Here is a 144,179-nt window from a genome sequence, read left to right on the forward strand (position 1 = left end):
TAAAGTGGGACAATGGGATGTGAGGTAACTGCGCTGGCGTTGTACACCGTCGCGGTAGGCGGTCGAAGACCGCTGCACAGTTCTGCATTGGTCAACATGGGACCATATGGGTCAGAGGAGCCAATGACGATGTACGCCGGCGGTGACGGTACGCACTGTCGCAGAAGTGACCGCCATTTTCTATCTGTTCAATCATTCGATACCTGATCTTCGACAGGAGAGGACCTACACTGCAAGTGCTGCGGTGACCTCAGTCTGGAAGAGACAATGGCTTGTGCGTCTGGGGAAAGGGCCCCTGCCTTCACATCGGAGGAGTTGGAGAAACTCGTGGTTGGGGTCCTCCTCCAGTACATGCTACTCTACGTTCCTCCAGACAAACAGTAAATTACACTGGGAGCTATGCCTGTGTGGGGTGGATAAAAGATGGGGGGGTTAGATTGAGGCGTGCATGAAACGACAGTGAGTGCATGTGCCACATGGCAAGGGTAGGGATGGGGGCCAATGACTGTGACGGTGTAGTTGGTAATAATTTTACTTTTTCCCCTGTACAATTCATGTAGGTCAGCGCCCACCAGAAGAAGGACATCTGGCGTGCCATAGCCAAGGACGTCCATACCCTGAGGGTCTATCGCAGACGAAGCACCCACTGGCGTAAGAGATGGGAGGACATTCGCCGCTGGAGCAAGAAGACGGCGGAGGCCTAGCTGGGGATGGCCTCCCAACGAGGGAGGGGTGCCCATCGCACCATGACCCCCCTGATGTTCAGGATCCTCGCGGTGGCGTACCCGGAGTTGGATGGGCACTTGAGGGCATCACAGCAGCCACAAGGGGGTGAGTACACTCTCATTCAGCTGATTTTGCGCGCAGGGGAGGTGTCTGGGTGGGGGAGGTGGGCTGTGGGTTCCCCTAGGCCAGGGCGAGTGTGCTAGTTAGGTCCCCTTGTTCTGGCAGACCCTGTGGCACCCCACCTGTGTACAGTGCCAAGTACACCTAGTCAGGCTCCTGTGACATCCATGTGTGCAGATGTCGGCCATAGCCTTGTAGGCCATGTCCCAGGGATTGAACAGTGGACCCAAGTGCGCAGCGTAGTGCAGTCGTGTCCGCCAACGGTAGCGGTAGTGCATGCACTCAACATGTCTTTCTTCTGTCGTTCCCCCCCTTTTTGTGGCCTCCATGTTCTTGTGTGCATTAGCATCATCAGGCGGAGGAGCAGTGGCACCGAAGCAGGAGGGAGCTGCATCCCACATGGCCCTGGAGGGTGAGACTACGGACTTGGAATTCACCGGTGGGACAGAGGGTGAGGGGAGCTCCACGGTGGGGACAGGAGCTGAGACCAGTGATACGGACTCGTCCTCTGATGGGAGCTCCCTTGTGGTGGCGGCCACATCTGTGCCCCCGCATCTACAGGTACAGCCGCCACCCCCCTACCAGCACTGTCCTCCCAGCAGCCCCTCAGCCTTTGCCCCGTGCCCGCTCACCCAGGAGGGCCCTCAGTGAGGAGGCCATTGACCTCCTCAGGTCCCTCACTGTTGGGCAGTCTACCATTTTGAATGCCATCCAGGGTGTAGAAAGGCAGTTGCAACAAACAAATGCATTCCTGGAGGGCATTCATTCTTGTCAGGCGGCCCTTCAGCGAGCCTTTCAGACTCTGGCCTCAGCACTGATGGCAGCTATTGTCCCTGTCTCTAGCCTCCCCCCTCCAACTTCCTCCACCCAGACCCCATACCCTGTACGTCAGCCTATCCCAAGCACACCATCAGACCAGCATGCACACACGTCAACACACCAGGGAAGCTCAGGCAAACATAAGCACCACACATCGCACAGGCACTCATGCAAGCATCAAAAACATGCAGACACACCAACATCCACTGCCTCCACTGTGTCCCCCTCCTCCTCGTCTCCCTCCTCTCTCCCAGTCTCGTCTCCACTCACACCTGCATGCACTACATCTACAGCCACTACTTCCATCACCAGCACACACACCACCACACCCACTCACGTGCAGTCACCACCCCCACTACCATTCACACGTCCCCTGTGTCCTCTCCCAGTGTGTCTGTGACGCCAACTCCCAAGATACAGAAACGCAGGCACACACCCACCCAACAGCCATCCACCTCACAACAGCCTCCAGCGCATGCACCTTTACCCAAAGTCACCAAACGAACACCTCCTACAACCACAACCTCTCACGCCACTCCCAAACCCCCTCCAGCTACCCGTCCCAGTGTTCCCAAGAAACTTTTCCTGTCCACCCTTGACCTCTTTCCCTCACCTCCCCCACCCCGTCAGTGTCCTAGGGCCCGACTCTCCAGGTCCCAACCTAGCACCTCAGCCACAACATCTCCGGGACCAGTGGTGCCTGTAGTGACCAGAATCTGGAGTGCACCGGGCAGCAGGGCAGCCAGTGTGGCACGGAGCCACAGCACGGACAGTCCCCCACCTGTCAAGCATCAAAAGTTGGCCAGTTCCTTGCGGGAGAGGGGGAAGGCTCCAGACACCAAAGCCGCTCCCAGGGGTACAGGTGGGAGTGTGGAGTCAGCTGCGACACCTTCCAAGGCTGGGAAGGGGCACAAGAAACTCAGCAAGTCTGGGAAGAGCAGCAAGGCGGAGAAGACCACCATCATCCCCGCTGCCCAGGAGGCCACCGGCATCATCCCCGCTGCCCAGGACGCCACCGCCAGCACCAGCTCAGCTGCCTAGGAGGCCACCGCCAGCACCAACCCCGCTGCCCAGGAGGCCACCACCAGCACCAGCCCAGCTGACCAGGAGGCCACCACCAGCATCATCCCCGCTGCCCAAGAGGCCACCACCAGCACCATCCCCGCTGGGTCAGACAGGACGGCCAGCACCAGCCCCGCTGGGCCAGACAGGACCGCCAGCACCATCCCCACTGGGCCAGACAGGACCACCAGCAAAAGCCCCACTGGGCCATTAAGGACAGCCAGCACCAGCCCAGCTGGGCCAGACAGGACCGCCAGCCCCGCTGGGCCATAAAGGACCGCCAGCACCAGCCCCGCTGGGCCAGACAGGACCGCCAGCACCAGTCCCGCTGGGCCATAAAGGACCGCCAGCACCAGCCCCGCTGGGCCAGACAGGACAGCCAGCACCAGCCCCGCTGGGCCATAAAGGACCGCCAGCACCAGCCCCGCTGGGCCAGACAGGACCGCCAGCACCAGCCCCGCAGGGCCATAAAGGACCGCCAGCAGCTGAGTCACTGCCAAGGACCCCGCCGCAACACGCACCGCTGAACAGGACACCGCCGCCACAAGCACCGCTGAACAGGTCACTGCCGCCACAAGCACCGCTGAACAGGACACTGCCGCCACAAGCCCCGCTGAACAGGACACCGCCACCACAAACATTGCTGAACAGGACACTGCCGCCACAAGCACTGCTGCCAAGGACACCGCCGCAACAAGCATCACTGCCCCATGAGCGCAAAGGGCACTGATGCTACTGAGTCCGTCACGAGCAGGATGAAGCACTCTGGGCACCAGGCCCCTCCAGAACCAGTGGAGAGATACATCCACTACCTCAGTCCTTGGCAGGATGAAGCACTCTTGGCACAAAGCCCTCTCCAGAACCAGTGGAGAGATACATCCACTACCTCAGTCCTTAGCAGGATGAAGCACTCTGGGCACCAGGCCCCCTCCAGAACCAGTGGAGATTTACATCCACTACCTCAGTCCTTGGCAGGATGAAGTACTCTGGGCACCAGGCCCCCTCCAGAACAAGTGGAGTAAGGCATCCACTACCTCAGTCCTTGGCAGGATGAAGCACTCTGGGTACCAGGCCCCCTCCAGAACCAGTGGAGTAAGGCATCCACTACCTCAGTCGTTGGCCGGATGAAGCACTCTGGGCATAAGGCCCCCTCCAAAACCAGTGGAGACTGTTATCCACTTGAGAGACTATGGCTTTGCACTCCCCAGGATTGAACAGTGGGCAAACCACCCACTGTAGAGTCTTGAGAGACTGTAGCTTTGCACTCCCCAGGATGGAACAGTGGGCAAACCACCCACTGGAGAGACTTGAGAGACTGTGGCTTTGCACTCCCCAGGATGGAACAGTGGGCATGTGGCCCCCTTGTGGATTTGGCGTCATGCACTCAACCGGCTGAGGTGCCCCCCCCCTTTCCCTTCCCCCTGAGGTGCCTGTTTTATTGCTAACTGATGCCCCTGCAGTGTTCTCTCCGTCATGTTCGGGGATTGAGTGTGGGCCTCACCCATGCCGTGTGGGCCCAGTGTTCCACGGACTTCAATGGAGCACTACCTGGAATACTATTCTTGGTGTATATATTTGTTTATAGTGTATATATATTTTTGCGTATTGGATTTTAATATATTATAATGGTTACACTCATTTCCTTTTGTCTTTGCATTCTTATGGGGGTATGGGGGGGTGTAACTGTAATGTATCATGATGTATTAGTGTGTGTTGTAGTAAGTGAGGGTGGGGGTGTTGCGTGTGTGTGTCCCTGTTTTTTCCCTCCCCCCTCCCCTGTGTCGTAGGTGCAGTATTCACGTGGTCTTCGCCGCCGGTTTTTGTGCTCCTGGTAGAGGAGCAAGAAGATAAAGGCTGGCAGGATCCGGAGCTCGGGTTCCATGGCGTCCTGATTCCTCATGTGGTGTGTAGAGGTGAGCGTTTTCCCTTCGAAGCCCTGCTCCGCCGTGTTTTTGTTTGCGGTAAATCCGCCCCGGAAAAGGTGGTGGATTGGTAGGTTGTGATACTGTGGGCAGTACATTGTCCTCCACCTGTCTGTTGGCGGTGACCGCCATGCTATTTGTTTGTACCACCATGGCGGTCAGAGTGTTAAAGTGGCTGTCAATGTTTGCGGTTTCGGCCACGGTCGTGATTCCATTTTTTTTCCGCCGGCCTGTTGGCTGTCTTACCGCTGCTTTAACACCGACCGCCAGGTTTGTAATGACCACCATAATGTGCAAGTTCAAAAATGTGCCCATGGGGTACGACAGTCATCTCCATTGAAATTGTAATAGTGTACTGGAGTTTTGTGTTATTAGTTATAAATGTATTGAAAATGGTAGTAATATGTCATAACAAGATGCATAACCTTCGTTTTATATTCTATTCGTAAGTTGACTAAACTAAAGGCCTAGTTTTGCTGGGCCTCGCACACTCTGAACATGGAGAAAACTGAATGCTGTGCAGAGACTGGTAACTGAGGACTGCAACCTTGAACCGTGCAAAGTTCATGCTAACACAGCTAGAATTTTCTGCAATGCACCGGCGGACAGAAGATGATGAAAACAGGTTGACACAATTTTATGTAGAGCAAGCTGAATGTACTTTCCCAGGACTTGAACAATGGATGCTCTAACTGAAGAAGATATATGCAACAATTTTGATATTCAGAGAACCGGATGATGAGAACATCGTAAAGGGACCAATCCACTTGATGAGAACTGAACTGTGCACAAATTAAGAGATAGAATAAACAAAAACTATAGGGTAAAGTCATATCTTTTGATTAATGGACCAATCAGAAATCAGTAGGATGGACTAAGAAAACCTTATAAAAAGTCATGACAAGGGACTAAAAGTTTGGAATGGAGAGAATTGCAGAGAGAATTGCTGACATCAGGAGACGCTGTCTGAAGTGCTGATATTGGGCTCACACTCTTTGAGCCTGATCCTTAGATGACTGGTGAATTACCTGGAGACAAAGTCTGACTCGTTGCTGATCCATCTTGGATAGGTAGCTATGAAAATGTGACTGACATTTGTTCTTGCCTTTTCCTTCTAGGTACCAACTGCGCTGTTATAGGGATATTCAGTTAGATAGACTTTTCCAAATTAATGTTTTCTCTAAATCGTTCTTTTTGCATGAAGTCCCACATGTTAGCATTAATCTTGGTTAGGTAGACGGTTACAGGTGACACTGATGGTGACAAATTACTGACGAATCATATTGCTGAATTACATTAATTACGGTTTTTGCATTTACGTATATGATGGCTTATGAGTTTATTGATAATCTACTAATGAATATAATAAAGATTTGACTCTCAATAAAGTTTTGAACTAACAGATGCTTTAGTATTGTAAGCTATATGGAAATAAAATTGATAACCTTTTCTTGTGTAGTGGTTACATTTGGTTTAAATGTTATGGTTAAGTTGTTTGCATAATTGATTGCTTGATTATTGATATTAACTACCACCAAATGGCTACTGCATGACTAGAATATTCCATGCGATTCAAAAGATTCATCGGCCTATACGCGTCCCCTTGTAAGTTTACTTATGAAGGACCGGGCGCGTTTGCAGTTTTTGGTAGCAGCCTGATGGTTAGTTTCCTTGGGGACTAGTTAAGTGGTAGTTATCGGTTATGATGGTAGTTTAAGTTAGGATTAGTTGTTCACATTTTTATGAGGTTTGAATTTTGTTTTTCTAAAATGGCAATTGTAGCAAAGATGATGTCCCCTTATGCCCAGAAATGACTTTCCCAGATCCTGGATCCTGCTAGTAGAGTTGGGTATGTTCCTGGCGTGTTTTGAGATAGTGTGAAAGTGGTAGATTGCGCTTGCACAGGCTTAAAGCAAATCACAGGTGAATTGTGATGTATGTGAGGTACAGTATGGAGTTTGTGTACTCCAGTTGAGATTAGTAGGAGTGGGCGTACACCATCGTATGAGAGTAGGGAAGTCATCGAACTTCACATGTGTGTGGCGCTTTGTGCTAAACAATTATCCACGTGGTTGTTGGTGATGTACGGACCCTGCGTGGTCTAAGACTCCGGAGTACATTGACAAGGGTAGGAGACACTTGGTTATATGTTTTAACCTGTCTGGTTTAGTAGGTTGATCGGGTGTGATCAACAAGTCAATGTATGTGGTAGAAGAATAAAATACATGTTTGACTGAGATTCAGTGAGTTCTATGTACACCAGGACAGATCAGTTGAGAGTGGAATTTGCAGATCGAATTTTATTTGCGATTGTGGGAGACTGAGAAAGAGTAATAGCTAAATGAGCGAAAAGAGCCATTAGTGAAAATCCGTAAGGTCTCTGAAGCAATTGTGTCCCTTCCTGTAGTAAATCAGCAGGTTTCTTTTAGATATTAGTTTCAGGTAAAGTGCTCGCAATAATTTGCATTAATTGTGTGGATCGGGTAGAGGAGGACAAGCCGCAAGGCTTTGTCAGTCGCTGTGTGTGTGTGTGTGACGTCAGAGAGTGCTGCACTAGGATAGGTCGGTTGGTGAGAAGAGTCGCGAGCGGATTGGCAGCCGTCCGCAAGAGGCAATTGGTTGAGCAAGCGGGTGAAGGGAATCTCAGGAGTAAAAGTAATGTCATTATTGAATCGAATTAAATAAAAACAGTTAAAATGAAGTTTTTCAAGGCGTTTAAAAGTGCGTTAAGGCGTCAGTTGGGGAGCCAACCCCACCAGAAAATTCTCCGGCATATGTTGTAATGGAGGAACGAGGTGTTGTGCCATGTTTGTGGTTGAAGCAGTAGTGTAAGTTAACAAAGGACCAATGGTCTTAGGTGTTTCCAGGGCATGGAACGTTCAATTTGAGAATTTTGGATCAATTGCGAATGAAGCCATTACCGAGACCGGCACAATTTGAGGCTTTAGCGGTTTGGGAGCTGGTTGCTAGACAGCAACAAGAGATGAAGTTCAAACAGAGAATGAAAAGAGTAGAAAAGTCTTTAGCTGAAGCTAGATGAGATTGGGAACAAAAGAGATGGAGAGCGACAACATTACAGGACATTAAATTGTTTCCTGCCATTACGGAGGAAAATTAGGTAGAAAAGGAGGATAGAGAAAATAAGGATGAAGATGCAGGAAGAAAGAAAAAGGGAAAAAGAAGGTCTTATGTAGATGATGATTCTGATACTGAGGATTTCATTTTGCAGTTGTTAAGGGATCGACCTCCACCTTACACTACCTACTCTGGGGTTCCAAGTACTAGTGGTGTTGCAACTGCCCCAACACAAGTATCAGGAACCGAGGGAGCAGTAGAGACTAATGACGGACAGGCGACAGGGGTAGTACAGAGTAAGCCAATTAGAGGAACAACTGTGGTTCAGGCACAGATGCATCCACCTTCAGTACAGAGAATTTATCCAGATGTGCCAGTTCTTGAGACAGTTTCGAACATCATGGTGCCAACGGAGCAAGGGCTCTCGAGGCCAGTGTTAGTTCAGGCAGAGTCGATACCAATGTTGTTTCCAGTGACACAAACACAGAGTTTGCTGCAGTTTACACCATTGACAGGAACACAGCCAGATGTTACACCAGTATTGAATCAGGCAGTGGGAATGACATTTCCACACAATACGAATATCAGAGCAGCTTCAGATGCAATATCACTACCGATTACAGTTGGTCCAGCGGTACCTTTGTTTGCTCAAAAGAAAGTGAGAGAACAGACTATCTTATTGCAGGATTGTGTGAGAAGGGGAGTGAGTGATTTTGGACAAATGACAACACCTACAGGTCAGAGTTCCAATGGACCTAGGCCAGAATTGGATCTTAGTCCACTTGTAGCGCTTCCAGAATCCCCAAATTTGAGTCAGGGCTCAAGGCTTTTGACACCACAAGCTCCAGGAACAGAGATGCACCAGGTATCAATTCCTAATGCGAGCAACATCTCTTTACAGGGAATGTCCTAACAGCAACTAAATGAATGGTTAAACAGTTTAAATTTACTTCCAAGTACATCCAAGGGTGAAGAGCAGATAAATCGCGTAAGGTTAAATCTTGAAGCAGCTGAGTTGGTAGAGGGAACAATGGGTGTGAACAGGTTAGATTCCTACACAGAAGAAGAGCTGAGGTATCTATGTCCAAAGGTTACTAAAGAAGTGAGCAAGGGACATCAGAAATTGACAGAGATAGCGGAGAAACATGACATTGAGCTTGACAAAATGAAGCATCTGAAACCAAGTTACAGGTTAGGTTTTGATACCGGAGACTTTGAACACATGAGATCAGCAGGAATGAAAGCTCATTTGAAGGAGCGTACACTAGAGAAGTGGGAAGGCAGATGGGCAAAGAAGAAGGATAAGCGAAAGCGAGATTCACAGGAAGGAGCTGAAGACGCTCAACGAGAAAAGGAAACAGTAAAAATGCTTCCAAAGAGGGAAATTCCAGGAAGGCAGTTTGTTCATGTTCCATGGCACAGGAGTGACATTTTGTCATTTACAAATGATTACCCCAGGTTGAGAGAGAAACCAGTTGAGTGGTATCAGCAGACAGATAGATTAGTGAAACTCTCCAAGTGTCTGTGGGAAGACTTGCACACCTTATTCGAGATAGTGGTTCCAGCTGACTTGTGGGTCGAGTGTAAGAGGGCAGTGGACTGGCCATCAAGTGAATCAGCAAGGGATAAAATGACAGGTGCACCATCACCTGAAGTGATGAAAAATTACTACAAGGTGATCGAGTTCCTGAAGACAAGAATATCTCCTAAAAACATTGATTGGCAGAGAATTGATAGAACAGTTCAGGAGTCTAGGGAGTCAATACATACCTATTCAGAGAGATTGTGAAAAGCATTCAAGGAATACAGTGGCAAAGAAGCAGTCGAACCGAAAGACATGTTACATTTTGTGTTTAGATTTGTTGAAGGTTTGAAACCCGAAATAGGCCAGATGATTAAGAGTCATTTGATTTGCTGGCAAGCAAAACCGATTGATGAGGTGTTACAGTATGCAAAATATTGTAGTAATGAGATTGAATTGAAGCAGAAAAAGTTGAAAGAGAAGGCAATGGTGATGCAGATAAGGGCAGCGCAAACCGGAGTGCGAGGAGCTATAGCACCGCCTATACCGCCGCAACAGAAGGCTGTTATGTTTCAGCCTCAAGTGAGGGGTAGAAGACGAGGAACTGAAATGATACGCAATCCAGACTTAGGGACTGTGGTTGTTCAGAATTACATTCAGGGGATGAAAAAGATGTTACTGTGTCATCTGTGCGGAAACGTAGGACACTGGAAACTGGAGTGTCCATTGATGGTGCAGGATGGTGTTGTTCAGCAAGGTGATGTCAGTACATTTCAGACTGTAAAAGTCCTAAGAATGAGAGGAGTTGTTCCTAATTTTCAAAATCAGGGACAATTTTTTTTGCCGATGCAACAAAAGCAGGTGCCAGGTGCACAGTTTACACAGTTACAACCAATACAGCAGCAGATTCCCATGGTACCTAGACAGCAAATGCAGATGCCTCAAGCCCCAATGGACCGGCAACAAGTGATGCTTCCTCAGCAGGTCACAGATCAGAGACAAAATAGTAATAATAACACAGTGCACCAATTCACATTTCACAGTGAGGATGAAATAAACGAAGAATGGATGAGTGACAGTTTGGAAGAAGGAGCTTGTATGCTTGCTGCTTCCCTAGAAGTTGATCAGAGAGGACCTTTTGTGAAAGGAAAGGTAATGGGACACAAGGTCTCATTTTTAGTAGACACAGGAGCCAGGTGCTCTACAGTGAGGAGTATAGAAGTTCTGAATTTGCCTCTCTCGGGTAAAACAGTTCATGTTGTGGGAGTAGAGAACAGACAATTGACAAACCCATTTACGGAACAAGTGCAGATTGAAATTGGAAAATATCAGGGACTACGTAGGTTTGTGGTGTGTGATTGGAGTCCTGTATCCCTGTTGGGAAGAGATCTATTGAGTAAAACCAAATGTTCCATTAATTTCTCTGACTCTGGAAAACAGGGTTCAGACAAATAGTGATGACGAGGAAGAACAGGTAACAGAAATGTTGATTAACAATGCCAGTGAAGAACATCCGTTGATTACATTTTTCCCAATGTTTACTGTGAAAGAAGTACATGCAGATTTTCAGGGAACAGTGAAGGAATAAGTCTGTGATTTGACAGGAAAGGAGGTAGGATTGATTAAGGTAGTAGAGCCAATTAAAGTGACACTGAAGCCTAACGCAGTATTTCTGCAGCTTCCACAGTATAACATGCCGCAAGATGTCCTGATGAAAGTTGTGCAGATAATTGGGGACTTTGTCAAACAAGGAGTTTTGAAAGAAGTGCTGAGTAGCCTGTGTAATTTACCAATAATGGGATTAAATAAGACATGTGGAAAAGTGCAACTAGTGCAGGACTTGCGAAAGGTGAATGACTTGGTGGTTAAATGTTGTCCTGTGGTGCCAAATCCAGCAGTGATACTGTTTCAGATTCCTTGCAATGCAGAGTGGTTCATAGTGATAGATTTATCACAAGATTTCTTTTCTGTGCCTCTTCACAAGGATAGTCAGTTTCTTTATAGTTTCAAATTTCTAGACAGAGTCTACAGTTGGTGCAGACTTCCTCCAGGGTATATGGAGTCACTATCCTTGTTTAATCAGATCCTGAAAAAGAATTTGGAGTGCTTAGAATTGCCATGTCAATCTACTCTAGTTCAGTATATTGATGATTTGTTGATTGCTTCCAGAACAAGGGACGAGTGTAAGCATGACTCGATTGCCCTGTTGAACCATTTAGGAGAATTTGGACATAAGGTTTCACCAGCTAAATTACAGTATTGTCAGAAATCGGTCAAATACCTTTGGCATCAGATTGAAAAAGGGATTAGGATAATTTCCAGGGAAAGGATTACCTTGATTCTGCAGAAAAATCCTCCAACTTCTCAGAGAGATGTCAGGATGTTTCTGGGAATGGTGGGATACTGTAAACAGTGGATTCTCAATTTTGCTGAAATTGCAAAACCTTTACAACAGCTGACCCACAAGGAAGTTACAGACCGCATTAGTATGAATGAGGACCAGATGAAAGCATTCACTGAATTGAGAGAGAGTTTGTGCAGAGCTCCAGCATTGGGAATGCCCGATTACACAAAACCTTTCATTCTGTTTTGTCATGAACGTGATGCTTGTTCTTTGTCTGTCTTGACACAGGTCCATGGAGGTGCTTATCGCCCAGTAGCATATTTTTCAGCTACCTTGGACACAGTCGCAGCAGCTTTACCAGGTTGCCTGCCCGCAGTAGCCGCAGTTGGTCAAAGTCTCTCCCAATGCGAGGGATTAGTCATGGGATACCCTTTGATGGTAATGGTACCACACTCTGTTTAAATTTTACTGACAAGGATAAAAACGCAATATCTGACGGATGCAAGACTGACAAGGTATGAGACAAGCATATTGGGTGCTCCAAATGTAACTTTAAAGAGATGTACAGTGCTGAATCCAGCAACATTGCTTCCAAGTGATACTGTTGACACTGAAAAAGAAGAAGATGTTGAGCATGATTGTCTTGAGGTGACAGAAATGTGCACAAAACCAAGGCCTGATATCAGAGACACACGATTAGAAGAAAATTATCAAATTGTTTTTGTTGATGGCTCGTGTCTCAGAGATGGAACAGGCACCTTGAGAGCAGGATATGTTGTGTGCACTATTACAGGTACATTAGAAGCTTCTTGACTTCCAGGTGTATATTCGGAACAAGTGGCAGAGCTAGTAGCTCTTACTAGAGCCTGCTACGTTTCTGCAAGGCTAAGAGTCACCATCTACACTGATAATCAGTACGGATTTGGAATTGTTCATGATTTTGGTCAGTTGTGGTCACAACGTGGTTTCATTACCTCTACAGGAACACCAGTGAGAAATGGTGACCGAATAAAAGAAATGTTGTATGCAATACAGTTACCTCAAGAAATTGCTGTGGTAAAATGTAGTGCACATCAAAAGGCACAAGACTACATTTCACTAGGAAATGGATTGCAGATCAAGTCACAAGGTTTTGCACATTGAACTGTATATCATTTAAGGACAAGTGGGAACTAATGCCTGATGATGAAAATAATTGTGCAAATTATACTTTAAAAATAATTGACACCTTAGAAGAGTTGAAAACATTGCAAGAGGACACAGACATGGAAGAAAAGTGAAGCTGGCTTAGACTTAAGTGTATTCAAAGACCTGATGAGATTTGGGTTTCTGAGGAGGGTCAGATGGTTTAACCAAATAGTCTATTGAATTAGATGGCCAGGTGTTATCATGGTCAAGCACATATTGTAAGGGATACCATGGTCAGGTTGTTTAAAGTTGATTGGTTTAATTTAAAAGTCAGACAGGCAGCAGAGCAGTATGCCACAGATGTATAATTTGTCAGCAATTGAATGTGGAAAAAGGGACAGTGGTGAATTTCAACCAAATTGGAAGAGAAGGAGGACCATTCAGCAGAATGCAATTGGATTTCATTGAGTTGCCTGCATGTGGTGGATTGAAGTACGTGTTGGTGATTTTGTGTGTGTTTAGTCATTGGATTGAAGCATACCCCACACGGAGGAATGACAGTCTTACAATGGCAAAACTGATGTTGAGGGAGTTAATACCCAGGTTCAGATTTCCGATCTCTTTAGAATCAGATAGCGGAACGCACTTCAATAACAACATGATCAAACTCTTATGTGCAGCATTAAACATTGAGCAGAAGTTACATTGCAGCTATCGCCCTGAAGTGTCAGGACTAGTGGAACAAATTAATGGTACATTAAAATTAAGAATTGCCAAGATGTGTGCCTCGACAAATCTGAAATGGGCAGATGCCTTACCTTTGGTACTGATGTCAATGCGAAATATCCCTGACAGAAAGACAGGATTGTCACCCCACGAGATTCTCATGGGCAGAGCAATGAGGTTGCCAGCAATTCTAGCAAATGCTCTTCTCAATATTACAGATAATATGGTGTTGGACTACTGCAAAGGTCTGGCTGATGTGGTTCACTCTTTTTCTCAGCAGGTGCAGGCTGTTACCCTGCCACCCACAGGAGATTGGGTCGTCATCAAAAAACATGTTCGAAAGACTTGTTTAGAACCACGTTGGAAGGGTCCATACCAAGTGGTGCTGACAACTACAACAGCTGTGAAGTGTGCAAGAATTCCAAATTGGATACATGCAAGTCATACAAAGAAAATGGTGAGTCCGTAAGAACATGAAGAAGTGTTGTTGAGAGCACCAACAGCAGCAAATCAGGTGGCCGTACCTGAGCCGGAAAAGGAACAAGTTGAACCTGAAATTGATCATGAACTAGTGGAAGACGGGTTAATAACCCCTGTAAGAGACGAGAGTGAAGAATTACAGGAGGGTGAGCAAGAGTCTGACCCAACGGATGTAGCAGGGGAACCAAGCACAGAAAGGGTTCTCCCAGAAGCAGACTGTGCTGGAGAGCAAACAAAGTAAGTGAAAGACTAAGGGGGGAGAAGAGTTGAGGCGGATCAAAGTCAAAGTGATCCGACTCCTCCTGAACCCATCGCAGGTCCATCAAGAGAGAACACCACAGAGAAAGGAGTCCAATCCTGAGAAAAATATTACCTGAAGGAGTGAGAAAAGGAGATAATTGGCCTGAGTCGCAAGTAAAGAAAAATAAAGAATTGGTCATAAATGAGCCAATACGGGAAGAAGTAGATACAACTAAGGAAGGAGAACTAAGTGAAGGAGAAATAAGTGGTGAGCGGAAGTTGAAGAGAAAGAGAATAGCAAATCAAAGATACAAAGGTCCTGAGTGGACATATGCTGCAACAAGTGAATAGCAAAACATGTTTTTGACTTTTTGTTTTGACAGAGAAGTTCTGAGTCAGTATTTTGATGCAACCTGAAGGTGATCAGTAGACTGAGTTGTTGAGCTAAATCTAAAGGAACCTGAAAAGAGACTGTTAAAGTAAACCCAGAAAAGACATTCATACCCTGATGTGACAAGCTGCTAAACTCGGATATGCTAAACTCGGATATGACAAGCTGCTAACTGATTTTGACAAGGAGAAAAGGGTTCTTATGAGCGAAACTGAAGTGTGAAAGAGAGATACATCTTTTTCCAATTTTTTGATTTTTTCTGTTGCACTATTCTTAAGAATTGGTTCTACTTTTTGATTCTTTACAGATCATGGCTAAGACAAATGAACATGTTAGAAATGTTAGGTATTGTAGGTATTTGAGAGTTGCAATAGCTATTATGTGAGGAATAATGTTTATAGTAATGATTGTGGGTATGTCTATACATGAAGCAAGAGAAGTTGTGAGTGGTTATGTTGTAGAGACTACTAAATTAACAGCTTTAGAGAAGTTCAAGTTAGATGAGAATTATTTGCATGATCACACTAATGCTAAGGGAGAACTTTCCACTAATGTGTTTTATCGAATGTGAGTGAGTATGTGGAAATAATGGATGCAAGGGTTTCTCCTGTATGTATGCAAATACCTTTAGTCTGTGGAAGAAGGGGTCACTTACTATAGTCTATCTCTAACTTACGGTTTAACTTGTAGCTTGCTACTAACCAGATTTTATAATTAAGAGTTTATTCAGTATTTTTATTCAAATTAGGATCTAGTATTTTCTTTTGTTCCTATAATTAGATATTTGAGTAAAGTAGCTAAAGATCATGATATAGTATTAGTTAGAGGATTCTTTGAACCAACACTAATCTTTGGCACGGCTTATGCACATAAAAATAACCTGACTTGCTTATTAACTCCAATGGAGAAAAGCTTCATAGGGCATACTGATGATTGAAGAAAGGCGTTAAAGGAAAAGTTAGAGAAAGGATTGGAGAAAAGGACTTACAAGAATGATTATGCTTACACTGCTATTAGAAGACAAGGGAAATTAGCTTTAGATGCATTACACGTAGGAAAGCTTTGCATATATAGACCAAAGTCACGCACTGACACTTTATTTGTGGGTGCGAGTGAATGTAGGCATGGGTTTTTGTTTCAGAGTAAATGGACTTTTATGCTTAATGGTCAGGACCCTGCTATTCCTGGGATTTATTATATTTGTGGACAAAATGCTTATTACCGTCTTCCTAAAGGATGGTATGGGACATGGTACTTGGGGATAGTTTTCCCAAAGATTTATAAGATTGATGATCTGAAGAAGTTTCCGAAAATGACTGATTTACATCATGAACGACAGAGGAGGGAAACATCTTCCACAATTGTGGGAGATATTTTTGGTGCCATAATTCCTTCTGTAGGAGTTATTCTGAATGAGATTAAGATACGAAAGTTGTCTACTATTGTGGATAACTGTCAGAAATTGGAAGCGCACCCATTCTGTTAAGTGTTTGCGCACTTGGCGCGGTCTCTATCCGCTTTCCAACTGTATGATATGCAGCAAGATTCATCTGTTTGGGTTGGTGCTAAATGGTGGCTTCATTGCCCCCATTCCACACCCATTACATTATGAGGACTTCATGTCCCAGCAATCTACAGGAGCAGCCATCTTTAGGGTGTGGCTCCTCTATAAAAGACAGCCACACCCAAGCTCCAGTGCTCACTATTCTGGAATCCAGTCCTCGAGCGGTTGGTCCCTGGAGTCTTCCAGCCCAAGGAGTTTGAAGGCAGGCGAGTGTTCGTACTTGCGCTTGGTAAGCCCGTTCCGACGGGGTTCTTTACCCGCCGGTGTTTATTTTATAACAACTTAGGCAACAGTGTTTCTATTATTTAGGATCAATAGAAATTTGAGCGTTCACTCGCTACTGAGTTTTGAAAGAGTATTTCCAAGTCAAGCATTTATGAATATAATTGCTACTTTGTTTCTTTGAGAACAGTCTAGCTAAATAGTGCAACTGTGTTTGTATATAGCAGCAGTGGTGCGTTCTGAAGGATTCTTTAAATATCGTGTAACATTTTAACAATCTTGCTGAGAAGGTCACGAACGGAATATTGATGTTTTCATAGTATGTGACATTTTATGTTTATTGATGAACATTTAAATTACGAACGTGAATTCTGTTCAGGTTATATTCTGAGCTCCTGGCATATGCTCGTTTTTTGATGAACATTATATCTATGGAAGTTTATTCCCATTGAATCACTTTGAGCTCCTAGTATATGCTCGTCTGTTGGGGCAAATTTGAATATTGAAGAGTTACTTCTCATTAAGTTCTAATTTAAGCTGTTGGCATATACTCTCTAATTTAATTTTTTGGTCTGGAGTGCCAATTTGTGAACGTGCATCACTTTGAGTATATTTTCTAAAAAAGAACGCAAGATATAATCTCAGGACATGTTTGATTAATGATTAATGTTCCTAATGTCATTTCTTGCTTCTAACATTTTCTCTTTCAGATCTCCCTCCAAGCTGTTCCTACCCTAATCACCCTTCCCCCCGCCTGGCCACTCCAACTCACAGTGTTATTTTAAAATCACTGAGTTGGTGCTGCCTGGAGGTGGGCCTCTAATCAGCAACGCACAGATCCCGAGGAATTGGGCCCTGACAGAATAGTGAGCCCACGAGCTTTTCATTTCTCTCGGTTTGTGTGGTTGTTGTTCAAGATGGCCACCTTAGATACGGTAATGCAGGCCATTACACAGTTACAAAAATAATTATTAGAATCAAAGAATACTACAGCTGCTCTAGTTAATAAAGTAACTCAATTACAAGCCAAAGTTGATGGCTCAACCACAATACAACAAGGAGCCACATCACAACCTCGATCATCTCCTATTCCAAACAATATATCGGTGACTGTACCCACACAAATTCCTCTCGCAGACCCTAAACGTTTCTCTGGAGATCCTTCAAAAGTACAAGTATTTCTTGCTCAGGTGGAGTTACAGTTTGCATGTCGTCCGTCTGCTTTTCCAGACCCACAATCTAGAATAGCCTTTCTCATCTCATATCTATCTGGGGAGGCAGCTTCTTGGGCTGTTCCACTGGTATGACAAGACAGTCGGCTATTATACAACTGGCGTCTATTAGTTGAAGAATTTGAAAAGGTGTTTGATCGATGAGCAGTTACCATGTCAGCCAATAAAGAACTGTTGGAGTTACGTCAAGGTAATAAAGACCTCATTTCCTATCTATCCCATTTTAACCGTTAGGTCGTAGAAACATCCTGGCCGGAAGAGAAAAGATCAGCTCCTTTTTATCAAGGACTCAAAGAGGAATTAAAAGATATTTTAGCAGAAATCGAACCTCAGCCAAGAAACTGTACAGATTTGATTAATCTCACCTTAAGGTTAGACCATAGACTCAATGAAAGAAAAGGAGACAAAAGTTGCACTGAACGAAATTCTTGGCGTACAGACAAATTTAAAAATCCCTTACCTTCCATATCTTTAGAAAACACAGGTGAACCTATGGAAATTGGAATCCTTCGACAACCTTTGACGAAAGAAGAAAAGGATCTCTGTCATCGCAAAGGACAATGGGGGTTATTACAACTTTGGAGGAGGTGTTAATCCGTCCCAAAAGTCACGGTAAAGTGACAGATATACCACCAGCCGTATTACGAGTTCCATAGGACATAATGGACTCGTAATATGGCTGGTGGTATATCCGTCACTTTACCGTCACTTTTGGGACGGATTAACACCTCCTCCAAAGTTGTAATAACCCCCAATGTCTTTATTGTGGATGGAAAGGACATTTTGTAAAGGATTGCTTAGCCAAACCAAAGAATAAAACAGAGTTCACACACACCCAGAAAAGACAAATAGCCATGTTGGAGAACTCCGAGTAAAACTGGAAGACCCAAGAAAAAAGGAAGGGGACTTCTTGGGTTTTTTAAGAATCCCTTCAGTCCATTTGAATTCAAGGCAATACATCAGACATTTTCGGCTCCTTATACAGATTATGGTGTCTGGAAAGTGGCAAAAAGTCCAAGCTTTAATTGATTTTGGTGCAACTGGAAATTTTGTAGATGCACTAACAGCAAAAAACGACAAATCTTAGGAATAAAAAAAAGAATACCAGAAATTGTTCAAGCAGTAGATGGGAGTGAGTTATCTGAAGGTCCTATTACTAGGTGTACCTCACCCATTTCAGTGAGATGACAGGACATCGATGGTCATGAACATTCAGAGAAGATTTCATTTGATATCATCCAGGTTCCCCAATATGGCTTTATATGGGTATGCCTAGGTTAATGCTACACAATCCAAACATAGATTGGCGAGAAAAAACCCTCAAGTTTTCATCAGTATTTTGTTCAAAGAACTGTGTAGTTCATAAGCAAAAGACATCGGGGGTCATTACAACATTGGCGGTAAAAGCCGCTTACCGCCGTGCAGAAGACCGCCAACACACCGCCGCGGCCGCGTATTCCGTCACAGCTATTATGACCCACATCTCGGAATCCGCCAAAATTCAGACACCCACACAAGTCCGCCACACCAAAGGTCAGTGATAAACTGGCGAAACCATCCCCCACCGTCACGCCAACAGAAATACGCCCACTCTATCACGACACACGAATCCAAATACACACACATTTACAAAACATCCCCACATTGGACAATTTGAAATACACACACCTGATACACATACACACACCACTCCCACACACCCAATACAATATAAAACACACACCCACATCACCCACAAACCCCCACGACCACAATTCACGACCGAAGGCCAGAGAGAGACACCACCATCAACAAACTAGCATCCACAGGCACACAACACCATCACCCACACAACTTCCACGCACCTCACACAACACACCACTACATATCACCACACTTATCACCACACACACCACCCCACACATCACCTACACCACCCCATGGCACGACAAAGACACCCCAGGTTTTCCGAGGAGGAGTTCAGGGTCATGGTGGAGGAAATCGTCTGGGTAGAGCCACAGCTATTTGGATCACAGGTGCAGCACACCTTAATTGCAAGGAAGATGGAGCTATGGCGAAGAATAGTCGACAGGTTCAACGCAGTGGGACAACACCCAAGAAATCGGGAGGACATCAGGAAAAGGTTGGAACGACCTACGGGGGAAAGTGCGTTCCGTGGTCTCAAGACACCCCCAGGCGGTTCAGCGGACTAGCGGCAGACCCCCACCTCCTCCCCCACAACTAACAACATGGGAGGAGCAGGTCTTGGCGATTCTGCATCCTGAGGGCCTCGCAGGAGTCGGTGGAGGAATGGACTCTGGTAAGTCACATCTTAACTATTACAACCCCAACCCTATTTGCATGCCATCAGGTACCCCCACCCTCGCCCTCACCCCTATCACTCCAACTCATCACGTATGTCCCAATATCACAAACCACACATCCCAACACCAAGCCCTGCATGCAACAACAACGCATGGACACCCATCACTAAAGCATGCCCACTACACATACCCATACACCCCCCTAAACCATCATCACACAAGCTCACACACAGGAATGCCAGCACTGGGGTACACGGTCACCCACCCATTGCACACCATGACACACACAGATGCAATAATCATGCCTTTCCACCCCTGCAGGACCACTACCCAACTTCACCAGACATGAAGGTCCAGACATGTCCACTCCACCCACAGAAGAGGCCTACAGTGATGACAGCACCTCCGTCCACCTGGATCTAGATGACCAGCCCGGACCATCGGGGGCCTCGGGACAGTCGGTTCCCCTCACACAGGCACAGGCCACCACAGACCTTCCCCCTCAGGAAACAACAGCAAAGCACCCACCCAGCGGGCCCATACCTCCATCCCCAGGACACGTCAATCAGCTGTGTGTCCACCATTACAGGGAACCCAGGATAACCCACCACCCCAACAACAACAGGGACCTGGGGGCAGTGGCAGTGGGCACACGGTCCAGGGGACGGAGGCCCAGGAACACAGTGGAACTGGGAGGGCTGCTGTGCGACAGGGGGCGGACAGGCCAAGGGAACCCACTCTCCACGAGGCCCTCTCCTCCATCACGGGAGCCTACCACCACTCCCAGGAGACGATGGCAACGGTACTGGCCAAGTTTCAGGAGACCCAGCGGATGCAGGAGGAACAGTATTTGGGGTTCAGGGAGGAAGTCAGAACCATCAGCTCCACCCTGGGCACCATCGTAGGGGTGTTGAAGGAAGTACTCAACACCAGGAGGGACACTGTGGCACTACAAGGGGCCCCTGACACTAGCATGGACGATGAACTGCCCACCACCTCCGCCGGCGCTAGTGGACAGGAGGCACTGCCACAGGACCACCACACCAGCACCCCAACCCCTGCAGACAGAGAACCGCCCGCAAATGGTCCCTGAGATCCTGGAACAAGACAGAGCACGATGCGACGACCCCCGCCAAGAAATGAGACCACCCTGATTGTCATCCCACTGTCCCACTTTGTCACCCTGCCGATATTGAAACTGCCCCAGCTCCACTTCCTTTGCCCATATGGGCAATGCAGCTGTGAGACTAAAAGACTGGACTCTGCTATGGACATTCCTCCGCCATCACCACTCACCATTTAACTTACCCCTCCAATATTTTGTATTCAAATAAACACACCTAAAGCACCAAAAGATCTGGAGTCTGTCTGTGATTCCAAAATAATGTATTTGCAATTACAGTGACAAAATGATCTTGAAATAGTAATGTCAACATACCCATGTCACACAGCTCTAGTCCATGAGGAATCTAAGCAGATGAGACACGTTGGGACCCACACCTGTGAAACCCTAAGGGAAAGTGACAACTCAGTGACCATACACTGGGTGAAAACGACATACAGGATAGAGGTAGAAGTGTAAAAGTACATGTAGTAGGCAGGAATGTATTCTCACCTGTGTTTCACTGTAAATATTGCTGGATCACTGAGTCCCTGTTCTGCATGTCTTCTTCCTCTGCTTCCTCCTCATCACTGTCCACAGGCTCCACAGCTGCAACAACACCGCCATCTGGACCATCCTCCTGCAGAAAAGGCACCTGTCGTCGCAAAGCCAAGTTGTGAAGCATACAGCAGGCCACGATGATCTGGCACACCTTCTTTGGTGAGTAGAATAGGGATCCACCTGTCATATGCAGACACCTGAACCTGGCCTTCAGGAGGCCGAAGGTCCGCTTGATCACACTCCTAGTTCACCCATGGGCCTCATTGTGGCGTTCCTCTGCCCTTGTCCTGGAATTCCTCACTGGAGTCAATAGCCATGACAGGTTGGGGTAACCAGAGTCACCTAATAGCCGCACACGGTGCCTCTGGTGTTGACCCATCACATAAGGGATGCTGCTATTCCGCAGGATGTAGGCGTCATGCACTGAGCCAGGGAACATGGCATTCACATGGGAGATGTACTGGTATACCAAACATACCATCTGTACATTCATCAAATGATAACTTTTCCGGTTTCTGTACGCCTGTTCACTCCTGTGGGGAGGGACCAAAGCCACATGTGTCCCATCAATGGCACCTATGATGTTGAGGATAGTTTTCCAGGGCATAGACATCACCTTTCACTGTAGGCAAATCCTCCACCTGAAGGAAAACGATGTAGCTCCGCATGTGTTTCAGCAGGGCAGACAACACTCTGGACAACATGTTGGAAAACATAGGCTGGGACATCCCTAATGCCATGGCCACTGTTGTTTGAAAAGACCCACTTGCAAGGAAATGGAGCACTGACAGCACCTGCACTTGAGGGGGGATTCCTGTGGGATGGCGGATTGCTGACATCAGGTCAGGCTCAAACTGTGTACACAGTTCCTGATTGTGGCAAGGTCAAACCTGTAGGTGATAATCACATTTCTTTCCTCCATTGTCGACAGGTCCACCAGCGGTCGGTACACCGGAGGATTCCGCCATCTCCTCACATGTCCCAGCGGACGGTGCCTATGAAGGACAGTCAAACAACTCAGAGGTATGTACCCACAGTCTACACAGAACACCAATCATACACAAAATGTGGCCTGTATGCGTGGTGAGACTAGGCCTAGGTATGTGTGGCGCATTTGGAAATTAGGCCATGTGGGCCCCTGAAATGGCAGCTGCCTGACCTCTAAAGTGGGACAATGGGATGTGAGGTAACTGGGCTGGCATTGTACACCGTCGCGGTAGGCGGTCGAAGACCGCGGCGCAATGCTGCATTGGTTAACATTGGACCCTATGGGTCCCAGGAGCCAATGACGATGTACGCCGGCGGTGATGGTACGCACCGCCGCGGACGTGACCGCCGCGGACGTGACCGCCATTTTCTATCTGTATAATCACTCGATACCTGATCTTCGACAGGAGAGGACCTACACTGCAAGTGCTGATGTGACCTCGGTCTGGAAGATACAATGGCTCGTGCGTCTAGGGAATGGGCCCCTGCCTTCACATCGGAGGATTTGGGGAAGCTTGTTGATGGGGTCCTCCCCCAGTACACGCTACTCTACGGTCCTCCAGACAAACAGGTAAGTACACAGGGAGCATGTTGTATGGGCTATGCCTTTGTGGAGAGGGCTGGTTGTAAGTAGTAAGGGGGCGGAGTTTTGCGTGCATGAAAGTCGGTGGGTGCATGTGCCACATGGCAAGGGTAGGGATGGGGGCCGCTCACTTTGACGGAGCAGTTGGTAATAACTTCTCTTCTTCCCCTGTACATTTCCTGTAGGTCAGCGCTCACCAGAAGAAGGATATTTGGCGTGCCATCGCCAAGGACGTCCGGACCCTAGGGGTCCACCACAGACAGAGCACCCACTGCTGAAAAGATGGGAGGACATTCGCTGCTGGAGCAAGAAGACGGCGGAGGCTCAGCTGGGGATGGCCTCCCAACGTTGGAGGGGTGCCCGTCGAACCAAGACCCCCCTGATGGTCAGGATCCTGGTGGTGGCCTACCCGGAGTTGGATGGGCGCTTGAGGGCATCACAGCAGACACAAGGGGGTGAGTACACTCTCATTCTGCTGACTTTGCGCGCAGTGGAGGTGTCTGGGTGGGGGAGGAGGGCAGTGGGTTTCCGTAGGCCAGGGTGAGTTCCGTAGGCTTGGCCCCTCCGTAAGGCATGCCCTGTGGCCCCCCACCCCACCTCTGTAGAGTGCCATGTACACCTAGTCATGCACCTGTGACATCTATGTGTGCAGATGTTGTCCATAGCCTTGTAGGCCATTTCCCATGAATTGCACTGTAGAGCCCAAGAAGATACATAGTGCAGGGGGCTTCTGTGTCTGTCTTGTCCGCCAACGGTAGCGGTAATCCATGCACTCAACATGCCTTTCTTCTGTTACCCCCCCTTTTTTGTGGTCTCCCTGTTCTTGTGTACATTAGCATCATCAGGCGGAGGAGCAGTGACACCTGAGCACGAGGGAGCTGCATCCCACATGGCCATGGAGGGCCACACTACGGACTCAGAATTCACCAGTGGGACGGAGGGCAAGGGGAGCTCCACGGCGGGGACAGGAGCTGAAACCAGCGACACGGACTCGTCCTCTGATGGGAGCTCCCTTGTGGTTGCGGCAACATCTGTGCCCCCCGCATCTACAGGTACAGCTGCCACCCCCCCTACCAGCACCGCTCTCCCAGCAGTCCCTCAGCCTTCGCCCGTGCCCGCTCACCCAGGAGGGTGGGCATCACCTTCGCCCCAGGCACCTCAGGCCCTGCCCCTGTCACCCCTGCTGCCCTCAGTGAAGAGGCCATTGACCTCCTCAGGTCCCTCACTGTTGGGCAGTCTACCATTTTGAATGCCATCCAGGGTGTAGAAAGGCAGTTGCAACAAACCAATGCATTCCTGGAGGGCATTCATTCTGGTCAGGCGGCCGTCACCGAGCCTTTCAAACTCTGGCCTCAGCACTGATGGCAGCCATTGTCCCTGTGTCTAGCCTCCCCCCTCCAACTTCCTCCACCCAGACCCAATCCCTTCTACCTCTGCCTATCCCAAGCACACCATCAGACCAGCCTGCACACACCTCACCACATAAGGGAAGCTCAGGCAAACATAAGCACCACACATCCCACAGGCACTCATGCAAGCATCACACACATACAGACACACCAACATCCACTGCCTCCACTGTGTCCCCCTCCTCCTCATCTCCCTCCTCCCTCCCAGTCTCGTCTACACTCACACCTGCATGCACTACCTCTACAGCCACTACGTCCCTCACCAGCACACCCACCAGCACACCCCGGTCACGTGCAGTCACCACCCCCACTACCATACACACATCCCCTGTGTCCTCTCCCAGTGTGTCTGTGACGCCCCCTCCCAAGATACACAAACGCAGGCACACACCCACCCAACAGCCATCCACCTCACGACAGCCTCCAGTGCATGCACCTGCACCCAAAGCCACTAAACGTACACCTCCTACAACCACCACATCTTCCTCCACTCCCAAACCCCCTCCAGCTACCTGTCCCAGTGTGTCCAAAAAACTTTTCCTGTCCAGCCTTGACCTATTTCCCACCCCCCCATCCAACTCATAGGTCCCGAAGTAGCACCTCAGCCACAACATCTCCGGGACCAGTGGTGCCTGTTGACACAGGTATGTGGAGTGCACTGGCCACCAGGACAGCCAGTGTGGCACAGAGCCACAGCACAGCCAGTCCCCCCGTGAAGCACCAGAAGTTGGCCAGTGCCCGGCGGGAGAGGGGGAAGACTCCAGCCACCCAAGCCTCTCCCAGGGGTCCCGGTGGGAGTGTGGACTCAGCTGTGACTCCTCCCATGGTGGGGAAGGGGCACAAGAAACCCGGCAAGTCTCGGAGGAGCAGCACGGCGGAGAAGCCCGCCATCATCCCCGCTGCCCAGGAGGGCCCGCTAGCCCCATCCTCGCTGCACAGGAGGCCACCGCCAGCCCCATCCTCGCTGCCCAGGAGGCCACCGGCAGCCCCATCCTCGCTGCACAGGAGGCCACCGCCAGCCCCAGACACAGCCTAGCTGCCTAATGAAGGACCGCCAGCCCCAGGCCAGCTCGGCAATGAAGGACCGCCAAATCAAGCACCGCTGAACAGGGCACCGCCAAATCAAGCACCGCTGAACAAGGCACCGCCAACTCAAGCACCGCTGTACAGGGCACCGCCAAATCAAGCACGCTAAACAAGGCACCGCCAACTCAAGCACCGCCGAACAGGGCACCGCCAACTCAAGCACCGCTGAACAGGGCACCGCCAACTCAAGCACCGCTGTACAGGGCACCGCCAAATCAAGCACCGCTGAACAGGGCACCGCCAACTTAAGCACCGCTGAACAGGGCACAACCAACTCAAGCACCGCTGAACAAGACCCCGCCAACTCAAGCACCGCTGTACAGGGCACCGCCAAATCAAGCACCGCTGAACAGGGCACAGCCAAATCAAGCACCGCTGAACAAGGCACAGCCAAATCAAGCACCGCTGAACAGAGCACCGCCAAATCAAGCACCACTGACCAAGGCACCGCCAACTCAAGCACTGCTGTACATGGCACCACCAAATCAAGCACTGCTGAACAAGGCACCCCCAACTCAAGCATCGCTGTACAGGGCACCGCCAAATCAAGCACCGCTGAACAAGGCACCGCCAACTCAAGCACCGCTAACTCAAGCACCGCTGAACAGGGCACCGCCAACTCAAGCACCGCTGTACAGGGCAACGCCAAATCAAGCACCGCTGAACAGGGCACCACCAACTCAAGCACTGCTGTACAGGGCACCGCAACTCAAGCACCGCTGTACAGGGCACCGCCAACTCAAGCACCGCTGAACAGGGCACCACCAAATCAAGAACCGCTAGCCCATGAGTGGCAGGAGCAGTGACGCAACTGGGACCGTGACGGGGTGCGTGATGCACTCTGGGCACCAGTCCCCCTCCAGAACCAGTGGAGACATGCATCCACTCCGTCTGTCCTTCACAGGAAGAAGCACTCTGGGCACCAGTCCCCCTCCAGAACCAGTGGAGACATGCATCCACTCCGTCTGTCCTTCACAGGATGAAGCACTCTGGGCACCAGTTCCACTCCAGAACCAGTGGAGACATGCATGCACTACCTCTGTCCTTCACAGGATGATGCACTCTGGGCACAATGCCCCCTTCAGAACCAGTGGAGACTGTCATCCACTTGTGAGACTGTGGCTTTGCACTCCCCAGGATTGAAGAGTGGGCAAACCACCCACTTGTGAGACTTGAGAGACTGTGGCTTTGCACTCCCCAGGATTGAAGAGTGGGCAAACCACCCACTGTAGAGACTTGAGAGACTGTGGCTTGGCACTCACCAGGATTGAACAGTGGGCCACCCACCCACTGTAGAGACTTGAGAGACTGTGGCTTTGCACTCCCCAGGATTGAAGAGTGGGCAAACCATCCACTTGTGAGACTTGAGAGACTGTGGCTTTGCACTCCCCAGGATTGAAGAGTGGGCAAACCACCCACTGTAGAGACTTGAGAGACTGTGGCTTTGCACTCCCCAGGATTGAACAGTGGGCAACCCACCCACTTATGAGACTTGAGAGACTGTGGCATTGCACTCCCCAGGATTGAAGAGTTGGCAAACCACCCACTGTAGAGACTTGAGAGACTGTGGCTTTGCACTCCCCAGGATTGAACAGTGGGCAACCCACCCATTGTAGAGACTTGAGAGACTGTGGCTTTGCACTCCCCAAGATACATCAATGGGCATGGAGCCCCCTCGTTGATCTGGCATCGTGCACTCATCCGGCTGAGGTGCCCCCCCTTCCCTTCCCCCTGAGGTGCCTGTTGTATTTCTATCTGTTGCCCCTGCAGTGTTCTCTCTGTTTTGATCTGGTATCGTGTGTGGGCCTCGCCCATGCATTTTTGGGCCCAGTGGTCCACGGACTATGAGTGGTGCAATACCTGGACTACTATTCTTGGTGCATATTTTGTTGATAGTGTATATATGTATATTTTTGCGTACTGCATTTTGATATATTACAATGGTTACGCTCATTTCCTTTTGTCTTTGCATTCTTCTGGGGGTTGTGGGGTGTAACTATAATGTATAGATATGTATTAGTGTGTGTGTTGTAGTGGGTGAGGGTGGGGGTGGGGGTGTTGCATGTGTGTGTCTCTATTTTTTCCCTCCCCCCTCCCCTGTGTCATAGGTGCAGTACTCACCGTGGTCTTCGCCGCCGGCGTTGGTGCTCCTGGTACAGGAGCAGGAAAACTATTGCAGGTAGGATTTGGAGTTCCGGCTCCATGGTGTCCTCCTTCCTTGTGGAGTGTGTAGAGGTGAGCATTTTCCCTTTGAAATTCCTGTTTCCGCCGTGTTTTTATCCGCAGTGTATCCGCCCAGGAGAAGGTGGCGGATTGGCCTGTCATAATAGTGTGGGCGGTACATTGTCCTCTGCCTGTCTGTTGGCGGTGACCGTCGCGTTGTTTGTTTGTACCGCCGTGGCGGTCTGAGTGTTAAAGTGGCTGTCTTTGTTGGCAGGTTCCGCCATGGTAGTAATTGCAAACTTTTTACCGCCGGCCTGTTGGCGGTCTTACAGCCGCTTTAACACCGTCCGCCAGGGTTGTAATGACCAACATTGTCTCAATGTATAGCTACTGCAGCAGAAAAGGCCATTACCTTACCTGACATATATTCTGAATATGCTGACATCTTCAGTGATCAGGCCGCAAGTACCTTGTCCCCCCATAGGCCGTATGATTGTCAAATAGACCTTATACCTGGAGCTGCTATACCTAATTGTAGGATTCATGCTCTTTCCGAAAAAGAAAACTTGTATCTGAAAGAATATCTAGATCAATGCTTAGAGAATGGTTTGATTCGTCCCCCACGTTCACCAGCAGCTGCTCCACTATTTTTTGTACCAAAGGCGAATGGTGATTGAGACCATACATAGACTATAGAGCCATGAACAAAATCACTGTACAAAATAAATACCCATTACCATTAATCCCAGTATTTTTGGATCAAGTCAAAAATGCAGTAATTTATACAAAACTTGATTTACGAGGAGCCTATCATTTGGTCAGAATACGGGAAGGAGACGAGTGGGAAACAGCTTTCAAGACCAGCTACGGGCTTTTTAAATATCAGGTAATGCCCTTCGGATTGTGTAACGCACCTGCGGCCTTCCAATATTTTCTGAATTATGTGTTAAGAGAATATCTTGACATTTTTGTAATCGTAGATATAGATGATATTATGATTTATTCTGATTCAGAAGATCAACACAAAGAACATGTTGTAAAAGTACTACGTATCTTAAGAAATCATTGTTTATTTTGTAAACTAAGTAAGTGTGAATTTCATGTTCAAATGGTGGAATTTCTGGGAGTCACTTTAACTTCAAAAGGGATGCAAATGTCTGAGAGAAAAATCCAAGCAGTAGTTGATTGGCCTATTCCAAAATCAGTACGAGATGTACAATGTTTTCTAGGTTTCACTAATTTTTATCGGCGATTCATAGATCACTTTTCTCAGAAGGTAGCTCCTATCACCAGACCATTGCGAATAAATGTTCTGTTCCATTGGTCTACAGAAGCCAATGAAGCATTCAGCACACTCAAAGAGGCCTTTACTACCGCTCCTATCTTAGCCCACCCAAAAGCTACAGAATCTTTCATAGTAGAAGCAGATGCTTCTGATGTGGCAGTAGGAGCTATCCTTTCACAACGACACCCCCACAATGGACAATTACATCCAGTTGCCTATATGTCACAAAAGTTAAATGCTGCTGAACAAAACGACACCATTGCCGAAATGGAATTATTGGCCATCCGAGACGCTTTTAAAGAATGGAGACACTATTTATTTGGAACTCAATATAAGATTTCAGTATACACTGATCATCGAAACTTACAATCCATGAGTTCAGCTAGAGTATTAACTCTGCCGCCGTTTTTCGCTAATATTATGTCTAAAGCAAGCATATTTTGAAGCGTCATAGCTCTATCCACAGCTAATTCAGTATCTAACAGGAGTATTGCCCCTGTAAAATTCGTCAGCATGTTATTGTCAGGGCCCAATTCCTCGGGATCTGTGCGTTGCTGATTAGAGACCCACCTCCAGGCAGCACCAAGTCAGTGATTTTAAAATAACACTGTTAGTTGGAGTGGCCAGGCTGGGGAAGGGTGATTAGGGTAGGAACAGCTTGGAAGGAGATCTGAAAGAGAAAAGGTTAGAAGCAAGAAATGACATTAAGAACATTAATCATTAATCAAACATGTCCTGAGATTATATCTTGCATTCTTTTTTAGAAAATATACTCAAAGTGATGCACATTCACAAATTGGCACTCCAGACCAAACACCAAAATGATAGAGTATATGGCAGCAGGTTAAATTAGAACTTAATGAGAAGTAACTCTTCAATATTCAAATTTGCCCCAACAGATGAGCATATGCCAGGAGCTCAAAGTGATTCAATGGGAATAAACTTCCATAGATATAATGTTCATCAAAAATCAAGCATATGCCAGAAGCTCAGAATATAACCTGAACAGAATTCACGTTCGTAATTTAAACGTTCATCAATAAACATAAAATGCCACATACTATGAAAACATCAATGTTCCGTTCGTGATCTTCTCAGCAAGATTGTTAAATTGTTACACGATATTTAAAGAATCCTTCAGAACGCACCACTGCTGTAATATACACAAACAGTTGCGCGATTTAGCTAGACTGTTCTCAAAGAAACAAAGTAGCAATTATATTAATAAATGCTTGACTTGGAAATACTCTTTCAAAACTCAGTATCGAGCGAACGCTCAAATTTCTATTGATCCTAAAAATTAGAAACACTGTAGCCTAAGTTGTTATAAAATAAACACTGGCGGGGAAAGAACCCCGTCGGAACAGGCTTACCAAGCGCGAGTACGAATACTCGCCTGCCTTCAAACTCCTTGGGCTGGAAGACTCCAGGGACCAACTGCTCGAGGACTGGATTCCAGAATAGTGAGCACTGGAGCTTGGGTGTGGCTGTCTTTTATAGAGGAGCCACACCCTAAAGATGGCTGCTCCTGTAGATTGCTAGGACATGAAGTCCTAATGATGTAATGAGTGTAGAATGGGGGCAATGAGGCCACCATTTAGCACCACCTCCAAACAGATGAATTTTGCTGCATATCATACGGTTGGAAAGCGGATTGAGACCGCGCCCAGCACGCAAATACTTAACAGAATGGGCGCGCTTCCAATTTTTGACAGTACACCCCCTCCCCGAGCGCGGTCGAATGTTAGGTTTCGAGGGACTAAGGAGATGAAATCGTCGTATCAAACGGGGTGCCTGTATGTTTGCAGCAGGTTCCCAGGAATTCTCTTCAGGTCCATATCCTTTCCATGCTACTAAGTACCATAATGAAAAGCCTCGACGTTGTGAATCTAAGATGGCTCGTACCTCATATTCCCATTGTCCTTGTACCAATAATGGAGGCGGCCGGGAAATACTGGAGGAGGTAGCTGGTTTTAACAACTAAGTATGAAACACAGGGTATATTTTTAACGAGGAGGGTGATTTTGATTTGTATGTTACTGGATTAATTTGTCGTATGACTTCATATGGTCCGATGAATTTAGGATTAAACGTGTTGTGATCTTTAACCTTAAAGTTCTTGGTGGAAAGCCATACTTTGTCTTTTTCTTTGTAGATCGGACCAATTTGATGTTTTTTATCATATTGTAGTTTGTAAGCTTTTTTTGCCTTTTGTATATTAGCTTGTAATCGTGAGTGAATTTTTTGCATATGGGATATAGCATCTTGTACTGCTGGCAATTTCTGAATTGTAATTGGCAGGGTAACTGGCAACCTTTCTGGGTGTCGACCATATAATCCATAAAAAGGAGTTTCTTTGATGGATGAATGATGTGAGTTATTATATGCCAATTCAGCGAGCCAGAGAAGATTAGGCCATGTGGTTGGGGTATCAGAAGCATAACATTGAAGATATTGTTTTAATGATTGATTGAGTCTATCCGTTTGACCATCAGTCTGTGGAAGGTAACTAGTGGATAAGGCAGAATTTATCTGCACTGCTTGACACCAGGTTTGCCAGAAACGAGCAGAAAATTGTGTGCCTCTGTCTGATAGGATGTTTTTGGGAATTCCATGAAGACGGACAATGTTTTGAAGGATAAGATTAGCTAGTTCACTGGATGTTGGTAATCCTTTGCAGGCTATGAAGTGTGCATATTTTGCGAGACTGTCTATGACTTCTAGAATGGTATTCAGATGATCAACTTTTGGGAGACCAGTAATGAAATCCATACTAATATGTTCCCACAGCTAATTTGGTGTTGGTAAGGGAATTAATAATCCTTTTGGTGTGCCATGTATGTTTTTACAACAAGCACAGACTTCACATGCTTGTATAAATGATTTAACATCTTTAGAAAAAGAAGGCCACCAGAAGTATCATTTCATAAGATCCATAGTTTTTTGAGGACCTGGGTGTCCTGCTACTGGGTGTGTATGTAACCAATGAAAAGCTGTTTGTCTTAACTCTTCAGTTGGTAAGAAAACTCGAGATTCATACAATGGTAAGCCTTGTTAAATAGTATGCTTAGTGTTTTGTTTTAACCATTTTTGCCATTCCGTAATGTGAAAATGGGAACGAATGACATCTAGGAAATTTTCAGCATCTATTAAACATACAACTTTTGCAGGATCTATAATGGGTTGAAGTTTTGTTTCCTCATGTGTAAGAGAAGAATCTTGTCTTGTTAATGCATCTGCCTTTCTGTTCTCTGTACCAGGCCTGAAGGTGACCACAAAATCATATTCTGCAAAAAGCAACATGATTGCTGTTGTGTTTTTTTTTTTTAACTCTGGAGCTGCACTGAGTCCTGCCTCTCCTCTGACCCTTAAAAAGGTATATGTTTAATTGGCTCACTCAAAAGTGGCATGCGTTAAATTACTTATAGGTTCCTAGTATATGGTTCCAGAGATAGCCAGGCCCTGTAATCTAAAAGTGTCCCTCAGGGACTGAAGCACATTTGTGCCACCACATGTGTGACAAAGCAAAGCATGACTCCCAGCCACCATTTGCCGGATGGCAGAGCAGACTTAAACTTCTAATGTGACTTTGCGTCTGATTACGATCTTAGGCCCATATTTATACTTTTTTAGCAGCGCATTTGCGAAACTTATTGACGCAAAATCGGGGCAAACTTACAAAATACAATTGTATTTTGTACATTTGCACCGCTTTTGCATCAAAAAGAGGCACAAATGCGGCGCTCAAAAAGTATAAATATGGGCATTAGTGTGATGGGTATTCTATTTGTTGTATTATGATCTCCATAGGATATAATAGAATTGTAATACGGAAGATGGGCATATCCTTAATATTGGTGACGGAGTAACCTCATCCGCTGAGATCATAGCCAGGTCCTTTGTCATTTAAACCAATGGCAAAGTCAAGACCTTTGTTTTTATTATTTGTGAGCCACCCCCACTAAAAAGAAAGACATTTGTTTTATCCACTTGACATGTCCTGACACTAAAAACCCTGCATTGTTGTTTTTACTGTGCTAATATCTGAATGAGACTACTAAAAATTGCTCTTCAAGGTATAAAATAAAACATTGATTTAAACCTGAAGTGCTCTAGTCAAATTTAATGTAACTTTTGGTGTCAGATTTTTATTCAATTGTGTATTTTTATTATTCAATTGTTTTGGTACTTCTTAATGCTTTGCATATGCTTTCTTGATAAAGCCTGACAGCTCTGAACCACAGCTACTCAGGACATACCTAGGACTTTACAAATTAACCTGACTGGACCTGATATGGAATTGTGACTTTAGTACATGGTGAGGTGGCACAACCACACCATATAGCAAAATAGTTTCCTCAAGAAAGGGGAATATCCACTGTTGCCATGGAATTTAATAAAGTGCTTGCAAAACATACTTTCTACACTCACATTGGTATTATGATCAGTGCTGCAGTTGTGTAGGTGTTGTAGCCATCATTTTTGGGGACTGTAAGGAAATGTGTAATTTTGCATGATCACCCTTTAACTTTTCGGACTGGTGCTTCTGGTTTTTGGACTTTGAAAGTGCACCGAAGCATGCTAAACAGACCTCAATGCCAATGCTCTGACCCTTAAAAGATTTATGTCTGAGTGACTCATTCACATTTGGCATAAGTTAACTTACCTATAAGTCCCTACTATATGGTACCAGGGGTATCTAGGGCTTGTGAGTTAAAGTGTTGCTAACCAGCTGCAGCATGCATGGGGAAGTGGTGGTTTTTGCCATTTATTGTGTTTTTTAGACACATTCTGAGGTTTGCAAAGGATTCTGGGTGACAGAACCTGGTGAGAGCCCCACAAATCACTCCATTCTGGATTCCCGTAGGCATTACACTTTAACCCCTTTTCCCAAATTACCCCAGCATTCTTTCTGCCCTTGTCAGGGGGCAAATAGGAATTTGTTTCCTCCAATCTGCCCCCAGGGATCAGAAAGCCCACTAGACATCAGGGATTATTTTTTGTGAAGAAATGGGTAAGGATGGCCTGTCCAGGTATTGGGCCTAGCCATACTCCTCAAAAGGCCCACAACAGTATTTCTGCCCTCACTAGGGTGCAAATAAGAAGTCTTTAACTCTAATCTGCTCCAGGGAGTTTTTTTATTGCCACAAGGTGTGGGGGTGGATCACATAAAGCCTAGTCTCCACTTCCAAAATGACCCTAACAGTGGTTCTTCCTCCCTGGGGGACTGAAAATAGTTCTTTATTCCAACGTCCCCTGCTGAGGGGGCAGAAAACTCACTAAATAACAGCGAGGTTTTCAGCCCCCACCCCTTTTTTATATTTGGAGGAGCTTTCCCCTAGTATCTAGTGTCTTTTCTGTTCCCAGGGAGCAGATATGGGTAATCATCCTGAGTCAGTATCAGGAGGCAGAAAAACTAATGCACCTATTCTAGGGTGGTAGAACAGTGTGATGCCTTAGTGAGCCCAAACACCCTTATTTTGCCCCTTTGGCATCATGCTGCGCTCCTACCCCTGAATAGGTGCCTCAGTATTTATGCTCCCTGGGATGGTTTGAGGATGTTTACCCAAAATCATTCTCCAGGGCACATAAAGGCCACTAGATACCAGGGGACAAATATTCCCAAAAATAAACAAGCAGTTGCAATGCAACGGGTCTCACGTTTGCTCGTGTTAGAGCTGATAGCGTTGTAAACTCCTAACCCGACTTTTCACTGGTAATGAAACCTATCGGCAAAAGTGCACGTATGTACTAACCGGAAAAAGTGAAATTAACTGTGTAACAAGTGCTCGACTTCTCCCAAGCGAGATCGCGCTGGGAAAATGGAGAAAAAGTAGTCCAGGAGCCGGACAGAAAACAGCGAGCCTCGCATGTTTTCTGTACTTGGTCGATGCGCTCGAGGAGGGCTATCCACCGGAAAAGGCATGACGTATGCATGCCTTCCACTAATGAAATCAAGCAGATTCTAATAGGCAAGCCCACAAGCCAATGACAAACACTGACATTACGTGGACAGGGCTCCGAACCCTTTCGCTTAGCGAAACGCATGCGCAAGCTCATGCGATGCAGGCTCAACCCTAAAAATGGGGGTGCGATGGCTCACCCAATCATCATTCAATGCTGCCACCCCACAACAGGTGCCTTAGTCTTTCTCCCCTTGTGTGTGGATTGAGAGTATTTACCTAAAATCTTCATCTAGGGGACCGAAAGGCAACTAGAAACCAGGGATTTCATCATGGCACCAAAAGCAAAAAAAAGGCTAGGGTGATCTATTCTAGCATCAAGCCAATACTCCTATTCTAGAGTGGGAAATAAATTTCTTCTGCCACCCTGGGGACTCAAATATCCCCATCTTTATGCCGCTTGTTTAATTCTTTCATCAAGATTAGAATACAGAAGGTCTGAATCCCCCCTTTCTCTTTAGACGCCAAAGACTTAACAGTAGGGGTTCCTCATGGCTTGGCTCTTAGCCCCACACTGTTTAACATCCACCTCGGTCTGCTAGCATTCCTGGCAGAATCCTTTGGTGCCAAAATCATCTCTTATGTGTGACTTGTAGCTTCTCTTCTCCTTTAATAAAGAAGAAGCTATCACACTGGACTCAATCAAACCTGGCCTAGAAGCGGTTTCCACTGGATGCCCCTTAATCAACTAAAGTGCAGTGCAGATAAGACTGAAGTTCTCTTCTTCAGCTACATCTTCAGGTTGGTAGGCTTTTTGGCCTGACGCCTTTCTCCCTTTAGGTCCGCAATCTGACATTGTCAAAAGCCTATGGGTTAAGTTTGAAAACCTGTTGTCCTTTCACCACAAAGTCAAAACCATGGTCAGGGCATTTTGGGGGATCCACACAACCCACACCTCCCTGGACTCCACCGGGTGGGCAGTTTAAAAAAATGTCTGTCTTTGGTAGGTTTTCCTAGATGACTGCTGTGCCTGGGACCAAAAAGCAGGTGCCCCCCCCTTGCAATAACAAGTAGTTTTGTAATAGATAAATTTGATGTGTCCACGTTGTGTTTTGGCCTCTTCTATGTCCTGGGCACTTGGCCCACCCATAGAAGTGATATATCATTTTTATCAAGAGGACGGGGGGAACAGTGAGTGGTAGGAGGTTTCTAGTTTATTTTTGCTTCTAGAAGACTATGGCACAGAAATGCAAGAAATATTTGTGATTTTAGTCACATGTTGAAGTATACAGGGCTTTGTGGCTAAAAAACAAGTTAGGATCTACAAGAGGCACTCCACCTTGTACTCCACCGGGTGCCTAGTTTTCAAACTTATCTAGAGTTGGTACATTTTCCCTAGAGAAGAACTGAGCACGTTTCCAGGGCTCTTACTTTCTATGATGTTCGAAACACTTAAATTGTGAGAAGAAATGCCCTTAGATTTTGTTAAAAAGACTCCTCACCCACCAGCCTTGTTGGCGGCATGCTTTATCATTTTGGTCCCACCGGAGACACCTAGCATATCACTGGGGTGCTTCGACGCCTGATTACCGCGGAGCAGGTTTTTTCGTTTTTTATTTTACCACAGATATTGGTTGGATTTGGCATGAGGGAAGGGTCAATGAATCAAATCTTCACATGAGATTTCACAAAAACAAAATGCACAGTTAATAACTGAATGGCCAAAAAACGGAACCAATGACTCACAGCTCGTGAGCTTTAAAGCTACGACAAGGCACCTACCGTGTTACAGGCCATTTACACACCTTTCATACGTGATATGCACAAGACCATTCAAACCACCAGCTGCAGGCCCAGCACATTACAACACTCATAGCAACAGACAGCGCCATTCAAGGGCCTATCACTTTCATACACCCACATGCCTGACACAGCAATCACGGCAGCTGATGGAGTCTGTGGCCTGGCGTTTGGCTAGCAGTGCATTGTAGCGACCAACAGAAAGTCACTATTTACACAGCAAGTCAAGCGCCAGCCCACACACACAACCAGCCAAGTGTTACTCCATGAACACCGCCAACCAAACACCACTCCACGCACACTGCCAGCCATGCACCATTCCACGCGCCCCGCCAGCCAAGCACCCCTCCATGCACACCATCAACCAAGCATTACTCCACACTCACTGCCAGCCAAGTGTCACTCCACACACACCACATCACATATTTTTTAACAAAAAAGAAAACACTAACTAATTATAAGTAAGTACAACACTGCACACACTAAAGCTCTAACTAAATACAAGATAGTAATGCCAACCATGAAACTGAACAAAAAATATAAAACAATACAGAACAGGCAGTTTACTCTTACGTTCTAGGATCAGGAAAGCAGTGATCTTTCAATCCGGCCATATCCTCCACCACTGATTCTCTAGGAACTCTTGCCTTTTCCACTACAATAAATGCATTAAAAGTTGCTAAATGGAAGAGATGTATAGCCAACTTTTTATACCAAATGTAAGCCTTACGAACAGCAGTGTAAGGTTCCAACCTCTGATCTACTCTATTTACACCACCCATTTGCTTATTGCAGTATAAAATGCATGCAGGTTTGCACACTTCAGCAACCTTACCCCCAAAGTGTCACAGGGGAAGTATGCTCATCATGGATGGTAGTCAGCATGCAGACATCCCCCCTCTCTGCAAATTTCACATCTAGCAGCTCATCGTTATGCAAGGCACTGTATTGTCCCCTCTCACGTTTTTTACATACAAGCTCCCTTGGATAGCTAAATGTTTAGAACGGATTGTGCCACAAGCGACATTGTCCACTTTGAACAATTCCCTGAACAATTGCACTCCAGTGTAGAAGTTATCTAGGTACAAATGGTGACCTTTGTTAAACAGTTGTCTACGAAGTTCCCACAAAATTTTCTCACTAATTCCAAAAGTGGACGTACAACCAGGGGGGTCAATACTGGAATCCTTATAAGGGGAGACCTGGAAATTATAAACATAACCTGTACTACTCTCAGACAGCATATTCATCTTATCTCCATAACATGCCCTCTCGCTAGGAATGTACTGCCTAAAAAAACAAACGGCCATTGAACAGGACAAAAGACTCGTCCACAGCTATTTCTTTCCCAGGAACATAAATCTCGGAAAAACGATGCACATAGTGATCAAGGGCAGGCTGAATCTTAAAAAGACGGTCAGAATCAGTGCGATCTTGAGGCAACGCTGAAGCATTATCGACAAAATGTAGCACCTGAAGAAGAAGCAAATATGGATTACGTCTCATTGTTGCAGGGAATATAGCCATCAAGGGACTAGTAGACCAATATGAAGACAGTGACGGCTTCCTTATCAGCTCCATCAAAAAAGTTAAACCCAAGAACTTCTTCAACTCTTCCAGATTTGTGGGAATCCACTAGGTAGCTCTAGAGTGTGGCTTAAGACTGGCACTGTTGTCCCTCAAATACGGTTCAGGGACACTAATTAGATTGCTCAACAATCTCTTCTAAAAATACATTGTCAACAAACAATTGAAGGGGGGGCGTGGCCACGAAGCCAAAGATGGCGCACGCTTGATCCGTCTGCTCCGGAGGGGCCTAAACTTCTCCTGTTATCCTGGGTCTCCCCCCGGGGCAAATTGACGGGGAGCGAGTGCGGGGACCCGTGTGGGCGACCCGAGCACCGGTGGAGCCCAGAGCGAGCCTGGCGGAGCCCGTCGGAGGCGGCCGGCGAGCCCCTCGGCCTTGGGCCTGTCGCCGCGTTAATGTCGGGAGCCGGACTGAGCGAGTGAGCGGATACGCGGCTGGGCGTGGGACCGCGCGCCATTTGAGGGGGAGCCAGCCGACCGCGGCTGGGGAGACGGGGCGGCCCCCCTCCTGCCTGGGGGGTGCTGCAGGGCTGCTCGTGGAAGGCCTTGTGTTCCCGAGACCGCGGAGAACGGTGTGACGGCGACCGGGGGTGCGTGCGGGCCCTCCGGCCTCACCCTCGCAAGTAAGGAGAAACAACCGGAGCCCCTGGGCCTGGCGGGGGCCCGGCTGCCGGGAGCCTTGCTGTGGCGCCGACCCTGCGTGCGGCACGCTGTGTCTGGCGGAGGGGGCCTCTGGTGTAGCGGACACCCACTTTGAGCACCGGCACACTCCTGCGAAACGGGCCTGCCTGACCGGACCGGTCCGGCCCCTGAAGTGGCGACTACTGTGATCGAACCGGTGTGGTGCCTCGTGTCCTGGTGCAACGCGCCCCGAGTCCACGGAGATCCTGAGCGAGAAAGCACGGGTCTCTGGTGCTGATGGGATTCTACCTGGCGGCCCCTGCGGGCCTTGAACTGCGCTTGAGACGGAAGTCCTAGATGGGGGATCCCCTGAGCTAACGCACCGTGGTCGGATTCGCCACTGGGGGGGGACGATCTCCTACGTAATCGATGTCCCCTAAGAACCGCCACAGGGCTAAAGTCATGGACGGCACAGCGACCCCCTGGCGCGGGGGGGGGGGGACGTGCGGGGTCCATTGCAGGTCGATGTACAGGACACCCTGGACAAAATATTGGGTGCGATAGAAGACACTAAGTTAACACTGCAACACGACATCAATCAGGTCGCGGTTTAACTGGGCCTCTTGAGGGCTGACCATCACAAATTATCAGACAGAGTCAAAGAGACAGAAACCACACTGGCCGACATCGCACCAAAACAAAAAGACCTGCAGGCCGAAATGTTGCATCTCAGAGATAGAGTGATGCGACTAGAGCGAAGAGCTGAGGACGCAGAGGGGAGAAGCCGGCGGAATAACGTGCGAGTGGTGGGCCTCCCGGAGGGGGCAGAAGGATCAAATATGGTAGAATTCCTGGAAAAATGGTTGATCACAGTGGTGGCACCGGGCCGGCTGACTTCATTCTACACTCTGGAAAGAGCGCACCGCGTGCCTGCGAGGCCCCTGCGCCGGGCAGGCCCCCCCGAGTGGTGATCGCAAGATTACTACACTATAGAGACAGGGACATCTTGCTACAAAGGGCGCGAGAAGAGGGCCCATTTAAGGTAGCAAATGGCGAAGTCACGCTGTTCCCGGACTTTACAGTAGAGGTACAGAGTAAGCGTGCCTCATACATGGCAGTCAAAAGGGCCCTAAGGGACGAAGGTATACAATATTCGTTGCTGTACCCGGCTAAGCTGAAAGTAATGCTTGACGGTAAAACAACATTTCTTCAATCCCCGGAGGAGGCATGGGAATGGCTGGAAACTTATGGGACCCAGACAGAGCGGCTCGGGAGGGGGGGCCCGACTGGGGGTGGACCGCGCCGGCCCCCCAGGGAAAGACGGACCCGAAGTCGCCCACGCTTGGCACCATCCCGGAACCAAAATGAAAGTGGCAGAAGAGCAGCACTGGAGGCAGCGGCCCGTGTGAACGGAGAGGGGACCCCCCGGGAGGACTCTGGCGGTGAATCTGACGAGACTGTGATGTCATCGGCGGGGGGCTCGAGCAGCTCGGTGCAGGCCCCGGTAGTGACCCCACAAACTGCAGATGACCTCTGAGGCCCAGAGGCTTACCGGATACCCCGGGGCGGGCGCAAATGGTGCACTAATGGCCCCTCCGTGCAGGGCCACCCCCCTTCTGGAATCTCGCCGGTACAGGTGGACTGGCGAGAACTGCAACTAAAAGATGAAACATGCTGCACTGTTGCACGGGTGTTTTTTCTGTTTTTGGGCAGCCTACTGTTTGAGAGGTGCCCTGGGGAAGGGGAGTTGGGATAAGCAGTTACTAGTTAGGATGGCAAGGGGTGGTGAATGGTTGCGTAACAACAGTGCTTCACTAAGGATCAGGGGACAGCAGATGGTAAAAGTAGCAAAGAGTAGCCAATGTAAATTTAAAAATCACCAACATGGCAGAATACAATTTCTTAACGTGGAACGTTAGAGGGATGGGGTCACCGGCCAAGCAACACAAAATACTGGCTTATTTAAAAAGGAGGAATATACAGGTAGCAATGCTACAGGAGACCCACCTGGCGGCTGGTGAACCTGAGAGATTGAGCCGTAGGTGGAGGGGCGGGTGTTCGCAACAGAGTACTCAGCGTACGCAAGGGGAGTAATGATCTGGATCCGTGCAGGGGTTCCCCTAGAGATAGAAGCTTCCAACATAGATCGTGAGGGGAGGTACGTGGTTCTGGAGGGACAGCTATGCGGCACACCGATTGTCCTGTGCTGCGTGTATGCCCCAAATCAGGACCAGATCCCCTTTTTGACGAGATTATCGAGCCACCTCACCCGCCAGAGGAGAGGAGAGCTTTTGGTTGGAGGGGACTTCAATAGTATATTAGATGTAGACTTGGATAGATCCTCCCCCCCACTACAGGGTGCAATGTCAAGTAAGATAGCTGGGAAACTTAGTGAATGGATGAGCTACTGGGGGCTAGTGGATATATGGCGGGAACAACACTTACACGACAGGGATTACTCATATTATTCGGGCCTTCACCGACTCCACACCAGAATCGACAGGGTGGCGTGTACGGCAGACCTTGCACGTGGGATGGTTCACTCAGAATATCTGGGCCGTACACTGTCCGACCACAGCCCCCTATTGGTAACATGGAGGGCAGCAGAGATTAGGCCCCCCATTCCGACCTGGAGATTGTCCACTACAGCACTTGAGGACCCAGCATATAGAGACGCCCTGAGACAGCATCTGACTGACCATATTCAATTTAACAGTGGATCCACCACCTCTAGATCTACGGAATGGGAGGCCCTCAAGGTGGTGACAAGGGGTTTTTGTCTTGGACAATCGGCCGGAGTGAGACGCACACTTGAAAGGGAGCTGACTACGCTAGAGAAGATAATACATGAGGGAGAACTTACTCAGGGGACTGGCACACTAGTAAATGAGAAATATACTCAGGCAAAGAGAGATCATTCCCAGATCGAAGAACAACTTAGATGCCACAGCACACAAAAATACTTTGCCTCCCTACAATCTGAAGAGGGTAGGTCTGGGAAAATGTTAGCCTGGTTGGTGAAGCCGGGTGGAGATGCTGAGCCCATCACAAATGTGCTGGATAAGGAAGGGTCATGCAGAAGTAGACCAGGCCCTGTAAATGATGCATTCAAGGAATATTACACCTTTTTATATGGAAAACCGGCTGAAATCAGTACGGAGGTCTTTGATAATTACCTACAACATATACCTATAACGAGCCTGATGGCCGGAGACAGGGATAGGCTGGGGAGCCCAGTGACGGTGGCGGAGGTCAGTGAAGCTATAGCTCAATTAGCCTCAGGGAAGACCCCGGGAACAGACGGCCTCCCCATGGACTTTTATAAAAAATTCGAGAAGCAACTGACCCCCCAGTTGGTAGAGATGTATACAGAATCGCTACAGAATGGGATAATGCCGTGCACCATGAGAGAGGCAATGGTAGTCCCACTCCCAAAGACAAAATCTAGGCAACCCTCGGTGACTGACTTCCGCCCCCTGTCAATGCTAAACAGTGATTTTAAAATACTAAGCAAGATCTTGGCCAACCGTTTACTCCCTCTTGTACCAACTCTGGTACATGTAGACCAGAATGGTTTCGTCCCGAATCGCAGTACCTCCTTAAACCTGAGACGTCTCTTTGCGGTCCTGAATATGCCTAGCGACATGAAACCTGCAGCAGGGGTGTTGCTCGCGGTGGATTTTGAGAAGGCATTTGACTCGATCAGATGGGACTACTTGAGAGCAGTGATGCTCCGTATGGAAATGGGTGAAGATTGGGTCAAATGGGTGGACTTGTTGTACACGTCACCGCTGGCAAGAGTGAGAACAGGTAAAACAGTATCCGGAACTTACCCAATTCACAGGGGAACCAGACAAGGTTGCCCATTGTCCCCACTGTTATTCGCCCTGGCCATTGAGCCGCTGGCGTCCCAGATGCGGCGGGAGGGCGTGGGTAGAGGAGTGGAATGGGGACACCAAGAACATATCATCTCGCTATATGCTGACGATATACTTGTCTACCTTAGGGACGGAGAGAAGGATCTCCCATGGGCGCTGGGATTGCTGGAGAACTATGGGAACATATCTGGACTTTGCCTCAACCGTAGCAAGACATGCGTGTTCCCTATGGCTCCGGGCGGCGAACGCCCGACAACATGCCCTGGGGATATGATTTGGGCCCCTCGAACCTTTAAGTACTTGGGCATACAGGTGTTTCACGACAGGGCAGACTTGCGCGAGGGTAACCTGGGCAGAGCTCTACGATCTCTGAAGTCCTCGTGGGGTTCTGGCGATCGCTGAAATTGACGATAATGGCCAGAGTAGCATTGTCCAAAATGGTAATGCTGCCCCGGCTTCTATACTACTTCGCTAACCTGCCCCTTCTGATTCCAACAGCGTGGTTTCGTGAACTAAACACCCTACTCAGGGAACTTATATGGGATGACGGCCGTAGACCCACCTCGCTCCAGATACTATGCAGGCCAACTAACAAGGGGGGTCTAGGAGCACCAGATTTTGAAGCCTACTACCTGGCATCCCAGCTGCAATGGGTTGCCGGGTGGCTCACAGGTAAGGGTCACCTGGAGAGGTACGCCGACCAAGTAGTGGAGGACATAAATCAGTTCATTGCTCGAATGACAAATAGGAAGCTTAATTCCCACATGCACAGCCCGATGACAAAAGTGGCGTCAGCATGTTGGAAGAGGTGCGTGAAAAGGGATGGCACTGTCCCCCCGTACTCTCCGGCCCTACCCCTGGCGGTACTTACGATCGAGGCTGGTGAGAGGAACCTGGGAGGCATGAGCCTCGGAACCTGGAGGAGAGCAGGAATAGAAACAGTGGGAGACCTGTTTCAGGAGGGAGTGTTGAGGTCCTTTACTAATCTTGTTGACAGTGGAGTCTCCCCGGGTCAGTTTCTTATGTATCATATACTGATACATGTGCTGAAAACGCACTGGATCACGGTCAACGCGGAACCAGCCACCCACAGGGTGCTGCATCTCCTATTGACGTCAGGAGATGAGTCCCATCTGATATCTAAATTATACCGAGTTCAAGTTGAGGATGCACTAGATTCCCTGCGGCCACTGAGAGAGAGATGGGGGAGGACAGTCGGTAGGGAACCGTCAGATGCGGAATGGAACAGAGCTTTGGCTTACCCCCGGTCCGTCGCTCGCAGCACGCTCCTGAGATATATACAATATAATTACCTCCACAGAACGTACCTCACCCCACATCGGCTAACAGTAATCTATGGGGGAGTTCCTAGGGTGTGCCCCAGATGTAAAAATGTAGACGCAAATTTTGACCACATGGTATGGACCTGTCCAGAGATCCAACTGGGGTGGGAAGAGGTGATGTCCGACCTATCGAGACTCCTTAATATGAACCTGACTCCGACCCCTGACAGATGTTTGATGGGCTTTGGGAATGGGTTGCCGCGGGGAAGAGTGGAGACCCGATTTCTGAATCTGGCACTGGTATTATATAGGAGACAGATCACAAAGAACTGGAAGGCACAGTTTCGGCCCCCCCGGGTTGGGTGGAGACAAGACGTTACAACATGGGCTAGAGCCGAACTCCAGGTCCTGAAGAGCGAGGAGGGGAGGGGACTGCTTCGCCACCCTATAGCACAGAAATGGGAAGTAGCAATGACAAGCTGGGACAATATATTGAGAACAGCGGACGCAGACACTCCAACAGGAGTGGAGACTGGATAAACATAGGAAGGGAGGAAATGTTGCCTCGCCCTCTAGGACATGATAAGGGAAGACACGATAAGGCCGAGATTAAACAAAAGGCGGACAACAGGGGACAGAGCCCATGACATTGATTAACAGACAGGCTGGACCCGGTAGACGCCCCACCCACCTGAAACCAGACAAGTCTATGAGTAATGACACCATACATACTGGAAAAGCCAAGAAATGGCATCCCCCTGCATTAGCAGCCTCCACCCACTACTTTGCCATCGTTTTTAAGTTTAAGTTAATTAATGTTTGAAACGAGTTAAAGGTGTTGTATAATAGCTAGAAAAACATGACTCTGCTACACTAGGCCAATTGGGCAACCCATACGAGAAGAAGCGCCACTGATGTTCTACTCTTGCATACGTTTAAAGTATAAAGGTTATCGAATAATTAATGAAGTAGAACATTCAAACAATGTAGACAGTAGTGATATTAACACTGTTATGCACTAACACGAAGCAAACAAGATGGTGCTGTAAACATAATACTGTTTATTGAATGATAAAATGTTAATAAAAAATATTTAAAAAAAAAAAAAAAACAATTGAAAGAAATTGATAGGCAAAACGTTTTCCGTATTCACTCTACACCTTGGGAGACCAGTAAAGGCAGGCAACACCGGCTGCACCATGTTTGGGGAAATCCAGAGTTCAGTTCTTCCAATGGGAAGCCTTTGAGCCCCAGGCTGTTGCACTATTGGCATATCAATGCCCTTCTCTAAAACAGGCAGTTCATCCACACTGAGAGTGGCTTCATCATCAGATGATTCCTCTGGGACAGAAAATTCACTGCCAGAATCTTGCACTTCCATCTGTGCCTCAGATGCAGGGTCAGTCTCAAAATCATGGTCAGAAGACAACTCAAAAAGCATACCTACAACCTCCTGAGCGGTCATCCTGCAGCTAGCAATGATCTTTCCTAATAAAAGTAACACGACAAATGCGCTAACAAGAACCAACACTGTGTAAAATGAGTAATAAACAAAGTGTAGCTTTTTCACAAAGACTTATGTATTCAAAAACGATACCACTCACTTGCTTGAAAAAGCTGGACTCACCAGCAACTACTCTGAACAGACACAGCAAGCACCAATGATATCCCACAAAAAAGGAAAAAGAAAATACATTTACACATAAGACAGAACAAATATCATTGTGCATAAATCTACAATTTCACACACAATCCTGCATTTAGTACACCAGTTACAAAAAAGTCATTCATGCATGACAACGATACTCATTTGGAGTAAATAGTTTTTCTTACCCATCACATTCAACTACTCAAACTGCAGGTGAACCTCTGCCAAAACCACAGGGAGTCACAGCAAAGGAATCAAAAGCTTTGAACTAGAACAAAAAGGAGAAATGAAACATTTTAATCGCAAATGAAAATACTTTGCCAGTTGACAAACACCCCGGCACCAAACATTTAGAAATTTTCCCTGGTGTCTAGTGGTTTCTGCCCCCATGGGTGTAGATGGACCTAACCTAAAGAGGCCAATCTGCCTCCAAGGGGGCAGAAACGGCCAAAATGATTGCCCCCCTAAGGGAAGTTACTCTTGATCAAGGGGAGGCCCTCCCACCAAAGAAAAGAAAACAAAATAATCCCTGGTGTCTAATGGCTCCTGTGCCTAAACAAATAGGCCGATCTGCCCCCAATGGGGGCAGAAATTGCCAACAGTTACACGCCCCCTTTTGGGAGTGACCCTTGCCCAAGGACACAAAACAAAAATCTCCCTGGTGTCTAGTGGCTTCTGCCCCACCCTTGTGGGCATATGGGCCTAAATAAAATAGGCCGATCTGCCCCCAAGTAGAGCAGAAATGGCCAACAGTTATGTACCCCTTTGGGGAGCGACCCTTGCCCAAGGGGCCGCCCCACACAAACAGAAAAAACAATCCCTGGTGCCTATGTGGCTTTTGCCCCCTTTGGGGGCTGGTGGGCCTAAAAGAAATAGATTGATCTGCCTCCCAAGGGGGCAGAAATGGCAAAGAGTTATGTGCCCCTTTTGGGGAGGTGACCCTTGCCCAAGGGGCTGCATCCCCACACAAAACAAATAAATAAAAAATAATCCCCTGCACTTCTGCTGCCTTCCCTGCCGGGGAGGGATGGGCGCACTAACCACAGGGGCTGTGCTAATGCTCCCACCGTGGGTCAGTGCCAGGACATAATGGTACAGCACAACCATGTCCGAGGACATAACCATTATGCCCTCAACACCGAAGCGGTTACGTTTCGAGCAGATTGGCATAAAAGATGACTGGCACTCCTTTGGAACGCACAATTAAAATGCATTCCTATTGTACTTTCTAAAGCAGCGCCGGCCATTTTGTATGAGTAGTGGTTCTCACACATTTTCAACCACCCATGTTTATTCTTGTTGTATGGTAGTGCCGAGAGGGTACAATGCAACTTTGATCTCAGGGACAAGACTTCAACTACTGTTCTCATAGAACTGTATTTCTGTCATTTGAATGCGCACTGAAAGCCCAATGCCCAGTTTTGAAATGTTGCATTTCACAAACCAGCATCCCTTTGGTGGCAAACTCTTCTCTCTACGATGCTCTGCTGGCCTGGTCAGTCGTCTTCATTCCCCAGACAACCAGCAGGTGGCCCGCTTTCACAAAAGTTGGGTAAACTGCAAGTGGAAAGGTTAAAAACAAAACGTTTTCAACGCTGAAAGTTCCGCTGCGGATGTGGCCGGTATATTTATCAGATTACTTATATTTCAAGCTAATACATGTGGCTTTCAGTGCAGCAAAGCTGCTTAACTTGGTGATTTAGGGGTCAGACTTAACAGCCCCTAGAGCCTCCTGGAGCCACATTAGCATAATATTTATTGACAGTAATGTGGCCCAATGAGGCCAAAATTGTTGTGCCAAATTTACAAAGTGGGGCAATGCATGCATAGTGCAACCCTTTGCACTACATTGTACCTGCACCAGGCATAATGTATGCAAAGGGGGTGTTCCCCCCTTAGGGGGCTTGAATAGATGGTGCAAAGAAATCTAAGAGATTTCTTTGCATCATTGCTTTCAGGACTTTTAACACCTGCTTAGAGCAGGCATTAAAAGGAGGCACACCATTGTTTACAATAGGCTTTGCAGGGTTAGCGTCAACATTTTTTACGCTAATCCTGCAAGGCTCCGAACTAGAGTAAAAAATATTGATGCTAGTTCCCTAACTACCGCCATGGTGGCCTGTATCTTAGATACAGTGCACACATGGTGATGTTTGGGAGGATGCTAAGGGGTGCAAGAAAATTGGCGCTGCCACTTTTCTTAAATCTGGACCTTAGTTTTCGGCACACTAGACAACTAATTCAACCAGAGGAAGCACCATGAAAACTCTTGAAGTATACATCAGGATGTCTTGCTTTTAGCAAATCTTGACTGAAGGCATCAGCTATGTCCAGATTACTACACAGCGCCACTTCCCTGCTTCTTTTTACTTGTGTATTCCGTTTTACACTGATGGATTTATCTGTTAAATGTCTACACTGCATAGATGTTTCATTTTCACTTCCTAGTTCCTCAATTCTACCTAGACAGCCAAAACTCAGGCCACTGGTGTGTGAAGGTTTGTGTGACTTACGGTATTATCAGAGCAGAGTCCGCATGAGATGACTGTATTTCCCGACTTCCCTGCATCCTTTCCTCAAAGGCCTATTCCTGTTTGCGTGACCGAAGATTCTGTTAATGTGGAAAAAGGCTTGGCGATGCAATGTATAAGGCTGGGCACTTCATGGGGCAGCCCATTCTCCACATGTGTGGGACACTCTGGGCCTTTTTATGAAAAGTTAACACCACCTTTGCATAATTGTTTTTCGAAAATGCGATGCAAACTTACAAAATATAAGTATATTTTGTAAGTTTGTGCCACTTTTGCGTCAGAAAATGATGCAAAGGCAGCGCTAACTTTTCATAAATCAGGCTCTCTATGTTTCCACACCAAGGTGTACTAAGGGGCATATTTATACTCCATTTGTGCCGAATTTGCATCATTTTATTGACACAAACTAGTCACAAAACTAACTCCATACTTATATTTTGACGCTAGACATGTCTAACGTCAAAATATGGGAGTTTGCACCATTTTTTAGATGCGTGAATCCACCTTGTGTCAATGAGACGTAAGTAAGGCATTCCCAAGCTCCAGGAACATCCCCTCTCACACCAGAGGGACACCAGAGGATGGGGGACCCCATCCCAGGTAAGTAGGGTAAGTATAGGTAAGTATTTTTATTTTTTTCATTAAAGTGCCATCGGGGGCCCAACTTAGGGCCCCCTGCATGATACAGGGTGCATTGGCCAACCCCAGGGGACCCTTGTCCCCTGTGCTGGCCATTGGGGTGGTGGGCATGACTCCTGTCTTTTCCAAGACAGGAGTCATGTGGTTTTCTAAGACAGGAGTCATGTGGTGTGGATGGTTTTGCGTCACTGAAAATTATGCTGGGCCTTTGTTTGCCTCTAACCAGACTAACATCATTTTTGGGGGCAAAACCCCTTTCTCCCATACACCACCAAATAATAACATATTGTGTAAGGAAACACACACCAAATATATCACATTAATTTAATTAACAATAAATAAAAAAGGAAAAAAATGTTTAAAATGGCAATACAATTGTGGCATTGGAAACAAAACATCACACTGTATTTCACGTCCTAAATCATGCCTATCCCATCATAGCCCAACAAGCGACTTAACTGGGAGGTAGTCCATCTATATATGTGAAGCATTCTTGATACAAACCTGCAGGTTGAGAGATACACAGTCCATTCCAGTCACAATACAATACGTTTTACATCAACAATAGTTACAACCTAAATTATAGAACATATAAAGGAGGAGTATATGGTAAGGACTTAAGGCAATAAGACTTGGTCAACCATGACAATAAAAAGCGCTAGTGGATTTCTTGGCATTATTTTTTTAATTTGACTGTTCATGTTTATCCACATATTTTTGGGTCAAGTAAAAATGATTTTTCCAGGCAAACTACTATGTTTCTGCATTAATTAAACAGATTAAGGTGTATCCATAATGGAATACAGGTCTAGGTTTAGCATTCTAAGCAACCTCATGTGGTTCAATACTCCTACGAAAACATTACCATTCTTACATGTTGGCCTCGGAAATCATGATTGCTGGCATGGGGAGTGCATCAAAAGACGACGTACTTTTAAAAAATAAGTACAAACATGAAAATGTATTGTTTTCCTTCTGTATTTTTGTATAAAATGCAGAAAAAACAGAAAACGTAGTTTTTTAAATATAGCACGTTAGAAAATGAATGGTGGGTGGTGATCCGGTGTCTCTTAATTATCAGAATCCAGTGCTTCACATGGAAAAATAGAAGTGCTGGTATTCACTATTCAAAGTATCTGTTTGGTCCTGAGAAGTGCCGGTACTCTCCCATTAAATGTATTTCAGCAGTACTGAGACGTGCAAGTAGCTCCGTGTCAAGTTAAAAAAGTGCAGGTACTCAGTACCGACAGTATTTGCCCATTTAAAGCAGTGTCAGAATCACAATATCAGTGATCGCAGGGCAGTGACAACTCAGAAATAGGAATCACGCGCACATGCACTTCGACTAAAATTTTTCCATGGTTTTGCTTTTTTGGTTGCACCTGCACAGAGCTTACACTGTGCTTGCGAAGTCTTTTAAAAATAATAGAAGAATCTTAAAAGGCGGCCTGTTCCTTCTGCAGGGGCTTGCTAAATAAGTGAGTTGTGTCTGGAGCGAGAGACCTGGGGGACTATTACACCAATGCAATGGTTACAGGTACATTTAGCTTGCTCACTGCATAAAAGTCATACCCAACTTTTACGCCCTACCACGTTCAAATGTCACCAGTCGCCACTGTGTGAATGTGTAGGATTTTCAGAGGTAAACGAGAAACCGCCCCTAGCTTCCAATAATTACAGCAAAAACATAGCTAGGGTTGAGATAGATCTGTTGCATAAATTCAAATCGGAAGAGTGATTCGTAATATCAAAGATATATTTGTTTGAACATGTGGCATGATGGACGATGTCTTCTAAAAATATAAAGGGTTTACATAGACATGAAACGATTCGGGCAATTATCCACTGTATTCTCAAAGATTTGGATAGCAAAAGTGTGAAATGGCCCACCAATCTAGTAATTCACATCTCTAATTTCTAATCTGCGCAAATTGCAAAATATGTTGCCATCAATGCCACAACATTTTGATTAAATAAAACAGAAATTTCCCTTCTGGGTGCATTATACTCCAGTCAGACTTAGAATCACCAACGTTTGGGTGGCATTACAATGCAACAAATGTAAGCAGATTTCTCGTCGCAAAAAGGGTACACTTTAGCGTCTAAGTAAAATAATGAGGACCTCTTTATCACCAAATGTCTCCCCTTGAATATTAGGTTTTGGTGATGGTTACAAGAACGTCCACTCTTTGGCCCTCTTAATCTATGACCATTGGGCCAAAAGTAAATACCCAGCTTGGCTGAAATAGGGGCATTCTGCTAAGAACTGGTATTATGTAAATATGATGTGATTTTCATGAGCAAGAGCAACTTTATCATGCGCATGATATGGTGATTACGTTTTTTTGAGAAGTGAGGTTGTATGCTACATTAACTTATGATTGATACTTATTAAAAAAATTTTTTCTGTTTTGACTCCGGAAACTGCATCTGATATAAATAATATAAAAATATAAAATTGTAAGACGTGCATTAATATTAAGATTACTATAGTAAGAGTGGTAAAAATAATAATAATAATCATAATAATATCAAAAACATAACAACATCAACAATAATAATAATAATAGCAATAACAACAAGAATAACTGATAATAATAATGAAAATAATAATAAACGGATGACAAGTATAAAAATAGTTATTATTATTATTATTTTTATTATTTTTATATTTTTTGTCACCATTAATAAATAATAATAATCGGAATACAAATATTCATAACAATAGAAATAAATCATTTATGGATAGCTGAATCAACGTCCAACAAAGACACCAGTTTATTTTGGTTCCTAAAAACATAAAAATAATAATGATACAATCTTTTCATAAAGATACAAATATCAACATTTTGGATAATAGATCTCAAAAACATTTTGACATCTGTGGACCCCTACTTTTTCATAACTGTAATCCAGGGACCCCTACTACTGAATCATTATTGAAATCCGGGAACACCCCACCAAGTCATTAAAGGAAACCGGGAGCCCCAGCTTAAGTCATTTTGATGATATGAAACACAATACAAAAAATATACAGAAGCAATCATGAATTAAACATATTCAAAAACACAAAAAATATGAAAAAAATTATTTAATTCACAAACAAATACAAACAAATGTTATTTTCTTGAAATTATTGGGGCTTTTCTAAATTTAACTGAGGCCACCCATTGCCCATACTATTTTCTGTTTGATGCATTTTCTCTACTTTCACAAATCAATCAGAGGACAGCAACTCAGGGCCTCTTTTACAAAAAACTGACACATAGTCATTGATGCGTCAAATTTCTTGCGCCTGCCACACATCGCCTAAGGGATGCCATGGATGCACTGTATTTACAACACAGACTCATTTAAAGATTTGAAGGAACTGAATAAACCTCAAATTTCTGGAGGAAACTTTAAATTCAGATACAGTCCACTAGCTAGCATTCCTCCATCATAGTGATATTACTGGGAGGAAGTTCTACCAGGTTATTCTACTTCATATTTAGGGTTTGCTCCAAAATTAAATTTGAAGTCCGGTTTCTTTCAAACTATACATGAGGCTGTAAAATTACTTGAAGAAAACTAATGACACATCCGTTGACTTCAATCTCCCTCATTGTATTAATTAACTTAGTTAAGTCTGTTACCTTACTTGAGAGATTCAACAAATCACAGTCCTCATTGGCTGCCCCTGAGAGGGGTTCTTCATGCAGCTTCACATGATAAGAAACCTCGCTAAAGGCAGTGTCATCTTAAGGATTTTGAGGGCTCAGGACAATACAAATTTTAAGGAACCCTTGACAGAAACAAATGTAATGTATTACCTATTTCCTGATAATTCAAGCCTGGTGCATTGTGCAGGCCGATATCTTGCGTGGCTTTCCATGTCCTTGTGGATATGGTGTAAGGCACCCCAGCTCAAGTCTCTGCATTGCCTTACATTGCATCAGGGAGGCGTTTCATGGGCATTACAGTGGGTTTTCCCACACAACAAACATAGGTTTTGGTCTATTCCCAGGTTTAGAAGTCATTGTAAATCTCCACGGGGAGGTAAAACAAAGAGAAATATTGTCATTTCTCCTAGTTTTTTCCTCTTTCTACATTCTGCATTTTACAGCACTCAAAGAAAGAGAAGATAGCCTCCATGGATTCTTTTTGTGCAGGAAGGTGTCCCTTCATGCACAGAAACAATCAGGCAACACAGGAATCCTTGCACCATGTTGCAAGGGTGCATGCGTTGGCGCTAAGCAGCTCATTGTGCACCAACACAGGGGGAAATGAAAGGACAGAAATGCATTGTATCTTGTAGATACAGCACATTTCTGCCCTTTTCCTGTGGTGCAGGGCAGCACAGCAAGGTCACTCGCTGCGTTGCCCTGCACCACAGGGCTTGTAAATAAGACCCACAACATATTGTGAGATTCATAAAAGGACATACATTCAAAGAAACATTTGGTAGGTGCATTGCAATGCTAGAATTAATGACTTGCCAAATGAAATTGTGCTGAAGAGAGTCAGGTTATCCCTGATACCTTTTTATTATAGAACTACTTTTATGATTGCTAGCATCGAGAAAATATACAAATTTAACCCATAGTTAAATTCAAAATTGAAAAACATAGGTATTTATATTATGAAACTTCAAATAATTAGCAAAGGAAAATAGACTTAGGGCAGAGAGTCAAGTACCAATAGCACTTTGGAAGGAAAGGCATGCCATTGTGGAATTTACAAAGCTAGAGAATAGCGACAGAAACTGCCAGTGAAGTTAAAAAAAAAACAGTAGATATTGTTAGGGCTTATTCACAAGCCCCTCTGCACCACTAGGACATCACTTTTAGTGGCAGTCTTGTGGCGCACACTGAAGCGCCATATTTACAAGTCCACATAAAGACACCCTGTGTGGCTTTTCATGCTGCGTTATAAATAAGACCGAGGGAGCGCAGCCCAAGTTGCTGTGTTGCCTCACTCTGTGACAGGGAGGTGTGCTACGGACGTTATGGTGGGTGTTCCCACGTAACACCCATGGCATTTGACATATTCCCAGATTTACGAGATTTAGTAAGGCTCCAGGGGAGGCATGGGGAAGGCACAACGAGGAGAAATACCATTATTTCTCTTTGTTTTTCATTTTTCTATATGTGCAGCACACATAGTAAGAGGGAAACACTTCTTGTGATTGTTTTTGGGAAGCACAAAAACAATAATTACTGCGACCTAGACACCCTCGCACTATGGTTCAGGGCTGCTTGTGTTGGTGCATGGCAGCCCATTGTGCACCACCGCAACGGAAAAGTACAGGAATGTGCTGTATCTTATAGATACAACACATTCCTGCCCTTTTCTTTTGAGTCAGGGCAGCGCAGCAAGAAGGATTGCAGCGCTGCCCTGCACCAAAAACTTGTAAATATGCTCCATAGTGCATAAAAGAGACTTAACTGGAATATAGTTAACATGGCACAAGTAGCTTACAGCCATTTCATAGTGAGCCTTTTTTTCAATCTTATGCCCCAGTGGCTAGAATCAATGACAACCCCCTAAAAGTAAGGAAATGCGTGGCTATTTTTAATTGGAGGTTGGCATCAGTACTGCCTTTCAAAAATTCTTCTTCATTGGAACAGTTAAGGCTGATTCACATAACAAAGAGGGTTGTGCCTTGTTAACATGATTGTTTTAATTACAAATAAAATCCTTTTTTTCGCTTCTGCTTGCATCACTTTGAAATTAAAGAGCGTTTAATTGAAATGTATTAAGTACAGTATTACTGTCTATATTTTAATGTATTTAGGGAACAAACACTTGGAATGTGTTTATTTTTAAAACCATTCATTTTTAGAATAAGTAACTGAAAAGTGTTTAATTTAGTAGTGTTGCTTTTGAAGTTAAGAGGGACTAACAACAAAGACTAAATATACACGTCTTGGTAGGAGGCCAAGATTTTTGTAGCAAACTCGTTTACCAGGTACTACAATTCTAAGTCGTATGCCTGCACGCCTATGAAAGTCAACTAAGTGTTGAAGAACTCTTATCATGAATGTATTTTTTCTCATCAATGAAAATATTTTTCCACTGGAAAGTCCATATGCTTACACCCAGAGAACATTTTTGGGATTTTGGGTAATTTTCAAATCCTGAAGATATAGTGAGTCCCACAGTTTTAAGAATTACATTCCCATTTCAGAAGGTAGGATTAATTGAAAAGTCAGTTAATGCGGAAAGTGTTCCAATTTTATGCATGTTCCCACCAACCCAAAGGACTCTTAACTCTCCCTTGGGTGAAAGTATTCACTCGCCCTTTTTCTTGCTACGACGGCCGGATTTCCAGCCAACACTTGCACTCCTCCTGATAGAGAGAGTGCAGCTGCACTGCATAAAAAGGAACAGAGCAGAACAGTGTACTATCTACTGAGGAATGGCGTTGTTTTCCTGTCTCCCAGTTCTGGCGAACTTTAAGGTGCCATATACCAACCCCACACCCTCGTGCCATACTGCAAGGTTTTGTTCATTCTGTGAGGAATAGTTTTTGTACAGGTTTGAATGGGGGCGTCCAATGCAATACAAATACATAGTATTGAAAGCAAGAAAACATTTCTGCTTGCTTTGCCTGCCTGGAGGAGGCATATGATTTTGACGTAAATCCCTGTCCACGAATGTTTATAGTTAGAGATTTGCATCAAAGCCCATGGGTGGTTTATTGAGAACACTCAAGTGCCACCCAGGGATCATCCCTCGACTTAAAGTCTTGCAAAGCAACACACAACAGAACTTTGCTGGGAAACAACCTAATGCAATTACTGATTTCGTTGGATAGTAAATCCCTCACAACACTTTAAAACAAAAGTACCACAATCCCGGCACATCAGTAAAGCTGGACCCGAAAAGTACATTTTCCTTTCTCAAGCTATAGCTAAAACATGAGGTCAGAAAAAAGGTTTATATTGATTATCTGGGTATTTAATTTGTCTCAGAGGCATTGGAGGCAAGCCTGATAGGGGCAAAATGGCAGACATTGCATCGTGTGCATATGTTTCAAAATGTCGTGTTTATTTGTGGCAATTTAGAAGAGAAAAATACATCTAAATGACTTGAGAGCATGTATCTTCAATTGTATAATACACCCATATGATGGGAATTACATGCAAGTAAAAAACGCTGCAATTCTGTGCTATGCGAATTACATAGAAAATTATATTATCAGTTTTTTTAAAACTATTTATTTTAACTGCATGGTGGTAATACCTGGTACTGCCATGTACATCTCAGAATGTACTTTAATCCACCTGTAATCATCTATTACAAGCAATAGGAAAGCCATTTGGTATTTATTTATTCAAAAGGGCTTCCTCTCACCAACGGTATGAATATTGTGCCTACAATGTTCCCTTTGTTGCAATCCCGCCCTTTTGCACGTACGCACGTGGCCCCACCTTGTTTGCTTTCTGTTTCTTCACCTCATCCTTCCCTTCCAATAAGTCTTAATTTCATTACTTAATTAAATGCATCCCAAAAGTAGGACAGGATTAGGCCATCACGATAGGCTCATTGTCTGCATTTAATATTCTTGGCATTTCCTGCCCAGCACCGTTGCACTCCACATGGTGGATTTTGCCTTGGATTAGGGATTTAAATGTCTGAGCATTCATTGTGTTCCTATCTCTCTTATAACACTGCATTGTGCACACAGTGGGTCCTGATAACAGCTCTTGTGATTATGACAATAATAATTACGCTTTCTTCATTCTCATTTTATCTGTAAAGTACAAGATCAGTACATTCAAATCTAGTCGGCTCAGTAAAGCATTATACCATCCAGAAGTCCCTGACATAGGAGAACCAGATGCATGCCAGCATTTCGGCATAACCATTGACTATGTCAATTATTCCCATTTTGTGTCTCATCTGGGGTTCCCTAGTAACACTGACTTGCACTTTGATTGGAATTACCAATCAAATTGGGTATTCGATATCCATGGTAGCTCCATACAGGTGTGGTGGTCAACCCAGAAACTCCCCCAGCAAAAACACTTGAGAAACAAATGGAAGCACCAGAGAAATCAAGACCAGAATTTCTTATTCCCCTGGAAATTACTCATTTCTAAAGGGACCCTCAGAGTCCCACTTGGAACAAATAATAAGTATGGCCAATGAGTTACTGATTCCCTTATCTTTGGGGCAGGCATGGATACTGGGATAATGAGAACCTCGTCATGAGACTCAGTAAGTCACTGTATTTGTATTTATCATATTTGGCTATCTTAAAAATCAGGAATGGATCTGGTTCATCTGGCCCTATATTGGACACCGAAACATAAAATATAGTATGCTTTTCCAAAATGAGTAGCTAACTGTAAAAATCATGAAAGAATAAGTTTAACTCCCTTTTTCTTAATCAACGCATAGAAACCTCACTACTAACTGCTTTGACTTTCAACATAAAATGTGATCATCGACATTAAAAAATAGAGAACAATGCTTATATCAGTAGCCTCTAAAGGACCCCCAGACAGCATTCACTCTCAATTCAACATGTTTACCTTGAAGGATTAACGTGAGGGGTTACAGATGACGGGGGCAACTAAAGACACAGGGCCAGATTTACAAGGCCCTAGAGCCACCAGAGCATCACTTTTTGTGACGCTCCATTGGTGCTAACTACTTCTCCATATATACAAGGAGGTGTAGCGCCACTTTTTTTGGATTTACGCCTCCTTGCAAATATGGGCCCCTCCTACACAATTTTCTGCGGCAGAGGGGCGTGCAATGGGTGTTGCGGGGTCCGTTTCACGGCAACACCCTTTGGTTTTGACTCTGTCCTATATTTACAAGAATTCCGTAAATCTGATTCAGTGCCACAACCTAATGCCACCCCTGGAGTGGCATTGGCATGGCACAACAAAGAGGAATACTTTTATTCCTTCTCGTTTTTTGCTTTTGCATTTTGCAGCACACATAGAAAAAATAAAATGCCATAGATGATTGTTTGTGTGCAAGAAGGCACGCCTTCCTGCACATAAACAATCACACCCCTCAGCGCAGACACCCTTGCACTATGGTGCAAGGATGCCTGCATTGGCGTAGGCTGCTTAATTTAGTGCCAGCGCAGGGGGAAATCATTGGGGTGCACCATATTCTTGTAAATATGGCGCATCCCTGCATTTCAAAACTGGGGCAGTGCAGTGCTGCACCAGTTTCTTGTACATCTGGCCCATAGAGCAGTTGAAATCAACAAGATTCTCTATAAATCGGGGCTCCACTTATGAGTTTCTTGTACGATTCATTATTTTTAAGCAATGATGTTTCTGTTAGAAATTAAATGAAGTGGGTAATTAGCATTTGAAAACCTCTTTGATTTTTTGTACTTTGGTGTTGTTTTAAATAGTCACTGCTCATTGCGCAGCGGGGGTGCGGTGGCGCACGGCAGGGGATAACAAAATAAACAAAAAACTTAAATAAAAAAAATTAACTTACCTGACTCCCAAGTCCCCACCGCATCGCCGGTGTTCAGGCTGCACTACAGGCACAGGCTCCCAGCCTGCCCTGCGCCCAATCCTAACGCTGCCAGCAGCATTAATATTGGCCGGGGCACCATTATTTGGCACTCCCACGCAGACTGAGAGCCTGTCTCTGCTCTCTCCAACCCGGCAACACAGTGCTGGGTAGGAGAGCGCTCAGTGCGCATGTGTGTCTGGCCGTCCTAAGACGGCCAGCCAAACACACATGTACACTAGGGGGAGGGCACACCACTCTTCCTCCACGTTTGTTATTTCCATGGCCCTGCCCCTTTAAAAATAAATTGCTAATTGTTTATTATCGTTTTATTTTGAAAGTTCTGCAGCTGCTAATGCTGGCGGGGGTGAAGCTTCTCTGCCATAGCGGAGGACCCGCGCTGGTTTTAAATCATCTATACCAGGGGGAGTTACAAGTTTTTAAAGTGGGTCTCTCCACTTCCTGTAATGCAATGTACAAGACACGCGAAGATAAAATGCACTGATCTGTGTGGTTAATTGTCTCTCAGACACAAACGAAGTGTTAAAAATCCCTACTATTTTATAAGAACCCTCATCCACTAGAGTTCCTAATCACATGGCTCTTTATCGACGTCTCGCCCAGTGCCTAATGTACCTTGGGGCCTGTATCTTGAATATCAAGGAAGTTCTTTGGTTTTCGTATCCGCGGATCTCTCATGAATTTGAACTTAATTCACATTGGAGGTTAGCTTGAACTTCATTGCTTTACAGCATGTTCACCAATGTTTCCCTAATGTTAACCTGACTTGTTTTATTCAATTTTAATATTTTTTAACTAAATGGTTAAGACTTTTCAGTACTCAGTCTTAACTTTATGCTCAACGAGATGCTGTTCACACACACACACACACACATTTTCACAGAGGAAAGCCTAGGAGCTTGACACAAGGTCCCACCAATGACCCAATCTTTCCTTCCAGGGGGCACCTCTGTGAGTCTATCAGTTTTTGACATGTGGAATTTCACTTACTGCTCACTTCTCGACCGTCACCTCTCTTTCCCGTGGTTCACCGTTCTAATTCCCTGTTCATACATTCAGGCAGACAGCGAGAATTTCTCAGTTCATAAAATCACAAGGTGCTCTTCTGCTCATAGAGGACTAGAACTGCTCATGTATTCAGGGATGACACATGCAGGACTTTTCTTCCAGATCCCAGGTGAATTCCATTAAAAGCCTCCGGCGTGAACTCATAGGCATGATCTACAGATCACCTACTTGTCATAAGGACTAGAATGTACTTATTTTACTTCTTAATAAAACTGAGTAGACAATACATTTGTTGATAATCAAAGCTGAACTGTATATTATGCCTCTTTTTATAAGTTCTGTGTGACTTACTTTTGTAAGGATGAATTACACTTTAATGGGTTATCATTCTGTAATAAACTATTCTCCTTACTAAACTACCTATTGCAGAGAACGGATGTCAGGTTCTGGCTGTACGGGCCAGATTTGTAAGTCTTAAATGTTTGTAGTTGGGCCTACCCACCTATACCCTAAGACATTTTTTGGAACATTTTGCAAAGATTTGTCAAATAGTGTCTAAGTTATAAGCCAAGCAAAAAATCAATACATACTATAAATTAAAAAAAAAAGTTGAAATTCAATGAAAAAAGCAAAGGTTAAGGGGGTGTTATAAGTAGGTGGACATGTACATTAAAACATGCAATTTTAAATTAACAAAACCACTAAAATTCGTTGATTACAGTTATCTCAGGTAATTATAATTCATGTTGTAAAGTAACTATGCTTTCATACTCACCAAAGTAAGATTTTTTCATATATAACTTTGGCGCCCTTTGACAAATCTTCACAAAACGTTCCAAACAAAGTTCATCCACCCCAGTTCCTTTCTGAATATTTTTGTGGTTATATGTCAAGTGGTTTTGGCCCAATATGCTTTTTCCCTTCGATTTTCTATAGGGAATTTGCGACAGCGCTACAACCAAAATGGCTGAATGGCACTACATCAAATTTGACAGAAAGCTGAAACTTTACCAGAAAGTTTGCTTTTCATGATTTGGTGTAAATTCATTCTGTAGTTTTGGAGAAAGTAGCATATTGACAGTTGAGCTGAAATTAAAATTTCAAGCCTTCTGATAGCCTGAGAGGGCATATCGGAGCGAGTGCTCTGATTGGCAGGTTGCCTCTAGGATTGGCAGAACTCGCCGAGCTTCACTCCGCATAATTCTGTGGAGTTACATGAAAATTCTGCGAGATTCTGCAGAGTTCTGTGAAAGGGCAGAATTAGGCACGTCAACCTGCTGGCGCTGATTCTTTGTGCAGGAGCTCATTCTGCGTTGAATAATCAGTACTTGAAGGTACCATCTTTCTTGGCATGTTACCCCCATTTTTACCTGTATGTCAGTATGTTTTTGCCTGTCTCACTGGGATCCTGCTGGTCAGGACCCCAGTGCTCATAGTTTGTGGCCTAATGTGTATGTTGTGAATAGTGCTTGACTGTGTCACTGAGGCTCTGCTAACCAGAACCTCAGTGCTTATGCTCTCTCTGCTTTTAAATTTGTCACTATAGGCTAGTGACTTCATTTACCAATTTCAATTGGCACACTGGACCCCCCTTATAAGTTCCTAGTATATATTACCTTGGTACACAGGGCATTGGGGTTCTAGGAGATGTTTATGGGCTGCACCATTTCTTTTGCCACCCATAAGGAGCTCAGACAAACACTTTCACATGCCTGCCATTGCAGCCTGCGTGAAATAGTGCACACATTACTTCACAGCCATTTTCACTGCACTTAAGTAACTTATAAGTCACCTATATGTCTAAACTTCATTTACTGAAGGCTGGGTGCAAAGTTACTAAGTGTGAGGGCACTCTTGCACTAGCAAAGGTGCCCCCACGCAGTCCAGGGGGAAATTCCCCCGACTTTGTGAGCGCGGGGACGCCATTACATGCGTGCACTACATATAGGTCAATACCTATATGTAGCTTCACAATGGTAACCCTGAATATGGCCATGTAAGGTGTCTAAGACCATGGAATTGTCCCCCCAATCCGATTCTGGCATTGGGGAGATAATTCCATGCATCCTGCGGGTTCCACCATGGACCCCCAATACTGCGAAACCAACTCTCTGAGGCTTGCACTTCAGCTACAGCTGATGCCACCTCACAGACAGGGGTCTGCCCTCCTGGGGTCTGAGCAGCTCAGTCCCAGGAAGGCAGAACAAAGCATTTCCTTTGGGAGGAGGGTGGGACCTCCGTGGGTGCTGCCTGGTCATCTGTGGGTTCCCTCTAGTGTTGGGAGCCCCCTCTGCCTCCTCAGTCCGAGTTGAGGCCCCCATGTCCCTCCTGGGTCCAGACAGCACCACTTTGACGCAAAACGTGACTTTGCTTGAACCAAGGCTTGTTGGATGAATCCAGCACTGAAACTCACCTGCATCCAACATCACTCTGTGGGACACCTATTGCATCATGCAGGAACTCACAGCCATCTTCCATTAGTGCATTTCTGCAGTCTTCATCCAACTGAGGACTCTTCTTTTGCACCCTCTTCTAGGTTTGCAGGGGCTCCTGTCCTTCCTGGAACCTCTTCCTACTTCTGGACTTGGTCTCCTCTCTTTGCAGGACTTCAGGTCCAGGAATCCACCAGTTGTTGTTTGCAGTCTTGCTTGGTTCTTGCAATAACTCTAATCACAGCTTGTAGTGTCCCAAGGAAATTTGCAGTATTTTACCCCTACTTTCCTGGGTTCTGGGGAGGGGTATTTTACTCACCTTTGTGGTTTTCCTACTTTCCCAGTGATTCTTTACACACTACACTTGTCTAGGGGGGAAAATTTGTGATTCGCATTCCACGTTCTTAGAATATGGTTTGTGTTGCCCCTAGACCTATTTTCTCCTATTGCATTCTATAGCCGTTCCTATTGTTTTCACTATCCTATGTCTAATTACTTAACTCATTTTGATGTCTAGTGTATATATTGTGTATAATACCTTACCTCCAGAAGGAGTATTGCCTCTAAGATATGTTTGGCCTTGTGTCACCCAAATAACTACCTTTATTTGTGGTAACACTGAGTATTGTCTTTTCTTGTGTATAAGTACTGTGTAAATATAAGTGTATTGCAGGAGCTTTGCATGTCTCCTAGTTCAGCCTAAGCTGCCCTTCTATAGCTACCTCTATCAGCCTAAGCTGCTAGAACACTACAACATTTCACTAATAAGGGATAACTGGATTGGTATAAGGTGTAAGTACCCAAGGTACCCACTACAAACCAGGCCAGCCTCCTACAGCGCATACTGCACTATGCTGTGTGCCAGAGCGTGCTCCTTCTTGAGTTGTTTTTGCTGCTACTCAAGTAATGTTTCTACTCAGGCAACAGCTTCCAGACCACGAACAGTCACGACTACCCTTGTTGGGGAAATCTCCCCAGGTGCTCTCCAAGCAACTGAAAAATCTCACTCGTGCTCGCCAACTTACATTTGCACATGAGAAAAAACTCCACCTTGCGGCGGTTGGCAGAATTAGGCCAGAGATTCATGTTACGTCTGTAATGCGGAGTGGCCAAAACTCTGCCAACTCCATCGGTGGTACAGAATGTATTGCCCACCACTAGTTACTCTATGAACAGAAATGTTGTGGAGGTCATTACAGGATTTGGCGACTTGGTTCCCCGTCCTGAAAATTTAAAAAGTGCAAAAAGTGGCAGAGTAGGTAAACCTTCACCCGGTGGCCCTTGCAGGGCATGGGTGGGGGCCCAGAGTGACCCCTCATGGGGACAAAATTAAGACAAAGAAATGAACTGTGTTAGGGTTATGCTGGAAAAAATGGAGGGTCTCATATCTTATTCGATTTCCACTGGGGTGGGAAGGACTCGGGTGTCGGTGTGTATTTGTTAATTATTTGGGTAGAGGGGAATAAGGCCCCATTACCCGTACCAAGTTAAGTCGCCGGGGACCCCATCCTCTGGAGCCTGACACAACACTGTCCATGGGCCCCATCACCTGATACAAAATAAAAATCATAGTGGCCGATGAGCTGCCCACACCCACCTGCCCATGTCTTAGGCATGGCGATTGCACCAGCTACACAGCACCCTGCTCACCCTCAATGAGGGTAGAATGGGCAGGGGAAACAAGAGAAAAAGTTGCTCCCACCCAGCAGAATGTTACCGGCTCCTTTGTGGCCACAGAGAACAGGGGCTGCATATGGGAGGCTGGTTAGGCGGTGGGGGCCTTGGGGCTGCACAACGGTTCCTTACAAAAAACAATCTGTGGGTTTCCTCAATGAGACAGGCCCCTAAAATAAAAATAACTATTATGGTGTGGGGCTGCACTGAATATAGTAAACAAATTCCATGTGGTTGGTACAATGGCTGTATTATGTGGTTTGAGAAGTCTGAAACAAAGGCTCTGATGCTTGTTTAATTTGTTTTGAAGGTTGAATAATAAACATTGCAGTGCTTTTTATTAATAATGTCTTTGAATATGGCTGTGGATTCTCTTGGTTTTAATTATGAATTCTAAGTGGTGCTTATTGTTTTATTAAGGTTGAGCTTTCTTGACAAGACCATTCAACTGGCCTTTATCTATTGATGTGTTGACCTTTGACAAAGCCAATAAGCCTGCCTTTTACATTGATGTGGTCACCCCTTGTCATAGCCAAAGAGCCTGTCGTTTATATATTGATGTTATGGCCCATTAACAAAAATAGTAAGCGTGCCTTATTTAAAATGGCACATCTTTAACTTAAATTGTGATGTTGCATCTGACATAGGTGGTATTAATGCACATATTCTTTGACAAAAGTCTTGGCAGACAGTCCATTCCCACTGGAAACCCTACTATGTTCAGCCTTTACCCTTTACCCTGTAGAGAGGTCTTTTGCACACAGGCCAGTCCCCGACCAAACCCTAACACTCCACAACCTTTGCCCTGCACAGGGGTTTTTATCAGGGTTTTTTTATGGACATGCTATACAGAGCTTTTTCCCTCTACAGAGGTCTTTGCTGACAGGCCAGTTCCTCACCAATCCCTATAAGACACAACTTTCTCCCTGTACTGATGTCTTCATGAAAAGGCCAGTCCCTCACTGACCCTACTACACACAGACTTTACTTTATACAGAGGTGTTAATGGAGAGGTGAGTCCCTCGCCGATCCCTCTAAGCCCAACCTACTCACTGTGCAGAGGCTTTCCTGAAAAAAGCCAGTCCTGAAGCTGCTCAACCTTCTCCCTGTTCAGAAGTCTTTGTGGACAGGCCAGTCATTCAAGAAACCCCTACTATGTTCAGCCCTGAACCTGTATAGAGGTGTTTGCACACAGGCCAGTCCCTCAACAAATCCTACTACTTACAGCTTTCACCCTGCACAGAAGTCTTTGTCGACATGCCAGTCACACACTAAATCCTACAATTCACAGCCTTCTCCTTGCACTGAGGCCAGTCTCTCACCAACCCTTCTACTCACAGCCTTCACCCTGCACAGAGGACTTTGTGGGCATGCCATCCCCATACCAAACCATACTATACACAGCTTTTGACCGCTACAAAGGTCTTTGCAGACAGGTCAGTCTCTCACCAAACCCTACTTAACACAGCTTTCAATCAGTAAAGATGTCTTTGAGAAAGACCACTCCCTTATAAAGCCATGCTACGCACCGCTTTCTCCATGTATGTATGCCTTAGGAATTACCAGTCCCTCACCAACCCTAGTACACAAAGCCTTAGTTCTGTACAGAAGTCTTCATGGAAAGGCGAGTCCCTCACTGAATGCTACTAAGTCCAGCCTTCACTTTGTACAGAGGTCTTCGTGGAGAGATCAGCCCATCATGAAAGCCTACTACGCACACTCTGCACTCACTCCAGACATCTCAGCGCCCTTTTAGTGGGAAGCCCCTAACACACATAGGCCCTCATTCTGACCCTGGCGGTCTTTGACCGCCAGGGCGGAGGACCGCGGGAGCACCGCCGACAAGCCGGCGGTGCTTCAATGGGGATTCCGACCGCGGCGGTAAAGCCGCGGTCGGACCGGCACCACTGGCGGGGTCCCGCCAGTGTACCGCGGCCCCATTGAATCCTCCGCGGCGGCGCAGCTTGCTGCACCGCCGCGGGGATTCTGACCCCCCCTACCGCCATCCAGATCCCGGCGGTCGGACCGCCGAGATCCGGATGGCGGTAGGGGGGGGTCGCGGGGCCCCTGGGGGCCCCTGCAGTGCCCATGCCACTGGCATGGGCATTGCAGGGGCCCCCGTAAGAGGTCCCCTAAATGTATTTCACTGTCTGCTGCGCAGACAGTGAAATACGCGACGGGTGCAACTGCACCCGTCGCACAGCTTCCACTCCGCCGGCTCGATTCCGAGCCGGCTTCATCGTGGAAGCCTCTTTCCCGCTGGGCTGGCTGGCGGTCTGAAGGAGACCGCCCGCCAGCCCAGCGGGAAAGTCAGAATTACCGCCGCGGTCTTTCGACCGCGGAACGGTAACCTGACGGCGGGACTTTGGCGGGCGGCCTCCGCCGCCCGCCAAGGTCAGAATGAGGGCCATAGTCTGCACTTTCTGTGCTGGTCTTCAATGCAGGCTTCCTTACATGAACAATACCCTACTACATAGTTAGGTATGGTAGTAATATCTTACTTACCCATAAAAAAGCTTTTAAAAACTGCTTAAAAACAAAGGCTAAAGTGACATTATAGGGAAGTGTTGTATCAATTTCTTGATACCACACGTTAAAAAATGCCAGACATTCACTCAATAAACCAAAGGTTAAAGGGATGTTATGCTTAGGTGACAATGTCAATGTTAATGTAATGCTTTAAACCAAAGAATACACTGAAATTCAGAAGTCATACTTCAGTGAACTAACTATAACTTGCACTCATGCCCAGCACTACTTATGTCCTTACCTATTACACCATTCATGGCATGTTCAATGATAGCATTGATGACATCACTGATGTCATCCTCCAACCTACTAATGTGAGTATATAAACCAGCACAACATTTAAGATATGAAAGTAAGTACTAAGTGGTGCAGAATCATGTAAAGCATAAATTAACCAAAGCATCCTTTGGTGAACCAAGCTACTCCTACATTCACCCTATACCAAACATGTTATGTATAGCTGACCCCCTAACAGGGCCCCATAATGATTTTCAGTGTCTACTGTGCAGACACTGAAAATCGCGACGGGTGCCATTGCACCCGTCGCACCCCAACAACTCCGCCGGCTCCCTTCGGAGCCGGCTTCATCGTTGCTGGGTCTTTCGCGCTGGGCGGGCGGGCGGCCTTTTGGCGGTCGCCCGCCCAGCGGGAAAGTCAGAATGACCGCCGCGGTCATTTGACCGCGGTGCGGTCTTTTGGCGGGGGAACTTTGGAGGGCGGCCTCCGCCGCCCGCCGAAGTTGGAATGACCCCCTAAATGCTCCTTAGGAGAGTAAACATGTGCTACATCTAACCTTTGCATTGGAGGAAATCTTTTTAAAGAAGCTAACCTCTTGTGGGTAAACCAGCTAAGTCAGCAAGTCTCTTCTATGTATGGCTTTGGGCAGTACACAGTCTTTCATGAAGGCCTAACCCTCTCCACACACTTAGGACCAATTAAGAGGCAAAGGATGTTGCAAAGGTGTACACCCAATAGCAGTAAAGATGTTATAAACAAATTGGTCAAGATGTTCCTTATTGAGTATGTTGCAGTACGATAAGCATATAATAGTAAGTGTAAACTGTCAGATTTATCGGATGATGTCATCAGTGATAACATCAGTGATGTAGGTTTGTTAGAGGGGGAACATTCTAGTTGGCTGAGGTGAGGCCCTAGCCAGGTAGAACCTACCACTCCCATCAAGGGTAGGTCATTACACTCACTGTATAATCTGCTCTCACCCATGGTTAGCTTGGCACAGAGCAGTCAGGCTTATCACAGGGGCAATGTGTAAAGCAACTATAATTGACGACACAAAAGAGACTTCTTATGAGGTGAATGTAAATAAAGTTTATATTCCACACACAAATTAATTGACTCACATCAACATCATGTAAAATCTAGGCACCAATCAACTTTAGAAATATAACTAGTAGTTCTAGGACCAACTGTGTAAATACAAACATTAGCAGTATGCTTTTCCTCCCAGTAACCTCATGTGGTGCAGCCACATTGGCTGCACCAGACCCACCCTAGCATTAGCATTCATCTCAATTTAATATCAAACAGTTGGAGGATGCATCCCTGTTCCCATTTATAGTAGCAAGGTATACATACAGAAAAGTTCAGCACTTTTAAAATAGTTTTGCGTGGAGAAGGCTGGCTCTCTATATAGCGGACAAAAATGATGTGCACTGTTCAGAAAGTCCAAATAGATAACAAATAGACCTCCTAATGCTCTATTTTGTTTATGTAGCTTGGTCGAGCAGTTAGGCTAATCTTGGAGATATGCTAAGCATTTGTTGTACTCACAGTATCAATAAATGTGGACACACACACGCAAAAGAATAACCCAAGAACAATTTACAAAAATACTTCTGATTTGTAAAAAAAATTAAGACCAAGATCATTGAACTGGGATAAGTACTTCTTAAGCTATGTTTTTTCAAAATTTACAAAATGCTCTGTTTCTGTGCCTAACTATGCACCATAGGAATCAATGGAAAAAACTTCAAAATTGTACATAAAATCAGGCAATGCTCTCATAAAAGTTAACTTTTGTTTCCAGGCAAGGTCATCAATATGAAGAAGCCGGAGAAGTTCAGGTGGCTCCTGGTTCTGGCGGGAGCAATGGATCAAAGTCTTGGAGCTGGTGTGCCACAGTGAAGGGGGACCACTTGGAAATGCACTGCACAGTGGGACTTAGAGATAAGTTTGGTGGGTCTGCTTGGAGCGTGGAGGTTGCAAGGGGTTAGGACCCCTAGAGCATAGCTGGTTCTCAGACACAGGGGTCAGGGAGGGCAGGAGCAGTGCAGATAGTTCAGTTAAGGGTTGTGCTTCAAGGAGCCTTTTGAGCCAGGTACAGGTCCATTGGAGGGTGGCTTGCAGATCATCTGGGTCATCCTGAGGGGGTGGTTCCTGGGTGTCATGGAGTCCCTCAACTTGTGCTTGCTCCTATTCACTATATAAAATTCACATAGCTCAGCACTAATTAACAACATAGTGCGCAAAAAATACAAAACAACTTTGGATATTTCCCCAAAAAAATTCTGCCAAAATTTGGCACACGAAAGTCGGGACGTGAGTGCATTCTCGTTTGGCTCACGAAAAAGGCTTCTGCCATTTGCCCCAAGGCTACAAGAACAGCCTAGGACTGTTCTCAGCCCATGCAACATAAATGTTACATGATATTGATCCTGAGGCGTTGTCCTAGATGGATGACATCTATCTCGCAGATGACGACCTCAACATTCATCTTGCCAGGGTCGATCGGATCGTTTTAGGATTCGCAGCCCTCGGCTACAAATTTAATTTTAGGAAAACTAAAATAGCCTTTCTCAGCGTGTTGTTCCTGGGATACGAGCTATCAAACGAAGGGAAGAGCTTGGCCCTGCACATTCTGGAAAATCTGCTCAACTCCACCCACCTAACACTCTCAAGAAACTACAGTCTTTACTTGGTTTCTTTAATTTTGGCAGAACATACATTCCTGACTATGTACAACATATCAAGCCGCTTTATAACTTAATACGCCCTGATTTTTCTAACAGTTGAACACAGACTCATCCTTAGTGTAGGAGGCTGCCCTGGCTTATAGTGGGAACCTGATGGTACTTAAACCTTGTGCCAGGTCCAGTTATCCCTTATTAGTAGATTAGTAGTGTTCTAGCAGCTTAGGCTGATAGAGGTAGCTGTAGCAGAGCAGCTTAGGCTGAACTAGGAGACATGCAAAGCTCCTACTATACCACTTATATCATATCACACTATATCATAAGAATCACAATACTCAGGGTTACTAAAAATAAAGGTACTTTAGTTTAGTGACAATGTGCCAAAAATATCACAGAGGATATACTCCCTTAGGAGGTAAGTAAAATACACAAAATATACACACAAACCAAAATCAGGTAAGTAAACAGTTATAAAAGTAGTGCAAACACTGTAGAATACAATAGGACGCAATAGGCCTAGGGGGCAACACAAACCATATACTAAGAAAGTGGAATGCGAACCACTTAGAGACCCCTGGCCTAGTGTAGTGTGTAGAGGGTCGCTGGTACTGTAAGAAAACACTAAGGGTGTCCTAGATACCCTACCTCAAGACCCTGAAAAGTAGGAGTAAAGTGACCCTACTTCCCCAGAAACACACTAAAGTCGTGATAGGAGATTCTGCAAAGACCACAACTGACTGCAAAGCACTGAAGACGGATTCCTGGACCTGAGGACCTGTAAAGGAAGGGGACCAAGCCTAAGAGTCACAAAAGTGTCCAGGGGGGGCAGGAGGCCACTAAACCCCGGATGAAGATGCAAAATGGCTGCCTCTGGCTGGAAGAAGCTGAAGATTCTGCAACAACGGAAGGTGTCAGGAACTTCTCCTTTGCACAGAAGATGTCCCACGGTGTGCTGGAGGACGCCGAGTTGTTTCCACGCAGAAAGACAGCAAACAAGCCTTGCTAGATGCAAAGGTCACGGTTGAAGAAAAAGAGAGCCCACTAGAAGCAGGCAGCACCTGCAGAAGTACTTGAAAATGGGTTCAAGAAAACTGAGCACGGTGGTCATCTCAACACTACAAAGGAGGGTCCCATGAAGCCGGAGATCAACTCAGCGAGTTGAGCAATGCAGGATGGAGTGCTGGGGAAATGGGCTGTGCTGTGCACGTAGGAATCCTTGCAAGAGTGCACAGAAGTCCTACCAGCTGCAGTTCACGTAGTACACAGGATTACTATCTGGCATGGGGAGGCAAGGACTTACCTCCACCAAATTCGAACAGATGGACCACTGGACTGTCAGGGTCACTTGGGTCTAGCTCCTGTGTTCCAGGGACCACGCTCGTCAAAATGAGGGGGACCCAGAGGACCGGTGAAGCAGAAGTTTGGTGCCTGCCGTAGCAGGGGGAAGACTCCGTCAACCCACGGGAGGTTTCATGTTTGGCTTCCAGTGCAGATTGAAGGCAGACAGCCCCCAGAGCATGCACCACCAGGAAACAGTTGAGAAAGCAGGGAGGATTAGATGCTGCAATGTTGCTGGTAGTCTTCTTGCTACTTTTCTGTAGTTTTTCAGGCGTCCTGGAGCAGTCAGCAGTCGATCCTTGGCAGAAGTCAAAGAGGGAGATGCAGAGGAACTCTGGTGAGCTCTTGCATTCGTTATCTGAAGAGAAGCCCACAGGAGAGACCCTAAATAGCCCTCAAAGGAGGATTGGCCACCTAGAGAGGTAAGCACCTATCAGGAGCGGTCTCTGACGTCACCTGCTGGCACTGGCCACTCAGAGGCCTCCATTGTGCCCTCACACCTCTGCATTCAAGATGGCAGAGTTCTAGGACACACTGGAGGAGCTCTGGGCAACACCCTTGGGGTGGTGATGGACAGGGGCGTGGTCACTCCCCTTTCCTTTGTCCAGTTTTGCACCAGAGCAGGGGCTGGGGGATCCCTGAACTGGTGTAGACTGGCTTATGCAAGGAAGGCACCATCTGTGCCCTTCAAAGCATTTCCAAAGGCTCGGGGGAGGCTACTCCTCCCCTGCCCTTAACACCTATTTCCAAAGGGAGATGGTGTATCACCCTCTCTCAGAGGAAATTCTTTGTTCTGCCTTCCTGGGACTGGGCTGCCCAGACCCCAGAAGGGCAGAAGCCTGTCTGTGGGTTGGCAGCAGCCGTAGCTGCAGTGAAAACCCCAGAGAGCTGGTTTGGCAAAACTCGGGGTCCATGCTAGAGCCCAGGTGATGCATGGGATTGGCACCTCAATACCAGATTTGGCATGGGGGGGCAATTCCATGATCTTAGACATGTTACATGGCCATATTCGGGGTTACCATTGTGAAGCTACATATAGGTATTGACCTACATGTAGTACACACATGTAATGGTGTCCCCGCACTCACAGAGTCCCGGGAAATTGCCCTGAACTATGTGGGAGCACCTTGGCTAGTGCCAGGGTGCCCTCACACATAGTAACTTTGCACCTAACCTTCACTAAGTGAGGGTTAGACATATAGGTGACTTATAAGTTACTTAAATGCAGCGTAAAATGGCTGTGAAACAATGTGGACATTATTTCACTCAGGCTGCAGTGGCAGCCTGTGTAAAGATTTGTCTGAGCTCCCTATGGGTGGCAAAAGAAATGCTGCAGCCCATAGGGATCTCCTGGAACCCCAATACCATGGGTACCTAGGTAACATATACTAGGGAATTATAAGGGTGTTCCAGTGTGCCAATTAGAATTGGTGAAAATGGTCAATAGCCTGCAGTGACAATTTCAAGGGCAGAGAGAGCATACACACTGAGGTTCTGGTTAGAAGAGCCTCAGTGACACAGTTAGGCACCACACAGGGAACACACATTCAGGCCACAACTATGAGCACTGGGATCCTGGCTAGCAGGATCCCAGTGAGACAGGCAAAAACAAACTGACACACAAGTAAAAATGGGGGTAACATGCCAGGCAAGATGGTACTTTCCTACACAACCCCGCCCCCCCCCCAAACGAGGGACAATAAGGCTAACCTTACACAGATGAGTCTTCATTGTGGAAATATCTGGAGAGTCCATCTGCATTGGAGTGGTACTCCCAGGTCTATGTTTCACTGTATAGTCCATTCCCTGTAGGGAGATAGACCACCTCAACAATTTAGGGTTTTCACCTTTCATTTGTTTAAGCCATAATAGAGGTTTGTGGTCTGTCTGAACAATGAAGTGAGTAGCAAACAGGTAAGGTCTCAACTTCTTCATGGCCCAGACCACAGCAAAGGCCTCCCTCTCTAGGCAGACCAACACTTTTCTCTAGGGGTCAACCTTCTGCTGATAAAAGCAACAGGTTGATCCTGGTTCTCAGTGTTAAGCTGTGATAGTACTTTCCCTACCCCTAATTCAGAAGCATCAGTCTGGACTATGAATTTCTTGGAGTAACAAGGGCTTTTTAGGACAGGTGCAGAGCACATGGCCTGTTTTAGCTCATCAAAAGCCTTTTGACAGCTAGCTGTCCACAATACATTTTTAGGTATCTTCTTACTAGTGAGGTCATTAAGAGGGGCTGCAATGGAGTCCTAGTTCTTAATGTACCTCCTATAGTACCATGTGAGGCCTAAGAAGGCTCTCACTTGTATTTGAGTTGTAGGGGGAGTCAATTCCATAATGGTTTGGATCTTCCCCTGCAGTGGTGCAATCTGTTCCCCACCTACCAGGCAGCCCAGATAAACCACTTCCCCCTGCCCTATCTGGCACTTTGAAGCCTTGATAGTTAGGCCTGCCTTTTGCAGGGCCTCCAAAACGTTCCTTAGGTGGACCAGGTGCTCATCCCAGGTGGAGTTAAAGACAGCTATATCACCTAGATATGCTGCACTAAAAGCTTCCAAACCTTGCAGGACTGTGTTCACCAACCTCTGAAAAGTGGCAAGTGCATTTTTCAAACCAAAGGGCATTACTGTGAATTGGTAGTGCCCTCCAATAGTCGAAAATGCAGTTGTTGCTTTAGCATCCTCTGATAACTTGATCTTCCAATACCCTGCAGTGAAATCAAAGGTGCTTAGATACTTGGCAGATGCCAGTGTATCTATAAGCTTATCTGCCCTGGGTATAGGGTGAGTAACAGTTTTTGTTACCTGGTTGAGACCTCTGTAATCTACACAAAACCTCATCTCTCTTTTCCCATCTTTTGAGTGAGGCTTTGGTACAAGCACCACAGGAGAGGCCCATGGGCTTTCAGAATGTTCAACTACTCCCAGTTCAAGCATTTTCTGAACTTCTTGTTTTATGCAGTCCCTGACATGGTCAGGCTGCCTATAGATCTTACTTTTGACAGGCATGCTGTCTCCAGTATCTATAGTGTACTCACACCAAGAAGTCGTGGCCGGCACAGTAGAAAATAGTTCAGAAAACTGACCCAGGAGATTTATGCAGTTGTCTTTCTGCTCAGCAGTAAGACAGTCTGCCAAAACTACACCTTCCACTAAAGCATCTTGTTCTGTGGAAGAGAAGAGATCAGGGAGAGGGTCACTCTCTTCTTCCTGTCCTTCATCCATCTGTTGCCATGAGCAGGGTGAGATCAGCCTTGTCATAGTAGGGTTTTAGGCGATTGACATGGAGCACCCTAAGGTGACTCCTGGCAATGCCCAAGTCAACCAAGTAGGTGACTTCTCCCTTTTTTTCAACAATGATGTGAGGTCCACTCCATTTGTCTTGGAGTGCTCTTGGGACCACAGGCTCCAACACCCACACCTTCTGTCCTGGTTGGTACTGAATCAGAACAGCCTTCTGGTCATGCCATTGCTTTTGGAGCTCTTGGCTAGTCTGAAGGTTTTTACTGGCCTTTTTCATGCACTCAGCCATTCTGGATCTTAGGCCGATTACATAGTCCACTATGTCCTGCTTAGGAGCTTTTAAAGGTTGTTCCCAACCCTCCTTCACAAGTGTTAGGGGACCTCTTACAGGGTGTCCAAATAGGAGTTCAAAGGGGCTGAAGCCCACTCCTTTCTGGGGTACCTCCATGTAAGCAAAAAGGAGGCAAGGTAACAGGACATCCCATATCCTCCTGAGTTTTTCAGGGAGTCCCATTATCATTCCTTTGAGAGTTTTATTAAAGCTCTCTACCAGTCCATTTGTTTGTGGATGATAAGGTGTGGTGAATTTGTATGTTACACCACATTCCTTCCACATGGCCTTTAAGTATGCAGACATAAAGTTGCTACCCCTGTCTGATACTAACTCTTTTGGGAAACCCACCCTGGAAAAGATTCCCAGGAGGGCTTTTGACACTGCAGGTGCTGTAGTGGTCCTTAGAGGAATTGCTTCAGGATATATTGTGGCATGGTCCACTACCACCAAGATAAACCTATTGCCTGAAGCAGTAGGAGGGTCAAGGGGGCCAACTATGTCAACCCCTACCCTTTCAAAGGGAACCCCAACCACAGTCAGTGGAATAAGGGGAGCCTTTGGGGTGCCACCAGTCTTGCCACTGGCTTGGCAGGTCACGCAGGACTTACAAAAATCCTTTGTGTCCTCTGACATCCTTGGCCAGTGAAACAGGGGGAGAAGCCTTTCCCATGTTTTAATCTGACCCAAATGTCCAGCCAAGGGAATGTTGTGTGTCAGAGTTAGGAGGAACTCTCTGTATTGCAGGGGAATGACCAATCTCCTGGCTGCTCCAGGTTTTGGGTCTCTTGCCTCTGAATACAAGAGGTTGTCCTCCCAGTAAACTCTATGTGAGTCACTGACATCCCCACTTTGCTGTTTGACAGCTTGCTGTCTTAGACCCTCTAATGTGGGACAGGATTTCTGTGCCACACTCAGCTCCTCCCTGGCAGGCCCCCCTCCACCCAAAAGCTCAGCAGTGTCTGCTGCCAGCTCCTCTGGTGAAGGTTCTGTACAGGGGGAAATTCTTCTTCCTCAGAAGTTGAATCATCTGTAGAGGGAGGGATTGTGGGTAGGGATTCACCCTTACTAACCCTAGCTTTAGGGAGCACTTGGTCCATTGTTCCAGGATCCAAGTCACCCTGTCCTTTTTGCTTTTTGGCCTGAGCCCTTGTCAAAGCAAAAATATGCCCAGGAATGCCCAGTATTGCTGCATGAGCCTCCAACTCCACTTCTGCCCAAGCGGATGTCTCTAAATCATTTCCTAGTAGACAGTCTACAGGTAAATCTGAGGCAACCACAACTTTCTTTGGACCAGTAACCCCCCCTCCAGTTGAGATTCACAACAGCCATGGGGTGGCTAAGAGTGTTGTTATGAGCGTCTGTCACTTGGTACTGGGGACCAAGTAGGTGTTGTTCAGGGTGTACCAGTTTCTCTATTACCATGGTAACACTGGCACCTGTGTCCTTGTAGGCCTGAACCTCAACACCATTTATTAGGGGAAGTTGCTTGTACTTATCCATATTAAGGGGACAAGCAACCAAGGTGGCCAAATCAATGGCACCTTCAGAGACTAACACAGCCTCTGTGGTCTCCCTAACAAGACCAACCCCAACTAAATTACCAAAAGTGAGCCCAGCTACTCCCTTGGATTGGCTATTAGTAGGTTTGCTCCCACCACCACTGCTATTACTAGGGGCACTAGAGGTTGCAGTAGGGGTTGTGGTAGTGGGAGGTTTGGTGCTTTTCTTTGGACAACTGGCATCAGTTGTCCAATGGCCTTTTACTTTACATAAATAGCACCATGGTTTCTTTACTTGATTAGAAGAGGATTTGGACCCACCACCCCCACCAGAGTGTTTTTGTGGGCCTGGCGAAGACTCATTTTTAGATTTGTCCCCACCCTTGTCTGAAGACTTACTATCCTTCTTCTTGCCATCCTTGTCACCCCCTGTATGAACTTTTCTGTTCACTCTTGTTCTGACCCATTTGTCTGCCTTCTTTCCCAATTCTTGGGGAGAGGTCAGATCTGAGTCCACTAGATATTGGTGTAACAAATCAGACACACAGTTATTCAGAATATGCTCTCTCAGGATTAGATTGTACAGGCTTTCATAGTCAGAAACTTTACTGCCATGTAACCACCCCTCCAAGGCCTTCACTGAATAGTCAACAAAGTCTACCCAGTCTTGTGAGGACTCTTTTCTGGTTTCTCTGTACTTAATCCTGTATTGTTCAGTGGTAAAGCCAAATCCATCCAAGAGTGCATTCTTCAAAACTGTAAAATTATTGGCATCACTTTCCTTCACAGTAAGGAGCCTATCCCTACCCTTTCCACAGAAAGATAGCCATAGGATAGCAGCTCACTGCCTCTGAGGGACCCCCTGTACCATACAGGCCCTCTCAAGTGCAGCAAGCCACTTGTTAATGTCATCCCCCTCCTTGTAGGGGGAACTATCTTATGCAGATTCCTAGAATCATGCTCTCTCACAGGATTACTATCTGGAATACTGCTGCTGCTACCATGGGGTCCAAACCCCAACCTCTGTCTCTCTTTTTCTAAGTCTAGGGATTCCCTGTCTAGAGTCAGCTGTTGCTGTTTAAGCTTCAGCCTGGACTCTCCCACTCTCAACTTATTGAGTTCCCTTTCTAACATCCTGTCATCAGGGTGGGTGGGTTGGGAATGTTTTGAAACAGAAGAATGATGTGAATGAACAGAGGGAGACCTGTCTCTAACAGTTGACACCCTAGCAACCTGGCCTGCAGGAACAAAAACATCCCTACTATGATGGGAGCTTCTATTACTACCAGCATTGCTAAATGGTCTGCTAAGGGGCAGGTTAGGAAGGGAACCCTGTACCACTCCCTCAAGGGCTTCCCCTGAGTCAGAATGTGAGCTATCTATCAACTTTTCAGAAGAGGTGCCACCCTGGGCCCTATCATTCTCAATAAGCATATTAGACAGTAATTCTCTAGAATGGTTCTTTCCTACCACTAAACCTCTACCAATGCAGAGACTCCTTAGGCTCTTAAAGTTGATGTGGTCATAAGTAGTATTGACCAAATTAAGAGGGGTTCCTACATCAGACATGGTAGAAAAAGGTTTAGGGACAGATAAAAAAGAGAACACGTTTTTAGGACTTTTAAAAGAACAGGAAACATTTTTTTTCAACTTTTTGAAACTTTTTGAAAGTTTAGGAGCACTTTTCAGCACTTAGCAGAAAATGTAAGAGAAGAAAAGCAAAACTTTTTGGTTAGGTGTACATACACTGAACTTGTTTTGCATATTATTCTCTTATGAAAAGTACAAAATGACAAACTGGTAAGTAGTTACAAGTACTTATCCCACCGCTGCACAACCAATGTAGGAGGCTGGCCTGGCTTGTAGTGGGTACCAAGGGGTACCTACACTCTGTACCAGGTACAGATATCCCTTATTAGTGTAGAAGAGATGTTTCTAGCAGCTTAGGCTGATAGAACGTAGCTATAGCAGAGCAGCTTAGGCTGAACTAGGAGACATGCAAAGCTCCTACTATACCACTGGTGTCATATGCACAAAATCATAAGAAAACACAATACACAGATATACTAAAAATAAAGGTACTTTATTTTTATGCCATTATGCCAAAAGTATCTCAGTGAGTACCCTCAGTATGAGGATGCCAAATATACAGAAGATATATGTACACAATACCAAACATAAGCAGTAATAGCAAAAGGAAGTAATGCAAGTAATGTAAAATTACAGTAGATTGCAATAGGAGCACATAGGTATAGAGGCAACACAAACCATATACTCCAAAAGTGGAATGCGAACAACGAATGGAACCCAATCCTATGTGAGCTTGTAGAGGGTCGCTGGGACTGTAAGAAAACAGTGAGGGTTTGAAAAATAGCCCAGCCCAAGACCCTGAAAAGTAGGTGTAAAGTGCACCTATAACCCCCAGAGAGCACAGAAGTCGTGATAGGGGGTTTCTGCAAGGAAGACCAACACCAGCAAAGCAACCAAAGTGGATTTCCGGACCTGAGTACCTGTGGAACAAGGTGACCAAGTCCAAGATTCTCGACAATGTCTAGAGTGGGCAGATGCCCAGGAAATGCCAGCTGAGGGTGCAAAGAAGCTGCCACTGGATAGTAGAAGCTGTGGATTCTGCAAGAACGAAGAGGGCTAGAAACGTCCCCTTTGGAGGATGTATGTCCCACGTCGTGAAGAAGCTTGCAGAGGTGTTCCCACACAGAAAGACCACAAACAAGCCTTGCTAGCAGCAAGGGTCGCGGTTAGGGTTTTTGGATGCTGCTGTGGCCCAGGAGGTACCAGGATGTCGCCACTTGGATGAGGAGACAGAGGGGGCACCCAGCAAGTCAGGGAGCCCTCACAGAAGCAGGCAGCACCTGCAGAAGTACCGGAACAGGCACTTGGAAGAGTAGTGAACCGGAGTCCACCCGAAGACACAAAAGGGAGTCCCACGACGCCGGAGGACAACTCAGAAGGTTGTGCACTGCAGGTTAGAGTGTCAGGGACCCAGGCTTGGCTGTGCACGAAGGAAATCCTAGAAGAGTGCACAGGAGCCAGAGCAGCTACAAATCACGCAGTACCCAGCAATGCAGTCTAGCGTGGGGAGGCAAGGACTTACCTCCACCAAACTTGGACTGAAGAGTCACTGGACTGTGGGAGTCACTTGGACAGAGTTGCTGAGTGCCAGAGACCACGCTCGTCATGCTGAGAGGGGACCCAGAGGACCGGTGATGTAGTCTTTTGTTGCCTGCAGTTGCAGGGGAAGAATTCCGTTGTCCCACAGGAGATTTCTTCAGAGCTCCTGGTGCAGAAAGGAGGCAGGCTACCCCCAGAGCATGCACCACCAGGAAACAGTCGAGAAGGTGGCAGGATCAGCGATACAAGGTTGCAGTAGTCGTCTTTGCTACTTTGTTGCGGTTTTGCAGGCGTCCTGAGCAGTCAGCGGTCGATCCTTTGGCAGAAGGTGAAGAGAGAGATGCAGAGGAACTCGGATGAGCACTTGCATTCGTTATCTAAAGAATTCCCCAAAGCAGAGACCCTAAATAGCCAGAAAAGGAGGTTTGGCTACCTAGGAAGGAGGATAGGCTAGTAACACAGGTAAGAGCCTATCAGAAGGAGTCTCTGACGTCACCTGCTGGCACTGGCCACTCAGAGCAGTCCAGTGTGCCAGCAACACCTCTGTTTCCAAGATGGCAGAGGTCTGGAGCACACTGGAGGAGCTCTGGGCACCTCCCCTGGGAGGAGCAGGTCAGGGGAGTGGTCACTCCCCTTTCCTTTGTCCAGTTTCTCGCCAGAGCAGGGCTGGGGGATCCCTGAACCGGTGTAGACTGGCTTATGCAGAGATGGGCACCATCTGTGCCCATCAAAGCATTTCCAGAGGCTGGGGGAGGCTACTCCTCCCCTCTCTCTGAGGAAGTCCTTTGTTCTGCCTTCCTGGGCCAAGACTGGCTGGACCCCAGGAGGGCAGAAATCTGTCTGAGGGGTTGGCAGCAGCAGCAGCTGCAGTGAAACCCCGGGAAAGGCAGTTTGGCAGTACCCGGGTCTGTGCTAGAGACTCAGGGTATCATGGAATTGTCTCCCCAGTGCCAGAATGGCATTGGGGTGACAATGCCATGATCTTAGACATGTTACATGGCCATGTTCGGAGTTACCATTGTGACGCTATACATAGGTAGTGACCTATGTATAGTGCACGCGTGAAATGGTGTCCCCGCACTCACAAAATCCGGGGAATTTGCCCTGAATGATGTGGGGGCACCTTGGCTAGTGCCAGGGTGCCCACACACTAAGTAACTTAGCACCCAACCTTCACAAGGTGAAGGTTAGACATATAGGTGACTTATAAGTTACTTAAGTGCAGTGGTAAATGGCTGTGAAATAACGTGGACGTTATTTCACTCAGGCTGCAGTGGCAGGCCTGTGTAAGAGTTGTCAGAGCTCCCTATGGGTGGGAAAAGAAATGCTGCAGCACATAGGGATCTCCTGGAACCCCAATACCCTGGGTACCTCAGTACCATGTACTAGGGAATTATAAGGGTGTTCCAGTATGCCAATGTGAATTGGTGAAATTGGTCACTAGCCTGTTAGTGACAATTTGGAAAGCAGAGAGAGCATAACCACGGAGGTTCTGGTTAGCAAAGCCTCAGTGAGACAGTTAGTCATCACACAGGGAACACATGCAGGGCACACTTATGAGCACTGGGGCCCTGGCTGGCAGGATCCCAGTGACACATACACTAAAACAACATATATACAGTGAAATATGGGGGTAACATGCCAGGCAAGATGGGACTTTCCTACAATACCCCACCCCAAGACCCCGAAAAGTAGGGGTAAAGTTACCCTACTTCCCCAGAAACACACTAAAGTCGTGATAGAGGATTCTGCAAAGACAACAACTGACTGCAAAGCACTGAAGACGGGTTCCTGGACCTGATGACGTGTAAAGGAAGGGGACCAAGTCCATGAGTCACAAAAGTGTCTGGGGGGGCAGGAGCCCAGTAAACCCCGGATGAAGGTGCAAAAATGGCTGCCTCTGGGTGGAAGAAGCTGAAGATTCTGCAACAATGAAAGGTGCCAGAAACTTCTCCTTTGCAAAGAAGATGTACCACCGAGTGCTGGAGGATGCAGAGTTGTTTCCACACAGAAAGACTGCAAACAAGCCTTGCTAGCTGCAAAGGTTATGGTTAAAGAAAAAGTGTGCTGCCCAGGCCCAGGAAGGACCAGGAGGTAGTATCTTGGAAGAGGAGACAGAGGCGGTACTCAGCAACACAGAGAGCCCATGCAGAAGCAGGCAGCACCCGTAGAAGTACTTAAACATGGGTTCAAGAAAACTGAGCATGGCAGTCATCTCAACACTACAAATGAGTGCCCCACGAAGCCGGAGATCAACTCAGCGAGCTGGGCAATGCAGGATGGAGTGCTGGTGATCTGGGCTGTGCTATGCACGAAGGAATCCTTGCAAAGGTGCACAGATGCCCTAGCAGCTTCAGTTCACCCAGCACACAGGATTACTGTCTGGCGTGGGGAGGCAAGGACTTACCTCCACCAAATTTGGACTGATGGACCACTGGACTGTCGGGGTCATTTGGATACAGCTCCTGTGTTCCAGGGACCAAGCTTGTCACGATTAGAGGGGACTCAGAGGTCAAGTGAAGCAGTAGTTTGGTACCTGCAGTAGCAGGGGGAAGACTTTGTCAACCCAAGGGAGATTTCTTCTTGGCTTTCAGTGTAGGGTGAAGGCAGGCAGCCCCCAGAGCATGCACCACCAGGAAACAGTCGAGAAAGCCGGCAGGATTAGGCGCTACAATGTCGCTGGTAGTCTTCTTGCTACTTTGTTGCAGTTTTGCAGGCGTCCTGGAGCAGTCAACGGTCGATCCTTGGCAGAAGTTGAAGAGGGAGATGCAGAGGAACTCTGGTAGGCTCTTGCATTCGTTATCTGAAGAGAATCTCACAAAAGAGACCCTAAATAGCCCTCAGAGGAGGATTGACCACCTAGAGAGGTAAGCACCTATCAGGAGGGGTCTCTGACGTCACCTGCTGGCACTGGCCACTCAGAGGCCTCCATTGTGCCCTCACACCTCTGCATTCAAGATGGCATAGGTCTGGGACACACTGGATGAGCTCTGGGCACCAACCTTGGGGTGGTGATGGACAGGGGAGCTACTCCTCCCCAGCCCTTCACACCTATTTCCAAAGGAAGAGGGTGTAACACCATCTCTCAGAGGACATTCTTTGTTCTGCCTTCCTGGGACTGGGCTGCCCAGACCCCAGGAGGGCAGAAGCCTGTCTGTGGGTTGGCAGCAACGGTAGCCGCAGTGAAAACCCCAGAGAGCTAGTTTGGCAGTACCCGGGGTCCATGCTGGAGCCCCAGGGGATGCATGGGATTGGCACCCCAATACCAGATTTGGCATGGGGGGACAATTCCATGATCTTAGACATGTTACATGGACATATTCGGAGTTACCGTTGTGAAGCTACACATAGGTATTGAACTAAATGATGTGCACGCGTGTAATGGTGTCCCGCACTCACAAAGTCTTGGGAAATTGCCCTGAAGTATGTGGGGGGCACCTTGGCTAGTGCCAGGTTGCCCTCACACTTAGTAACTTTGCACCTAACCTTTACTAGGTGAGGGTTAGACATATAGGTGACTTATAAGTTATTTAAGTGCAGTGTAAAATGGCTGTGAAATAGCGTGGACGTTATTTCACTCAGGCTGCAGTGGCAGTCCTGTGTATTATTGGTCTGAGCTCCCTATTGGTGGCAAAAACAAGTTCTGCAGCCCATAGGGATCTCCTGGAACCTCAATACCCTGGGTACCTAGGTACCATATACTAGGGAATTATAAGGGTGTTCCAGTGTGCCAATCAGAATTGGTGAAAATGGTCATTAGCCTGCAGTGACAATTTTAAAAGCAGAGAGAGCATAAGCACTGAGGTTCTGGTCAGCAGAGCATCAGTGACACAGTTAGTTACCACACAGGGAACACATTTAGGCCACAAACTATGAGCACTGGGGTCCTGGTTAGCAGGATCCCAGTAACACAGGCAAAAAGAAACTGACACAGAAGTTAAAATGGGGGTAACATGCTAGGCAAAATGGTACTTTACTACAGGGAGAAGGTGTGTTTCGTGGTTGCAGGCCCCAGGTAGCTGTACAGAGGACTGGTGGTGGACCGCCACCTCCTCCCCCACAACTAACAACATGGAAGGAGCAAGTCTTGGCGATCATGCACCCTGAGGGCCTCGCAGGAGTAGCAGCAGGACTGGACTCTGGTAAATAACATTTTCACTACTACACCCCCAAACTTGCATGCCATCACAAACCCCTACCCTCACCCCTATCACTCCACCGCCTCACATATACCCCACTATTACAACCCACCCATTCCAATACCAAGCCCTGCATGCAAAACCAAAGCATTGACCCCCAACACAGACCTGCATGGACACCCGTCACCACAGCATGCCCATTACAGAGACTCACCCAGGCCATAAAATCACCACTCACACAAGGCCAAGCTGACAGGGAAATCCCAACAATACAGGGAAACACACCCATGTACAAGATGGCACACGAAGATACATTAACACTGCATTTGCATCCCCACAGGACCCCTACTCAACGCCAACAGAGAGGAGGTGCCAGCAACATCCAGCCCCCCGGTAGAGGCCCACATTATCAACAGCAGCTCTGGACGCCTGGCTCAGGGTGATCAACCTGGCCCATCAGGGACCTCTGGACAGTTGGTTCCCTTGCCACAGTCCCAAACTACCATAGAGCCTCCCCCCTCAGGAAACGACAGCACAGCACCCACCAAGCGGGCCCACCCCTCTGTCCCCAAGACACATCAATCAGCAGTGTGTCCACCACTACAGGGACCCCAGGCAATCCCACAAACACAGACCGATCAGGGACCTGGGGTCAGTGGAAGTGGGCACACGGTTCAGGGGACAGAGGCACAGGACAACAGGTAAGCTGGAGGACTGCTGTGCGACAGAGGGGGGGCAGGCCCAGGGAACTCACTCGCCACGAGGCACTCTCCAACATCCTGGGAGCACACCACCATTCCCAGGAGACCATGGGCTAGATACTGGCCACGCTGCAGGATACCCAGCGGCTGCAGGAAGGACCGTGCCTGGGGATAAGGGATGACCTAACAAACATCTACACCATCCTGGTCACCATTGCAGGGGTGCTGGCTGACATGGCCAAGACCATGAGGGAGGCAGTGGCACAGCAACTGAGCCGTGACACTAGCCAAACCGATGAACAGCCTTCCACCTCCGCCGGTGCTAGTGGACAGGAGGCACCACCACAGAAACAACAGGCCACCAGCACCCCACCCCCTGCAGAAGGAGAACCACCCAGCAAAGGGTCCCTGGGATCCAGACAGAAGCCAGAGAACATTGCCAAGACCCCCGCCAGGAAATAAGACACCCTGTCCACCTTGAACTGCCATTGCTCCACTTCCCATGCCCCCTTGGACAATGCACCTGTGATACCAAGAGACTGGACTCTACCCTGGACTTTCCTCCACCATCAGCCCAGTCCATTGCACATCCCCCTCCACTTATGAGCACTTAAATAAACACCCTTGGAACAAATACAAATCTGGAGTCTGGCAAATGATTCACAAATGTATTAGTAAAACTTTATCGAAGCATTGCAACTCAAATGTACAGTGAAATATACTTTGGAATGACCTTTGGATGGGCAGTAGTAGACATAGAAGGAGCCACAGTGGGGCACAGGGATCTGAAAATGGAGATGCCAAAGGATACAGTCAGTGGCCATAGACATGGGGTAAGAGGCTGCCTTGTACAATGTCCAACAGATAACAGAAATGTAAAGTGAACATACAGGGGGTCATTCTGACTTTGGCGGGCGGCGGAGGCCGCCCGCCAAAGTCCCGCCATCAGAATACCGCTGCGCGGTCAAAAGACCGCCGCGGTAATTCTGAGTTTCCTGCGGGAAACCCCCTTCCACGAGGATGCCGGCTCCGAATGGAGCCGGCGGAGTGGAAAGGGTGCGAAGGGTGCAGTTGCACCCGTCGCAATTTTCAGTGTCTGCTATGCAGACACTGAAAATCTTGGTGGGGCCCTGTTAGGGGGCCCCTGCAGTGCCCATGCCATTGGCATGGCCACTGCAGGGGCCCCCAGGGGCCCCACGACACCCGTTACCGCCAGCCAGGTTCTGGCGGTCAAAACCGCCAGAACCAGGCTGGCGGTAAGGGGGTCGGAATCCCCATGGCGGCGCTGCCTGCAGCGCCGCCATGGAGGATTCCTCAGGCCAGGGGAAAACCGTCGGGAAACCGCCGGTTTCCCTTTTCTGATGCGGCTTTACCGCCGCGGTCAGAATTGGCCTGGATGCACCGCCAGCCTGTTGGCGGTGCATCCGCGGTCCCCGGCCCTGGCGGTCCATGACCGCCAGGGTCGGAATGACCCCGACAGTGTCTTACCTGTGTGTCACTGAACGTATTGCTGAATTATGTTGTTCCTGTTGTCAACATCTTCTTCCTTTGCCTCCTCTTCCACACTGACCACAGGCTCCACCACTGCCACAAGACCATCTCCAGGCACATCCTCCTGCAGAAAAGGCACCTGACGTCTCAAGGCCAGGTTGTGCAACATGCAACGATGATCTGGCACACCTTCTTGGGTGAGTAGTACAGGGATCCACCTGTCAGATGTAGGAACTGGAACCAGGCCTTCAGGAGGCCGAAGGTCCTTTCTGTAATCCTCCTTGTACACCCATTTGCCTCATTGTAACGTTCCTCTGCCCTTGTCCTGGCATTCCTCACTGGGGTCAGTAACCATGAGAGGTTGGGGTAACCAGAGTCACCTGCAAATATCGAGGGGCAACTGTTAGACACACACTGACCCTTCGGGACAACCACATACCCAGACACCAACATATACTGGGTGGGGACCTTGGGCTCACCTATTAGCCACACCTGGTGCCTCTGGAGTTGGCCCATCACATATGGGATGCTGCTATTCCTCAAGATAAAGGTGTCATGTACAGATTCAGGGTATTTGGCATTCACATGGGAAATGTACTGGTCCGCCAAACACATCATCTGCACATACATAGAGTGATGGTCTTTTCAATTCCTGAAAACTTGCTCATTTCTCCAGGGGGAACAAATGGCACATGTGTACCATCAATGGCACCAATGATGTTGGGGCTGTGACCCAGGGCATTAAAGTCAGCTTTCACTGTGGCCAAATCCTTCACCTGGGGGAACACGATGTAGCTGCACATGTGTTTCAGCAGGGCTGACAACACTCTTGTCAACATGTTAGAGAACAATGGGTGAGACATCTATGATGCCATGGCCACTGTTGTTTGGAAGGAACCACTTGCCAGGAAATGGAGCAATGACAGGACTTGCACTAGAGAGGGGATACCTGTGGGCTGGCGGATAGCTGACATCAGGTCTGGCTCCAAGTGGGCACACAGTTCCTGGATTGTGGCACGATCAAGTCTGTAGGTAATGATAATGTGTCTGTCCTCCATTGTTGCAAGGTCCACCAGGGGTCTGTACACCCGAGGATGCCGCCATCTCATATTCAGCCTCAGTGGTTGAAGCCTATGGAAGAGAACGGTGAGCAGAGGGTCATATTCCCACATGTATTGCACTAATGCTGATTTCTTTACTTTATAGAAACAAAATGTGAATCATTTGCTGTGCCAATGTCTGCTGTGACGCAGTTAGGTGCCATGCCCTGTGGCCCCCTGAAATGGCGGATGCCTGACCTGTGAGGAGTAACAAGTGGAAATGAAGTAATTTTGATGGCATTGTGCACCGTCGTGGTAGGCAGTCGATGACCGCCGCGCAACTTCGCATTGGTTAACATTGGGCCCTACGTGTTCCATGAGTCAATAGCGATGTACGCCGGCGGTGAAGGTACGCACCGCCGCGGACGTCACCGCCATTTTCTATCTATCCACTCACTTGCAACCTGGCCTTCAACAGGAGAGGACCTACACTGCAAGTGCTGCTGTGACCTGTGTCTGGAAGCGACAATGGCTCATGTGTCTGGGGAAAGGGCCCCTGCCTTCACTGCGGAGGAGTTGGAGAAACTGGTGAATGGGGTCCTACCCAGTACATGTTACTCTACGGTCCTCAGGACAAAGAGGTGAGTACTCTGTGAGCATGATGCATGGGCCATGAATGTAGGCATTGCTGTGTATGTAAGCCACATGTGGGGGGGCAGAGGCATTTGAGCCAGAGTGCAGCATGTAAGATGGTCAATGTATGTGCGTCAGGGGATGGGAGGGATCTGGTGGGCCATGAGTGTGACAGTCCAGACAGTTGACTGATTCCCTTTTCTGCTTTCTTTTCCCTGCGGGTCAGCGCCCACCAGAAAAAGGGTATTTGACGTGCCATTGCCAAGGAGGTGCGGACCCTGGGGGTCTTTGACAGACGGAGGAAGGGGTGCCCGTCGCACCATGACCCCCCCCTAATGTTCTGCATCCTGGCGGTGGCCTATCCAGAGTAGGATGGGTGCTTGAAGGCATCACAGCATCCACAAGGGGGTGAGTACAGAATCTGTCTCCTGCTTTGCGCGCGTTAAGAGTTACCAGGGTGGGGGCTATGGGTGCCCTTAGGCCAGGGTGAAGATGGCAGGGTAGGTCCCTTGTTGGGCGGGCTTTGAAGCACACCTATCCCAATGATGTTAGAGGGCATCTACTACTGGGCAGGGTCCTGTGGGTTTCTGGGGTGCAGCTGATGGCATTAGGCATTGTACACCATGGACTGGTGACTATCTTAGTAACTGGTTGGGCATGGCCTAGTGCATAGGGCTGCTCCCTGTGTGTTGTGTACGCCAACGGTAGTGTTGTTGCTCACATTGACCAGATGTGTCCTCTGTTTCTCCCCTCCCCCTTTTTGTTTTGTCACCCTGTCCTTATGTGCATTAGCATCATCTGGCGGAAGTGCAGAGGCAGCGGCGACAGAGAGAGCTGCATCCCACATGGGCCTGGAGGCCGAATCCACCGAAGGTGAGGGCACCAGTGGGACGGAGGGCGAGGGGAGCACCACGACGGGGACAGGAGGGGAGACCACAGATAGAGACTCCTCCTCCGATGGAAGCTCCCTGGTGGTGGTGGACACCTCTGTGCCCAGCCCATCAACAGGTACAGCTGCCACTCCCCCTACCAGCACCGCCCTCCCAGCAGCCCCTCAGCATGTTTCCTGGTCCGCCCACCCAGGAGGGTGGGAATCTCCTTCGCCCCAGGCACCTCAGGCCCTGTCCCATTCAGCCCTGCTGCCCTCAGTGAGGAGGCTATTGACCTCCTGAGATCCCTCACTGTTGGGCAGTCAACCATTCTGAATGCCATCCTGGGTGTCGAGAGGCATTTTCAACAAACAAATGCATACCTGGACAGCATTCACTCTGGCGTGGCAGCCCAACAGAGAGCATTTCAGGCTCTGGCCTCAGCACTGATGGCAGCCCTTGTCCCTGTATCTAGGCTCCCCACTCCAACTTCCTCTACCCACTCCCAATCCCCTCAACCCCAGCCTATCTCAAGCACACCTTCAGACTAGCATTCACCAAAAATCAACACACAGAAGTGGCTCAAGCAAACTCAAGCACCACACATCATCCCACAGGCACTCACACAAGCAAAATACCGATGCAGACACACCAACATCCAATGCCACCACTATGTCCCCCTCCTCCTCCTCGTCCTCCTCCCTCCCAGTATCGTCTCCACTCACACCTGCATGCACTACATACTCATCCACTACCTCCATCACCAGCACGTCCATCACTACTCGCCCCTCACTGGCAGTCACCACCCCCACAACCATGCACACGTCCCCTGTGTCCTCTCCCAGTATGTCTGTGACCCCTCCTCCCAACCTACACAAACGCAAGAACCCACCCACCCAACAGCCATCTACCTCACAACAGCATCCAGCCCATGCACCGCCACCCAAACTCAGCAGACAGACACCTCCTACAACCACTTCCTCTTCCTCCACTCCCAAACCCTCTCCCTCTTCCCGCCTCAGTGTGTCTAAGAAGCTTTTCCTGGCAAACATTGACCTCTCCGCTACCCCTCCCTCCCCCTGGCATGCCCCTTGGCCAGGGTGTCCAGAACCCAGGCCAGCACCTCAGCCACCAAGTCGCCGTCCTCTGTGGAACCTGCAACTCCCAGAGGCTCAAAGGGGGCACCCGTCAGGGCAGCCAATGTGCCACCAACCCCTGCAAAGGACCAAACCATTGCGCCACCTACCAAGGTGAAGTAGGGGACAGCATGTAGCAAGGACAAGGAGCATGACCCACTCAGCAAGGCCTTCTCCAAAACTCCAGCTGACAGAGCCAAGGTCACAACAGCATCTGCCAAAGTGAGGAAGGGGCATAAAACCGAAGGCAAGGCACTTCAACCGACGGAGGCTGCATGTGAAGCCCTGGTGCACACCAGCAGAACCGCTAGCCCCGCCACCTGCACTGCGTGCAGCACCACCAGCAGCCTGCTGCAAGCACCGCCACCTGCACCGCCGCTGCCACCACTACTGTCAGCAGCAGCATTACCAGTAGGCAGCCGTCCGAGGCTGCAGGAGAAGGGCTGGAGCCTCTCTCCACCACTGGCAGCACCGGCACCTGCAGCACAGCCAGCAGCCCCGCCTCAAGCACCGCCACATGCACTGCCACATGCACCGCTGACAGTAGGACCACTACCAGCACAAGCAGCCCCAGTGGGCGGCCATCTGAGGCAGCAGGAGACGAGCTGGAGCCTACCACCACCACTGGCAGCACCACCACCAGCACCGGCACTACCACCACTTAGCAGCCTTAGGCGCTGCAGGTTGGAGTCTAGCTCTGCCTCCATGAACTATCATGCTACCTGTTCCCTGCAAATCTCGTGCCTCAGACACCCAGATGAGGGAATGTGAACTGGCACACCCCAAGTGCTGCATCACTGAGCACGAAGCCCCCTCCAGAATCAGTGGAGATATGCAGCCACTCACTCTATCCTTGGCAGGATGAAGCACTCTGGGCACAAAGCCCTCTCCAGAAACAGTGGATATATAAATCCACTCACCCTGTCCTTGGCAGGATGAAGCACTCTGGGCACAAAGCCTCCTCCAGAACCAGTGGAGAAAGACATCCACTCCCCATATCCTTGGCAGGATGAGGCACACTAGGCACAAGGCCCCCTCCAGAACCAGTGGAAGTAGGCATCCACTTGAGAGACTGTGGCTTTGCACTCCCCAGGACCAAGTAGTGGGCAAACCACACACTAGAGAGACTGTGGCTTTGAACTCCAAAGGACCAAGCAATGGGCAACCTACCCACTAAAGAGACTGTGCTTTGCACTCCCCAGGAGCAAGCAGTGGGCAACCCACCCACTAGAGAGACTGTGGCATTGCACTCCCCAGGACCAAGCTGTGGGCAACGCACCCACTAGAGAGACTGTGGCTTTGCACTCCCCGGGACATCGCTGTGGGCATGTAGCCCCCTCCAGGAGCAATGGCATAGTACCATCTGCCGGCTGAGGTGCCCCCCCCCTTCCTCATCCCCCTGAGGTGCCTGTGTGTTTTCAACCTGATGCCCCTGCAGTGTTCCCTTTCTTATTGAGGCAGGAGTCAAGATGGGCTTGGCCCATGATTTTTGGCCCAGTGGCCCATGAACATTTGTGAAGGACAATGTACGGCCTTTTGTAACTATTGTATATTTTTGTAAATACTGTTTTGCAAATTCTATAGTATATCTGCCTGTTTCTAAAATATCACTGGTTTGACTCAATTCCTTTTGTCCTTGCATTCTTCCGGAGGGTTACGGGTGTATATATAAAGTTGTTGGATCTGTTTGTGTGTATTCTGTTGGGGATGGGGGTGTTTCATGTTGCGTGTGTGTGTCAGTCTCTTTTTCCTCCCCCCCTCCCCTGTGTACTAGGTGCAGTACTCACCGTCGTTGTCGCCGCCGTCTTTTGGTATTCCTGGTAGATGAGGAGGTACACCAGCATCGGCAGGACCTGTAACTCGGGCTCCATGGCATCCTGGTTCTTCGTTGAATGTCGAGAGGTGAGTGGTTTCCCATCCAAACACTGTTTCTGCCGTGCTTTTGATGGCGTTGGTACCACCCCGGAAAAGCTGGCGGATAGGCGGGTTGTGATGGAGTGGGCGGTACGTTGTCTTCCACCTGGCTGTTGGCGGTGACCGCCGCTGTGTTTGTTGCTACCGCCTTGGCGGTCGGAGTGTTAAAGTGGCTGGCTGTGTTGGTGGTTTCCGTTGTGGTCGTGATCCCATTTTATTTACTGCTGGCCTGTTGGCGGTATTACAGCCGCTTTACCACTGACCGCCAGGGTTGTAATGAGGGCCTATATCTCTGTATGTTTTTTAGCTATTGATTTTTAACAACTTTTTTAAATGTGATTTTTTATCTAGTTGTTATGCTTCTAGCTTTTAGTCCACAGCACTTTTAGCATTGGAATCATTCACCTTCGGTGGTGTCATCCTAAGGCGTCATACTTGTTACGGCAATGGGGAGGGTGTAGTGAGTCCTATCTTGTTTTAATGGGAAAAAGGAGTTAGCTTAGCCTTTGGCTTGCAAACTCATGTCCCCATCACCCAGTGACCTTTACCCTACTTAGGGCCTGATTCTAACTTTGGAGGACGGTGTTAAACCGTCCCAAAAGTGGCGGATATACCACCTACCGTATTACGAGTTCCATAGGATATAATGGACTCGTAATACGGTAGGTGGTATATCCGCCACTTTTGGGACGGTTTAACACCGTCCTCCAAAGTTAGAATCAGGCCCTTAGTTTGCTCTGTTTTAGCCATTTATTTAGCTATATCTTTAAAGATGGCTGCCTTGTTTCTAGTTAGGCCAATGTTTTAGTTTCACGTTATCAGTGCTACCGCGCTAACGCGTCAATGTCAAGCGACAAAGACAAACAAGCTGTAGGTGTTCACATTAAGTACTTTTCCTTTTCACTCCTTCTAGGGAATTGTTCACATAAATTGCCATCCCAAGCATGTCTTGTTATCTAATGTTTGGGAACAGGCCTACATCAGGCGTCCGAGCAGATCTGTACCAAAGGCACCTCACTTAGACAGATAGTCAGAGGGATTCCGACCAGATGCCATCACTGCTATCTATGCTTCACGTCGCCTTGAAGCTGACCCATTCTTCGTGTTCCTACAGAGTCTGAGCTAGATACCTCATTCCAAGGTAATGAGGGTTAGGGGGCTCTTCTCATGGACATGGGATTGACAGATTAGGTTTAACACACCTAGCTCTCTTTTAGGTTAGAGATTAGGTTCACCTTTTTAGGGTATTAGGACATATTTCACATCTCATGTCATTTTATGTTTATGCAAGATGGTGGGGGTCTTTGTATTAATGACTCTTGTCTTTACCATTCTGTTTCTTGCATTATTCATTATCCTAATCGTTGCAGCCCATGCAGTTTTGTTCAATAAAATCTATTGAAACCTTACTGCATCTTCTTCATTGCCTATGTTTGATTGAGATATGTTGTTAATGTGAGAAAGGGATACTCTTCGTTTAAGCACGACACTCCCTGAGATGTGACACTCTTGAGTCCATGTATAAAGGCTGACAGAAATCACCATTCACTGTTTGGGTTTTTGGTGAGGCACTGCTTGTGAGCCAGGAGGGTTGGGACAACAGTTGCGACTTGTTGTAGGACTGGCATAGTCGCCTACAAACATAAGTACTGTCATCCTTCAACCAGAAGTCTTGCCTAGAGGAAGAGTCAAACTTCGACAATCTTATATTTTTATAAACCTGTTTGGTGTTTTTTTGTTGTGTTTTCACTGTGTTACTGTATGATTTATTGCACAGATACTTTACACATTGCCTTCTAAGTTAAGCCTGACTGCTAAGTGCCAAGCTAGCAGAATGCGAGAACAGGATCATTTGGATTGTTTGTTACTTCTCCTGACTAGGATTGTGGTCCCTATTTGGACAAAGGTGAATACCTCTGCCAACCAGAGACCCCATTTCTAACAGGGGTGTCTTACCTACAGTGTATGCAGTGTTAGTGGACAGGGCACTCTTGGTGAATGCAAATGTCGAGTTTGCAACTTTTAAAAACACCTTGTCATGCACTTGCAAGGGCAGTCTGCATGAGGCTGGCGTGGGGCCTCTAAGAGTGGCACAATTGTTGCTGCAGCTCTGGGGTGCCCTCTTCAGCACCCATGCCCTGGGTACCAGGTGTACCATTTGCTAGGGACCTATGGTGGTGACTGAAGGGCCAATACATAGTACTGTTTTGTGGAAAGAAACCTGGCCCTGGGATCCTGTTTAGCAGGAGCACAGGGCTCTTACAATTTTGAAACCACATAATTTTTCAGGCAAAAGGTGGGGGTTTAATCGTGCAAAAATAGGCTTCTCGCACACTACCGCCACCGCAAACAAAAGGGGATGAAACTATGCTTCCCCTGGTGAGCTTTCCTCCTCTATGTGGAATAACCTGGAGAGGTCATCTAAATTGGCATAGGCAATCCCAGGTCTGGGTTCCACTTTAAAGTACATTCCCTGTAGAGGAATGGACCACCTACGCAGTTAAGGGTTTTTACCTTTCATCTGTTCAAGCCACCTGAGAAGCCTGTGGTCTGGTTGAACTATGAAGAGAGAGCAAAATGGAACCCATTGGCTATTGCAATCCGGCAAAATATTGACATACAGGGTATTGCTACCTCATCCGGTGAGATTAAAGCTTTTTATTACGCTAAAGATATTCTAATCACATTATCCAACCCAAATTCCTCAATTAACACCCTAATTAATTTATTAACTCGCTTTTCGACATTCTCTGGATATAAGATCAACTGGTCTAAATGTGAAGCCTTGCCAATGAATACCTGTACCACTTCAACAACGTTAGGGGATCTCCCTTTCAATTGGAAAACATCTCATTTGAAATATCTTGGGATCCTTCTCAATATGGGACTGAAGAATATTGCGATGGATATCTTAAACCCCATTATAGACAAACTTAAAAGAGACTTTGTTAGATGGTCTCAACTGAATCTCTCATTATGGGGAAGAGTGCAGATTATTAAAATGAATACAATTCCGAAATGTAATTATGTTTTTAACATGATATCACTTCCCCTCACTTCAATCTTTTTTAGGAATACAACATCTCTAATAAATCGTTTCATCTGGGGAGGAAAAAAACCCTGTATACGTGGTTCGAAATTACATTCATCTTCCTTAAAAGGTGGCCTTAGACTCCCACACCTGGAAACTTACTGGATAGCACAACAATTATCTCATTCGATCTCTATGATATCTGAGAAAGACAAGGCACCTATATGGGTCACACTGGAACAATATCTATTGAAAACTACCACTCCTTTGACGATTTATTATACTAAATGTCCTAAATTCTCACCATCCTCCAATCCAATCATTTACTCATCCCAATTAGCATGGCAAAAAGCACATAAAATTATAAACTGTAACGTCCATATACATTTAAATGCTCCGTTATGGAATAACTCAACGATTATACATAAAGGAAAGGAGCTAAAATGGTTTGTCTGGAAAAATTGTCGAATCAACAACAGATCAGATTTATATAATCGAGATAACTCCTTGAAATCATTTACACAGCTACAAGAAACATATCGACTCCCGACCTCACAATTTCATAACTATATACTATTGACATTGATCTTGAACCCTATAATATCCTTAAACTCAGACTTTTTGATTCACTCATCAATTGCATGCCATAACTACATATGGAGAAATTTTTAAGGCACGGTATCTGGCCTTTATTCTTTACTAATTGACAAATCCTTTTCAGATAATACATCCAAAGATCTGCAATGTTGGTGGTCTACACGACTTAACATTACCTATACAGATAAAGATTGGGCTAAACTTTTAGAGAATTATAATAAAGGGCTCCGTGATGTAAGGTTGAAATTTAATTATTTCAAAATTCTGCATAGATGGGATTGGTCACCTTCGAAACTTTACTCTGCTAAACTTAGTAATGACTCCAATTCTTGGAGATGTGACCAGACCAATTGTGATATTGTTCATATCCTATGGGAATGTACTGCACTCCAACCATTCTGGATACAAATATCACAATATTTAAGGAAAGTAATTCCCAACATTTCCCCACACTCACCTCGCCTGTTCTTACTACACAATACCCATGGTCTAGGCATGCTTTCTTCACACTTATTCAGATGGCTCTCTACCGCAATTAGTGTATCCAAAGTTAATATACTGCGTTTTTGGAAATCTAATGTTTTACCACCTGCCAAAATGTGGTTAAAGGATATGTTTGATATTGCTCAGTTTGAAAGAATGCTATATAAACTAAATGATAAATTACAACAGTTTGATCAAATATGGAATGTATTTTTGACTAGCTGACAACTTCAGATTTCTCTGTTCATATCTTTATATGTTCAATGATTCATGAATAATACCTCATGCTCTCATTATAATTTCAATATCATTGATAATTATCTTCTATTCAAGATAGGTCTTAGATAGGTATAACTTTGTAATAATTTATTTGATCATTTTGACTTATTGTATATTTGTTTATTGCCTCTTTGTCATTAATCTCAGATATAATATAATTAACATTGCTTATTTATGGAAAGTATTTAACCATTTCATTGTACACTGGAATTTCTTTACTGTGAATTTATGCTTTTAATGGACAATTCATAACTATTTGTTCACTTATAAAAGTTTAATAAAGAATTGAAAAAAAAAAAAAAAGGAACGGCTGTAACTGCAACAAAGTATCCAGGGCAAATCCTGTGACCTGCAACTTCAGCTCCTGCCAGCTTTTGCAACAGTTTCCAAGGTGTGCAGGCTCTGAGGACTGCCTGTCTTCACCCTGCAACAGAAGAACTGAAGGAATCTCCTGTGGAGTGACAGAGTCACTTCCCTGCTTCTACAGGCACCCTTCTGCGACGACAACCAGTACTCTCGGAATCCTCTCCTGGCAACAAGCATGCTCCCTGGACCACAGATGATGGACCAAAGTGACCCAGACTGTCCAAAGGTCCAGCTGTCTAAATTTGGTGGAGGTAAGAGCTTGCCTCTCCGTGCTGCGACAGTTCCCCTGTGCACCGCATCTTCTGCAGCTCCTTGGGCTTCTGTACACTTCTTCCAAGAATCCTTTGGCACAGTGTAGCCCAGGTCCCCAGCACTCCATCCGGTGACACATAGTTCCCTGAGTTGTTCTCTGGCGGCGTGGGACCTTCCTGTGTAGTATTGAGATGACCACACTTTGCATCTTCTTTTCCCCATATTATGGGACACCCGTGGGTGCTGCCTGGTCTTCTGAGGGCTCTCTGAAGTGCTGAGAGCCCCCTCTGTCTCCTCAGTCCAAGTTGAAACCCCTAGGTTCCTCCTAGGTCCAGGCATCTCCTTTTTGATGCAACTGTGTACTTGCTTGAACCAAGGCTTGTTGGCTTAATCAAGCGATGCAAACAGCCTGCGTCCAACAATTTGACGTGGGAAATCTCCTGCACCATGCAGGAGCCAGCAGCCATCTTCTTTGGTGCACTTCTGTACTTTTCTTCTGACCGGAAAATCCACTTTTGCACATTCTTCTAGTTTGGCAGGGGCTCCTGTCCTTCCTGGACTCTTCTTTGACTTCTGACTTGGTCTCCTCTCTCCACAGGTCTTTTGGTCCAAGAATCCATCATTTGTTACTTGCAGTCCTGCTTTGTTCTTGCAAAATCGCTTATCACGGCTTGCAATGTGTCCTGAGGAAACTTGCTTTACTTTACTCCTGCTTTGCTGGGCTCTGGGGTGGGGTACTTTACTTACCTCTGGTGTTTTCCTATCCTCCCAGTGTCCCTCTACACACTACACTTGCCTAGGGGAGAATTTGTTATCCGCATTTCACTATTTTAGCATCTGGTTTGTGTTGCCTCTAGGCCCATTCCAATCTATTATATTTTCTACTGTTTGCACTAATCTATGACTGTGTACTTACCTGATTTTGGTTACTAGTGTATATATTGTGTATAATACTTACCTCCAGAAGGACTATTGCCTCTAAGATATTTTTGGCCTTGTGTCAATAAAAAAAAGTACCTTTATTTTTTATAACACTGAGTATTGTCTTTTGTTGTGTAGAAGTAATGTTTAACTATAGCGGTATTGCAAGAGCATTGCATGTCTCCTAATGCAGCCTAACCTGCTCTGCTACAGCTACCTCTAGACAGCCAAATCTGCTAGAACACTGCCTACATTTCACTAATATGGATAACTGGACCTTGTATAAGGTATAAGTACCTTAGGTACCCACTACAAACCAGGCCAGCATCCTACATTGGTGGTGCAGCGGTGGGATAAGTACTTGCAATTGCTTTACCACTTTGTTACTAGTGCTTTTCACAGGAAAAGTGTACTCCAATACTTGGAGCTATATACAATTGTACCTAGCAGTCATTTTCTCACTTTCAAAACGTTCTTTCAAACTTTCTAAAAGTGGGCAGAAACCATTAGACACCAGAGAGTTTTTTTATTTTTTATTATCTTTATGCATAATGGGAGCGGCCCCTTGGGCAAAGACCGTTCCCCAGGTGGGCAAAATATTTTTAGGCCTTTTCTGCCCCCCTTTGGAGGCAGATCAGCCTAATATAAATAGGCTGATCTACCTCCAGGAGGGGCAGAAACCTCTAGATACCAGGGATATATATATATATATATATATATATATATATATATAAATATATATTTACTTTATGTTTTTATGTATGGGGAGGGAACCCTTAGGCAAGGGTCGCTCTCCTGGGGAGCAAATTGTATTTAGGCCATTTCTGCCCACCTTGGGGGCAGATCAGCCTATTTTTGTTAGGCCAATCTGCCCCCAAGGTAGGCTGAAATCACTAGACACCAGGGATTGGTGTGTGTGTGTATGTGTGTGTTTTGTTTGGGGGGACTGCCCCTGGGCAAGGGTCGCTCCCCATGGGGGCACATTACTGTTGGCCATATCTCCCCCCTTGGGGGCAGATCAGCCTATTTTTGGAAGGCCCATCTGCCCCCAAGGGGGGCAGAAAGGCCACCAGAGAAGATTTTTTTTTCAAAATAAGAGGGTGGGGGTATGGCCATACTCCCCCACCCCAAATAAATTGTGCCAAAGTTGTTCTGCCCACCAGTGGGCAGATAGGGCATTTACACCCGATCCACACCCCGGGGGGCAGAAAGTCTACTAGATGGCATGGAATTAAAGAAAACAAAAAATAGTGGGGGAATGGCTACCAACCAGTATGGGCCTGGTTATGCCCCCACCCCAACTGAAGGGGGTAACAGCCTTTCAGCTCTCCCCGCACACTAAAACATCTTATCCCACAGCAAGCAAGAAGACATGTGATTATTTTGGGTTGTGGTTTTACATTTGGGCCATGAGAGCTTGGCAACTCTCAAAATCGACCCACTTGGAATGGTGAAGGCTGCACTTTTTTTACTTTGGGGCGCGGGCATGTAGAAAAATCCACATGACCCAGACATATCTGAAAACGAAACATCTGGTTGATTCCAGGGTGGTGTGCTTCACGTGCACCTGCACCATTTTCTTACCCACAATGCCCTACAAACCTCCAACTTTGCTGGAAGTCACACATTTTTACCCACATTTTTGTAATGTAACCTTCCGGAATCTACAAATTTCCTATCACCCACCATTGTCCCAGCTATACCGATAAAAATTCTGCTGCACTTGTCAGACTAAAAATGTTTTTTTTCAAACTGCCCTTTTGGACCCCCTTTGGTTTCCTCTCAATTTCGACATGTTTTTGTCTCTTCCCTTTCACAGGCACTTGGCCCACCTACACAAGTGAGGTATCATTTTTACTGGGAGACTGAGGGGAACATTGGGTGGTAGGAAATTTGTCCCTGGTGCAGTAATTTCACACAGAAATGGTGGAAAAAAAGTGATTTTTTTAGCTAAATTTGAGGTTTGCTGAGGATTCTGGGTAAGAAATCATTGGGGGATCCACGCAAGTCACACCTACCTGGACTCCCTCAGTGTCTAGTTTTCAGAAATGCCTCGGTTTGGTGGGTTTCCCTAGATGGCTGCTGAGACCAGGACCAAAAACGCAGGTGCCCCCCCCCCCCCAAAAAAAACAGGTAGTTTTGTATTTGATCATTTTAATGTGTCCAGATAGTGTTTTGGGGCATTTCCGGTTGCAGGCACTAGGTCTATGCACACAAGTGAGGTATCATTTGTATCAGGAGACTTGGGGGATCAACGGGTGGAAGGAAATTTGTGGCTCCTCTCAGATTCCAGAACTTTCTGTCACCGAAATGTGAGGAGAACGTTTTTTTTATTAGCCAAATTTTAAGGATTGCAAAGGATTCCGGGTAAGAACCTGGTCAGAGCCCCACAAGTCACCTCATCTTGGATTCCCCTAGGTGTCTAGTTTTAAAAAATGCGCCGGCTTCGTAGGTTCCCTAGGTGCCAGCTGAGCTAGAGGCCAAAATCCACAGCTAGGCACTTTGCAGAAAACAGCTCTGTTTTCTTTGGAATATGTGATGTGTCCACGTTGTGTTTTGGGGCATTTACTGTCGCGGGGGCTAGGCCTACCCACACAAGTGAGGTACCAGTGTTATCAAGAGACTTGGAGAAGCGCTGGGTGGAAGGAAATTTGTGGCTCCTCTCAGATTCCAGAACTTTCTGTCACCAAAATGAGAGGAAAAAGTATTTTTTGGCCACATTTTGAGGTTTGCAAAGGATTCTGGGTAACAGAACCTGGTCAGAGCCCCACAAGTCAACCCATCTTGGATTCACCTAGGTGTCTAGTTTTCAAAAATGCGCAGGTTTGCCAGGTTTCTCTATGTGCCGGCTGAGCTAGAGGCTAAAATCCACAGCTAGGCACTTTGCAAAAAACACATCAGATTTCAATGTAAAAATGTGATGTGTCCATGTTGCGTTTCCTGTCGCGCGCATCAGGCCTACCCACGCAAGTAAGGTACCATTTTTATCGGAAGACTTGGGGGAACACAGAATAGCAAAACAATTGTTATTGCCCCTTGTCTTTCTCTTCATTTTTTCCTTCCAAATGTAAGACAGTGTGCAAAAAAGACGTGTGATTGAGAAATGCCCTGTAATTCACATGTTAGTATGGGCACCCCGCAATTCAGAGATGTGCAAATAAGCACTTCTTCTCAACACCTTATCTTGTGCCATTTTGCAAATACAAAGGTTTCCTTAATACCTATTTTTCACTCTTTATTTTTCAGCAAATGAATTGCTGTATGCCCGGTATAGAATGAAAACCCATTGCAAGGTGCAGCTCATTTATTGGCTCGGAGTACCTAGGGTTCCTGATAAACCTACAAGCCCTATATATCCCCACAACCAGAATAGTCCAGCCGACGTAACGGTATATTGCTTTTAAAAATCTGACATCGCAGGAAAAAGTTACAGCGTACAACATTGATAAAAATGGCTGTTTTTTTTTACCTCAATTTCAATATTCTTTTTATTTCAGCTGTTATTTTCTGTAGGAAACCCTTTTAGGATCTACACAAATGACCACTTGCTGAATTCAGAATTTTGTCTACTTTTCAGAAATATTTAGCTTTCTGGGCTCCAGCTTTGCTTTCACACCCATTTCTGTCACTAAGTGGAAGGAGGCTGAAAGCACAACAAATAGTAAAAATGGGATATGTCCCAGTAAAATGCCAAATTTGTGTTAAAAAATTGAGTTTTCTGATTCAAGTCTGCCTGTTCCTGAAAGCTGGGAAGATGGTGATTTTAGCATAGCAAATACTTTGTTGATGCCGTTTTCATGGAAAAGACCACAAACCTTCTTCTGCAGCCCTTTTTTCCCATTCTTTTGAAAAAAACGAATGTTTTGTTGTATTTTGGCTAATTTCTTGGTCTCCTTCAGGGAAACCCACAAAGTCTGGGTACCTCTAGAATCCCTTGGATGTTGGAAAAAAAGGACGCACATTTGGTGTGGGTAGCTTATGTTGACAAAACGTTATGAGGGCCTAAGCGCGAACTGCCCCAATAGCCAAAAAAAGGCTTGCCACCTGAGGGGGAAAAGGCCTGGCAGCGAAGGGGTTAAGACCACTTATGAAAGTCTGAATTTCAAAAGTCTGAGGGGGTCTCTGCTTGGAAAGAAGCCTGGGGATTGGGAAGAACCCTAACAAGGCATTTCACTTGAATCTCCTCTCTCTGAACATCCTGATGGTCAGGTACAATCCGAAGGGGAGGTAGAGGGAGATTCCACCCAGGTAGATTCAGGAGAGGGTCCTGAAATCCAGGGGAGGGTCCTTCCACAGATTTTTCCCTTAACAAACCACGTAGTGTAGCTGGTAGTAGAAAGGGGTCTCACACAAGTAGGGCACCCTTCACACCTAGAGGTTAGGTCACTAGGGTTACACCAGTTAGGGAGAGATTTACTTCTGCCCATTCTCACATCACCTCAGTCTCTGAAGGGTCTCACATCTCCCACCCTGAGGATAACTCTCCACATAATGTAGGAGGCTGGCCTGGCTTATAGTGGGTACCTGATGGTACTTACACCTTGTGCCTGGTCCAGTTATCCCTTATTAGTAGATTAGTAGTGTTCTAGCAGCTTAGGCTGATAGAGGTAGCTGTAGCAGAGCAGTTTAGGCTGAACTAGGAGACATGCAAAGCTCCTACTATACCACTTATATCATATAGCACTATATCATAAGAATCACAATACTCAGAGTTACTTAAAATATTGGTAGTTTATTTTAGTGACAATGTGCCAAAAATATCACAGAGGATATACTCCCTTAGGAGGTAAGTAAAATACACAAAATATACACACAAACCAAAATCAGGTAAGTAAACAGTTAGAAAAATATTACAAACACTGTAGAATACAATAGGATGCAATGGGCCTAGGGGCAACACAAACCATATACTCTGAAAGTGGAATGCGAACCACGAAGGGACCCCAGGCCTGTTGTAGTGTGTAGAGGGTTGCTGGGAGTGTAAGAAAACACTAAGGGTGTCCAAGATACCCCATCCCAAGACCCTGAAAACAAGGAGTAAAGTTACTCTACTTCCCCAGAAACACACTAAAGTTGTGATAGAGGATTCTGCAAAGACCACAACTGACTGCAAAGCACAGAAGATAGATTCCTGGACCTGAGGACCTGTAAAGGAAGGGGACCAAGTCCAAGAGTCACAAAAGTGTCCGGGGGGGGGGCAGGAGCCCACTAAACCCCGGATGAAGGTGCAAAATGGCTGCCTCCGGGTGGAAGAAGCTGAAGATTCTGCAACAACGGAAGATGCCAGGAACTTCTCCTTTGCATAGAAGATGTCCCATGGCGTGCTGGAGAATGCAGAGTTGTTTCCACGCAGAAAGACCTCAAACAAGTATAGCTGCAAAGGCAGCGGTTGAAGAAAAAGGACCAGGAGGTCGCCACTTGGATGAGGAGACAGAGGGGGCGCTCAGCAACACAGAGAACCCATGCAGAAGCAGGCAGCACCCACAGAAGCGCTTGAACACGGGTTCAAGAAATCTGAGCACGGTAGGTGTCTCAACACTGCAAAGGAGCGTCCCACAAAGCCAGAGATCAACTCAGCGAGTTGAGCAATGCGGGCGGAGTGCTGGGGACCTGGGCTGTGCTGTGCACCAAAGAATCCTTGCAAGACCTGCCAGCTAACAGGCCACCTAGTGACACTGGTATTGGGAGGGGGTCACACAGTAGTAGGGCACCTTTCACTCCAAAAGGCCAGGTAACTAGGGTTCAGGTAGTTAGAGACAGATCTACGTCTGCCAATTCCCACATCACCTCTGTGTCTCTGAACTCCCACCCTGAGGATGACACCCTAAACAGGGAACTCAGAAAGCTGAGGTTGGAAGAGGCCAGACTGAAGCTAAGACAGCAGCAGTTGACCTTAGACAGGGAATCTCTAGATGTAGAGAGGGAAAGACAGTAGTTGGGGTTAGTTCCCCATGGTGGCAGCAGCAGTGTTTTTGATAGAAATCCTGTAAGAGAACAAGATTCCAGAAACCTGCATAAGATAGTCCCCCCTTACAAGGAGGGGGGTGGCATTAACAAGTGGTTTGCTGCACTTGAGAGGGCCTGTATGGTACAGATGGTCCCTCAAAGGCAGTGGGCTGCCATCTTGTGGCTATCTTTCACTAGTAAGGGTAGGGATAGGCTCCTTACTGTCAGAGAAAGTGATGATAATAACTACAAAGTTTTGAAGGATGCACTCCTAGATGGATTTGGCTTAACTACTGAACAATACAGGATTACGTTCAGAGATACCAGAAAAGAGTCCTCTCAAGACTGGACAGACTTTGTAGACTGTTCAGTGAAGGCCTTGGAGGGATGGTTACATGGCAGTAAGGTGACTGACTATGAAAGCCTGTATAATCTAATCCTGAGAGAGCATATTTTGAATAATTGTGTGTCTGACTTGTTGCATCAGTACTTGGTAGACTCAGATCTGACCTCTCCCCAAGAATTGGAAAGAAGGCAGACAAATGGGTCAGAACAAGAGTGGACAGAAAAATTCATACAGGTGGTGACAAGGCTGGCAAAAAGAAGGATGGTATGTCTTCTGACAAGGGTGGGGACAAAGATAAAAAGCATTCCGAGTCTTCATCAGGCCCACAAAAATCCTCTGGGGGTGGTGGGTCCAAATCCACTTCCCACAATCAAAAGAAGCCATGGTGTTATTTATGTAAAGTAAAAGGCCAATGGGCAAGTGATGCCACTTGTCCAAAGAAAAACACCAAGGCTCCCACTACCACAACCCCAACTGCAACCTCTAGTGCCCCTAGTAATAGCAGTGTTGGTGGGAAGTCAACTACAAATAGCCAATCTAAGGGTGTAGCTGGGCTCACCATTGGTAATGTAGTTGGGGTTGGTCTTGTCAGGGAGACCATAAAGGCTACTTTAGCCTCTGATGGTGGTATTGATTTTGCCTCCTTGGTTGCTTGTCCCCTTAATATGGGTAAGTACAAACAACTTCCCCTTATAAATGGTGTTGAGGTTGAGGCCTGGAGGGATACAGGGGTCAGTGTCACTATGGTGATTGAGAAACTGGTCCACCCTAATCAACACCTACTTGGTCAGCAGTACCAAGTGACTGATGCTCACAATAACACACTAAGGGCCAGATGTAGGTAGGTAAAAAATAGCAACTCGCAAATTGCGAGTATTTGCGACTCGCAATTTGTGAGTCGCTAACTGCAATGCAGGTAGAAAGTGCGAGGACAATTTGCGACTCGCACACGGAGTCGCACCGCAGATAGCGAGTCCGCTGTTTGCAAGGTCGCTTTTTGCGACCGCGCAAAAAACGGACTCGCAATTTGCGAGTGGGTGTCGCAAATTGCGACTGTGCTGAAAATTGAAAGCAGGTGCTGCAGAACACTCTGGAAATCACTTCAGAACACTCAGGAAAACACTTCCTGGCACATGATGATGACATCACAGCCAGGAAGTTTACAAATACACCTGGGAGGAGGGAGGACCACACCCTTTTTAACTGCAGCACAGCTAACAAACGGAGCTCCAGCAACCGTGGCTGACACTCCCAGGAAAAGGAAGCTAAAGTTTGGTGAGAAGGAGCTGGAGGTGCTAACAGATGAGTGCTGTCAACACCATGACGAGCTGTTTGGCAGGGCAGCCCTCACTGTGCCAGACACAGAAAAAAAAAGAATTTGGCAGGATATCCAGGACAAGGTCAACTCCCTGGGGGTCAGCCACCGGAGTGTGGAAGAACTTAAGAAAAGGTGGTATGACCTGCGCTACCTGACCAAGGAGAGGGTGGCAGAGCGGCTCCGGGAGATGAGAGGCACAGGAGGGGGACCATCGACGGTACCACCACCCACACCCCTGGAGGAAAGGGTAGAGGAGAGCCTTGAGCCTGAGGCTGTCAGTGGGATGGGAGATCTGAACACCTCTGAGCCAGGACCATCAACCGGTGAGTACCATGTGATATGCATGTACCCCCATCAATGCCATACCCCCACCCACCTTGTACACAGGGGCATGCACAACCAAGATAGCTCCATTTCAGAGTAGCAAACACCAGAATGATGCATTATGGGCAATGTAGTCAAGTAGTCAGTTCATAGGCAATTGTTTATTAGGAAGTTGATAACAGATAGTAGACACTGACAGTGTGTACCCTATGTCCCACAGGTCTCCCACAAGACACCCCCACCAGCCCAAAGCAGCCAGGGGCCAATGGTCAGCCAGCACAGAGAGGAGACAACAGGACCAGCCACCACTGCTACCTGCACCACCAACACCATGCCCTCTCTGGAAACACCTGTTGCAACAGTGGTGTGCGAGCCTGCACCAGGTACAAGCCAGAGTGCCACGTCAGACAATACAGGGCATCCACTGCTGCGCCGGCGACGTAGGATACCAACAGCAGAGCAGCAGGCAGAGTCAGGGCATGCTTCCACAACACCAACAGAGGCCCAACTGCTATGGGATCAGCGCCTGCAAAACCAACAATTAAGGAGGATTAGTGGGGTATTGCAGCGCTTTGAAAGAAATCATGCCATCAGTATGCAGCAGGTGCATTCAGAATTGCAGGTTATTGGTAACAACACGGGTGACCTTGCACTGTCTATGCGCAAACTGATGGCAGGACTGCTAACGCAGAGTGACAGTGCACGGCGCAGGGACTGCCAGCTGCTGCAACGCCTGGACAGGATGGCCTCCTCTATAGTTAGGCTGGCTGTTAACACAACAGGGCTGTCTAGGCGAACAGTCAGCCTCCAGGTGGACATTGGCCACTTTGCGGGTGATGTGGCACGGAGACTGAGCCGGATCAACCATGCAGTAGACCTAATGGAGGCACGGCAGGTGGCCAGGGCCACAGGCGACACCCCACAGGACGGTGAGGAGGGCTCCACTGTCAGAAGTGTCTCTGCCAGTGACACCAGGGTGCTACGTAGTGGAAGCACAAGGCAGAGCACTGCTGACCCACCTAGTACCAGCCAGGCTGGCCGAGCCCGCCGTAGGTTGTGAGCTCCACACTGTCCCTGGGGTTGGGGCACATGATGTCAATGTGTCCCATGCCAGGTGGACTATTGAAGCCCCTGAACTGTTTTTCATGTACATAGTTTGGTTATTTGCACTTATTAAATCATTTGTTCTTTCCACTTAACACATGTACTCTTTGTTATATTGGTGAGTATGGTAGAAGTTGGGACGTACCTTCCAAAGTATTGGTTTGCAATGTGTTCCCGTCTCAGTCTGCCTTGATTTGAAATGCTCTTTTCCCCATTATGGCGATGTGGTTGCTCTTGCTCTTCATCCTCAGAATCAGGGTCTTCAGGGGTGAGAGGTAGCCAACGTCGGGTGGCAATGTTGTGCAGGATAGCGCATGCAACAACTATTTTGAAGGCCGTTATTGGGGTATACTGGAGGGCACCTCCACTTCGGTGGAAGCATCTGAACCTTGCTTTCAGCAGTCCGAAGGTTCGTTCTATGATGTTCCTGGTCCTCTTATGTGCACTGTTGTATCGCCTCTCGCAATCATTGCTGGGTGTTAAGTACGGAGTCAGTATCCATGGACATAGTGCATATGCACTGTCACCTGTTGGGCACAAAATGTACACTGTTAGCAAGGCATGGGTGGTTTGCACATTGACCTGTGTGCATGTCTTCAAGGTGTATTCAGCTCTACCTAGGAGGTATCCGTCTCCAAACTCACCACGTTCCAGGCGTTGGTGTATCCCACTGTGCCTAAAAATGTAGGAGTCATGGGTACTGCCTGGAAATTTGGCAACCATGTCAGTGATGATATAATGAGCGTCACATACCACCTGTATGTTGAGTGAGTGGGTACACTTCCTATTGCGAAACAGATATTCCAGGTTTGCAGGAGGGCATATTTGAATGTGTGTCCCGTCTACACACCCTATGACATGGGGGAAGTTGGCAAATCTGGTAAAATTCCAACTTGGTGCTGTTGATTTCTGCCTCATTCCTGGGTAGGTATATGTATCAGGACATGTGTGTGAGTAAGGCATCTAGGAATGCCCTTAAGAACCATGATAGTGCACTTTGGGATACCCCACCTGGCACAGCAATGACCCCCTGATAGCTACCCGAGGCCAAGAGGTGCAGTGAGCATAGCACTTGCAAATGCGTAGGGATGGCGCAGCCGCGCACAGTCTGGCGTTCTAGCTGTGGTTTGAGTAAATCTATTAAATCTAGTATAGCTGCGCTGCTAAGTCTATATTTGTCATAAATTTCCTCCTCAGTTTGCTGGAAGACGGTCTGCCTTGTTCTGTAAATCTTCTCCTGTCTCTGGCTCCTCCTCCTCCTCTGCTGTGCGGTGTGGGCTCTCCTCCTCACTGCTATCAGGTATATCTCCACCATCTTGAGTAACCCAGATGCCTTCTGGGTCTCCTTTTATACTTTGGTAATGGTTACCACCTGCTCTGAGTTAGTGGTAAATTGGAAGTGCAAACTGGGCGTTTTGCGACTAGTTGCAATTTGCGAGTTGCTATTGCATATGGTTTGCGGCTCGCAAATTGCGACTTCCTATTTGCGGGTCGCAAAATAGGGTCGCAAATTTTGCGAGTCGGTAATGGCTCGCATCGCATTTTGCGAGTCGGAAATGGGATTTTTGCATCCCATTTCCGATTTTGCGGGGTCGCAAATAGCGTATCGGGCCATTTGCGACGCGCAAAAGTTTGCTACATCTGGCCCTTAGCCACCCCATGGCTGTTGTGAATCTCAACTGTGTGGGGGGGGAGGGTTTACTGGTCCAAAGAAAGTTGTGGTAGCCACTGAATTACCTGTAGATTGCTTACCAGGCAATGATTTGGAGACATCAGCTTGGGCTGAAGAGGAGTTGGAGGCTCATGCAGCAATGCTGGGCATTCCTGGGCATATTTCTGCTTTGACAAGGGCTCAGGCCAAAAAGCAAAAAGGACAGGGAAGCTTGGATCCTGGAACAATGGACCAAGTGCTCCCAAAAGCTAGGGGTAGAAAGGGTAAACCCTTGCCCACTATCCCTTCTTCTCCACAAGATTTCCCTTTTGAAGAAGAGGAATCCTCTCCCTGTGCAGAACCTACACCAGAGGAGCTGGCAGCAGACACTGCTGAGCTTTTGGGTGCAGGGGGGCCTGCTAGGGAAGAGCTGAGTGTGGCACAGCAGACCTGTCCCACACTAGAGGGTTTCAGACAGCAAGCTGTCAAACAGCAGAATGGGGATGTCAGTGATAGCCATAAGGAGTATTGGGAAGACAACCTTCTCTATAGTGAGTAAAGGGACCCTAAACCTGGAGCTGCCAGGAGATTGGTCATCCCTTTGCAGTATAGGGAGTTTCTTCTAACCTTGGCACATGACATTCCTTTGGCTGGGCATTTGGGCCAGAGCAAAACTTGGGACAGACTTGTTCCATTGTTTCACTGGCCTCATATATCAGAGGAAACTAAGGAGTTTTGTCGCTCCTGTGTAACCTGCCAAGCCAGTGGAAAGACTGGTAGCATACCTAAGGCCCCCTTAATTCCACTACCAGTGTTTGGGGTGCCCTTTGAAAGGGTAAGGATTGACATAGTTGTCCCCCTTGACCCTCCAACAGCTTCAGGCAATAGGTTTATCCTTGTGGTAGTGGACCATGCCACTAGGTATCCTGAAGCAATTCCCTTAAGGACCACTACAGCCCCTGCAAAAGCCCTCCTAGGAATCTTTTCCAGGGTGGGTTTCCCTAAGGACATGGTGTCAGACAGAGGTAGTAACTTCATATCTGCATACCTCAAAGCTATGTGGAAGGAGTGTGGTGTAACTTACAAGTTCACTACTCCTTATCATCCACAGACAAATGGTCTGGTTGAGAGGTTTAATAAAACTCTCAAAGGTATGATTATGGGACTCCCTGAAGAACTCAGAAGGAGATGGGATGTCCTGATGCATTGCCTCCTTTTTGCTTACAGGGAGGTACCCCAAAAAGGAGTGGGCTTTAGCCCCTTTGAACTCCTATTTGGGCACCCTGTAAGAGGTCCCCTTGCACTTGTGAAGGAGGGTTGGGAAGAACCTTTAAAAGCTCCTAAACAAGACACTGTGGACTATGTACTTGGCCGAACATCCAGAATGGCTGAGTACATGAAAAAGGCCAGTAAAAACCTTCAGGCCAGCCAACAGCTCCAAAAGCAATGGCATGACCAGAAGGTTTTCCTTACCCAGTACCACCCAGGACAGAAGGTGTGGGTATTGGAGCCTGTGGCCCCAAGAGCACTCCAGGACAAATGGAGTGGACCCCATCTCATTGTTGAAAAGAAGGGTGAGGTTACCTACTTGGTAGAACTGGGCACTGCCAGGAGTCCCCTGAGAGTGCTCCATGTCAATCGCCTAAAACCCTACTATGACAGGGCTGATCTAACCCCGCTCATGGCAACTGATGAGGGGCAGGAGGAAGAGAGTGACCCTCTCCCTGACCTCTTCTCCACCACTGAAGCTGATGGCTTAGTGGAGGGAGTAGTGCTTGCAGATTCCCTTACTGCTGAGCAGAAGGACAACTGTGTAAATCTCCTAGGCCAATTCTCTGAAATCTTCTCACTGATACCAGGTACAACTACCTGGTGTCAGCACACAATCAATACTGGAGACAGTTTACCTGTCAAAATTAAGATTTATAGGCAGCCTGACCATGTCAGGGACCGCATAAAACAAGAGGTTCAGAAAATGTTGGACTTAGGAGTGATTTAGTCTTCAGAAAGCCCTTGGGCTAGCCCAGTGGTGCTTGTCCCAAAACCTCACAGTAAAGATGGTAAAAGAGAAATGAGGTTTTATGTTGACTACCGAGGTCTCAATCAAGTAACCAAAACTGATGCTCAACCTATACCCAGGGCAGATGAGCTAATAGATACACTGGCTTCTGCCAAGTATCTAAGCACTTTTGATTTAACTGCAGGGTATTGGCAGATTAAATTATCAGAAGATGCTAAACCTAAAACTGCATTTTCCACCATTGGAGGGCACTATCAGTTCACTGTTATTACCTTTGGTTTGAAGAATGCACTTGCCACTTTTCAGAGGTTGGTGAACACAGTCCTGCAAGGTTTGGAAGCTTTTAGTGCAGCATATCTAGATGATATAGCTGTCTTTAGCTCCACCTGGGATGAGCATCTGGTCCACCTATGGAAAGTTTTGGAGGCCCTGCAAAAGGCAGGCCTCACTGTCAAGGCTTCAAAGTGCCAGATAGGGCAGGGGAAAGTGGATTATCTGGGACACCTGGTAGGTGGGGAACCGATTGCACCACTGCAGGGGATGATCCAGACCATTATGGAATGGCTCCCCCTACAACTCAAACACAGATGAGAGACTTTCTAGGCCTCACATGGTACTATAGGAGGTTCATCAAGAATTATGGCTCCATTGCAGCTCCTCTTAATGACCTCACTAGTAAGAAGATGCCTAAAAAGGTATTGTGGACAGCTAGCTGTCAAAAAGCTTTTGATGAGCTCAAACAGGCCATGTGCTCTGCACCTGTCCTAAATAGCCCTTGCTACTCCAAAAAGTTCATAGTCCAGACTGATGCTTCTGAATTGGGAGTTGGAGCAATGCTATCACAGCTTAACACTGAGGGCCAGGATCAACCTGTTGCTTTTATCAGCAGGAGGATGACCCCTAGAGAAAAGTGTTTGTCTTCCATAGAGAGGGAGGCCTTTGCTGTGGTCTGGGCACTGAAAAAGTTGAGTCCATACCTGTTTGGTACTCACTTTATTGTTCAGACAGACCACAAACCTCTATTATGGTTGAAGAAAAAGGGTGCTGCTGGGGCCCAGGAAGGACCAGGAGGTCGCCACTTGGATGAGGAGACAGAGGGGGCACTCAGCAACACTGAGAGCCCATGCAGAATCAGGCAATACCCGCAGAAGTACTCAAACATGGGTTCAAGAAATGTGAGCACGGCAGTTGTCGCAACACTACAAAGGAGGGTCCCACGAAGCCGGAGATGAACTCAGCGAGTTGAGCAATGCATGATGGATGGCTGAGGACGTGGGCTGTGCTGTGCACGAAGGAATCTTTGCAAGAGTGCACAGAAGCCCAGGCAGCTGCAGTTCACACAGTACACAGGATTACTGTCTGGCGTGGGGAGGCAAGTACTTACCTCCACCAAATTTGGACAGAAGGACCACTGGACTTTCAGGGTCACTTGGATCCAGTGCCTGTGTTCCAGGGACCACGCTCGTCACGATGAGAGGGGACCCAGAGGACTGGTGAAGCAGAAGTTTGGTGCCTGCTGCAGCTTTCTTCTTGGCTTCCAGTGCAGGGTGAAGGCAGACAGCCCTCAGAGCATGCTCCACCAGGAAACAGTCGAGAAAGCCGGCAGGATTAGGCGCTACAATGTCGCTGGTAGCCTTCTTGCTACTTTGATTCAGTTTTGCAGGCGTCCTGGATCAGTCAGAGATTTATCCTTGGCAGAAGTCGAAGAGGGAGATGCAGAGGAACTCTGGTGAGCTCTTGCATTCGTTATCTGAAGAGAAGCCCACAGGAGAGACCGTAAATAGCCCTCAGAGGAGGATTGGCCACCTAGAGAGGTAAGCACCTATCAGGAGGGGTCTCTGATGTCACCTGCTGGCACTGGCCACTCAGAGTCCTCCATTGTGCCCTCACACCTCTCTATTCAAGATGGGAGAGGTCTGAGACACACTGGATGAGCTCTGGGCACCACCCCTGGGGTGGTGATGGACAGGGGAGTGGTCACTCCCCTTTCCTTTGTTCAGTTTGGCACCAGAGCAGGGGCTGGGGGATCCCTGAACTGGTTTAGACAGGCTTATGCAAGGAGGGAACCATCTGTGCCCTTCAAAGCATTTCCAGAGGCTTTACAGGCGTGCACTACACATATGTCAATACATATAAGCAGATTCACAATGATAACTCTGAATATGGCCATGTGAGGTGTCTAAGATAATGGAATTGTCCCCCCAATCCAAATCTGGTATTGGGGAGCCAATCCCAGGAATTCTGGGGGATCCACCATGGACCCCCAGTACTGCCAAACCAGCTCTCTGAGGTTTCCATTGCAGCCCCAGCTGCTGTAACCTCACAGACAGGTTACTGCCCTCCTGGAGATTGAGCAGCGCAATCCCAGGAAGGCAGAACAATGCATTTCTTTGGGAGGAGGGTGTTACACCCTCTCCCTTTGGAAATAGGTGTTACAGGCTTGGGAGGGGTAGCCTCCCAGAGCCTCTGGAAATGCTTTGAAGGGCACAGATGGTGTCCTCCTTGCATAAGCAAGTCTACACCATTTTAGGTTCCTCAGTCCCTGCTCCATTGTGAAACTGAACAAAGGAAAGGGGAGTGACCACTCCCCTGTCGATTTCCACCCCAGGGTGGTGCCCAGAGCTCCTCCACAGTGTCCCTGGTATTAGCCAAGATTCCAAGATGTGGGGACCCTCTGAAGAGCTCTGAGTGGCCAGTGCCATCAGGTGACATCAGTGATTCGTCCTGTGTAGGTAGACAATCCCCCTCTCAGGGCTATTTAGGGTCTCTCCTCTGGGTGTTTCCTCAGATTCAGTTTGCAAGATTCCTCCAGGACTCCTCTGCATCCTCTGCTTCTGCTTCTGACCGGCGGATCAACTGCAGACTGCTTCAGGAACTGCTGTAACTGCAACAAAGTATCTAGGATAACTCCTGTGACCTGCAACTTCAGCTCCAGCCAGCTTTTGCAACAGTTTCCAAGGTGTGCAAGCTCTGAGTTCTGCCTTTCTTCACCCTGCACCAGAAGAGCCGAAGGAATATCCTGTGGAGTGATGGAGTCACTTCCCTGCTTCTGTAAGCTCCCTTCTATGATGAAAACCGGTACTCTGGGACTCCTCTCCTGGTGACGAGCATGCTCCCTAGAACACAGGTGATGGACCAAAGTGACCGAGACTGTCCAAAGGTCCAGCTGTCCGAATTTGGTGAAGGTAAGAGCTTGCCTCCCCTAGCTGTGACAGTACCCCTGTTCACAACGTCTTCTGCAGTTCCTTGGGCTTCTGTGGACTTCTTCCGAAAGTTCTTCATGCACAGCATGGCCCAGGTCACTAGCACTCCATCCTATGACGCACAGCTCTCTGAGTTGTTCTCTAGCGGCATGGGACCCTCCAGTGTAGTGTTGCGATGACCGCACTTTGCATCTTCTTTGTCGCCATGTTCTGGGACTCCCGTTGGTGCTGCCTGGTCTTCTGAGGGCTCTCTGAAGTGCTGAGAGCCCCTTCTGTTGAGAACCACAGGTCCCTCCTGGGTCCAGGCATCTCCTCTTTCATGCAAACCGCATATTTGCTTGAACCAAGGCTTGTTGGTGGAATCCAGCGACGCAAACAACCTGCATCCAACAACTCGACGTGGGACATCTCTTGCACCAAGCAGGAACCTGCAGCTATCTTCTTTGGTGCATTTCTGTACTTTTCTTCTAACCGGATAATCCACTTTTGCTCCTTGTTCCAGGTTGGCACGGGCTCCTGTTCTTCCTGGACTCTTCTTTGACTTCTGTACTTGGTCTCCTCACTCCACAGGTCTTCAGGTCCAGGAATCCAATGCTTGTTGCTTGCAGTCTTGCTTGGTTCTTGCATAATTCTCCATCACTAATTGAAGTGTGTTCTGAGGAAACTTGCTGTACATTACTTCTGCTTTCCTGGGCTCTGGCGTGGGGTACATTACTTACCTTTGGTGTTTTTCTTACATTCCCAGTGCCCCTTTACACACTACACTTGCCTAGGGGGGAATTCAACAGTCGCTTTCCACTATTTTAGTATATGGTTTGTGTTGCCCCTAGACACTTTGAAATCTATTGTATTTTCTACTGTTTGTACTATTTTATGACTGTTTACTTACCTGATTTTGGTTACCAGTGTATATATTGTGTACAATACTTACCTACAGAAGGAGCATTGCCTCTAAGATATTTTCGGCCTTATGTCACTAAAATAAAGTACCTTTATTTTTGGTAACACTGAGTATTGTCTTTTATTGTGTATAAGTACTGTGTAACCATAGTGGTATTGCAGGATCTTTGCATGTCTCCTAGTTCAGCCTTGGCTGCTCTGCTACGGCTACCCCTAGACAGCCTAAGCTGCTAGAACACTGCCTATATTTCACTAATAAGGGATAACTGGACCTAGTATAAGGTGTAAGTACCTTAGGTATCCACTACAAACCAGGCCAGCCTCCTACTTGACCTCATTGGTGATAGGAGAAGTTTCCCCTACAGGTACTGATCTGAGTGGATCAGGTGCTGGGCCACCAAAGTGACACTAGCCCCAGTGTCCCTCAAGGTTTCAACCTTAGTCCCAATAATCAAATGGGAAATGCCAGTATTTCTGCATATTAGAGGGCCAGGTAGCGCAGGATAGATCTACCCCTCCCTCAATGACTAATGTTGCCTCTGTGGGTTCACTGACATGGTCAGGCCACAATTGTGATCCCATCTGGAGATTAGCAACTGTATTTGGTGCAGTAGGACTAGAGGCATTTGTCTTGTTATAGCTAGAGTCTCCAGTTTGGTGCCCTTTATTCCTGCACACATGGCACCATGCCCTGTTGAAATCAATGTTCCTACCTTTGTACCCACCCTTAGGCTGCGAGGAGTCTCTGGGCTCACCCTCCTGAACAGGATTTTGGGGCCCTTATGAAGACTCTTAGTTTTTATATTGATTTCCATCTTTCCCTTGGGGGAGCTTTTTAGCCTCTTCATTTTGGTCTCCACCACCAGTGGTTGTTTGGTCACCCTTGTTTTGACCCAGTGGTCTGCCTTTCTCCTCAAGTTTGGAGGGGAAAGTAGACCTAGGTCTACCAGGAACTGATGTAGCTTCTCATTGTAACAATTACTCAACAGATGCTGTTTCATGAATACATTGTAAAGCCCATCATAATAGTGTACCTTGTTACCTTCTAACCAGCCACCCAGCATTTTTACTGAATAGTCCAAGAAGTCTACCCAGGACTGACTCTGGGTTTTTCGAGTCTCCCTAAATTTAGGTCATCATTACAACCCTGGCGGACGGAGTTAAAGTGGTGGTAAGACCGGCAACAGGCCAGCGGAAAAAATTTTGCAATTACGACCGTGGCGGAAACCGCCAACAGAGACAGCCACTTTAACACTCCGACCGCCACGGCGGTACAACCAAACAGCGCGGCGCAACACCGCCAACAGACAGGCGGAGGACAAAGTAGCGCCCACACTATTATGACAGGCCAATCTGCCACCTTTTCTGGGGCGGATTCACCGTGGATAAAAACATGGCGGAAACAGGAATACCGAAGGAAAAACGCTCACCTCTACACACCCCACGAGGAACGAGGACACCATGGACCCGGAACTCCAAATTCTACCTGCGATAGTCTTCCTGCTCCTCTACCAGGAGCACGAATGCCCGCGGCGAGGACCACGGTGAGTACTGCACCTACGACACAGGGGAGGGGGGAGGGAAAAGAGAGTGACACTCACACGCAGCATGCAACACCCCTACCCCCCCACTACAACACACACACTAATGCATGTCAATACATCACAGTTACACCCCCCAAACTCCCCGGAAGAATGCAAAGACAATAGAAAATGAGTGTAACCATTGGAATATATGAAAAGAAAGTAGGCAGAAATATATACGTATACACCATGTACAAAATATATACCAAGCATAGTAGTCCAGGTAGTGCTCTAATTAAGTCCGTGGAACACTGGAACCACACGGTATGGGCAAGGCCCACACACAATCCCCGACCATGACAGAGAGAACACTGCAAGGGCATCAGAGAGCAAGAAAACAGGCACCTCAGGGGGAGGGAAAGGGGGGGCACCTCAGCTGGTTAAGAGCACGACGCCAAATCCACGAGGGGGCCACATGCCCACTGTTCCATCCTGGGGAGTGCAAAACCACAGTCTCTCAAGTCTCTACAGTGGGTGGGTTGCCCACTGCCATATCCTGGGGAGTGCAAGGCCACAGTCTCTAAAGTCTATACAGTGGGTGGGTTGCCCACTGTTCCATCCTGGGGAGTGCAAAGCCACAGTCTCTCAAGTCTCTACAGTGGGTGGGTTGTCCACTGTTCCATCCTGGGGAGTGCAAAGCCACAGTCTCTCAAGTCTCTACAGTCGGTGGGTTGCCCACTGCCATATCCTGGGGAGTGCAAAGCCACAGTCTCTCAAGTCTATACAGTGGGTGGGTTGCCCACTGTTCCATCCTGGGGAGTGCAAAGCCACAGTCTCTCAAGTCTATACAGTGGGTGGGTTGCCCACTGTTCCATCCTGGGGAGTTGCAAAGCCACAGTCTCTCAAGTGGATGACAGTCTCCACTGGTTCTGAAGGGGGCATGATGCCCAGAGCGCTTCATCCTGCTAAGGACCGAGGTAGTGGATGGATCTCTCCACTGGTTTTGGAGGGGGCATGGTTCCCAGACTGCTTCATCCTTCTAAGGACAGAGGTAGTGGCTGGATCTCTCCACTGGTTCTGGAGGGGGCATTGTGCCCAGAGTGCTTCATCCTGCTAAGGACAGAGGTAGTGGATGACAGTCTCCACTGGTTCTGGAGGGGGCCTAGTGCCCAGAGTGCTTCATTCTGCTAAGGACAGAGGTAGTGGAAGACAGTCTCCACTGGTTCTGGAGGGGGCCTTGTGCCCAGAGTGCTTCATCCTGCTAAGAACAGAGGCAGTGGATGACAGTCTCCACTGGTTCTGGAGGGGGCATGGTGCCCAGAGTGCTTCATTCACCCCGTGACTGACTCAGTAGCGTCAGTGCCCTTGCCGCTCGTGGGCCAGCCGTGCTTGACGGCGGTGCCCTGGTCGGCGGTGCTTGAGACAGCGGTGCCCTGTTCAGCGGTGCTTGAGACGGCGGTGGCCTGTTCAGCGGTGCAGGAAACGGTGGTGCCCTGTTCAGCGGTGCTTGAGACGTCGGTGCCCTGTTCAGCGGTGCTTGAGACGGCGGTGCCCTGTTCAGCGGTGCATGAGACAGTGGTGCCCTGTTCAGCGGTGCTTGAGACAGCGGTGCCCTGTTCAGCGGTGCTTGAGATGGCAGTGCCCTGTTCAGCGGTGCTTGAGACAGCGGTGCCCTGTTCAGCGGTGCTTGAGGCGGCAGTCTCCATTGCAGGGACTCAGCTGCTGGCGGTCCTTCATTGCCCAGTGGGGCTTTTGCTGGCGGTCCTTCATGGCCCAGCAGGGCTTTTGCTGACGGTCCTTCACTGCCCAACGAGGCTTTTGCTGGCGGTCCTCCATGGCCCAGCAGGACTTTTGCTGGCGGTCCTTCATGGCCCAGCGGGACTTTTGCTGGCGGTCCTTCATGGCACAGCAGGACTTTTTCTGGCGGTCCTTCATGGCCCAGCGGGGCTTTTGCTGGTGGTCTTTCATGGCCCAGCGAGGCTTTTGCTGGCGGTGGCCTCCTGGGCAGCTGGGCTTGTGCTGGCGGTGGCCTCCTGGGCAGCAGGGCTTGTGCTGGCCTCCTGGGCAGCTGGGCTTGTGCTGGTGGTGGCCTCCTGGGCAGCTGGCCTTCTGCAGGCGGTGGCCTCCTGGGCAGCTGGGCTTGTGCTGGCAGTGGCCTCCTGGGCAGCTGGGCTTGTGCTGGCGGTGGCCTCCTGGGAAGCTGGGCTTGTGCTGGCGGTGGCCTCCTGGGCAGCTGGGCTTGTGCTGGCGGTGGCCTCCTGGGCAGCTGGGCTTGTGCTGGCCTCCTGGGCAGCGGGGGTGATGGCGGTCTTCTGCTCCGTGCTGCTCTTCTGGGTTTCTTGTGGCCCTTCCCCACCTTGGAAGGTGTCCCAGCTGACTCCACACTCCCACCGGGACCCCTGGGAGCGGCTTTGTTGGCTGGAGTCTTCCTCCTCTCCCGCCGGGCACTGGCCAACTTCTGATGCTTCACAGGTGGGGGACTGTCTGTGGTGTGGCTCCGTGCCACACTGGCTGCCCTGGTGGCCGGTGCACTCCAGATTCCGGCGACTACAGGCACCACTGGTCCCGGAGATGTTGTGGCTGAGGTGCGAGTTCGGGACCTAGGAGATGGACGGGGTGGGGGAGGCATGGGAAAGAGGTCAAGGTTGGACAGGAAAAGTTTTTTTGACACACTGGAGGGGGTTTGGGAGTGGAGGAAGAGGTGGTGGTTGTAGGAGGTGTTCGTTTGCTGACTTTGGGTGAAGGTGCATGCGCTGGAGGCTGTCGTGAGGTGGATGGCTGTTGTGTGGGTGTGTGCCTGCGTTTGTGTATCTTGGGAGGGGGCGTCACAGACACACTGGGAGAGGACACAGGGGACGTGTGAATGGTAGTGGGGGTGGTGACTGCAGGTGAGCGGGGTGTGGTGGTGGGTGTCCTGGAGAGGGACGTAGTGGCTGTAGAGGTAGTGCATGCAGGTGTGAGTGTAGACTAGACAGGGAGGGAGGAGGGAGACGAGGAGGAGGGGGACACAGTGGAGGCAGTGGATGTTTCTATGTCTGCATGTGTGTGATGCTTGCGTGAGTGCCTGTGGGATGTGTGGTGCTTATGTTTGCCTGAGCTTCCCTTGTGTGTTGACGTGTGGTCTGTAGGTGTGCTTGGGATAGGCTGATGTACGGGGGATTGGGTGTGGGTGGAGGAAGTTGGAGGGGGAGGCTAGACACAGGGACAATGGCTGCCATCAGTGCTGAGGCCAGAGTCTGAAAAGCTTGCTGAAGGGCTGCCTGACCAGAATGAATGCCCTCCAGGAATGCATTGGTTTGTTGCAACTGCCTTTCTACACCCTGGATGGCATTCAAAATGGTAGCCTGCCCAACAGTGAGGGACCTGAGGAGGTCAATGGCCTCCTCACTGAGGGTAGCAGGGGTGACTGGGGCTGGGGCTGAGGTGCTTGGGGCGAAGGTGATGCCCACCCTCCAGGGTGAGCGGGCACGGGGCGAAGGCTGAGGGGCTGCTGGGAGGGCAGTGCTGGAAGGGGGGGTGGCGGCTGTACCTGTAGATGGGGGTGGCACAGATGTTGCCACCATGACAAAGGAGCTCCCATCAGAGGACAAGTCAGTGTCACTGGTCTCAGCTCCTGTCCCCGCCATGGAGCTCCCCTCGCCCTCCGTCCCACTGGTGAAGTCCGAGTCCGTAGTGTGGTCCTCCATGGCCATGTGGGATACAGCACCCTGGTGCTCCGGTGCCACTGCTCCTCCGTCTGAGGATGCTAATGCACACAAGAACAGGAAGACCACAAAAAGAGGGGGGAAGACAGAAGAAAAACATGTTGAGTGCATGCATTACTGCTACCGTTGGCAGACACGACACAAAAAGAAGCCCCCTGCACTAAGCCACGCTCTTGGCTTCCACTGTTCAATTCCTGGGAAATGGCCTACAAGGCTATGTACGACATCTGCACACATAGATGACAGAGGGGCATGACTAGGTGCACTTGGCACTCTACAGAGGTGGGGTGGGGAGCCACATGGCCTGCCTTACGGAGGGACCTTGCCTATGGAACTCGCCCTGGCCTAGGGAAAACCACTGCCCACCTCCCCCACCCAGACCACTGCACTGCGCATAAAGTCAGCAGAATGAGTGTGTACTCACCCCCTTGTGTCTGCTGTGATGCCCTCAAGAGCCCATCCAACTCCAGGTACACCACCGCCAGGATCCTGAACATCAGGGGGGTCATGGTGCGACGGGCACCCTCCAACGTTGGGAGGCCATCCCCAGCTGAGCCTCTGCCGTCTTCTTGCTCCAGCGGCAAATGTCCTCCCATCTTTTCCGGCAGCGGGTGCTCCGTCTGTGGTAGACCCCCAGGGTCCGGACGTCCTTGGCGATGGCACGCCGAATATGTTTTTTCTGGTGGGCGCTGACCTACATGAATTGTACAGGGGGAAGAGAAAGTTATTACCAACTGCACCGTCAAAGTGATTGGCCCCCATCCCTACCCTTGCCATGTGGCACATGCATTCACCGTCATTTCATGCAAGCCGCACTCGCCCCCCTTCCTTCTTACATCCAGCCCTCTCCATGCAGGCATAGCCCATACACCGTGCTCCCAGTGTACTTACCTGCTTGTCTGGAGGACCGTAGAGTAGAGTGTACTGGTGGAGGACCCCATCCACGAGTTTTTCCAACTCCTCTGATGTGAAGGCAGGGGCCCTTTCCCCAGACACTCGAGCCATTGTCTCTTCCAGACCGAGGTCACAGCAGCACTTGCAGTGTAGGTCCTCTCCTTTCGAAGATCAGGTATTGAGTGATTGAACAGATAGAAAATGGCGGTCCCGTCCGCGGCGGTGTGTACCGTCACCACCGGCGTACATCGTCATGGGCTCCAGGGACCCATAGGGTCCAATGTTAACCAATGCAGCATTGCGCTGCGGTCTTCGACTGCCTACCGCAACGGTGTACAACGCCAGTGCAGTTACCTCACATCCCATTGTACCATTTTAGAGGTCACGCAGCCGCCATTTCAGGGGCCCACATGGCTTCATTTTCAACTGCGTCACACATACCTAGGCCTAGACTCAACACACATACAGGCCACTTTTTGAGTAAGAATGGTGTTCCGTGTAAGCTGTGGGTACGTACCTCTGAGTTGTTTGACTCTGTGGTTGCTGTTGTCCTTCATAGGCACCATCCGCTGGGACATGTGAGGAGATGGCAGCATCCTACGGTGTACGGACTGTTGGTGGACCTGTCGACAATGGAGGAAAGACATGTGATTATCACATACAGGCTTGACCGTGCCACAATCCAGGAACTGTGTACCCAGTTGGAGCCAGACCTGATGTCAGCTATCCGCCATCCCACAGGAATCCCCCCTCAAGTGCAGGTGCTGTCAGTGCTCCATTTCCTTGCAATTGGGTCATTTCAAACAACAGTGGCCATAGCGTTAGGGATGTCCCAGCCTATGTTTTCCAATGTGTTGTCCAGTGTGTTGTCTTCCCTTCTGAAACACATGCGGAGCTACATTGTTTTCCTTCAGGTGGAGGATTTGCCTACAGTGAAAGGTGATGTCTATGCCCTGGAAAACTATCCTCAACATCATAGGTGCCATTGATGGGATACATGTGGCTTTGGTCCCTCCCCACAGGAGTGAACAGGTGTACAGAAACCGGAAGAGTTATCATTGAATGTACAGATGGTATGTTTGGCAGACCAGTACATCTCCCATGTGAATGCCATGTTCCCTGGCTCAGTGCATGACGCCTACATCCTGCGGAATAGCAGCATCCCTTATGTGATGGGTCAACTTCGGAGGCACCGTGTGTGGCTATTAGGTGAGCACCTGGAAGCTAGTCAGTGGGAATGGTTGTCTGGGTCTGGGGATTTCCCTCCAGGTTGGTGTGTGTCTAACAGTTGTCCCTCGCCATTTGCAGGTGACTCTGGTTACCCCAACCTGTCATGGCTACTGACCCCAGTGAGGAATCCCAGGACAAGGGCAGAGGAACGCTACAATGAGGCCCATGGGCAAACTAGGAGGGTGATCGAGCGGACCTTCGGCCTCCTGAAGGCCAGGTTCCGGTGCCTCCGTATGACAGGTGGATCCCTATTCTACTCACCAAAGAAGGTGTGCCATATCATCGTGGCCTGATGTATGCTTCACAACTTGGCTTTGCGATGACAGGTGCCTTTCCTGTAGGAGGATGGTCCAGATGGAGGTGTTGTGGCAGCTGTGGAGCCTGTAGACAGTGAAGATGAGGAAGCAGAGAAAGAAGACATGAACAACAGGGACTAAGTGATCCAGCAATATTTCCAGTGAGACACAGGTAAGAGTACAGACCTGCCTACTACATGTACTTAAACACTACTGCCTCTCTACTGTCTGCCATTTTCACCCAGTGTATGGTCACTGAGTTGTCACTTTCCCTTACGATTTCACAGATGTGGGTCCCACTGTGTGACATCTGCTTTGATTCCTCATGGACTAGAGCTGTGTGACATAGGTATGTTGACATTACCAATGAAAAAAGCTTTTTGACACAGTTATTGCTAATACAGTATTCCGAAATCACAGACAGACTCCAGATTGTTTTGTGCTTTAAGGGTGTTTAATTAAGTGCTCAATATTGGAGGGGGTAGTAAAATGGTCAGGGGTGATGGTGGAGGAATGTCCATGGCAGAGTCCAGTCTATTAGTCTCACAGGTGCATTGCCCATATGGGCATAGGAAGTGGAGCTGGGGCAGTTTAAGTATGGACAGGGTGACAAAGTGGGACAGTAGGATGACAATCAGGGTGGTCTCATTTCTTGGCGGGGGTCTTGGCATCTTCTCTGTCTTGTTCCTGGATCTCAGGGACCGTTTGCGGGGTGGTTCTACCTCTGCAGGGGGTGGGGTGCTAGTGTGGTGGTCCTGTGGCGGGGCCTCCTGTCCACTAGCACCGGTGGAGGTGGTGGGCAGTTCATCGTCCAGGCTAGTGTCAGGGGCCCCTTGTAGTGCCACAGTGTCCCTCCTGGTGTTGAGTACTTCCTTCAGCACCCCTACCATGGTGCCCAGGGTGGAGTTGATGGTTCTATGTTCCTCCCTGAAGCCCAAATACTGTTCCTCCTGCAGGCGCTGGGTCTCCTGAAACTTGGCCAGTACTGTTGCCATCGTCTCCTGGGAGTGGTGGTAGGCTCCCATGATGGAGGAGAGGGCCTCGTGGAGAGTGGGTTCCCTTGGCCTGTCCGCCCCCTGTTGCACAGCAGCCCTCCCAGTTCCCCTGTGTTCCTGGGCCTCTGTCCCCTGGACCTTGTGCCCACTGCCACTGCACCCAGGTCCCTGTTGATGTTGGGGTGGTGGGTTAGCCTGGGTTCCCTGTAGTGGTGGACACACAGCTGATTGACGTGTCCTGGGGACGGAGGTATGGGACCGCTGGGTGGGTGCTGTGCTGGTGTTTCCGGGGGGGGAGGGGGAAGCTCTGTAGTGGCCTGTGACTATGTCAGGGGAACCGACTGTCCCGAGGTCCCCGATGGGCCGGGCTGGTCATCTAGATCCAGTTGGACAGAGCTGTTGTCATCACTGTGGGCCTCTTCTGTTGGTGGTGTGGACATGTGTGGACCCTCCTGTCCGGTAACTTTGGGTAGGAGTCCTGCAGAGGTATAAAAGGATGTTTCTTACATATGTGTGTATCATGGTGTGCAATGGGTGGGTGACCGTGTACCCCAGTGCTTGCATTCCTGTGTGGGACCTCGTGTGATGATGGTTTGGGGGTTGTATGGGTATGTGCAGTGGGCATGCTTTAGTGATGGGTGTTCATGCTTTGTTGTTGCATGCAGGGCTTGGTGTTGGGATGTGTGGTTTAGTGATGTTGGGACATTTGTGAGGAGCTGGAGTGGTGGGGGTGAGGGTGGGGGTATGTGCTGGCATGGAGGTAGGGTGGGGGATGTAATAGTTAAGATTTGTATTACCAGAGTCCATTCCTCCACCTACTCCTGCGAGGCCCTCAGGATGCAGAATCGCCAAGACCTGCTCCTCCCATGTTGTTAGTTGTGGGGGAGGAGGTGGGGGTCCGCCGCCAGTCCGCTGAACCGCCAGGTGGTGTCTGGAGACAACAGAACGCACCTTCCCCCGTAAGTCATTCCACCTCTTCCAGATGTCCTCCCGATTTCTTGGGTGCTGTCCCACTGCGTTGACCCTGTCCACTATTCTTTGCCATAGCTCCATCTTCCTTGCTATTGAGGTGTGCTGCACCTGTGATTTGAATAGCTGTGGCTCTAACCGGACGATTTCCTCCACCATGACCCTGAGCTCCTCCTCCGAGAACCTGGGGTGTCTGTGCCGTGCCATGGGGTGGTGTAGGGTGGTGTGTGGGGTGATAAGTGTGCTGATCTGTAGTGGGGTGTTGTGTGAGGTGAGTGGAAGTTATGTGGGTGATGGTGTTGTGTGCCTGTGGATGCTAGTGTTCTTGCAGGTGCTGTCTCTCTCTGGCTTTCGTTCCTGAATTGTTGTCGTAGGGGTTTGTGGGTGATGTGGGTGTGTGTTTTATATTGTATTGGGTGTTTTTTGAGTGGTGTGTGTATGTGTATCAGGTGTGTGTATTTGGAATTGTCCAATGTGTTTGTGTTTTGTAAATGTGTGTGTATTTTGAGCGCGGCGGTGTGTACCGCCAATGGAATACCACGGTTGAAAGACCACCACGTGGATTTGTGGGTCATGATAGTGTGGGCGTATTTCTGTTGGCGTGACGGTGGAGGTTTTGTTTTCGCCAGTTTATCACTGACCTTTGGTGTGGCGGACTTGGTTGGGTGTCTAGATTTTGGCAGATTCCGATCTGTGGGTCATAATAGCTGTGGCAGAATTCCGTGGCCACGGCGGTGTGTTGGGGTCTTCTGCACGGCGATAAGCGGCTTTTACCGCCAATGTTGTAATGAAGGCCTTAATGTGATACTCTTCAGTTGTGAATCCAAAGCCCTCAATCAGGGTAGCCTTTGTGGGGTCATAGGCTTGGTTTCTGCCTCATTTCATGTCAGGAGCCTCTCCCTGCATTTACTTCAGAACATTTCCCACATTAAATTGCCCCAATTTTCCCTTGTTACTCTTCTGCCTTCACAAGCTCTCTCAAAGGCAGAAAACCACTCAATAATATCATCACCTTCAGTGTAAGGGGGACAAATCCTTTTGGGAGTTTTAGGTTGAAAGATCCCCTCTCTTCCTATTTGTTTGCATGCTGCCACCAGAGATAGGTCCTAGGCCCATCTCTCTTCTTTTAACTTCTATTTCTAAGAGTAGTGCCTCTAAGGCCATCCTTTTGGAGAATATGTCTAGATGCAGGTCCTCCTCTGAGGAGACACCTGAGTTAAAGGTAGGAGGGATGATTTCTCCCTCTCTGTCCTCAGTGTTAGCTCCTTGCTCAGAAGCTTCTTCTTCTTCATTTTCTCTGGGATGGTGTTGGAGGCTGGCCTGGTTTGTAGTGGGTACCTTGGGTACTTACACCTTATACCAGGTCCAGTTATCCCTTATTAGTGAAATGTAGTAGTGTTCTAGTAGCTTAGGCTGAACTAGGAGACATGCAAAGCTCATGCAATACCACTTATAGTTACACAGTGCTTGTACACAAGTAAAGACAATACTCAGTGTTACCAAAAATAAGGGTAGTTTATTTGGGTGACACAGTATCAAAAATATCTTAGAGACAATACTCCTTCTGGAGGTAAGCATTATACACAATATATACACCAGACACCAAAATTAGACAAAATAGTCAAAGAACAATCCAAAGCATAGGAAATGCTATAGATTGCAATGGGAGAGAATAGGTCTAGGAGCAACACAAACCATATACTAAGAAAGTGGAATGCCAATCACGAATTCCCCCCTAGACAAGTGTAGCATGTGCAGAATCGCTGGGACAGTAAGAATACAGTAAAGTAAGTCAATTACCCCACCCCCTGTGAGTGTAAGAAAACACTAAGTGTGTCCAAGATACCCCACCCCAAGTCCCTGAAAGGTAGTAGTAAAGTTACCCTACTACCCCAGAAAGACAGTAAAGTTGAGATAGGGGATTCTGCAAGGACAACAACTGACTACAGCGCACTGAAGATGGACTCCTGGACCTGAGGACCTGTAAAGGAAGGGAACCAAGTCCAAGAGTCACAAAAGTGTCCTGGGGGCAGGAGGCCACTAAACCCCCGGATGAAGGTGCAAAAAGGCTGCCTCCGGGTGGAACAAGCCGAAGATTCTGCATTGACGGAAGGTGCCAGGAACTTCTCCTTTGGTCAGAAGATATCCCACAGCATGCTGGAGGATGCAGAGTTGTTTCCACGCAGAAAGATCACAAACAAGCCTTGCTAGCTGCAAGAGTCGCAGTTGGAGATAAAGGGTGCTGCCCGGGCCCAGGAAGGACCAGGAGGTCGCCATTTGGATGAGGAGACAGAGGGGACACCCAGCAATACAAGGAGTCCACGCAGAAGCAGGCAGCACCCGCAGAAGCACTTCAAGAAATCTGAGCACGGCGGTCGACTCAGCAACACAAAAGAGGGTCCCACGAAGTCGGAGGTCAACTCAGCGAGTTGAGCAATGCAGGACGGAGTGCTGGGAACCTGGGCTGTTTCTGTGCATGAAGGAATCCTTGCAAGAGTGCACAGAAGCCCTAGCAGCTGCAGTTCACGCAGTATACAGGATTACTGTCTGGCGTGGGGAGGCAAGGACTTACCCCCACTAAACTTGGACAGAAGGAACACTGGAATGTGGGGGTCACTTGGACCCAGCTCCTGCGTTCCAGGGACCATGCTCGTCGAGATGAGAGGGGACCCAGAGGACCGGAGACGCAGACGTTTGATGCCTGCGGTAGCAGGGGGAAGACTCCGTCAACCCACGGGAGATTTCTTCTCGGATTCCAGTACAGGGTGAAGGCAGACAGCCCTCAGAGCATGCACCACCAGGAAACAGTCAAGAAAGTCGGCAGGAGTAGGCGCTACAATGTCGCTGGTAGTCTTCTTGCTACTTTGTTCCAGTTTTGCAGGCGTCCTGGAGCAGTCAGTGGTCGATCCTTGGCAGAAGTCGAAGAGGGAGATGCAGAGGAACTCTGGTGAGCTCTTGCATTCGTTATCTGAAGAGAAACCCACAGGAGAGACCCTAAATATCCCTCAGAGGCGGATTGGCTACAGAGAGAGGTAAGCACCTATCAGGAGTGTTCTCTGACGTCACCTGGAGGCACTGGCCACTCAGAGGTCTCCATTGTGCTCTCACACCTCTGCATTCAAAATGGCAGAGGTCTGGGACACTGGAGGAGCTCTGGGCACCTCCCGTGGGGAGGTGCTGGTCAGGGGAGTGGTCACGCCCCTTTCCTTTGTCCAGTTTTGCACCAGAACAGGGCTGGGGGGATCCCTGAACCGGTGTAGACTGGCTTATGCAAGGAGAGCACCATCTGTGCCCTTCAAAGCTTTTCCAGAGGCTGGGGGAGGCTACTCCTCCCCAGTCCTTCACACCTATTTACAAAGGGATAGGGTGTAACACCCTCTCTCAGATGAAATTCTTTATTCTACCTTCCTAGTACTGGGCTGCCCAGACCCCAGGAGGGCAGAAACCTGTCTGAGGGTTGGCAGCAGTGGTAGCTGCAGAGAAAACCCCAGAGAGCTAGTTTGGCAGTGCCCGAGCTCTATGCTGGAGCCCCGGGGATGCATGGGATTGTCCCCCCTCTGGTATTGGGGGGATAATCCCATGATCCTAGACATGTTACATGGACATGTTCGGAGTTACCATTGTGACGCTACACATAGGTATTGTAAATGTAGTGCACGCGTGTAACAAAGTCCACAAAGTCCAGGGAAATTGCCCTGAATGATGTGGGGGTACCTTGGCTAGTGCCTGGGTGCCTTCACACTTAGTAACTTTGTACCTAACCTTCACCAAGTGAGGGTTAGACATATAGGTGACTTATAAGTTACTTAAGTGCAGTGTAAAATGGCTGTGAAATAACGTGAACGTTATTTCACTCAGGCTGCAGTGGCAGTCCTGTGTAAGAATTGTCTGAACTCCCTATGGGTGGCAAAAGAAATGCTGCTGCCCATAGGGATCTCCTGGAACCCCCATACCCTGGGTACCTAGGTACCATATACTAGGGAATTGTAAGGGTGTTCCAGTGTGTCAATCAGAATTGGTAAAATTAGTCACTAGCCTACAATTTTAAAAGCAGAGAGAGCATAAACACTGAGGTTCTGGTTAGCAGAGCCTCAGTGATACAGTTAGGCACCACACATACATGGTATACTTTATGAGCACTGTGGTCCTGGCTAGCAGGGTCCCAGTGACACAGGCAAAAACAAACAAACACACAAGTAAAAATGGGGGTAACATGCCAAGCAAGATGGTACTTTCCTACAAGTAGTGATTGTCGAGTCCTGGGTGCAACAAGCAGGGCTTGGCGCCTTTTTCTTCATGCAGCCGAACTTCTGTTTGTGAGCCGTGGGTCTTGTTTGTCACTGGTCTTGTGTCCATCGAATCTGATCTGCAGGTCTAAGGATGGCCACTAAATACTGCATTTAGTGGGTGTTTAGGGGATACCTGGTAGTGGCCATTGGGCCACTTACCTTAAGGTGGCTACACCCACTATGTGATTACTTCTTGTGGGAAGAGGTCACATCCCTAACCCTGATTGACTATTTTCCTGCCATCCAAGATGGAGAAAAATGAAATACAGAGGTCACATTGCCTGCAACGCCTGAGGAGTGGTGCTGGCAGAGGATGGTCACTCCCCCATCCTTTTTAGTTTTCCTGCTGTTCCTCCTGCCAAAAGTGGGGTCTGGGACTGGGGTGGCCATTTACTGCTAGCAGCAAATGGCTGGAGTGGTGCTTCATAAACAGCATGGGCTTTGAAGCTTCGTGCCAGAGCAGAGAACATTCTTAGGGTATGAGGTGTGACACCTTCACCCAGGAAGGGCTTCATCTTCTGGTCCCAGAGAGCAGAGGCTTTCACCCCAGGGATCTAGAATGGTGTCTGGTGGTGGCAGGCTGGTTTGAACTAGCCAGCAACCATGCCAGGGGGGTGTACGTTTTGCAGGGACACCTCTAAGATGGCCCCTGGGTACATTTTATAATAAATCCAACACTGGTACCAGTGAGGATTTATTACTCTGAGTTATTTGATACCGAACAACCCAGGTTCTGAGTAGCCATCATGTAACTGGGAAACTCATAATTACCAGTGTCCAGCACATGTACTTGCTATGTCTCTCCTGTAAACTTACCATGCCTTGAGGTTTTGTAAAGACACAGTAGAGACTTATTTGTTCATGCAACTTATGCCCTCACATGCATTATAGTGCATCCTGTCTAATGGCTTTAAGGCCTGCCAGAGGGGTGACTTACCTATAGCGCATGCACCGTTAGTGGACAGGGCACTCTTGGTGAGTGCCATGTCAAGTTTGCAACTTTTAAACACACCTTGCCATGCACTTGCAATGCCAATCTTCATGAGGCTGGTGTGGAGCCTCTCAGAGTGGCACAATTAGTGCTTCAGCTCTGGAGGGCACTCTTCAGCACACATGCCCCAGGTACTGGGGGTACCATTTACTTAGGGTCTTACAGGGGTGAATGAAGGGCCAATACATAGTACAGTTTTGGGGAAAGAGATCTGGTCCTGGGAACCTGTTTAGCAGGAGCCCAAGGCACTTAGAATTTTGAAACCACATCATTTTCCAGCCAACAGTGGGGGGGGGGGGTATCTATTCAAAATGAGGCCTCTCTCACACCACGGCCTAGGCTGCACAGGTAAGCTTCAACATCAACTGTGATAGTAAACAACCTGCAGGGCAACACCACCATGCAATGTAGTCAACCCCAGCAATCACTCCCACACACTTGCTCCGCATCACTACATGATGCCATGGATATCATGCAGGTTTACATACACACACTTGCACACACGCTTCCAGCACCCTAATGCGATGCTCCGACATTCGGCAGGTGAGGTGTCAATGATGCGCAGACCCCTCTTAGACCAAAACCTTCCTCCACCCTCCAATCAATTCTGCCCCCAAAAGATAGAGATGTGGTAACCTTTTCCTAGAAACTAGGCCTCTCGCAGCAGGGGGTTACACTTATTCGGGATCCCGTGGCCAAGATAGGGGGAAAAAAGAGAGAATGGCTGATCAGGCAACAGGAGGTTTGGCCACAGCTCAGGGAGTTCACTCAGGGGTCTCCACCTCAGCCTTCTGGCGCAAGCCACGGTCTGCTAAGCACCGGGGAGGGTGCTTTCGCAGTGGTGCCCAGCTAAGCCAGACGCTCCAATCCACAAGTTGTTACCAACTCCACACCTCCCTGGAAAAGAGGCACCACATCTGGGGCGCAATGACTTGGGCCGCCCCAGGCATCCTGGTTACACACAAAAAGTTTCCATATCTGCCCCTTCTGGAACGGAGGCACAGCCTCAGGTGCGCAGTGACTTGAGCCAAACCAGATGATTCTGATCACTCACGAAGTTACCAATTTCTGTACCCTCCTCGAATAGGCACAATGTCTGGTGCGTGATGACCTGCCCTGCACCAGATGACTCCGATTGCACATGCAAAGTGACAAATGCTTTGCCTCCCTGGAATGAGGCACAACGTCTGGTGCAGGATGACGAGTCACACCATAAATCACACATCTGTATAGGTAAGGATTATGTATGCTTACATTTGCAAACATACTAATCTGCAACTTAAGCTAACAATAGATGGAAAATGTATGGATGTGTCATGGTTGCTGAATAGAATCAGTTAAGAAGCATCAAGAATGTTATATTGAACATTGATCACACGTTCTAAAACCATCTCCTCAGCTTTGCACATATTGTTTGACAGTGTAAATCACCAGATCGCCAGTGTGTGAGACTGACCAAACTCCATGATCCATAAGGAGATTGGTCTTATTGCAAAATGGGTGCTAGCAGGTACTCTACACAATAACCCAGAAATAGAGCCACTGACGCTCTCCCTCATTTTGCTCCCCTTAGCTATTTGTTTACAGTGTACATGTAGTTAGGTAATTTTCTAGTTTAGAAATAGGTCTAAGTGTACACTAACGGAAAATGTATTAATGTTAACTGTTATATTTACATTTACTATGTTAATTAAGTTGGTGGGAGGGTGTAAGAAGTTAGCTCTGTAGATTATGTGTTTAGTATTATACGTATGGTATAGTTAATGTTTAGGATTTAATATGTGAATGTGTTTTGTTTGTTCATTGCCTTAGGGGATGGTTGGTTGATGTTTAAATGAGTTGGGTTTGATTTGGATAAGTAGTGATAGGTTTTAGTATACATATAATAGTTTAGAAATTAGGTTATGTAGATAAGTTTTAGATAGTTGTAGCTAGGAGTTTATGAATGTGTATTCTTTTTATTCTTTTTTGTATTACTTTACGTGAGTGTTTGATTTATTTATTTTGCTAACTACATGTTTGTAATATCTTCAGATAAAAATGTGAGATTTATTTTAAATCCACAAATATATACGATTACAGATGTTTTGTAGCTACACATTTTTACATATATGTATTAGAATGAACAGACTCTGACATTGGATAATGTCCTTGTTATGTAGACAACTAGACAACACAGGCTCAATAGTCATGTAGAGGGACAAACATTGTCATCAAATGTTACAGCTGTTAAATTTTTACATTCTGGGCGTGGCCAAGATGGCGGCGAGTGCAGTCGCTTGAATTAGAGCTCCGCACGCGACCTACAATTATCCTGTAATCCCTCCATCCCTGGCGTTAAAAATCCCCGGACCCGCATGCTTTATGCTTAATAATATCCCGAGACCCCGGAAACCTGACCCAACCGACGCATCGGCTTGCCCGGGGCCCGGACGGAGACGAGACGCGGACGCGCACCCAGAGCGGAGCCAAACGGTCTGGCGGTCGCAGCAGCTGTGCCCTGCGCGCAGGTACGGAGGGATGCCAATGCGGTGGGCGGGGACGGCGGAGAGCTGCGGATGCACCCTTGCATGAGTTGACCATTGTGGGGGCGCATGCCACAGGTGCCCAATCTGACGGGCAATTTAAGGCTCTGGTCGGACAACTGGGCCCGATCGCTGAGCACGCGCATGGCGGCGCGGCCCGATTGCGATCCAGTCACGATCGTGGAAGGAGCCGCGGCGCGGAACAGATGAAGACCAAACTTTTTGGGAACTGCTGCTCAATTACACCGAACGCTTGCATGCTGAAGAGAGACCCGGCCGATGGGGAGGTACGAAGCCCTGCAAAAAACGAGGAGTGCTAGCCATTTCTTACACGAAACATACATCGGAGCTCAGAGGGGAACTCAAACTACGCTGTGCTCTTTTGAAGGAGTGACTCGGGAAGGCCCACTAGTCAAGCACTATGTGAGTTAACCACCACACCCACCAACGAAATTGTATTCAGTGACATTTCCTAGCTTTGCGTACAGTCCGGGAGCAATGCCGTTTTTTCTTTTTCTCTTTCCCTAACATAAAACGCACAAATACGGGTGCTGGAGCGCGCAATCGCCAACTGCAAATATTCGGCACATCACTCTTGCACGGAGCAAAGTCGATTTTCTCCTAACACAAAACGCACAGACACGGGCGCTGCAGCGCGCAATCGTCAACTGCACATATCCGGTGCATACCTCTTGCAGAACGCATCAAGCTCCCACCAATGGGCACACGTCAAACCTCGCCTAATCGTATATAAAGAACCTCGTAATCAAGGCATAACAAATGTCGTAACCGCACAAACTGCCCACCTCAACCACAATGCAATACGAAGTGAGCTCAGAACAGGCGCCACTATGGTGAAACCGAAGCCGCTGAGGGGCCAATCAGAGACCAGACTTGGGGACTCGTGAACGATGGAGAGCTCAGATCCACTGCACAAAGTGAATGAAACGCTAGCTGCTCACTCGTTACAAATCGACAAGGTACTGCAGGCAATATTAGAAACTAAAACATCCCTGGAAGGAAAGATAGATGCAATGGCAGTGGAAGTTACTATACTACGCACTGAACACCGGAAGCTAGCAGATAGAGTAACCACCGTTGAATCTGCTCTAGAAACATCTCAACCAAATATAGAGGACATGAAAAACCGAATACAACAACAGGAATCTGAGATAATACAGCTCCAAAGACGCGTGGAGGAAGCGGAAGGCCGCTCACGCCAAAATAACATTAGATTCATGGGATTCCCGGAGCGAATCGAGCTCCCTAATGCAGAGTTATTTCTAGAATGCTGGCTAAAAGATCACATACTGAAACAGGAGGCCTCCCCTTTCCTGACGGTGAAGCGGGCACACCGGATCCCGGGCGGTCCTACGCGCCCAGGGGCACCCCCTCGCCCATTAATAGCCAGACTGTTGAATTACCGTGACAGAGATCAAATCCTAAAGGGCTTTCGTGCGCTGGGACCCGTCGAAACTGAAAACGCAAAAATCACGGCCTACCCGGACTATACAGCGGAGGTCCAGCGCAGACGTGCCACTTTTACTAAAGCAAAACAGGTACTACGGGACAAGAACATTCCATACTCCCTCATGTACCCTGCTAGACTACGCGTAGTGGATGGCAACAAAACTCACATCTTCCCGTCCCCAGAGGATGTATGGACTTGGATCCACGTCAAGGGCTTAGCAGACCCCACAGATGAACACACAGAGCAAAAGGAATGGCTGACACAAAAAAAGCGTAAGAAAAGGAAATTGAAACCCTGAACCGGATCACGTCCTACTGAAAAACAAGCAGCGGACTGGCAAGCTCAAGCATTAAAGGACGTCAATAGGTTCTCGAACATTCGAATACAGCACAACCGCGAATATTGCACCACGGACTCGGACTCGATGGAGACCCCGCAAAGCCTACCCGCATCCCCACTAATCTTGGGACCGGTGGTCACGTCACGCACCGCAGACAACCTTTAAAAGGTAACACATAGATGCAGCGATCAACCTACTCCGGAAGTCATAAACAATATGTGCCCGCGGCCTGCGTGCTCTCCGGCCTATGCCTGCCTGAATGGGAGAAGACGTCATCCGAATGGGCCGCTTTTCGCGGCCACCTTGGACCATATGCTACAGCAGCCCCCTAACCCAGATGGGTTCCCGTATGGACACGAATAGGCTCGAAGCCACTCTTGCACCTGTTGTGCCTGGTTATCCACACTTTTCCTCTTTTCCCCCTTTCTTCTATACTTCTCTCTCTCCTGACTCTTCAAGGTATGTACTAGTCACGCCACACTCAAGGGTTGGTCCGACTCGGGGGGTGGGGGCTGATGGGTGAGGGGACGCTGCGAATCCTACTTAATAATGCGCACCGCTTGCGATACATACACAAAACGCTTTAATGACATGCAACATTGTAACCTGGAACATAAGGGGTCTAGCTAATCCTACTAAAAGACGCAGAGTACATACATATCTCAGATGCCACAAGGTGCATATAGCCATACTACAGGAGACCCATGCTACCACACAAGAATTAAAGGAAATTAGTAAGAGCTGGGCGGGCACTGTCTATGGAACTAAAATATCCAAATATGCCAAGGGAGTACTGATCTGGATCGCCTCAGGGGTCCCATACGCAATCCAAGACACATATATAGACACAGATGTCAGATATGTCTGCCTCACTGGAGAGTTGGATGGTAGACAGCTAACCATAGCTGATATATATGCCCCAAATTCGGGACAAGGGGAATTCCTGAGGGCCACGTCCACACAGATCTCACAAGACCCGTCCATACCAATTATCTGGGGAGGAGACTTTAACAGCGTACTGGACATCTCTATGGACAGATCGCACCCGCTAATGATAAGCGCCCCTAGTAGGCGGGTATCTGAGATGCTAAGGTTCTGGATAATAGAACGAAGACTGCATGATGCATGGAGAAGTCTTCATCCCATTGATAGAGAGTACTCCTTTTACTCACCGGTACACAACCTCCACACACGGATAGATTTACTATTATGCTCGGCCATGTTAACACACTCAATACATAGCGCCAACTATCTGGCCAAAACCCTATCAGATCACTGCCCCCTAATTGTTACACTAAGATGGGGCACTCAGCCATCACGAATACCTACTTGGCGCTTACAACCCACCCTGTTGCGTGACCCGCCATTCCGGGAAGAACTAGCTGATACCATAAAGTCATATTTCACAATTAATAGTCGAACAGCCACAACACGCGCAATCTAGTGGGACGGACACAAGATGGTAGTCAGGGGCATGTGCATCGGGGCTGCAGGAGGTATTTGACGCACTCTACTCTCAGAACTACATGACACCGAAGAGAAATTATGCAAGGCGGAATGCGATGCGGCCTTAAATGGTACTGCTAACAATAACACGATCAAATTAAAAAAGCAATGGGGTGATATTGAAACTCGTCTACGAAAATTCGACTATCGACACCACACAGCGTGACTACACGCCGAGCGCGATAGATCAAGCCGCATGCTGGCCTGGTTAGCGAAAGGGACTCAGAGGCATACTCCCATAAACGCCATCAGCCTCGATACTGGTGTGATAGTGAATACACAATCAGAAATAAACGACACATTTAAGCAGTATTATGAAAGGTTATATCAGGCAGAACCTCCTCCACTCATAACACAATTAGAAGGCTTTTTCAGGACCTCCCACATAAATCATCTAACGACTGCACAAGCACTAGAGCTAGACAAACCCATCGAAAGTGACTAAATAAAGCAAGCACTGCAACAGCTAGCCCACAATAAAGCCCCAGGGGGTGACAGACTACCGATCGAGTACTACCAGACTTTCTCATCACAAATGCTTACTCAATATCTGACTATGTTACAGGAGGCATATGAAACAGGTCATCTCTCAGATTCACAACGTGAAGCAACGATTGTAGTCCTTCATAAAAAGGGCCGCGACCCACTAGATGTACGTTCTTACCAACCCCTATCACTTTTAAACACGGACTGTAAAATATTAGGTAAGGTGCTGTCAAACCGACTTCTCCCAATAATCTCCTCCCTGGTACACCCAGATCAATCCAGATTCATACCGGGTCGCAGCACCTCTATCAACAACAGGAACCTATTGCGCTTGATAGCTGAAACTCCTGATACAGACTACTCTAGAGTGGCGGTCTCACTAGATGTCGAAAAAGCTTTCGACACACTGGGATGGCCATATTTGATGGCAACACTGCAGTTAATGGGATTTGGTAAAGCGTTCAAACGCTGGATATCTATCCTATATTCAGACCACATAGCAAGAGTAAAAACGGGCACTATCACCTCAGAAAAGATCAAGATCGGTAGAGGCACACGCCAGGGATGCCCCCTATCACCACTTTTGTTCGCATTGGCCATAGAACCCCTCGCGGCTAAATTTGGTAATGAAGCCACAAGATGGGGCATACCGGACGACATGGAACACCACATAGTCTCCTTATACGCAGACGATGCATTAATATACTTACGTAATCACTCCGAATCCCTACCAAACCTGCTACAATTATTGAACTCATTTGGAGACATATCCGGCCTACGCGTTAACTGGGCTAAATCATGTCTATTCCCCATGCGCCGATTACCCGACACGCAGACCCACATACTCACTGAGCATAACTTACAATGGACTTACAGCACTTTTAAATATCTAGGAGTGCACATATATCATGACGAATCTGACCCTAAGGAGGGCAACTTAGACCGGACGATTAGATCAATAAAAGGACTGCTGCCCTTTTGGTGTGCACTACCACTATCACCTATGGGCAGAGTTGCATTAATCAAAATGATTATATACTCCCTCGACTACTATATTTTTTCGCTGCCCTACCATTATGGCTCCCTAGCACTTTTTTCGCACAGCTAAACAAGCTGTTGATAGATTTGATCTGGAGCACCGGACGTAAACATGTGGCCTTGGCTAAGATCTGTCTACCACCAGACAGAGGCAGGATGGGTGTACCACAATTTGAACTTTACTACGCAGCTGCACTGTATCCTAATTTGGCTACAAGACCCTACTCATTCTGAAAGCCACACTGTGAGCACACAACTGACTGGTTTAAACACACTGGAATGGCTTATAGGGCGTGTGGCCCTCCCACGGCACAGTAATATCCTGTTAAAAGTGGCTGAAAGGGTGTGGCGGCGCTATGTGAATAGGGGACCTGGAAAACCACTATACTCGCCTAAGACCCCATTACTCGCCATCCCAGGTGTGCATAGACTACATGGCCGTATGTGTCTCACCGACTGGGCCACCAAAGGCCTCCAGTCAGTGGGAGAATTATTTGCAGAGGGCCAATTTATCCCCTATGAGGTACTTGCGACGACGTACACTCTGGGGCAGGGTGGTTTTATTATGTACGGCGCACTACAATCTTTAATTAGTAACGCATGGGGACATGGTATCAGGGAACCACAATCATCACCTATTCGGCACGAATTGCTCTTAGACTCCAGTACACCAACACGAATCTCATGGATCCACAACGCTGCGAGCTAATCCAGAGGAAGTACAATCACAAGCCAAAAACAAATGGGATAAAGCACTACACACACAATTTACAGCATCAACATGGTCCATGGCCCTCACATCCACACGCGAGGTATCGCGCAACGCAGGTTTAGATATACCCAGCTCAACTACCTACACCAGACATACCTGACTCCACACCGAATCCACCGCATGTACCCCCAAGCTAGTCCTGATTATCCAAGATGTGGTAATACGGAAGCTGATTTCTTACACATGACCTGGAACTGCCCACCACTACTCCACTTATGGCAAGACATCACACAACAAACTGCGATATGGCTGTGAATACCCCTAGCACCTACCCCTGAGTCCTGCCTATTGGGTATCCGACACAAACGTAGCAAAGATAAACATAAAATACAGATGCGCAGATATAGCATTTGTTATCCTCAAACGACTCATCGCCACGCAGTGGAAGTCACCTAGCGCCCCAGACTCCCGCCACTGGATAGCTGACGTACAGCGTTGGGTCAATGCAGAAATACAAGTATTGCATACATTACGCGACATAGGAGTGGTAGTCAAGCGTGCCGATATATGGGACTCCATTGCCGATCAACTACAGGAAAAAGATGATACACGACCTCCCTAGCATACTGGAACACCAACAACAATGATCCGAGACATCATAACCGACATATTTTTCATGTGCAACTACTTAGATCTGAAACTTAATTTGAACACACTTGATAAGCATATAAACACACACCCTAGATATACAGCTGCGAAGCTATATCCACAAAGGTACATTCCTCCTATGACAAACATACCCTGCTCGAAATTAATATCTTACACACTGTTCGTCTTTCGTGCGCCCCCCCCGCGGTAGCCTTACCCCCTACATAGGATCACCAAACATCAGACCCGCGGCCATTTATCAAGCAAATTATAATCTTCATACCCCTCTACTATCTATTCTCTTTTCCCACTCTGCTCCTACCTCTTATAAGTATTCAGTTGTATGCGCTTTTGTTTATGTCATAAATGCAATAAAAAGATTCAACAAAAAAATATATTTTTACATTCTAAGATCAGTGGTGCACTATGAGCTGGCTATTGATCAATTCAACATTCATTGTTGATATTTGTAGGTGATGTGAATTTACTGAGATTATATATGGTAGTTCTGAAGAGACAGAATCATGGTCTTGCACATTTTGTTTAAATATTAGAATGTTATAATGTGTGTTGAACAATACTACACACATGTATATAGAGATGACAGCAAATTCTGTACATATGTACATATGCTTCCTCAGCGGCTACATTGTGAATAGCATGACATACTGTGATTGTAAATGTAGTAAACTACTACACTATAAGAATATTTACACATTGACTTTGGTCACATACTGTGAAGGCCCATGCAGAACCCATGTTTTAACTACAAAGTAGTAATGTTACATCATGCTGCAAAACCTCACCAACGGCGGAGACTTTGTTAATGGTATAAGCAAACTATCTATTAAGATATGGAACATTCCTACTATCTGACTCGCAAACTGCTCCCTAGAGGCAACACAAGAACCCTTCCACCATTGGGATAAAGTGCCTGCATTACAGCCAGGGTTGTTTTAGTGCGGAAAGGGGCACCTTCCCACACAAAAACAATTTTCTAGAACATTATCCTCTTTCTATATGTGCTGCAGAGTGCAATGTACATAGAAAGAAGAAAGAAAGAAGAGAAATAAAGATTTCTTATCCTGGTTATGCTTCCCCTAAGGAGGCGTAACATTCTGACATATTCCCCAGTCTACTAGTATTTGGATATCTGAGAATACTTCAAAATCCTTAGGTTGATGCATGGGAACACCCATGATTCACCCATGGAACACTTCCATGGGACGGAATAATGTAAGTCAGCGACTTGTACTGCCTTGCTCCTGATTTACCAAGCAATGCAGGACCACAGAAGGTAGCTGTGCATGGCTTGGGTAATCTAATTATAGGTTTTGCATCACCCTGCTGTGTGTGTGGTACAATTGTGATGGAAACCCCTTTATAAATATGCTCCTTGCTGCATACATTTTTTCATGTGAAAGAGAGAGTATGTTTGCAAATATACATAAAACATTTAGTGCAAATTAAACACAACAATAACCTGTTAGTTTTCGAAACAGTTCGGTACAGGTCAGTTTAAAAAAAATAATGCAATAGCTCCAAATTCAACTTTTCTATAACGATCTAAGGAGTACAAAAAGTAAAAATGTTCTTTCTGCTTTTCTTTGAAATACAGCATCAGAAAAAAAACATATTTTTAATTTCCTTAAACACCTACTTTCATTATGGCTCTGTCGGATTGTGACTGCAATAACTTATTACAGTCAAGTTTTGACATCTTTTCTTTATAATAAGTGACTGTTCTTTTCTAAATAGTGAAAGACAATTCCCTTTCTGATCTTGGCAGTGCTAAAGTGGATGCTGCCAGAGACAGGAGTCAGGGACATTAAACCTCAACAGGACAGAACACGTTAGGACTATGGCCCTCATTATGACGTTGGCGGTAAATCCCACTTACCGCCACGCTGACTGCCACCAACTTACCGCGGCGGCGAACATCCGTTCACTTTATTATGACACACACACCAATCCGTCAGTATCCAGCCACATTCACAAATCCGCCACACCAAAGGTCAGTGATAAACTGGCGGTATCAAAACCCACACCGTTACTCCAACAGGACAACGCCCATCACATTATGACCCACGAATCACCACAGCGGACATTCAGCGGCGGTAAACCATTGGCGGTACATACCGCTGTGCTCACAATGGACACACAAAAGCCAAACAACACCACATTGGACAATTCAAACAACACACTTCTGACACCCATACACACACCACACCCACTCCACTATAAAACCCACACCCACATTACCCAGAACCCTTTACCATTTCAAACCATTGCCAGCAGAGAGACATCAAGAACACTGACATAACTAGAGCCACACACTATTCACACCAATACACCACTCATGCACCCCACATCACCCCCCCCAACACATTACCCAATACACCCTCACCTACAAACCTCACACAACACCCATGGCACCACAAAGACACCCCCGTTTCACAGAGGAGGAGTTAAGGGTCATGGTGGAGGAAATTATCAGTGTGGAGCCACAGCTATTTGGAGCACAGGTGCAGCAGATATTGATACTGAGGAAGATGGAGCTATGGCAGAGAATCGTGGACAGAGTCAATGCCATAGGACAGCACCCAAGAACTAGGGATGACATCAGGAGGAGGTAGAACAACCTATGGAGTAAGGTACGTTCCATTGCAACAAGACACTAGCTCGCTGTACAGAGGACTGGCGGTGGACCCCCACCTCCTCCCCCACAACTAACAGCATGAGAGGAGCAAGTATTGGCAATCCTGCATCCTGAGGGCCTGGCCGGAGTAAGAGGAGGACTAGACTCTGGTAAGTCAACTCTCCACTACTATCACCCCCCTACCTGCATGCCATCACATACCCCGACCCTTACTCCCATCACTCCATTCCCTCCCACACACCCCACCATCACATCTCACTCATCCCAATACCAAGCCCTGCTTGCTCTACATAGCATGGACACCACTCACAGCCCTGCAAGGACACTCTTCACTAAAGCATGCACACTATAGAGAACTAATCATCCCACCATATACCAACGTGCACAAGTGAAAACTGCCAGGGCAAATACAACCAAAGAGGGCAAGCCACGGATGCACAATACGTAAGACACAGAAACCATAAGACATCATTTACATCCTCAAAGGTACCCCAGCCAATGTCAGCAGAGAGGAGGTGCCAGCAATATCCAGTCCCCCAACTGAAGAGGCCCACAGTGATGACAACAACTCTGGTCTTCAGGATCTGGATGACTTACCTGGCCCATCAGGGACCACTGGACAGCGGGTTACCCAGGCCCAGTCACACACCACCACAGACCCTCTCCTATCAGGAAACACCACCACTGCACCCACCCCGCGTACCCACACCTCTGTCCCCAGAACACATCAATCAGCTGTGTGTTCACCTTTACAGGGACCCCAGGCCACACCTCATACCCAAGACAATCAGGGACCTGGGGTTAGATGCAGTGGGCACACAGTTCAGGGGACAGAGGCACAGGCCAACAGGGAAACTGGGAGGAGTGCTGTGTGCCAGGGGGAGGACAGGCCCAGGCAACCAACTCTCTAAGAGGCACTTGCAGTGATCCTGGGAGCCTTTCAACCTTCCCAGGACACAATGGGCCAGATCCTGGACAATGTGCAAGAGAACAGGCGGCTGCAGGAGGGACAGTACCAGGGGATCAGGGAGGACTTGCATGCCATTAACAACACCCTGATCTCCATAGCAGGGGTGCTGGCAGACATGGTCAACATTATGAGGGAGGCAGTCTCACAACAGCAGGCCCCTGCCACTAGCCAGGCATCTGAACAGCCTTCCACCTCTGCTACTGCCAGCACCCCTCCCCCTGCAGAAGGAGAACAACCCTGCAAACTTTCCCTGCAATCCAGACAGAAGCCAGAGACATTTGCCAAGACCCCCACCAGGAAATGAGACTCTCCTGTTTGTCACCCTTGTGTCCCGCCCTGCCACCCTGTCCCCCTTGAACTGCCATTTCTCCCCTTCCTATGTACCCTTGGACACTGCACCTGTGCTATACACAGACTGGAACAATACCCTGGACTTTCCTCCATCATCACCCCATCCCATTGCACTTGCCCCTCTATATTTTAGCACGTCAATAAACACCCTTGGAATAAAAAGAAGTTTGGAGTATGTCATGTATATCAAATATGTATTCATTGAAACAGGAACAAACATTGCAAATCAACTGTACACAAAATGAGCATAGATTAATGGCCTGTAGCTGGCTGAAGTGATCACACCAGGAGTATATGTGAGGTCACCAACATCTGCAAAATGAATTGCCAGAGGGAACAGTAAGTGGGCATTGAAGTGGGAAATATCAGCATGCCAGTGCCATAGAAATTCAAACAAATGTTTTTGAAATGTGAAGTAACATTATCCTACCTGTGTGTCATTGGAAGTATTGTCTGATCACAGATGTTCTGTTGTCCACATCCTCATCCTCTGCCTCCTCATCCTCACTGTCCACAGGGTCTACTGCTGGCACACAGGCATCTCCAGCCTCCTCCTGCAGAAATGGGACATGGCATCTGAGGGCCAAGGTATGCAACATGCAGCATGCCACCACTATCTGGCAGACCTTCTTGGGTGAGTAGCACAGGGATCCACCTGTCAGATGGAGGCACAGAACCTGGCCTTCAGGAGGGCAAAGGCATTCCTTGCAGATGTCAGCAGCCATGATAGGTTGGGGTAGCCAGAGTCACCTGAAATATTGAGGGACAACATTTAGCCACACACTGTCCCATATGGCCCACACCATTCCCATACTCCAACATATACTGGGTAGGAAACAGGGCTCACCTATTAGCCACACCCTGTGCCTCTGTAATTGGGCCATCACATTTGGGATGCTGCTATTCCTCAGGACAAAGGCATCATGCACCAACCAAGGATACTTAGCATTGACGTGGAAGATGTACAGGTCCGCAAGGCACACCATCTGTACATTCATAGAGTGGAAACTCTTTCAATTCCTGAAAACCTGTTCTTTCTGGCGGGGGAGAGGGGAAAAATGCAATATGTGTTCCATCAGTCGCCCCAATTATGTTGGGGATATATCCGATTGTACAGAACTCGGCCTTCACTCTGGCCAAATCTTCAACCTGGGGGAAAACGACATAGCTGCACATGTGTTTAATCAGGGCATACAGTGGGCTGACTGATAGCAGATATCAGGTCAGGCTCCAATTGGGAGCACTGTTATGTGATTGTGGCCCTGTCCAGTCTATGGGTGAGGAAAATGTGCCTGTCCACCAGTGTTGCCAAGTCCACCAGGGGTCTGTGCACAGGGTATGTCTCCATCTCCTATTCATCTGCACTGGTAGGAATCTAAGGGACACAAGAGTGAGGAGCCAGTCACAAACTGAACAATGGAGCTACAACAGAACTTTGCATCCAGTAAACTTGTAATGGGTCAGTGTGATTTGTCCAGTATGTCCTAATGTCACCAGTGACGCAGCATTTTTATATGGCCTGCTCCACCTTGAAATGGCGTCCACCTGTCCTGTGTCGAGGGACAGGTGGAAGTGAGGTAATTCCGCTAACGTTGTGCGCTATTGCGGGAGGAATTCGGGAACTTCTCTGCAACTCCTCATTGGTTATAATTGAGCCCTATGGGGTACAGTGGCCAATGGTGATCTCCATTTTCTATCTGATTCCTCACTTGCAACCTGACCTTCAACAGGAGAGGGCCTACACTGCATGTGCTGCTGTGACCTGTGTCTGCAACCTATCAGGGCCCGTGTGACTGGGGAAAGGGCCCCAGCCTTCACTTCAGAGGAGTTGGAGAGACTGGTGGATGGGTCCTATCCCAGTACGGACTGCTGTATGAGCCTTCAGACCAACAGGTGTGTACACTGTGAACACGATGCATGTGGCATGAATGCATGGAGTTGTGTGTGTAAAGGCCTCGTGTAAGGGGGGTGGGTGGATGTCCTCTGGGCGGCGTACAGGTTGTGTGCTCAGCCATGTGTGTGTAAATGGTGATGGAAACGGGTATGGTGCACCATATGTTTAACAGGCAGGACTTTTTGTCTAAATCTATTTTCCTGTGTGCTTTGCCTCTGCAGGTCAGCACCCATCAAAAGAAAGGTATAGGGCATGCCATCGCCAAGGAGGTGCTGACCCTGTGGGTCTATGGCAGCTGGAGCACCCACTGCCGCAAACAGTGGGAGGACCTGAGACGCTGGGCACCGATGACGGATGGCCTCCCAACGAGGAAGGGGTGCTCGTCGAACCTTGCCCCCCCGATGGCTTGCATACTGGTGGTGGCCTATTCTGAGCCGGATTGGCGCTTGAGGGCATCACAGCAGCCACAAGGGGGTGAGTACAGTGCTCATCATTACAACTTATGCATGGTAGGGTGGTATGCGTGTGGGGGATGTGTGTCAGTGGGTGTCCCTAGGCCAGGCCTGACATTGCAGCGTAGGTCCCCTGGTGACTAGGGTTCAGAAGGGAAAATCTTGCTACCTAGCTCGTAGGAATCCATTACTGGTCAGGGCTGGGTATGTCCCAAGTGTGCTGCATTTGGTGTTGTGTGCCCCTCCCCATGCCTTGGCCACCAACTATTTCTCTGGTAGTGCAATGGCATATTGCGTAGGGCTGTTCCCTGTGTGTGAGGGTGCTATGTGCGGCAACGGTGGTGTTGATGGAGCCAATGATCAAGTGTATCCTTTGTCTCTTCCTCCCCGTTTTTGTTTTGTCATCCTGTCCTTATGTGCATTAGCATCATCTGGCAGAGGAGCAGAGGCACTGGCGACGGAGGGAGCTGCATCCCACAGGACCCAGGAGGCAGAGTCCACCGATGCTGAGGGCACCAGTGGGACGGAGGGCGAGGGGAGCACCACAGCAGAGACTGGAGGGGACAGTTCTGACACAGATACCTCCTCTGATGGAAGCTCCCTGGTGTTGGTGGACACTTCTCTGACCAACCCAGCTACAGGTATAGATGTTACCCCCATACCAGCACTGCCCTCTCAGCAGCCCCTCGTCAAGTTGCCTGTGCCCACTCACCCAGGAGAGTGGGCATCTCCTTCGCTCCAGGCACCTCAGGCCCTGCCCCAGTGAGTCCTGCTGCCCTTAGTGAGGAAGCTATTGACCTCCTGAGATCCATCTCTGTAGGGCAGTCAACCTCCGTGAATGCCATCCAGGGGCTGGCAGCCCAGATGTAACAATCTAATGCATTCCTGAAGGGCATTCACACTGGATTGGCGGCCCAACAGAGATCAATCCAGGCCCTAGCGTCCTCTCTGATGGCAGGTATTATCCCTGTTCCTAGCGTCCCCCCACCAACTGCCACTGCCCAGTCCCATTCCCCTCAA

The sequence above is a fragment of the Pleurodeles waltl genome, chromosome 7, assembly GCF_031143425.1.
Source record: "Pleurodeles waltl isolate 20211129_DDA chromosome 7, aPleWal1.hap1.20221129, whole genome shotgun sequence".
Lineage (NCBI taxonomy): Eukaryota > Metazoa > Chordata > Amphibia > Caudata > Salamandridae > Pleurodeles > Pleurodeles waltl.